The 121,896-nt window shown below is 39.2% G+C and overlaps 1 protein-coding gene across 5 annotated transcripts; it reads left to right on the forward strand.

Annotated features, from left to right (window-relative positions):
- The first annotated feature begins 8,133 nt into the window (after positions 1–8,133).
- ARHGAP21 (Rho GTPase activating protein 21) lies at positions 8,134–121,233 on the forward strand. 5 transcript variants are annotated; one of them, XM_061468257.1, is made up of 26 exons: positions 8,134–8,252; positions 9,534–9,839; positions 57,015–57,197; positions 62,588–62,612; positions 73,665–73,757; positions 76,982–77,060; positions 83,087–83,141; positions 91,184–91,213; positions 92,697–94,644; positions 106,851–107,009; positions 107,157–107,259; positions 107,351–107,387; positions 107,858–107,983; positions 108,756–109,040; positions 110,054–110,118; positions 110,201–110,349; positions 111,863–112,005; positions 112,100–112,255; positions 112,358–112,436; positions 113,070–113,143; positions 113,227–113,316; positions 115,292–115,417; positions 115,618–115,659; positions 115,976–116,081; positions 117,867–117,898; positions 118,669–121,233. In XM_061468257.1, the coding sequence occupies exons 2-26, from the start codon at positions 9,759–9,761 to the stop codon at positions 120,400–120,402; spliced, it is 6,000 nt and encodes a 1,999-aa protein (XP_061324241.1). In that variant the 5' UTR covers positions 8,134–8,252; positions 9,534–9,758; the 3' UTR covers positions 120,403–121,233. The 5 variants fall into 5 exon arrangements, with proteins under 5 accessions (XP_061324241.1, XP_061324240.1, XP_061324242.1 ...); XM_061468256.1 differs by lacking the exon at positions 8,134–8,252 and adding an exon at positions 8,280–8,782; XM_061468258.1 differs by lacking the exon at positions 8,134–8,252 and adding an exon at positions 9,015–9,331.
- The last annotated feature ends 663 nt before the right edge of the window (positions 121,234–121,896 follow it).

Raw genomic sequence — 121,896 nt, forward strand, 5'->3', positions numbered from 1 at the left:
ACTCTGCAGCAAAATGCTTTGCATTGCTGTGCTCAGAGTTTGTTTTGTATTTTGCTCAGGGCTTAAGGACCGCCTTGAGAATTAAATTAACTTGGACTGTTTCCCCTGGCCTCCCTTGTAACGCTTTGGTCTAATCCTGCACATGACCTTTGTGTGGACATATTTTGCATCCACATGGAGACATTTGGAGTCTGGTGCATGTGAAACAGCACAGTACTGCAGTGAAGAGTTCAAGTATATCTAATGAGTTAAAATATTTGGCTGCTGCTTTCTTATGGGAAAGCAGTACTGAAATGAACATCTGAGGGTGTCTCAGCAAAAGACTGGGCTGAAAATATTCTGTAAACGTGGCTTTGTTCCTTAGCTCATTACTTTCATTTTGACTTCTCCCAGCATTATGTTATTGCCGATCACATTTCTGGATTGATTTTTGTCTAGATTTGCAACTTTAAGTCCATTGCCAAAGAAGGACAAACTGGTGGAGGGTGCTAATAATTAATTTAGTCACACTAGAAACATGTTATATTCAATGCTTTCTTCAGTCAATTCAGAAGCATGTTTCTTCTTTACATACTACAGTTTGCATAGCAGTCAGCATAGCCTATTTACAGAAAATTAAGGAGTGTTTCTGTTCATTAGTTGCAGTAATTTACACGTCTGAGTTTTTTTCTGTACTGGCACATGAACTACTCGGAAGCTGAACCCAACCCCAGGTATCCCTATTCTCACACTTGTCTCTCTTGGTCCCCAAAAATAGTGCAGAGCCACTCATTACCTCTAACTCTGATCAGCCAGCATCTTCTGCAGCATTTGACATTTGTTCAAAGGATTTGTAAAACACTGAAAGAGAATGAATCCAATACTTTCTTCTCCTTGAAAGCAACATCCATAGGCAATCCTTTCTCTAGAAGTAGGATGTAGCTTGCTGGGGAATTTATACTACTTCCAAGAAGTGAAGTAACCGTTTAGCTCTGTCAAAATACTAAACATATTCCTAATCCATCCTCTCCTGGAAAATTCATACCATACAGACATAAATACAATCCAGGTTGCTTCACAGATTATTCCGGGGGGGGGGCAGGGGGTCATGCTTTCCTGGTACTGTCTCCCCATTTTTATTTCACTTTTTAAAAGCCAGAGCAGGAAAACAGGTGGTGGGAAAGGAGTGGGGAAAAAAACAAACATTGTAATATCACTTTCAGAGCCTACTCCCCATAAATAGTAATCAGCTTACAGGTTTAAAGACCTTCTGGCCTTTAGATGGCTCCTTCTGTCCCAGAGAACATCTCGTGTCTCTCTTCATTGAAAAGAGAGCTGAGCAGTGGTCAGTCTGAGTAAGTAGCAGCATGTGGAGTCAAGTTTAGAAGCCAGTAAGAGCTGAGTATGCGGTTTCTACAGGATATATGGGAGCAAGGTTTTGAGGAGCTCCAAGTGAAGCAAAAGCTCTTCACACAGAGTAGGCAAAATAAGAAAGCAGTAATTGATACACTGTCCTTGGGTGGAGCATGTCTTTGTTGGAAGGAGGTGGGGTTCTGATGAAATCAATATACATGATATAAATGTAACATTTTTACTCCTGAGCTTTTTTTCAATGCCTGAAAGCTATCTTGATCCAGCTCCAGCTATAGAGAAAGTTCTGTTAAATGGCAGGGCCCGGGAGAAAGCTCTCACACTTTGTCCATATACAGGGAAGCTGTTGATAGTCAGTAAAAATACAACCTGGATGTAACCTGGATTTTGGAGACGGCTGTTAGCACCATTGTGCTACTAAAAAAAGATTTCACTAATCAGCGGATCAAGCTGCTGACTATGTGATAAAGCAAGGAGACAGTGATAAAACTGTTGTCAATTCATTACCGGCTACTTCCACCTAAATTGTCAGTTCAGTAGTTAAACTAAACATTTTACAAAGCAGGGCTGATTTACCACCTCCCAGCTGATAGCACAGAAGAAAACATAGAACTGTTATTTCAGTAGAGGAGCTAAGGTAACCCCAATTGTCATTTCACTTCTCTCTGTCATTGAGCACTTAAACCTTTTCTGTCACAGCCAGTTTTAAATAGATTGTATATTTATTGTGCTGAACTCTTTTAAACTGTGCGTGTGTGGGAGGGGAGGGTTTCTGAGGGAAAATGCTGCATAGTCCCTGCTGGCTTTCTAAAACAAGTTAACATTGTTTGACCTAAAGTGAATAAACCCGCAGCAGAGATGAGGCTGATGACTTTATCTGTTAGACTCTGACTCTGCTAATTTGAAACAAATGAAAGAATGTAGATAGTTTAAGTGAATGCAGAAGAGATGGGAGTGATATTTTTCTTCCCCTAGACCTTTACAGAATTAGGAAATCTTGCTGTAAACAGGCATGGCATTTTCAGAAACAAGTTGTTATTCCACAGCGACAGTTTCCAACAGCAAAACGTGAAAAACAGGAGTTTTGCTTTGCTTATGGTTTCAGAGTGTTTCAGGAGATTTTCATTGCTAAGAACCCAAGTTAAAGTAAAGTGAGTTCTGCTGGGCTCCTCCTAGCCATAATCATACTTGCTCAAATTTTACACTGCAACTCATTCCCCTGGGCTCACTGAATTATACTTGAAATTGCTTTTGTCTCTGGCTGGATGATGGTAAATTCCTGCAGGCTTGAACAATTTCATATTTCTTTACAGAGTAACAAGTTTGCTGTTGGAACTGACATACTAATGCCCCAAACCCACCAAAACGTACCAAACTCTAGACAGAACAGCAGGGGTGATTGGTGTGAACAAGAGGCTTATTGCTGGAGGAGTCATGCATCAGCCTGCCTTGATGCCTCAGGCAAACACCTCCAGTTCTAGTTCAAGGTATATGCAGGCACACAAGGGAGTATTAACAAGTACCAAGTTAGGCTGTGAATTCAGGAAACATCAGAAACTTTCTACCATCTCTGATTTGGATACATCTTTCATGGAAGAATAACCCACCTCACTACTTGGTCATCCTTGCTCTGAGGTGAAATGAAGAACCACGAGCCTCTTACCAGAACTCAGCTTCCTTCTGTTGGTGGTGGATCAGTGATGTTAGCCAGGAGGAGCAGGCACCTTGCTGAGGTGTCCTCAAAGCAGTGGGTGGGGGAGTTGTCCTGGCACAGGATAGGAAATAAGCCGTGGTAGCTTCTGCATGGAAGGGGCAGTCATCTTCCCATGTATATCTCTTACCCAATGGACACACTCTCATGACACAGGTCCTCACAGCTTCACTGAGCATGCCCAGTAGTGATCTTTCCCTCATGGTCCTGGACTTACCATGCATTAACGCAAAGGCACGCTCAAGCTGCCTCATTGCCTCAAGTCATTTACAGCTATGGCAAGAAGGAGCATCACAAGGGAAGGCAATAGGCTGCACTGCCCATCAGACTGGCTAGCTAAGTGCTGGAGGATATTCTGAGGACACACAAGTCAGCAGTGACACACTTCTGGTCTTACAAATAATTGCTTTCTCTCCCCCTCACCTGTATTCGGCAAGTCTAGTGATACCGCCTCTGGTCTGCTTCAGTGGCCAGGCATTCACAGGAGACTAGTTTCCACAGGCTTGCCCTGTACCTGCTCTACACATGTCATTATTCATGGGCGCTGCTGGCAAACAACCTCATCTCTCAGACTGGAGCCCCTGCTATACATTTTCCCCATGCCTTCAATATATTCTTCTTTTTGTAGTATTTCCATTTTCTTTTAAGTTTATCCATCTGAATTTTGCTCCAAAATGTTAATCCTTCTCTGGATGTCTGACCCAAGTATAGTCCTCTTATGTCGTATCTCATTTCTTGTGCCTTGATGGTCACCTCCTGCAAACAGAGCTACCTCTCTGTTCATAAGATTTTTGGATGCCTCTGATCAGTGGTGTTAAGCTGACCACTGTTAAAGCTCATAGATGACACCTTAGCACTCTTAAGATGTACAGCTCACCACATATCTTAAGCATCCTCCTTGGCTTTCCAGTAGGCAAATGCCTCATTTTCACCATAACTTTGGACAGGAGGAGATCTTTCCTAAAGGTTAAGCCCCGCAGAATATTGTATGCCCTTAAAATGGTGTTTCTTCCACGGGATATTGCCCAGCACCCTGTGACTGGTGGAGACAGCATGACTGAAGCTTCAGGATGCCAAAATCCTCTCTTACTAAGGGACCCAGAGGTAGGTCTGCCTACAGTTCTCTTTGACAGTGCTCAGGAGCACTTGAAAAGCATCAGCATCAGGGGCCAAATGAGGTAGGTGTGATCTCTTTTAAAAAGAAGATTGAAATAAAAGAAAGGAGACACTTTGGGCATAGTTCACTGTGTACATGGGAACCAAGATGTAGGCATGGCAGTGATTACATTTATTTCTGTTGCCAGAGTGTAGGTGATAAGAACACCTGTAGAATGAAAGGGGATATTGTGGTACAGTTATCGAGAAAACAGCCATCACTAGTGATGTTGAGGATGATAATGTAGTAGTGCTGGAAAGGAGACAGATGCTTGTGTCATGACTGAATCACAGGAATCACAGTGCAGAAGTCTGTAAAGCAAATACAATTGCAAAAAATGGTCATATTACATCACATCTCTAGTCAAGATTTTATGGCTTTTACATGTCTAGGAAGGGACTACTAGCTGTAGTATCTTGCAAATATCGATTAATGAAAAATGTATCTGTCATCCACTTCTCAACTGCCCATTTTGGGGAGAATCTAATGAGTCATCCTCACTCAGGGCACCTGTCAACATCCTTGGGAGTGGGGAGTTATTAGGCTGATGCCAATCAGTGTTTTGGCCATGTTCTGAAGTGTTTGTAGCCAGGGTGCTCACAGCAGTGCTTTCAAACACTTTCAGGGAGGTAGCAGCATTCATTACCTCCAAAACAGAAGATATTGCAGACGTGTCCATGTTCAGCCTGAACCTCTCAAAAAAGGCCCTAACTGTGAGATTTAAGCAGCTGGGATCCATGGTGAAAAGTGTTATCAGAATGATCTTTGCCCCAGCAGCTCCAAGTGACAATTTCTGAGAGCAAACATCAGTGCAAACATCTACTTCCTTAGAGACGTATCTCCACTCACTCTTCCTTTCGTTCCCAAATTCAGGCTCTGTTAAGCTCAGACCTTTTCCTACATAACTTTTCAGACTTTCTACTCTTCTCCTTATCACAGCATGAAATACCCAAGATTTACTGCTATCTTCCACTACTGCCTATCTAATCTTCTCTACCCAGGTACTCCAAAATAATCTAATCTAAAAAGACCTGTAAGAAACCTGCTTTCACTTTAACTTCTGTTTCTCTCTACTCGTGTTGTTCTCTATCCCAAACATAGGGCAGCTGGGACTCGCTATGGCCAAGCCTCCTCACTGCTCATGGCACCTCAGGTCTGATGTACCATGGTGTTCTGCAAATGGTGAGAAAAAGAGAGGGCCTTCAAGATAGCAAGAACAATGTAACTGCTTGGGAAGTGAGTTGCCTCACAGTGGGCTAGATGCAGGTTAGATGTCTAAACACGTCGTACATGTGAGAGAAAGGCATGGTCCTGGGCCCTGCTAGAGGCAGATATTAAGGACCACATGGGAAGGAGACAGGTCCTTAAAACATATTTAATGTAATGAACTTCAGTCCTCCAGACTACCTTGCCACGTGACTTTCGATGTCCACAATTTAGCCTCTTGAATTTCTATGTTCTCAAGATGTTCATTCAGCAATTGCCAATTTAAGAAGATAGACCCCCATTATCATGCCACCACTGACCCAGGGAACAGGAAGAACAGAATGACTGAGCACACCTCAGGCCCTGGACAGTAGTGCAGGCTCAGCTCTGCCTACTGCAGCAATTTAAATTCAGCTGCTAGACTTTGCACTGAAGAGGCTGAGATGCGCTCAAAGATGTCTGCACTAACTCTCCTGGGGGGATGGTACTCTTTAGCAAGGAGTGATAATAAACAGTAGGATGGTGCTAACGCTTTAAGCTGCTGCAGCTGTCTGCTAAGTGAGTATGTGTCAACACCTTCAGACTGGAAGGTGAGAAAGTGAAATTACAGCGCTGTTACCCTAATTCTGCTTTTGCAATCTCTTTTATTAAACCACTTTCAAGGGTGGTTAAGGGACTCCGAGGTTCTGCTTGTGTGTTAAGAATCCAAGATAATAGGCATATTCCTGAAAGGTTGCTTGCTTCTCTAAGTTATTCTGTTCTAACTATGGCACCATAGTTAGAATGAAAAATTACAGCATCATAGCCTTATACGTGAATGTCATAAGTACATCCCAGCACCTCAGACAAAAGCATCTGTCACAGAAAAATAGAACACTCTGATTAAGAGGAAGAAAATGAAATACACAGTTCAATAAAGATTTGCTAGTGTAAATACTTTTGATAATTACACAAATATAACCTTTTCAGTGTTAATAAGAAGATCTATTTCCTCAGCCTAGCTATGAAGTAATTTATGATTCTAGGATCACATTTTCCTCTGTGATATTTTCATCTCCCTGTTATAGTTTGAAAGCTAAAGCTAGAGAAACTGACTGGCAATGTAAGAAAAGTAAAAATGGAAGATTTGTCACTGTACTGATGTAGCTGTGCTGATATAAATAGAGACTTGATAGATACTAAATGATCACTCACAGTCTACTTCTGGTTTAATCTCTTTGAGATATTTTGTGAATCTGACGACTTTCTGCGTGGATATTAGTGACAGTGCTAATGCAGATTTGGAGTCAGCACTGTGGTTCCTACAGAAAAAAGTAATTATTCTGAATACACAGAGCTGGTTTTAGATATATCATGGGTTTTTGATGATGTTCTGTGGATTGACATGATGACTACAGTGCAGAGAGCAGTATGCAGCCAAGCACACAGCTACACTTTGTTCTGTTTGCTAACAGCTTCTAAACAGGAAAAGTGCTCCCACTATTTCCCTTCTCCACCCTTCAAAAATCTCAAGTGATTTTAATTCTGGTCTTTTCAACTTCTTGACAACCATGGACTGGACTATATTACAAGAGTTTGCTCAGGGCCAGGACAGCAGTGAGAAACAATTAGAGAGCTGGACAGAACCATCTGTGGATTGCCAGCTGGACAGCAGGATGCTTATTTAAAATACGTGTATATAATATCCAGCCCAGGTCAGGTTCATCCACAAAGTAGCCATTAACATCAGAAATTTATGAGAAACTCAAACTCTTCAGAAACCACTACAGGTTCTTAACTGTATATACACTTGATGAAATACATGGCAGCACCTAGATGTAGATAAGCACCTGAGAAAGTGCAACAGGCCTCGAGTTGTAACACCCTTTTAAACATGGCAAATGTTACCTTAGTTGTCAAGAACCAGCACATGGACTGACTTTTTCTCCAGCTACTGGATGTAAGCTCCTCACCCAGATCTTTGGATACCAATATTCATACCTGCTGCCAATGTGAGGGATAACCAGGCCAGTCACCTCTTTTCAGAGATTACTTAAGAGTGGCATAGTAAAAAAAACACCCAACCCAAAACATCACTGTTTTGAGCCCACAAACCAGACACGACCTTTCATTTCCCAGAAGACCTTTACTGTTTATTACAAATGCCTCGCTCTTCTTTTCCTTTCACAGAGACCTCACTTATCCAGCCTCTATGCTGAAAATAATCATTTAAGGAAACAAAAAGTAAAAATCACACTGACAATAGATGAAGTATAGAAAATGGTTTTATTTAACACCTTCAAGGAGACAACGAAACCAAGCTCCCCACACACTGAACAGCGGTCTCAGGACTTCGGCATGGCCCCATCCCGCAGACACAGCCGTCTCCACCGCCAGCCGAGCCCTCACGAAGCCAGGTGCCGGTCAGAGCTGGCGAGACAAGCGCTGTATTCTGCCTTAGGGCGGAACACCAGATTACTCCTATGTGACCCACCCCCCGAAAGCGCGGGTAGGGCGGGGGGGGGGGGGCAGAAAACGCCGACGCCTCCGCCTCAGCGTGCTGGCGGGCAGCGGACGGAGGCCGGTGGCGGGGTGCGGGCCCGGCGGGGCTCTGCGCTCCCGGGCCGAAGGGGGGGTGCCCTGGAAGGCAGCCGGGAGCCAGTTCCTGCCCTTGCGGTGTCGTCTGAGGAGGTGGGTGGATTTTTGGAGGGAACAGCAACCGCCAGCTTGGAGGCGGGGGAACGGGACGGGGACGGGCTCCCCACCCGCAGAGGCAGCGGGAACCGATAGAGCCGGGAACACTTCATCGCCGCCGTGAGGCTGAGGTGCCGGAGACCCCCAGGCTGCCGAGTAAGACTGGGGCAGCTTGAGGGCCGGTGAGCCACTGCCGCCCGCCGCGGGGTCGCGCTGCCGGCCTGGGCTTAGCGAGCTGAGGGGAGGGAGAGGGGCTACCGCCCCTGGCTCCTGTCAGGGCGGGGACCACCGCGAGGCGCTGGGTCAGGCACGGGGCCTTCCCCTGACGGTGGTGTGACGGGACGGGGGAAGACGCGACCCGTGTTCGGGTGCTGGGGCCGCGGACAAGAGGTGCCGCGCTGGCCCGGCGAGAGATCGCGGCCAGTAACGCGGAGGAGGTTCCGCGGGGCCTATCCCCTCGCCTTCAGCTGGGAGCTGGCTGTAGCTCCTCAGCGCGGCCACTGCTCCCCCGCACGTCGAGCCCGGAACGGGGCTGGAGTACAGCGAGCTGCCGCCGCCTGCGGCGGTGGGCGAGACCGGTGCACAGGTAGCCGGGGGAGCGCGGCGGGCGCAGCTGGCTCTGCGCGATGGCCCCCAGCGCCGAGACGCCCTAATTGGCGGCGGCGGAGCTGGCAGTGGGGGGCAGGGTAGGGCTGGCCCTGAGCGGCCGCCTGCTGCCACGGCCGGGTCCAAACGGCGCGTCTGTGCGGAGAGAGGCGGGAGGCCCGAGGGAGGGGTGGCGGGCGGGGCGTGGGGCGCGGTGGTCTGATCGCGAACGGCTCCGGCTACGTAGATGGGGGGAGGGAGCTGCCTGTGAGCGGGGTAGACGCGTGTGAGAGACAAAAGCCCAGCTCTGCCGAGTGAGGATCGCTCGGCCTCAGTGGTCCCGGGAGGGCTCTTTTGTTGCCGTTTTCCAATCGGCGTTTGTGAGTTCCCGCCGCCCCCCGCCCGGTCACACCAGTGGTTACGGCCGGGACGAGGACCGTGAACGGGCGGCAGCTTCCCCCCGGCCCGGCGAAAGAGCGGCCCCTTGGCTGCCTGCTCCGTATTCCACCAGTTGATCAAAGTTCGGCTGGGCCAAGGCGAGGAGAGACCGGCCTGCTGTCCTCGGTAGCCACGGCTCCTCTCCTCTTCCTCTGCGGCCGGGGGCAGCGCTCCCCCGTCGCCGCTCCCTCCGGCGGCACGAAAGCCTATGTGTAGCGAGGTAGGAGGGAGCGGGCGCCTCCCGTTTCTCCCCGCCTGCCCTCTCCTCCCCGCGGCTGGGTCTCTGGATAGGAGGAGCCGGAGGAAGAGGAAGATGACGAGCGGGTGCAATTAGCCTAACAAGGGACTGGTGCCGGAGGAGGCGGCAGCGTCCCCGTGCCGAGGACTGACACATCTGCTCTCTCTCTTCTCCAGCCATGAAGGCAGAAGCTGGGGAGCGCAGCTGAAGCCCAGGGTCGTCCCGGCGCGCTTCCCTATGGCAGCTGCGTGAAGGGGCTGAGCCCCCCCTCCCCCGGCGGCGGGGCTGGCCTTGTCGCCTCGGGTGTGCGCGAGCGGCTCTGGTTCTTCCCTCCTCTCCCTTCCCTTCCCCGATGTGGGCTCCAGAGGATTTGCTTCTCCTTTGTAACCGGGAATGAAATAATGGCGACCCGGTGGGCAGCGGGGCCACCCGGAGGAGATGGAGACAACGAGCCCCCCCCGGGCGGCGGCAACGGCGGCCAGGTATGAGCGACGGGGGCGGGAGGGGCGCGGGTTGCGCGTACGCGGCGGGCAGGGCAGGGCCGGGCTGGGCGGCCGCCTCCCGCCGCGGGGAACGGCTTGGCTGGAGCGGGCTTAATGGCCGCCCCCTCTCTCCCTCCCTTTCTCCCTCCCGCTCTCTTCCTGCCCGCCCGCCTTAGAATTGCTGGGAGTTGGACGCTGGGAGCGGTGCGGGCGTGCGGTTCCCCGGCAGAGGGGGGCCGGCTGCTGCCCCGGCTGAGGGCTCCCCTCGCAGTCGGGGCGTCGGAAGTGTGTGTGTGTGTGTGTGTGTGTGGGGACGCCTCCGCTGCCTTACGGCCGGGCGGCGGCTTCACTTCCCGCCCTGCGGAACGGCCGGCGTCCTCGCCCTTGGGGCGGCGGTTTCCGTGGGGTGAGCCCCCAGTCCCGCGGTCAGATCGCGGAGTGTCGCCCCACGCTCAGCCCCCCTGCGGCCTCCCTGCGCCTGTCCGCCCCGTCCCAGTCCTGTTCCCGGGGGACGGTGCTGGGGTACGGCTTCGTCGTCCCCGTCCTGCACCGCCTCGTCCCACTCAAACTATGCTGCTTTTTAGTAGAAATACGGGCTTGGCCTCTGCCTCCTTGTAGGTAGTACTTGTCACCTTCCTATCTGTATGTAGCGCTTGTATTAAACATATTTCTGTTAACAGCATTTGTTGCTGGAACAGTCGTCTGTGTGCTTAGTTTGAAAACTTCATAGTATGCCCTATGGTGGCACCACTGCATGTTTGGACTCGCCACACAGAGTTTTTAACACAGAGCTGTGCCTGACGCTTCCTTCTGTGCTCTATTAATAGTAATAAATGTCTGCAAAACAACTATAATTTCAGATCCAACAAAATATGTGTAACAGTTTTAGTGGCCTTCTTCTAAGATCTGTCCTAAACTTTATTTACAAAGACAAACTTGCTTTTGTATTTATCGCAGTTAAGGCATGTTTTGTCAAAGACAAAACTGCTCTAGGTCTTTGTAGGGCTGTGAAATGGATGCCTTTTATATGGATGCCCTGCTTTTGTTTGCTTAAACTGATATATAGTAGAATGATTTTTAAATCTACAGAACTGAAAAAAAAAGTGTGGATTGGTTTTGGTTTGTTGTGGGGTTGGTTTGTTTTTTTTTGTTTTGTTTTGTTTTTTAAGGACATCAGGTTTTAGTTTAGTGCTGTCCTCAATTCACCCTTTTGCCTTGGTTTGCAAGTGGCACATATGGATTTGTGAGATACAGTCTCTTAAAGCAGGTAGGTTAGGTGAGGACAACATATGAATCTTAATATCATCTGCTTTCTTATTTAACCTTTAAGACCGTGGTCAATTATGAGTCTTAATTTGTATGTAGATTTAAGCATGCATTATTCTTGTTGATGTCCTTTTTAAAAATGTGACTGAAAGCAAGGCCATTTTGGGAGAACCTGCCTTTTAATACTGTTCATATAATGTGGGAAGAGGGGGGAAACCACATGTCTAAGTGTAAAAATTAAAACCTGATTTTTAATTCTGTCATATTGCAACTGCTGGTCTTTTGGCACTGGCACTTGTCATAATCCACATATCCCTACTGTGGTAAACCCTAACACGGCCTGTGGCGCTTTTGGAGATCGTTATGTTAAAGCTGTCTAATTGGGGACTACTAATAGGTGTGGAATTGCAAAATGGACTGCTCTGCCTGTTGTTTTGCCTGATACTTAACATGTTGCAGTTACATTTTAACTGCTAGAAAACATGTGCTTACACTGATGATTACCTTAATCACAGCAGGCCTGATGTAATCTTTGCTTGAACGTAGATACCCCTCATGAATGCCTAATCAAGGTTGCAGTGCTATCACAGTAACTTTAGTATGCATATTGCTGCATAGCTTAAAGTTCAGAGTACTTTCTTATAACTTTTTTCATAGATTGGTGTACAGTGCCAAGAGAGTGAGAGTTTGTGATGTGGGATCTGCTGCCTCAGTTCAGTTGGTGGGACAGTTACTGTGTACAGTGTCTGTGCTATATGTGTGAACAAATCCCTTTAACTGAAGTCGTATTGAGCAGTAAGAACTGCTTTTCTCTTGGGGAAAACAAAAAAAAAAAAACAGAAAACATCTTTAATGAGACACAATTACTGTATAAAAGGAATTTGAAGTTTGCAAAAAGTCACTGGAGTTGCAGGCTTTTATAGTGTGCTCATACTGACATGCAAGATATTAGCAGTTTTGGGAAATGATACAAGTTTTTGGGACGCTGTATCCAATATGGTGCTTGTTTCATAATGCAGTATGAACATCTACATTTAGTGTTTAGCTGTAGACCTGTATGCACAGCAGATTGTTGTCACAAGGGAAGCTCCAGGCATCGCTGGTGCTCATCACTGGCAAGGGAGTTGCAACAGAAATTAGGATTTTCAGCCAGTTAAAGGTTTTGGAAATGTACAGCTATAATCAAGATTAGATCAAATACTGAAAAACCTGCCCTCTGGCTTTAAGATCAGTGGTCAGTCAAAGGGAATTTCTGACTGAGAAGTTATGCTTCTGTGTGTCTGTGCATGCAGAGGTAGGAGAACCGAGGACAGGAGATTTAACTCCCTTAGGTAACACCCGTGGTGGTTGATAATAGTTTGGTGTGTTTTGTTCTTTTTTTTGAATGCCTATCTGCTCTGATATTATGTTCCATTTGGTCATGCCTTGCCATGATTTCTATTTTTATTTTCAGTTCACTTTTTCTGTTCTCCCTTTGACACTGTACCTGGTGGTCTTTCTCACTTCAGAACCCCTTCACTGAAATAAGCATTGAGAACAAAGATTGTGCATTCAGGCTTGCAGGCTCCCGTCTGAACATACAGCGCCTGTTCAAAGGGACAGATCACGTATTCTGAGCTCCTGGGGGAGCTGGCAGAGAGGGCCAAAGATTCTTAGGGCTGTTTGCCATTCTGTTTGAAATCTGACACACATTTGCAAATGGGTGCAAGAATTACTGAGCTTATGCTCATAAGGACAGATAAGTGAGAGCGTGTTCTTTCTGGCTTTTAGATTAATGGGCATATGCTATCTCTGTTTCGTCAGGTTGTAGCAGTGTTTTGCTGGAATGATTAAGACCCGCTGAGGTACAGGCAGTACTGCTTCAGTCACAACGTCCCATCTACAGGCTTGTCCAGATTTGAGGCTGGAACTGGCTTAGTCTTTAGTGCACTTTTAATCTCCCTTCCTCTGCCTAGAAAGGCAAAACAAAAAGTGCTTTTGTTTGTTTGTTTTTCTATTCCCACTATTTTGTGTTTACTTTAAAAGAATTGCTAAGTTTGTGGTATAGTTTACTGTTAATCTGTATTAAAATTGCATGCAAAATGTTAACTGTAGGATGAAAAAATATTAACCACAGCATGTGTGGTTTTAGAAGTAAAATTTTTACTGTAAGCAGTAGTTTCCTTAGTGTATGAATACTAGAAGTATTTTATAAAATAATTTTAAGTATTTGATATTTTTCTGTTGGATCTCCTCAGAACACACATGTATTTAGGTGTTTGTTGCAGGTTTCTAGTACCTTACTGCAAATTTGCATTAAGAGTGTGGGCTCTGGGGTTTTGTTTTTGTGGGATTTATTTATTTTTTTTTGTTTGTTTAACAGCTGAGTTGTTAGAAACAGTTGACCGTCTTTAGAGATTCTTGAGAGTGTCTGTATTTGGCAGTAATTAGGAAATACATTTCCAAAGATTTCTGTAAAAGAAAAATCGGAGGTTATTTTGTATTTGCATAGTAACCACAAATACTTGATTTCAGAAGAGGGGAGAAAAAAAGATTCTTGCTCATACACCTTATCAGAGAGAGCACAACTGCATAAACTGAAGAGAAGCTTGTGCTGGAAGGGTCAGGAACCAGAGAAGGGCAGTGATGACACTAAAAATAGAAAATGATTGGTGCTCCTGCTAACAATAATTAATAGATCGTGCACTATTTTAACAACCCAGTTGGGTTGACATTGGTAAACTTGAAGTGAGGACTCCCAGGTGCTGTGTCTCTCTACTGCAGGACCCAGGCACTGAAGGACTGTATTTTGATCCTTTATTTAAATATCATCTTTATGTAAATATGCCTGTAAACATGTAAACTGTTGTGGAACTCTGTGGTTGGATGTCAATACTTTTCTTATGCCTAATGCTTAAAGGCAGTACGCTTTAACCATAATGTTAAATCCAGGTTGGGGAAATGCATTTGTAAGATTCTATGTCAAACAATACACAATACCAGAAGTAGTCATTAGAAGTGTATATTCCTTATGGTGATGATGAACTCTACACAAACCTTTTGTCAAGGGAGAATAAAATTCACTATAAATACCAACATTACCAGGAGTTGTGGTTATAGCTGTTTAAAATGCTTGGGTCAAATCCTGCTTAATTATGTGAGCATAATACTGACTTCTGCTCTCATTTATGTTGTGGTAAGCCTAAGATAATTTGAAACAACATGGACCTCTTCCAAGGGGTAATGCTAAGTATTTAAGTGACAATATAAAGCAGCAAATAATTCCTTCAAGAAAAGTAAGGGATCTGCCTTCAAATGTAGCTGCACATGGTGGGTTTTAAAGTGACTTTTTGCTTCCCAAAAATACACCTGTGTTGATGGTACCACTTTCCTAATTGTCGGGGTGGGGGAGAAACCCCAAACCAAAAAAAACCCCTAAACCAGACCGTCAGTTTTTGCAAGAGAATCGTGATGGACAGAGGAATATCTTGAACTGGGTCAGTACAAAATAATTCCAGTTACTGCATGCAGTATATGCATTATAAGAGTGAACTTTTTTTTAAACAGGTTTAACAAGCATAGAATCATAGAATAGTTTGAATTGCACTGGGTTAACTTTTCCTTGTGTAAGCTATTTTTAATAGTTTTCATTCTGATACTTCAGATGTATTATTTCTAGTCTATTTACTTGCTTACAGAAGAAAACCCAATTGAGAGAAGAGTTGAGGGAGGGAAAGTATTTAATCTTGTGCACTGTATTTGTGATCTTGTCTCTCTCGTGATCTTGTCCCTCTTGAATGTATGAAAACATCTTTTGTGTAGATGGATGACCAAATCGTAGCTCAGCAGAACAGTATGGGCTCTGAAAAGAGTAGATGCTGGTCTTTTATTTTTAATAATAATCTTGGGAATACATACATCTGTTGCTGTGTAGATGGTGATTAGAATATAAATGTGTGCAACCTGTGAGCCTTATTAAAATGAAAACCTTTCTGTATCTCTTCCTAAGGAATTGAGTGTAGCAGTGTTAGACTAACATGTCAGGAATATATACTGATGCTTTGCAACTGGCATGTGGTTTTTTTTCCTTTTAATCTGACAACAACTGGAAGAAAAACAAATGTTTTCTAGCATTGGGGTGCGTGTTACTCTTCCTTGCAGTTGTTTGTGTATTAAATTGCATAGGATAGGAAGCAGATATAAAAAAGTTAGGAAATGATGTTAAATGAAAGCAGATTTATTTCCTGTTGTTAACAGGGGTCATGGTTTTTAAAAAGCATGAGTTAGCCCTAGTATAAATGGGGAGGCTTTTAAATTGGTGTTGAAACAGTCTGAATTGACAGCAGTCCAGAAGTCAGTCTGATGAGCTGTTTGGTATAACTCCGTGGTTGTAGAAGGCGTCAGAGCCTATGATCTCATCAGATCCTTGAATTTAGGGCCTTGCTACAGGGGAAGTGATTGTCTGCCTCCCATAGTAGATAATATATGTATATGTAGTAAATAATATGTTGTGCTGAGCATAGGAGGTAAACAGTGGATGAGAATTATGCTGTTGGGTCAGATTGGTGGATGAAAAGGGATGATCACATCAGCTTTGCTGTTTATTATACAAAGTGTGGATTAATGTAAATGCTGTACCTTTCTTCTGTCCAAGTCCTTCTTAAGTCTTGTCATTTTTAATATTTTCCTGAAGACGCTTCCATGGTACTTTTTTCCCCATCACCTAGTAGTAGGTACATACCGTAGAACTGATGAGTGGAAACAGTGATGGCAAACATGCTGTGACTGTGTTCATATCAGAGGCTCAATGCATCTTGTAAACCTGAAAGTGCCTAGTCTTACAGTTGCAAAGTGGGATAAGCTGTTTCATGTATACAGTTCTTAAATATGTAAAGATTATTTAGTAGGAAGGCTTCCTCTATTGTGTTTTTTCTGTTCCCTTTCTAAGAGGTTGAAATACATTCTTTTTTTTTTTTCCAGTTATATGGGAATTCTGGCTACTCCCTGAATTGTTGTTTACTGTCTTTTGTTAGTAATGGTGAAACAATTTTCTGAATTTTCTTAATGTTCTGTTGTTGCTGTTAGATTTGAAGAGAATCTTCATGGAGGTGATGCTAGAGTTTAGAGCTTGGATCATTTGGTAAAAGGAAAGTAAAAACTAGGCACAGCTGCATGCTTTGTTCTCTGAATCTCTCTATATGGGGGGCTAGAACTACTGCATCTTTCTGAATTGGTGTATCCTGTTACCGTTTTGTATTTTGCCAGTGAATTGTGTTCAGCAGGAAATGTTGCTGCTTTATATTTTCTATTCTCGATTTTTTTGCATTGAAAAGTTTAGAAAGTATTTATGAGTAGAGAAGCACTAGGAGCTGTTGCTGCAAACTCTGAACAGCATGATGCTTGAGAGAGCCTGATACAAATCATGTTAATGAATATTTGGCATTGGGCATGAGAGGTTCTGTGTGGGCATTCTGGAAAACAAAAAATACCCGCCTAGATTTTGACTCTGGCTTGGGCATACACCTTTAGGAGTTTAGGTAGTAGGCTTATTTTTATTCTAAATTTCTTTATTTCCATTTGCCAGCAGCTGCTGCTTTGCTGAGAGTGAATGAGGTGCCTCCTTAGAGGACATGGCTAATTACAGATTGGCTGTTGGTGGAGGGGTGCACTTTGAGATAGACACTTTCTTTTATGTGTGTGTCATTTGCATAATGTGTTAGGACACACAGTATGGACTGCATTAAGCACTAGCAAATACTCTGTAGGGAATAATCTTGCCCTGGTATCGCTGAGCTGGCTGGATGAAATAATCTCCCTTATTTGAAATTTTGAAGTTTATTCTTTTTTGTTTAGTTGGTTTTCTTGGAGGCCCAGGGAGAAGAAATCAAATAGAAAGCTATAAATTTTATTGAGGAGGGGGGTTTTAAACACTTCTGAGTAGCTGTTACAGTTTGTACAAAGCAGTTGAAAAGAGAAACCTGAGCCTGTTTCTGAACTGATTTTTTTTCTTTTATTAACTAATAGAAAGGGTACTGTGGCATTCTATTTATATCTATGTATATTTCTTTGTATACTTTAATGGAGTCCTCTTTCTTACAGGAACTTAATTACAAATGACTGACCCTTTAAAAGGCTGCATTTTATTCTATTTTAATTTTTCATCTAAGTATATAGGGGTTTTATGTTAAAAAGTTGATAAAAACATAAAGGATGAATGCTTCTATAATAAAAACCCTACAGAAAAATCAAAGCTTTATAAACTCTTTTAATGTTAGTGTTGAACACATAGGTCTTCTCTACTTATTCTCTTTTTTATTCTAAGTGTGAGGGCAGAAAAGGCTAAAATAAAAATATGTTCTTGTGCTGCCATTTAACACTGAGGTGAATAGTTGTCTTGGGTAGCACCTGCTCTGACCATGGGATGAACTAAAAAAGAATCTAAGTTCTCAGAAATCCCTTTGTGATCATTTGGCTTGTGACAAATAGATGTAGCCTACCCAGTGGTATGTTCGTGGTATTAAGATGAACTTCTCAATTTTGGGAACTAAAGCTGAGCTCAGTCTACAACTTGTTGCATTTTTGTATTGGAAAATTTTACAGGGAGAGACATTGTTCAAATGCTATTTTATGGAGCTGAAGTCATGTGGGTTTTAAAGATGGTTCCAGTTATTTTTGAGGAAAACAACATTTTAACTTGTCCAAGGTCTGCCCTGTTGTAATGGAACATGGAAGTGGTTGATTTCCTAAGAAACTTGACTGATACTTAAATATAATTATTTAAAGTCTGTTAAACACTTTAGATGTGTTTAAAGTCATATGTCCTGAGTTTTATCATGTTTTAAAGGGCTAGAGTTCAGCCACTGCTGGCAGGGGTATGCAAAACTGCAGGAATTGAGAACCAGAATGTTTTGTTGTTCTTTTGTCCAGCAAAAGAAGCAGCAGATAAAGTAGGTGCACCTCAAGCAGGTGGCTCTTACTACCTGTAGGTTCTGACCTGTTTTTGGAAGATAAAAATCTGGTTAAGTTTATCTCTGAAAGGAATGCTGCAGTTTTTGTGTAACAAGCTGCCCCATTGCAGCTCATGTTTGTTATTGTTGCTGTGCTTCTCAGCTCTCCAGTTTTGATGCAACTTGAATAGGGAGCCTGTGACTCTGGCAAAAAGTATTCCCATGTGTAGCCACAAACATTTCTTATTCATCAATGGCTGTAAAACCTGACTTGTTCTTTCTTGCATGCATTTTAAAATTTTATTATCCTCAATCACCATGGTAAAAGGTGAGTAAGTAAACTTTGCCCGGAGTAATCAATTTTCATGGCAATTCTACAGGCCTTCTGCTGCATTCTGTGTACTTACACAATTTTCATATGGGTCTGTTTGAATACAGTCTCCCATTTTCTAGTCAGTTATTTATTTTTTTTCCTAAATTATGTGGGAGAAATTGTTTTGGAGCTGTTTCTTAAGGAAGAAGAAATGGCTTGTGTATTGCTCTTATGGTATTAAAGTAAGCCATCTTGCCAGCTTAGCATTAATATGAATGTTCAAAGAGTCTTCAATGTTTATTGCAGTCTGTGCATCTGAATCAAGATGCAGGAGTAATTGAGTAGCCATGAATGGTTTGGCAAGCTGGTGTACTGATGCTCATGTCATGGAGGTAATCTTACAAGCTTGTTAATTGCATCTCTTGTTAGAATTTTTCTTTTTTCTTATTAAGAGTAGTATTACTGCTTTTGAAAAATACTGCATACCTGACCAGAATGGGCCTTGTAGCCCTGTTTGTGGAACAAAGGATTTTTCTGTATGCAAGTGTTGCAAAACATGACGTTGTATAATGGATGCAGGCCAATACTGGTAGCATTTCATAGTCCATACACTTTAGGTGTTGTTTTTGTGGATGGTTTTGAGTAATTTTCTCTGTTTGCACTGTGACTGCAAATATGATTCAACTCTGTATCCAAATAGGTCTCATAGCTTTCTGCTGTTTTCATGAGTTAAATGGCAGTGGAGAGGTAACATGCTTATTTTTCTGTCTTTGTACAGAATTCTTGCTTGCCTGTTCAGGCTATGTGAAGATGAATTGTCTATGAAGAAATGCAGAAGGACCTTGTGATGTTCAGTGCTAGTTGATAAAATAAAATCAAACTTAGTGTGCATAACTGTCACATGCAAAATACTGAAAGCTAATGATTAACTAGGAGCTCATGGGTGAGGTCTTAAGAGTTGTGATAGGTAAGTCTAAGAATTAAACAGCAGCTTAATGCTCAGTGTTGGTCAAAAAAGCAAATTGTCATTCATTTCCTAATAATTTTGAGCAGTTAATGTTCTCTGTCATGCCTCAGTGTATAAATCTGTTGTGCACTTGGAGCTGATGTGTCTAGGTCTAATTCTGTCTATTCATTTTTTCCTTATCTCGGAAACAGTAAAGTAGAGTCTGAAAAGTCTCAGAAAAGGTGACAATGGTAATTCAGTATATGGCGTTGTTTCTGTACCAAAACTGAGTAAGGAATCTAGGAATTGACAATTTGGGAAAGAGGAGACTGTGCAGATGGAGAGATGATTTGGAGATGGGGTACCTTTCTCCATCTCTCTAACTTCTGCAGGTAGCTTTTTACTATCTACCCTAAGAACTAGGGGGTATCAGATGGGCATGGTGGATTGAGAAAAGGCAAAGGCGATAGCCCTTTGCATGAAAGTTATTTCAGCTTGTTATTCTGCACCATAGTACTTTGGAAGCTAAAAGTGTGTATGTAAGCTGAAGGATAACCTAGATTTATTTTTTGAGGAGGAATACAGGTTAAATACCCTTGTAGTGGCATGAATTTGTGAATAATTGAAGCTGAGAGGATGTTCTAGTAATGCTTGCTTTTGTGTTCTTTCCTAAGCATCTGCAGCTATGCATGATGTCCCTGTTAAAGATAAGCTAGGTAGACATTTGGTCTGATCTACAGGTGTTTGTATGTGTTGTAGTACCGATTCCATGATAGTTCATCAGGATTCCTCCATCTTTCAGGAAGTTTTGTATTAGACCTGCTGAAAGAAGACAGCTGTTTGTGATCAGGAACAGGAAGTGCAGTTTTTCAAATGTTCAGGACTTGGACCTATTTTTGCTTCAAAAGTTTCAGGCTAGATATCAAACTTAGGCTTTGGGTTTGCTTACCTTTGTAGAAGTTGCTATTCTGGCTGTATCACACAGGTCTCATGTTCTTCAGTTTTGGTAAGTTAAAATGAAATGCACAGTTACCTGCTTTTGCATTCATCTCAGCCCCTCCTCCATCCCCCCTTACCAGTTGAAGGAGAAGGCAAGGTGATTGTGTGGCTTGGGCACAGAACTTACATAGACTGTTGTAGTTCTCATTTCCTTTCTACTTATTTGCAATTAGGCAAGTACTTTTTTTTTGTCTGTCGAGTTGTTTTCTGCATTACTTCTTTTGGTGGACTGGATTATATTGCAGGACTTTAATTCCAAGTCTAGCAAATACAGCAGCAGCAAACATCAATTTGATGGATGGACCACTCAGTGGATAAAGAACTGGCTGGATGGCTGCACACAAAGAGTTGTGGTCAATGGCTCAGTGTCTGGCTGAAGACCAGTAACGAGTGGTATCCCTCAGGGATCGGTGTTGGGACAGGTTTTGTTCAACATCTTTGTTGGTGACATGGACAGTGGGGTTGAGTGCGCACTCAGCAAGTTTGCCAATGACACCAAGCTGTGTGGTTCGGTTAATATGCTGGAGGGAAGGAATGCTATCCAGAGGGACCTTGATACGCTTGAGAGTTGGGCTGATGCCAACCTCATGAAGTTTAACCATGCCAAGTGCAAGGTCCTACACCTGGGTCGGAGCAATCCCAGGCACAGCTACAGGTTAGGCAGAGAAGAGATTCAGAGCAGCCCTGCGGAGAAGGACTTGGGGGTATTGGTTGATGAGAAAATGAACATGGGCCAGCAGTGTGCGCTTGCAGCCCAGAAAGCCAACCGTATCCTGGGCTGCATTAAAAGGAGCGTGACCAGCAGGTTGAAGGGGGTGATCCTGCCCCTCTACTCTGCTCTTGTGAGACCTCACCTGGAGTGTTGTGTGCAGTTCTGGTGTCCTCAACATAAGGAGGACATGGAACTGTTGGAACAAGTCCAGAGAAGGGCCACGAGGATGATCGGGGGACTGGAGCACCTCCTGTACAAAGATAGGCTGGGGAAGTTGGGGCTGTTCAGCCTGGAGAAGAGAAGGCTGCGTGGAGACCTCATAGCAGCCTTCCAGTATCTGAAGGGGGCCTACAGGGATGCTGGGGAGGGACTCTTCGTTAGAGCCTGTAGTGATAGGACAAGGGGTAACGGGTTAAAACTTACACATGGGAATTTTAGATTGGATATAAGGAGGAAATTCTTTCCTGTTAGGGTGGTGAGGCACTGGAATGGGTTGCCCAGGGAGGTTGTGAATGCTTCATCCCTGGCAGTGCTCAAGACCAGGTTGGACAAAGCCTTGGGTGATATGGTTTAGTGTGAGGTGTCCCTGCCCACAGCAGGGGGCTTGGGACTTGATGATCTTAAGGTCCTTTCTAACCCTAACTATTCTATGATTCTTTTCTATGGTTCTAAACCCAGTGAATCCCTAAGAAGTAGTGGAAAATTTATTTCTCCTGTGGTGAATGATACTACTGGGTATTTTATTAGCTCTAAAATACTTGCTCCTTTTCCACTCCAGTTCTGTGGTAGCAGTTTAAGAAAAGGAAGGAGCTATATTGCAAGTTAGGTAGCTTCAAAGACTGCTGAATGGGATTGAGTGGTGTACAGATAGGGAAAGCACTGGAGGGAAAAGCTCTGCCTGGCAAAAAGGAACTTCTTTCTTCCCTTTGCCAATCCCAAAATCAGTTATCAAGATGGTTAAACAAAACACAACAAAACAGGTAAACTTTTATCTAAAGAACTGTGAAATGAGGTGGCCACAGAATAATTTTGCTGAGTTTGTGTTTTTTGTCTGTTGTGAGTGGGCAGACCAGCAACCCACACCCCCAAAGCCTATTTTTAAAACTAGATCTAAAACACTAAAAGGCATCTGTGGCTAAGATGGTCTGCTCTTGTAATCAGTGATTCATGACTGAGAAACTAAATTCTTTGAGGTGAGTAGACGCATTGGTAATATTAGACAGCTACTCAGCAAGGCGTGTTCAGAGTAAACAGTTCTCACTGGTGAGTTTGTATGTAGAGAATCATTTTTTCCTCATTTCATTTAAACTTGGGAGTTGTACAGACCCATGGAAAAATCTTGCATTCTGTTTAAGGCTTACTGTGTAGAATTCAATGATGCCTGTTTTTCACACTGCGTGGTGTGAGTTTGTTTGGAAAAAGATCCCCCCCAAGTCTGTCAGCATGTTGACCTTTATCCATTCCATGGCCAGTTGTCAGTATTAAATTATGGATGATGCAGCATTAGTCAGTGATGTAATGGTCGTCTCTAGGCTTCCTTGCAGCTCGCAATGGGAACCTGAAGTTTGGAAATAGAGTTTTATCTGTGTGTTATGTTTTGTGTCTGCTTTTAGGGAGGTGAAGCACAAACACCACAGTCCTCTCTGTCTCATTTTGGATAGTGCCAGAAGGGTGAATCATGTTTTAGTGGGGAGGGGATTGATTTTAGGCTTGGGTTGGTTGGGGATTGATTCTAGGCTTGGGTTGTTTTTTCTGGGTTTTGTGCGTGTGGTGATTTATTTATTTATTTGTTTCCTCCCAGGCCATTAATGACAGCAGATGAATTGAGGGGAAGGCATTTTGTGTGAGATTAAGAACAGGATTTGTGGGAGTGACTTGACCTGAAGTTCAGTTAATACTCTGGTCACTTCCCTCACTTAGATAATCTGCCCTTGCAGATTTCTCTTTCTTAGGAGTCAAGATACCATGAGCTGTCCTTCTTGGAAGGTGCTTGGAGTCTTCCCTTCTATTGTAAGTGAGAAAGTAGCCTTTTCAACCCATGAGGAGAAGTGGTGGGTCTTCCTCAGTTTTCTTTATCCCATGGTGCAGTTGTTTTATGGGGAACTTGGTTTCTTTCTTGTAGAGACTCTTGCTTGGGAAAAGAACAGAACTAGTTGCATTTTAGATTGACTCACTTCAGAAGGACTTTCCAGTTAATTGTTAGCCCTTAAGAAAGCCTTTCTCCATAGTTGTATTTTCTTTCACAAGCCTGTTTTTTCACTGTTACTTTATTTTACAGATTGCTGCTACAAAAATGGTACTGTTTCATTACACTGTTTTGTACTTTGAATTCAGTCCAGTTGGTTCCCAGAACTTTTATCATACCATGTATTGTTTAAAATGATTGTACTCTATTTTTTCCTTTAACTGTTAAGAGCAGATTTAAATGATTTTGGAAGTTACATGTGTGTAGGAACACATTTTGTGATGACCTGTGTTAATAAAAGTATTTTTTTTTTAATAATTGGGAGGAAATATAGTATTCACAGTCTAATTTAAAATACTGAAATAGGTAGTTATGTAGAGGGAATGGCTGTAAACTGTCAGAGGGTAGATTTGAATTAAATGTTATGAAGAAGCTCTTCCCTGTGAGGGTGGTGAGACACTGGCACAGGCTGTCCAGAGAAGCTGTGGCTGCCCCATCTCTGGTAGTGTTCAGGGCCAGGTTGGACAGGGCTTGGAACAACCTGGTCTAGTGGAAGGTGTCCTTGCCCATGGCAGGGAGGCTGGAACTAGATGAGCTTTAACGTCAACCCAAGCCAGCCTGTGATTCTGTGAAATGGTGGGAAAATGACATCATTTCTATTTCATAAAGTAACCTGCATTAAGTTGTTTCAGCTGAAGATTCTCATGTATTTCAGCATGCTTTGTATCATCAGTTCTAATAAATGATCTTTTGAAAGTGTACCAGTTGTGCATATTCTGTTCTTGTTCTTTAACACTCACCGCTTTATATTCTGTGCTAGAATATAAGTAAAGAATTTGCATCATGTACTTCCTGCAAACCTTTTGGAAGAATCGGTGCCAGGTTTAATCACAGATACCCCAAGCAACTAAAATTTTTTTCAAGTATTACAGTAAAATCCTACCAGTGCAAGTTCTATTTCTTTTTATAATGCAAAACTATAGGTAATGTCTAAAACATGACATGGTGTTACATATGAAGTCAAAGAAAATGAAAATATGACGAATGCTGTAAAAAATAGCAGTATTTTGAAGTTAATTAAACACACAGTGGAACTAGATGCGTTTGTTTCTGGAACAAAAAGTTGATCCTTCTCTATCTCAGTCAAATTTGGAGGGGAGGGGAAATCTTGCTTCTTTAAAGGAATTCTGGGAAGAATAAGGACTGCTTTTTTGAATCCCTGCAGCTTGAAAGAGTTGTAGATGCTTTTCTAAAACCAGGCAAAAAAAGACTTCTTGCTGTAAACATAGTACAGATTGTGAATTTTTAAACTGTAGATTTAATCTAAAATTAAATATCTTAAGCATCTTTCCACAGCATGTCATGGACTGAAGTATAATTATACTTCATCTAGTGTCTCTTTCCAGCATTAACAAAGTCTGCATATTATAAGAGAATTACCACTTCCTGGCTTTTGTTTGTTTGCTTGTTTTGGGGGTTTTTTGGTTGTTTTTTTTTTTCAGCTTCATGAAACTAAGATTCTAATCTTGGTGAAGTAAAGCTTAGAGAAGCCTTGTGTGTGAAGGGCATAGGTATCTCACCTGGAAATAACAGAGTGGTTAACTGCCTAAGCACTAGGCTGGGAAAGTAGTAAGAACATACTAAAGCTTTGCTAAGAAACTGCCTTAAGGGGTTTGCGTTGCAGTTGAATTTTATCTGTCTTTCCGCTATGTGATCCTTTTGCAGCTTTTTGTGGGCAGCTGTGAATATTTGAAGCATTTTTTTTTTTCCTGATTCCTTTTGGGCTTTGAGTAATGAGGTAGATTAATGTGAAAAGTCACCTTATTAAAGAGCATACTTACACATTTGGTAAGTAGATTTTTGAATATCCTGAACTTGAAAGTAGGAGGTAGTCAGAAGACTGCCCACAGTGGCAAAATACAGGGATCAGCTGATATGTTACACGATAACTGGTTGTGGTACGTAGAAAAGGCTTTTCTGTAGTATTCATAGGATTTCATGTGGAGCCTAGAAAACACTGCTACCTGCTGCAGTTAGTCTTTGGTATTAGCTCTTTCTATGACTCAAGAGTTTCTGGCTTTCTGATGTCAGTATCAGAGTGAATTTGTTCTGTTTCTTCCTTTATTCCCTAAACACATGTCATTATGTGTTGTCATTGTAGGTCCTAAAAGTGGTTGCTGAAGCCAGAAGTTTGAGAAAAGGATGATAGTTGCATGAATAACGTAGTTTCCATAAAGTTAGATGGATACGACAGAGAAGGAACTGATGCACCTTTACACTTACCTTAAAGGCTTACACATGTTAGCCAGACTGTATTAGATATGAACAGTTAGGGAATGTTAGGGATTTGAGCTAGAGCGTAGTGCAGCCTGAGCCAAATTTGTCTGCAGCAACTGTTTGTGTAGCCGCTGTATAATGCATTCTCACCATTGAAAATAACGCATGGAGTTAAAAGCAGTTTTCAAGAATCAGTGAATCACTGAGGTTGGGTGGTGCTTCTAGAGATCATTTAGTTGAACCACCTGGAGCAGGCCACCCAGGACTGTCTAGGCTGTGATTCTGAGTATGAAGACTCAGCAGCTTCTCTGAGCAACCTGTTCAGTGTTTGATCATGCTTACAATAAAAGGGTTTTCTTATGTTTAAATGGGAGTTCCTCTGTTTCAGTTTGTGTCCACTGGCTCTGGTAATCGCATTTTTGGCAAAGTTGAGTCTGGCACTGCTCCTCCTGCTTCTCCCATCAGGTATTTGTACACATGGATAAGTTTCTGCCCTGCCCCCAAGCTAAAATGTTCCCAGCTCCCTCAGCCTTTCCTCGTGTGACATGTGCTCCAGTCCTTTAATCATCTTTGTGGCCCCCCGCTGGACTTGCTTTAGTATCTACATATCTGTTCTCCACTGGAGACCAAAGAACTGGACATACCACTCCAGATGTGATCTCACCAGTGCTGAGTAGAAGGGAAGGGTCCCCTCCCTCAACCTGCTGGCTGTGCTTTGCTTTATAGAGTCCAGCAGCTTGCTCATGATACAAAACTGGAAACTTGCTGAGGGTATACTCTGCCCAATTATCCAAGTCATCAGTGAAGAGGTGAATTTTGGTTCCAGTATTGACCTCTAGGGGTATACCACCGGTGGCTGGCCTCTATCTGGAGCTCTTGTTGGTCATAACCCTTTCAGCCAGGCAGTTTAACCAGTCTGCAGTAGAGTTCACTGTCCATTTATCTAGCCCATACTCTGTAAGCTTGCCTATAAGGGTCTGTCTTTTCCCAGACAGAAATCCAGGTAGGTGCTGGTTGTCCTAAACCCATCGCTGCATGCTCAGGCATGGTTTCTGTTCCTCCTGGATCCATCTGGGTCTTGCTTGCAATGCTTGTATGCTTCCTTTTTATGTCTGTATTCAGTCAGAAGCTTCTTGCAGGTCTCCTGACAACTTTGCTTGATTTTCTGCACACTGGTATGAGCCGTTCATGTGTTAGGAGAAGGAAGTACACTAAAATCAACCAGGTCTCCTGGACCCCTCTGCTTTCCAGGAGTCTCCTGTGGGATTCTTTCAAGCTGATCCCTGAACAGTCTTGGTTCTTCTTAAGTCTAGGGCTGTGATGCTGCTGTTTGGTTTTGTTCCCTTCTCTCAGGATACTGAACTCCACTGTTCATGGTCACCATAGCTAAGATTGCCCCTGAACTTTACACTCTCAACAGTTCTTTGTTGTCTGTAAATATGAAGTCCAGCAGATTGCCTCTTCCTTTTTGGAACTTAAGTCGTCTGTGTCAGGAAGTATCTGTCAGTACATTCCAGAAACCTACTGGATTGCCTGTGACCTTCTGTGATGTTAATAAAATTATGATATTAAATACATTTTTTGTGGATACTTTCTTAATTGTTTTTGTACAAGGTGTAAAATGGGAACTGCCCTCACAGGCTCTTGGCCAGGGACTTGTACAGGAGAAATAAATGCAGAGATGAGGAAGCTTCATTAGGGGATTAACCTGTTTCATCATACGCTAAAATTTAAATGCCAGCATATAAAAAAAAGTGAAGAGGTTTGGTAAAGGGCTATTTAATAAAACTGAACCAAAAGCTTACATTCCTACTTTTAAGTGTTTTTTGATGGATAGGCCACTTAGTGGGTAGGGAATTGACTGAATGGTCTCACTCAGGGGGTTGTGGTCCATGGCTTGATGTCCAAGCGGAGACCAATGACAATTGGTGGTTCTCTGGGGTTGGTAGTGGGACTAGTGCTGTTTAACATCTTTGGTGGAGGTATGGACAGTGGGATTGAGTGCTCCCTCAGCAAGCTTGCTGATGGCAAGCTGTGTGATGTGGTCAACATGCTGGAGGGAAGGGATGCCATCCAGAGGAACTTAGGCAGACTCAAGAGGTAGGGCGAAGCCAACCACATGAAGTTGAGCAAGGCCACGTGCAGTGTCCTGCACCTGGGCTGAGGAAATCTTAAGTACATAAAAAGGCTGGGTGGAGAATGGATTGAGAGCAGTCCTGAGGAAAAAGACTTGGGACTGTTGGCTGGTAAGAAGCTCAAGATGAGCCCAGAAAGCCAACTGTATGCTGGGCCTCATAAAAAGAAGTATGACCAGCAGGTTGAGGGAAGTGATTCTTCCCCTCTGCTTTCGTGATAACCCACCCGTGGTCCTCTATTCAGCTCTGGGTCCCCACCACAAGAAGGACATGGACCTGCTTGAGTGAGTCCAGAGGAGGGCATGAACATGAGGCTGGAGCTCCTCTGCTGTAAAGACAGGCCGAGAGAGTTGGGCTTGTTGAGGCTGGAGAAGAGAAGGCTCCAGGGAGGCCTTAGGGCAGCTTCCAGTCCCTAAAGGGGCTATAAGAAATCTGGAGAGAGACTTTTTACATGTGTATTTAGTGATAAGAAAAGGGGGAATGGCTTTAAACTGACAAGAGGGAAGATTTAGGTTAGCTACTAGGAAGTAATTCTTTACTGTAAGGATGGTGAGGCACTTAACAGGTTGCCCAGAGAAGCTGTGTCTGCCCCATCCCTGGAAGTGTTCAAGGCCAGGTTGGATGGGGCTTTGTGCAACCTGTTCTAGTGGAAGGTGTCCCTGCCCGTGGCAGGAGGGTTGGAACTGGATGATTCTTTTTGTTACTGGTTTATGTCTGTTGCATACTCAAAATCTGGTTGAAAGTTTTTGCCATCTTCATGTCTTGCTGCATGTTAGTGGTGTGCTTTATTGTATCATCGTTTGACATGCAGTAGTTACTTTGTGCAAACGCCTCTTCCTTCTTTTTGATCTTGGAATTTCTGCCATTTGGTCTGAAGTAGCAATGTGGTGATTTATTGAAGTAATTTCTCACTGGAAAGTTTAGAAAAGTTAGGAAATGCATTGTTCTTTTACAGACGTGGTAAAAGAAAGAAAACAAGACCCTCCAGGAGAGAGCCACTTCTTTAGTACCAGCTATTTTTGTGCAGTCCTATTACGGTCACTTATGTAATGAAGAGCTTGGCATGTGCGTAGTAGAGTTTGTGATTGATAGGTCACTGTGTGTGTACTCACGGTGGGACAAGACTGGTAAAAGACGTTACTAACATATACTGTGAACGTAACATGACACTAAGTGATTCTTTTATTTTTATTTTTTTTTGTAAAGGATTAGGACCTGCTGTTGACTGAAAGAAGGTTGTAGCGATACAAGGCAGACTTTCTGCTCAAACATAAGCAATTCTGAATTCGTTTCCCTGTACTTACTGTTTGTTCTATAGTCAAGCTGCAGTCTTCTACTAATAAGCCTCACTTATTTCTTGGTTTCTGCTGCTGTGTTTGGTTTTGTTTTTTCCCTGTGTTCAACACATTCAGCTATGCATGTTTTTTGTTTTTTTTTTTTTTAATTTCTTTTGAATGTTGGAGTATTTAATAACTTGTTTTGTAGGAATTTTTGGCTGTAATATTAATACTTCCCTGAGCACCGACAGAAATCTGATATCAGATACATCATGATTGATTTAGGATTTGCTTGTTAAATCGGTATGTTTTTCTTGAAACTGTAATTTCATTAGGTTTCATTGACACATTAATTTCAGGCCTTGAATATAGCTCTTATAGACTGACTAGAACTTTCTGATAGCGTTTTGCCTGGTGTGTTCTTTCCCATACAGAAAATGTATTGGTGAGTTAATAGCTTTTTAGTCTGTTGAAGTATACTGGTTCAGGTGGTTTTATGTGCTCTTTGCTTGGATTGTGTACCTGGATTTCTGGGTTTGGTTGTTTGATTCAGTCTTTAATCATTAGGAGTTTTTTTGAGATTTTAAGTGCTTGTGTATTTATTTCGTAACTGCTAGGAGCATGTAAGTGTGGGATTTTTAACCTTTTTTCATTTGTTTTGCATTGTAGCCCTGAACTTTTCACTTAAAAAATAAAATATAGAAGATCTTTAACCCTTAACTCTCTCCATCTTTCGCAGAAAGGGAACCTGTTAGCCTAAAACTGAGGACATCGTTATGTCCTCACTCACCTTACACATCCTTTTCCTAATGAACCAAACTTCCTTCATTGTTGGTTTTTTTTTCCATTACTTATTGTGTGGCAAAGACTTTCTCTTTTAATGGGTATATTTTAAGGATGAAGGTGTTTCAGGGATATGAAACAAAAAAAAGGATGATTCATCTTGATCTTAAGCCTGGCTGAAGAAATTCAATGTGATGACTGAAGAGAGATGGCTTTTCATCATCCATCGTTATTTGTGACTAGGGTGATGCTTAGGTCAAACTTGCAGTTCCTCTTTATCACTTCACTTTAGAGGATGAAGTTTTGATAAGGAAAATGAGAAGAAAATCAGAATTAGGTTAACTTCATTAGGAGCTGCCTTGCCTGTGTGACTTCTGTATTAATTAATTTTTTGCAGAAACAGTGCTCAAGTAAAGTGAAGGTACATGTCTGGTTTCTAGAGGTTTCTTTCTTGTCTTATCCTTATGTTGGGGAATTCCAGAAATGTATTTTAAAATAAGATCTTGGAATCCCTTTATGTTTTTTTTTCATCATACTTTAACTTCATACTGTAAATTGTTGAGATCTTGGGAATAAGGAGTAGGAAAAATGGTTGTGAGATGAACGTGCGTCTCAGATTGGTAAATCTTGATGATGATGATGAAGTTATGATTTTGGCCATCGGACAACAGATGCAATGCCATTCTTGTTCTTCATTTATTAGTGAGGTTACTTCCATGAATACTGTTAATGGTTTCAAAATGTTAAAGCTATGTGCATATTTGTGTACAATATTTTTAAGCTAAGAAAAGTGGTATTTTGTGCAATCTTCTCCTGTTTAGAAAGTTGACAGGAAAGCAGTCATTCAGTTGAGTTAGTCCTTGCTTCTAGAATTAATTTCGGATTAGGCTTTTTATTTATTTTTAGGAATTGAACGAAGATCAGTAATGCTCAGAAAGCAGTTTCCTCTACTCCCTAGGGACTTCTCAGCTCCTCTGAGGCCTGGCTGTGTTTCTGGTGATGTTCAAATCAGTCCCTTGCTGAAGTGGTTCCCTGAAAGGTCAAACAGTTGGCTGTTAGGTTGGCCAAGCCCGCTTGTTTATCGTTAGATTTTTCTTTTTGTGCTGATGAGTGTTAACATGCTAATACGAGCAAGCTTCTCTTTTTTTAAGATGATGCCTGCTTTTGACACTTCCTATATAGAGGGGAAACTATAGCATTCTGTTTGTCTTACCTTTCAGAGGATGCACTAGCTTTTCTTCTTTTACGAGTTTCGGAAGGATGAATTGTGCCACCAGCATAGTGAGGTTTAAAAGTATAATTCTAAGCGACACATTATTACTAAGATATACTTAGATACCATCTCTGCGGAGCTACATGTGTTGAGTCTGTGGTTTTTTGCAATCAGTGTATTTCCCTTTAGTGGTAACCACTGAAAATTACCCTGGGTTCACAGCATAATTGAAATTTTGAGGCCAGAGGGTGAAGCCATCGACTTCCTCCATAAATGTAAGAGGGCAGTGCTTCTAGTTGAGAAAAAGCAGGTCTTTACCAGTGCTACAGTGGTATTTTGCATACTGTTTGTTTTTGTCATAAAAAGTTTCTTTTATCCTGTGGTTAAGAAATTAAAAGATTTTAAATTCCAGTGTAAGAAAGCATTAAGTATCATGTCAAATCTCTTTCATGCCACAAGTAGTTGCCTGTTACATACAGACAAATTCAGACACCTGGCTTCTGTGCTTTTGATCGTTTAGGCACACATTACAGCAGTGCTTTAATTTTACACAGTTCTTTTCACATTCTATGTAAAAATAGGTTCAATTGTCTGAACTCTAGAAGTAAGTGGGATTTTGTATGTACTCCTTTCTTGAGCATAATACGTTTCTGCTTTTAGCATCTGCCTGGGCCATACTTTGCTATTTTGAATTTCCTTACTAGATGCTTATCTGAGCATTTAGATGCTGAGATAGGAACCTGAGCTCCTCACATCCTAAGTGCCCCTCCTAGAGCTACGCCCCGTAAAGTGAAGTGCAGCCCCACCTTTGCTGTGCCTGTGTTTTTCGAATTTGAGCATTTGTTTTCTAGAAAAGCATGCTTTCTTCAGCTCTTTCGTTGGTTTTCCTTACAGACATACAGAAAATGAGGAGAGCAGAATTTAACCTATTGGAAAACAAAAATTGATCAGAAAAAAAGAGCTTATTTTTCTGCCTGTACTCATATAATTTTTTTGACAAGAATATGGCTGTAGGCCTTTTCTGACTTAATCATTTTCAGTTTCTATCTTTTGGTTTTTTTTCCCCTAAGGAATTCACATGAGGATTATAGGCTTGAAACATATTAAAAGCACTACCCTAGAGTTCTGAAGTTTCTTTTATACTTCTGATGAGAAGATCATGATCTCTCCATTTCTGTAGGACAATTTCAGAGCAATAATCCTATAGGATTATGGAGAAAGTTTGAATGAAGTAGAGAATTGGTTTATTATAAAAAGAAAAAGATATGGAATGTAGCTCGTGCAATAACAACCACATGATAAAGAAGCGTAAGCCCATACAGTTGAAAATGCAGGGCCAGTGTTCTTTAGGCAAAAGACATGGTGGGAAGCAAGTGATCTAATGGAGTGCAGAATTCTTGAAGCTGATCTCTGCCATCAGTCTGCCCATCTGTTAGCTCTTCTGCAGTTGCTGCAAGCTCATAGACTGATTTTGGTCAAATTTCAAGGCAGGAAAAAGGTCTCACAAATAATGAAGTGCCTGGAAGTTTGCAGCCACTCAGTAGCTAGGTGCAGGAGCAGCCCATGTTAACGCTTCGCACAGAAGATGAGATGGGGAGCTCTGGTGGCTAGTCAGCACACGCATGGCTGCTGTGTGGCCAAAAAACCTTATTCTTTCCATGATGGGGGATCTGATGGGAGGAAAGGCTATGAGAGGGAGATGCGACACGTATGAGACCAAAGTCAGTTCTACTACTCATGTAGCAACTTGATATGTTTGTTTCTAAAATAAACCTTAAGCCTTCTTAGAATTCCAAAGCTTGCTGGAAAATATGTTAACTTTTTAAGTCTGTTTTCTTCCAAGTCAGTCCACCTTTGGATCAACTAAGGTTTCAGTAAAAGGCGGAAACTTGCACAGCAGTGTGGAAGAACTTTGATCAAATGCACATATTTTCTACAACAAAAGATACTGTAAGTGATTAAAGTTAGCCTCAGAACATGTCAGATTACTGTTCTGATAAAATGGTGCAAAGCTGGGTTTGGTCTACATGAAAAAAAAAAAGATGGAGAAATTGAAGGAAAATTTGGATTTTTTAATTTCTTCCAATTGCCTAAATTGCCTGGAGAGATTCCTAGATAGGTAGAGTTTACAGAATTTAATCTTTGAGTTGTTTTTTTAAAAGTAAAGACTAGAGTTTGAAAACTGTATGCTCTGAAAACACAGCATATATAGAAGTAAGGTTATAGGGGCTAAACTAAAATGTTATTTGTAAACTTGACATGCAGGGGTATTTGATTTTTCTGTTTGTTTATCTGAGGTATCTCAGCTTCATCTAAAGGGTTTTATGATGATAAGGTCCATCAAAATTTGTGCCTCTGGCACTTCACAACTTATTCTAATTGAGGCAGTCAAAAGAGAAAGCTAGACATAACAGTCACCAAGCTGTATTAGTTAACAAGCTGTTTTTATTTAACTTCTTCACTTAGGAGTGACAAGTGGTGATACTTGTTTCTCTGCTGCGTTCTGTAGCTAGAGTGTGATAGGAGTTCTCTGTGCTGCGTTATGTTGACTGTAATCAATACAACAAATTGTCTGACAGCTTTGAAAATCTAACCTGTAGTAGCTTTATTTGGTAGCATATGTTAGCTACTATATTTACACTTTTATCTCCCTACAAAAGAAAAGTGGAAGTGCAGATGTGAAGAATATTGCTCATTAGTAGTCTAATATCTTTGAATCTGTCTCCTGTCCATCGATCTATAGGACAAATATGCTAACAAATGACTCTTGTTTCTTCCTTGACAAGCTGTAGGTTTCAAGTCAATGGTGTTCACTTAAGGACCCTTTTTTTATATATTCCCTATATATAGGGAGTGGTAATTTTTAAATGTCATGTTTTTAAAATTTGCTTGAAAGTGGGAGTGCTGCTGTGATATTTCAGAAGGGTTTGGCTTCAAACTGCAGTCAATGATTCAGTGTTAATGCTTCCAAGTGGCACCTTTCTCTGTAGCATTTGTATAACATTAAAGATGTGTGAGTTCTACTCAGGCTTTAAATTTCTGAGACCACAGGTGGGAAAAGGGGAATGGCATTTGGAAAGGTTCCTGTGAAGAGTACTTTGAGGTCTCTCTTGGTGTGGTGGTGAAGCGGTCAAGGAGAGTGTTCAGCGTGCATGGGCCTTGCCCGCTGGAGTGTAGCTGCCTTCAAGGAGTTTGCTGTAAGAGCTTGGAGCTCCTGCTGCTATGGGAAACCTCTAGCGAGGTATTAAGAAATGTGTCCACTAACTGCATGTAAAGTTCACATGCAACATTTTTTTTCTAGGATTTTTAGGACATAAGTACCATGACTCTGACCATTACATAAATTTCGAGAGCTATTCTAAAACAAATTTAATGTTTTCATTCTAAAATCAAACACTTTGAAGAACTAGAGCTCAGTGTGAAATTGTGTACCTGTGTTTGAGTCTTTCTGACCTATGGGTTCTTCTTTGTTGGAATTGAAGTAGAATGGGCATGTAAGGTCTTTTCCTTCCTTCTTGATGTGAAAATTGTGTATAAATCATTATAGCTCTAAAATTCCAGTCTCTTATGCCTTTTTCATGTTTGTTTTTTTTTCATATGGTTATGTTTGTACCAGTGAAGGAATTTAAAATGACAGGATTCTATAAAGATATAGGGAAAGGTAAGACTGTAGATAAATAGTGCAAAAATACCTTGTGAACTAAGATAACATCATTAAAACCAGTGTTCTGATAGTGCAAGTGTCAAAGCTCAGAATTATGGAGATTGACCACCTGCAAGGGTAAGTTATCATATAACATAAACATGGTTTTGTTACTCCAGTGCCACTGTGTACAGTATGTCTTCTAGGGATTTACATGTAATCTAGACACAATTAGTGATGTAGTTTATAGCTGTTGTTTTTCTGAGGACAAATACAGTGATGGGGGTATACAAAGGTAGCAATAAGCTTTGCAGTATTTTTTTCCCTGTTTTGATTGGACTTGGAAAAATTACTGTGGAGAGAAAGTTCAAATTAAGTTTCGTTGCATTTCCTTTATGAGTGGAGTTGCTATGAAATAACCAGGTGGATAACACTAATGTGACTTAAAAGGCATTCAAGAAATACACTTGTTTAGAGTTTTTCTTGGGTTTTTCATTCTCTGTTGACATATAAAACTGAGGATAATGAGAATAAGTAGACACCGAAACAAAACTGATAGAGTTGTGTGGACACTGGGTTAGACAAATTTTCAAGGGAGCATAGTGTCTGTTTTCTGTCACCCAAGAATTTTCAGGTGGAAAGTAAGTGATCTGCTCTTGTGAGATGTTGAGCTGTAGGTAGTAGTGAGGAAGGCTTGAGAGAACTTCCTTATTCGCATGAGTTTGAATTCATTAACACAGTAAATGTTACAGAAATCCTTAATAGTATCACAGAAGCGTACTTTGCATAGCAGAATGTATAGCTTGTATTTCTTACTCATTCCCCACTGGATTTGGATGTGCATTTTTTAAATGGAACTGTGGTTTGCTTCCAGTTTCTAAAGATTGACAGATGCCTTACTAGAGTTCAGTTTAGAGACTCATATCCCTTTTTTTTTTCCCCAGTATATTAATTTTTGTGGAATATCATACAAAATTGCCATTTCCTGTAGCTGAAGTTAGTAAAAAGTTAATTCTTATTTGGGTATCTGATTATCCTCTGAAACAAAGGAAGGGATCTGAAACTGAGTAGGTCAGATAAGGGGGAAGAGAAAATGCATCTTGTATGACATTCTGAACAGAAGCTGGTTAGAACAGGGAAACACCGGATTAGTCCCCTGAAAATGGCTGAGGCTAAAATCCAAGCAAATGGGGAGTACTTCAGTTTAACTGGTGGAGATGGCTCAAGAGAAAAGGAGTTTTCTTTGTCATGACTCAAACTAACTCTTGATGATCAATATTGCTATCCCATGTCCTTGAAGCAGACAGGATGATGATGAAGTTGTCTGAGAGTAGTTGCAAGAGGATTTTTGAAGAGTGAGTTAGGGAACCAAACTATTGAGTGCCTCACTCTGTGTGAGTCTCTAAATTGCTACTAAACTCCTTTTACATGACTTAAATATTGTGAAGTTGTTTGCAGGAGACGGGAGGGTGGGGTGTTTACAAAATTAATCACAAAAATACCTTGTTTGATTAATGAGCTTACATGTTTAATAAAAATGAAGAAAAATGTCAGTTAATGCTAATCTTGGTTATTTTCTTTTCCCTTTTCCCCTAAGTTTTTGATGGAAGTGTCGTAAGTCTTGCGTGCTTCCTTGTTTTTCTGGTACTTGGGCTGCTAGGAGGGTTATAGGACACTGGTATGAATATATTAAACAGCCTGAAATGATGCTGTGCCAGTGTTCTGCGGTTGTATTTTTTCTTCCCTAAGGATATCTGTTGAGTTTCTACTTCTGTGAACTGTGTTCCATCTTAAAAGGAAGTTGATCTAGGGGGAAGGAAACACTCCAGATTTTTTTTTTAATATGAAGAGATATTTTTTGTATTTACTGTTTTTTCCTTTTTTTAATGTTCATAGCTTTTTGTAACAATTTCAATGATAGGAAAGAGTTCAGAATGGAAATCGTATTTCAGCCTTTTCCTGCTCTTTACTTAGTCTGTAGGAACTTTTCTTATTGTAGTCCTGTGAGGTGAGCAATGTGTTTTTTCAGACATGCTTTTCCTATTTGTTCTCACACAATTCTTAATTTCATATACTAAAGCAAGCCAGATTTTCTCTGGAGTTTCATCATCATCATCATTATCAGTCTACATCTTCTTGGTAACTTCTGAAATAAATTTCAGTTGTTTTAGAAATTCTTAACTGCTGTGTACAGCTGTGGTTAGTGGTAGCAAAGAGGATTGAGAGGTATTATAAAAGGCTTCTACCTCTTACATATTTGGGACAACAGGGGTGAACAGAATCTCTTTCCTAGGACCTTGTAACTTCTGATGCTAAAGAATTGCTTTCCAGATTTGAAAAACATCTGATATGGAAGAAGGGAGGAACAAACGAAGATGCTGATTGCTGTTTGTGTGTGTGCATGTTTTTGTTCTATTTTTGAAGCCTTTAAAATGTACAAGGAAGAAAACATTAGTTGCTTGGTGCAGGGTACAGCAAAGCATTTGGTATTATATTGGACAGAAGTGCCACTGAAATGACTGTCACTGGCTCCAACTGTGCTGAGTTCTTAACCGGATCGATGATGTAATGACTTGGTTTGCCTGTAATGGGACTTTCTCAGTTCAGTTGTGTTCTCAATCCAGTCATCGTTTACTGAAGTACATTTTTCATGCTTGACTCTTGAAAGACAACCTTAGAGAGTCATTGTTGTGCATTAGCATATATAAAGATTCACAGTGCCTTCTTACACATGCGTATTTTCTAATGGTAGCTTAAATAGAATTTGCTTAAGGGAGAAAAAAAGGGTTTCTTTAGTAAAGGATATCCCCTGTCAAAGAATTTCATACTGCAAGTTCTGAATGGCATGTTTTTGGGACCTGCTTCAGTGTGTGCTGACAGTGTGGTTGACCCTTGTAGTACGGGTTACATATTTGCTCATGTACAGAAAGGATCTGGAGTCGTTAGGAAATAGAAGCCCTTCCTTTCTGTGAGCAGGAGCTGTGTTTTCTATTTTGGAAAAGCTGACTGCTGTTTTTAGATATAAGCCTAGATAATAGGGGCAGAATTTTAGGAAAATCTTGCCTCTTCTCTACGATTTAACCTGCAAGAGTTTGCGTACAAGACTGACAAATTATGAGAACTAATGAGGAAGTTACGTTTCTGACTTTTTTTTAGCTTAGTTACCTCAAAATACTGAGATCTTAAACCTGCAGTTTTTAATCTCAGGAGGAAAAACATTAGTCTTTATGACAGGCAGTGTTTGAGAGGACATGATGGCTTTGATAGACTCTTCTTTTTTAGTTAATAAATTGCATAATTAAGCTTCAACTTGATTGTGTTACTGGACTTTTAAGTGGTCTCCTCATTATTTTAGGGGGGAAGAAGATTAACCAGTGGAGCTTCAAAACCTGGATGTCGTCATCTTTTTTGGTCAGTCAAAGCTTACTGTATGACAAGGAGCTCTTTGGGCAGTTGGACATCGACACCTTTGGAGCCTGCTAATGTTGCTGTGTGTCCTCTGTCATTCTTTAGTTGTGCAATGAGTGCGTCTTTAAATGCTCTGGTGACCTTTTTAGACTCCAAATTGGAAATTCAGTGTGGAAGCCTTGCTTTTAAATTTGGGGCAAACTTCAGGAAATTTTAAAAAGTTTAAAATGTTTACAGCACAAATTGTTTTGGTTTTGGTGTTGCATTAAACTTCTTGAAGGAAGGCATTATGAAATTCAGTGTTGAAGGCAAAAAGGGAAGCCCTTTGTTTATTATATGCGTATTTAAGGAGGTTCTGTCAACCTTAAGGAGGTTCCATCTTGTGCACATGCACAAGACTTTTCTAAGCAGGATCTCCTAAGCATAGTAGCTATGCTTAGGAGAAATAAATACGGTCTTCCAAAAAACATGTTAACAGTAAAGGAAGTAGGGATAGAACAGAGGGAGCGCTAAGCTTCTGGCATTTGGTTTAACCTTGTACCCAAAGGAGATTGTCTCTTGCAAATGAGAGAGCAATTATCAGGCTAACTGAAGATTGTCAGGAATGGTTTTCAGTAATGGCAGATCAAATTTGTAAATATACAGGCTGACCTGGAGGAAATTTTTGAGAAAGAGTCAAATTTTAAGCAATAATTGCAACTTACTGTTGAAGATGATGCTCTTGCAGCAGTTCCTGAGCTTCTTTTATCTAAGGGACTTCAGTCAAGAAGGAAACTTGCAAAGACTTTGGTCCTCACCTCATTTTAAGTCCCTTGAAATATGGAAGCATTTTGATACTGATTTTTGGTGACAGCTGTTAGGCCAGTACTGATTGTTTCTGAAAATGTTGTGCTACTGCTCTGTATTGTTAGTTATGTCTTTATCTGCATGAATTGTGGTGGTGTGTATGCATTGGGCAGATTGGAGGCGGAAAAAATCCCACCTTTATCTCGGAGTTTCCTTAAAACAGATTTGAAAACAAATGCCAAGAAGCAACAGGTTAATACTGGCTGCCGAATGTATTGGAAGAGTTGCACAAATTAGATTCTGAGGTTTAACTGACTTTTTTGTATATCCCACTGTACTTTTAATATACTATGTTGAATACTATGAGTTTGAAGACATCATAGGGAATTCTGAGTACTGCTTTATGGATCTTAAAGTAGATACTTGATAATAGAAACAATCACTGCAGAATTGTACTAAAATGCTATTTAAGAAGAAACTGGTTGACATTTACAGCGGAACAGCAGTTTTTTAATTTTCATCTCCTTTCCCTTTTTCCCTCTGCCTTACTTAGTTGATGACAGAATTTTTCCAGAGGGCAAGTAATGTGCAGCAGGCCGGTTATCTAGCTGTGTGTAGGCTGCCCCACATGTTTTGCCAGCATCCCTGCTGCTGGTCCTGCAGGGTGCCAGGTCCTTCTTCATTCCAGCATTGCTGTCCTGGAGACTTCTCTGCCTCATTCTGCTCCAGCATCTCTGCAGTAACCCTCTGCTCTGTAAGACCTTCTCAGACATCCTCCGTTTCCAAGATTTCTTAGTCTTGCATAGTTATGATGTCTGTTGTGAGGAAGTTTATCTGTTCCACCTAGTAATAGTTGCTAAGCAGGACATTTCTTCTAGCCCCTCGTCAGCACTGGCTGCTTCAGTGCAGACCATTTAACTTGTACAAAGAGATTTTATTGTTTTAATATCTCAATATCTTTAATCCCCTTCTTTAAGTGCTTTTTCTGAGGCTGCATCCATTTTGTGCTGTGTTGTACTGATAATGCTGTTCTCCCTTTTTCGTAATTAGGTGTTGTAAGGATAATGGAGAATCTCTGCCATATACATCTTAAAATGAACCAGAATAGATTTGTTGCACACAACTGTTGAGGAAGTTTGCAGGCTGCTTACGTTGGTGAGAAGGGAAGGGGTTGCCTTGGTCTGGCATTTATTCCCAGAGCCCTTGGGATGAGAAACTAGAACAAGATTTTTTGTTTGGTTTGGTTAAAACAAATGAAGCCTTATCTGTATAACTGTTTCAAAGTTACAAGCTGCTGTTTGGCCATCCCATTTATTTGACCCTTGTGTACAAATTTGTTTCATTTCCAGTCTGCTTTTATAGCACAGATTTTCCTTTAACATTTGAAGTTCTCTTCAGTCTGTTGGTTATTACTGAACCCAAGAGTGAATTGGCCCCCTGTTCGTGTAGCTGTTCCTCTGTCCTTTCTCAAGATAGAAAAGTTATCTTTGCTGGTGCAAACGGAAAGCTGTCTTTCTCATACATGTCTCATCTCCTGTGTTACCGTTATTCTGCTGTTACTGAAGGAGCAGCTGAGCCTAGGAATGAGGGGACCCTGATGCCCGTTTTCTGCAGGACTGTCTCTGCTTGTTTGTTGGCTTCAGGTGAGAAGGTTTGGGTTCCTTCTCTCAGAGAAATGCTTGGTATCTCAAACACATTTTCAACAAATAACATGTTTTAGTTTTCATAGAATCACAGGATAGTTTGGGTTGAAAGGGACCTTGAGCACTTCCAGGGGTGGGCCATCCACAAGTCCTCTGGACAGCCTGTTCCAGTAACTCGCCATGCTCACAGTAAAGAACTTCTGCTAATATCTAACCTAAATTTACCCTCTTTCAGTTTAAAGCCATTATCTCTTTTAAATTATTTTGAATTATACCTGTTAGATAAAGCCTTGTGTCTCTCTTTCTGAAGCATTTATTAGTTAATTGTGTTTAAACTACAAATTATTGTGACTACTCTAATAGTTCATTTAATCATCAGATAAACTATGTATGTTTCTGTGGAGACAAATTTCCTGTATTTCTGAATCTCACCTTTGAAGGGGAAGGGGGAATACAAGGTAGGCAGTCAAGATGCAGAATATGAGGCGCATGCTGAAATAGGGTGGTTGTTTGCAGATGCAATAAAAGAAATATGTAAAGGAAGAAAGAAACTCTTCCAGTATTTCTGCAGATTTTCAGGATCCCTCTGGTGTTGCAGAGTTCCATTTCTGTATCAGTAGGGCTGTTGTCCTTTATTACAAAAGACAGCATTTCTGTGCAGTGCTAACAGTACTCTGCCATTTAAGAACCTGAAGAAGATGAACCCATACAATTTTTGTGAAAACTATGAAGTTCTCCTGATTTTTGAAAAGTTGCTCGTGTTTAAACATGCTCATGCTGGGTTTAAAATAGGAACCCTAAGCTTCTAAATCTCATGAAAACACAGAAGCCATCATCACAACTGTGCCTAAGCAAGATTAAGAGTCGTATGATATAAATTATTACACTAAATTGTGGATATTTGAACTGGTTGCAGCAGCAGCTGCAGAAATGAAGTGAAGGGAAGCAGTTTGAGAGTGCCTTTCTGTGTTTGCTTTAGTGAGATTTCTTAGGATGTTCTTACTTCCCATTTCTTTTTCCTAAGAGTACATAATTTGGCAGCTTCGGAAGTATTATTTTGAAGAATGTTATGCAGTTCTGTCAGTTTATCTTTTTGAGTTGACACATAGTTGGGGTGGGAAAGGAGCCTGAACAGGAAGGAAGGTCCTTGTTCCTGAATGTCATTACTGCATAGCTCTCATATCCTCGAGGATCACTGGGACAAAAGCTGAGTCAGAGTACAGCAGCAGTCTGCGCTATAGCAAGACATGGCCCAGTTTAAGATTTTGGACTGCATGATCAATCACAAGTGGAGTTTCATATGTAACCTGTATTGTGCGTGGAGTGATCAGGTTTGTTGTTTGCTTATTCTTGCATATTTTAATACGATGACATAATTTACTACTGGGGGGGAAGGCTCTGGTCAGTCTCTTCTCCCTACCCTCAATCTTATTGAGGATGCAACATTAGAAATGTTCCCATTTACTAAGGAGGTTTTTTGAGTTGTTAAGTATACAAAGCATGCTTTAACTATATAATTGCTTTTTTAACACTTTGAGTACTTTAGGTTGCTTTCTTAGAGTCTTGAACTTTGTGGGCTTTTTATGAATTGCACAAAACGATAAAAATTAATAGAGAGGAAGGGGGTGATATGCCAGGGTAAACTGCATTGTTAATAAATACAAAGCTGATATGTTTTCCTGCCTTAAAAAGCCTTAAAGCAGTATTTTGAAATCCTTCAAAATACTTTCTCATATATGATTAAAAAAAATAGTATAAGGGGAGGTTGTTGCTGTTTTTTTAAATGTACAGGGTAAAATGAATTTTGACAGGATGTTAATTCAGTTCTTAATGTGGACTGGGTTAAGTCTAATTGACTGACTGCAGACCTTAGGGGAGGGGGGATGACAATGGCCACATGACACCAAGCCCAAAAACCTGCCTGGATTTTGAATGGAAATGTTTTAAAATGGAATCCACTTACTAAAGGATGAAGTAATGTATGCAATTGTAATATTACTTTAAAAGTATTATAGGTATTATCTGTGTCTCTTGTGTAACATTCAGACAGTCTTCTGTGGTGAAAAGGGAAGGTAAGCACTTCTTGCAAAGTTGCCCTTTTAATGCTGTAACTAGAAGCAAGTGATTCAGAAGTATTCCCACCATACGCAGAAGTCCTTTTTGAAACAGTATGCCATTTAAAATACAAGCAAACCCTACTAAAAGTTTGTAATCAGGAAAAAACGTTGTGGGGTGGTGGTGTTCTTGTAATTTTCGGTGTTTTGTTTGTTTTTTTTTAATGATGCAAAAGGTGATTCACAGCGTCGGAGGGTTTTGAGTCATCTCCTTAACCTTATAGGTTGAAGAAGTCTCCTGTTAGATTTGAGAAAACTTGAGGAATTCTCCTGAAGTCTTAATTTTTGCAGGCGCTTAACTGTTTCACGAAGTTTAATGCATTTTGCTTACCCATATATCAGAATTCACCTATATAGGCAAATTCAATGTGACAATTGCTTACCATAATACAGAGAAATCAAGAAGAAATAAGAAAAGGCTTTGCTTATTATGTGGCTCAGTCTGTAAAGTCTTGAAATAAGTTTGATTATAACTAGAGGGAAGGGAAAGGGGGATTGAAGTGAATGGCTTAAAAAACCCCAAACAACAAAACCAACCCACAACACAACACCCACCCACCCCTAGCCCCCAAACCAACAAAACCCACTCAGAGAGGGTTCACATAGCCTAAACCCTGTTTCTTACCAAGCTGGAAAGAAACACCAAGCCATAGATAGTATACTTCAAATTACTTGCATGCTTGAGTTGCTGCTGGTATTTTTGTTTTAAATGAAGCTGAAAGTTTGTTCGTGGGATATTACAGTGCAGCTACTCTTCCTTCTGCAGCTGAAATGCAATGGCCAAAGTGGAAGCTGTCAAGCTGGTGAGAGATGCACGCTGCTTTGTATAGCAGTGTTGCTGTTTGACATTCTCCACTTAACAGCATCCAAGCTGGTAAGAAAGCAGATGGGTGACCTGTGAAGCCTGAGACTAACAGCTCTTTCTCAGGTGTAACCTCAAAGCACAACTCTGGTTTGGCTCATGGTATCTTTGAATTAGCAGAAGTTACAGAGGTTTCTTGGCAATTTCCTTTCATCCTGACCCCAGTAAAACATCAGGGGATGAATTACTGCTTGTGATCTGAGAGGTGAATTAAAGATTTGCCTTACAGGAAAACAAATTTTCTTCTAAGGAGTCATCAAAAATACATATTAAATAAGAAAATACAAACTTGTGTTACTGAGTAAAAGTCTTATTTGGCACTTCCATGCATTTATTGAATAATTACTTTGACTTGGATCACAGCTAGTATGCTAAGTTATGTTTCTGAGACAACTTGTACTAGATGCAGAAGGAGCTACCCCTTCTGTCCTTGTAATGGTATCCTTTATCAGCCTTCAGCATGCAGGTGAACTCTCGAGGTTAGTATGTCTTTCCACCTTGTGGCCATGGTGGGTATCTTAGAGCAAATATGTCTAAAATAATACCACTCCTTCAGATGGTTGAAAAAATTACTGGTAGGTAATATAAAGTAGACAATACAGCAGTTTTGGGTTTTGATCGTTGCATCACAAATACCTTGCTTTCAAGTGTTAAGATAGGGCACAGTAGAACATAAGTTGAATGTAGGTTGCCTTCTTACCAGCAAAGAGCATACGTAGGTTGTCACTGCGCCTTAAGTGGGCTTTTATTTGTTTGAGGTGGGCTGATCTTCTCATGTGCTGATCTCATTGGTTCTTCACTGATCAAGAGCTGGCTTCTGTTTTTTATCTTATCTCTGCATCTTAACCTCTAAAAATAACAGTAATTTTTTTGAGCCCTGTAAATACTTAAATCTTGGTTTTCTCAGCCAGAGACAAGTATTCTGCAAAGTTCTGTAAACTTAACAGTTGGTCAAATTTCACTGCACAGGGTGGGCCTGACCATTGAAGTTGTTAGGCTTGGAGGCACCTTCTCATGAAAGACTGTATTGATGTACTTGAAAAAACACTAGTATGTTGTGACGGTATAGCAGCCAAGATCTCTTATTTCTATTTTTTTTGAGCTTGAGTTCATTATTGCAGTCTCTGATTTTTGTGAGGCTGTATGTGGGAATGGGATGTTGCAGCACAAGCCTGGCTCTCACATTGCCTTCAAGCCCTAGGACGCAGCAGTACTGCAGCAGCTGCTGCACTGCAGCTATTTCTCTCCCTTCAGAGAATCTGACAACATTAAAACAATCTTTCAGTCTTCCAGGTTTGTCACTTGGAGGATGAAATAACAAAGGTGGCTGCATTCCTTCTGAGATATCTGCAGCGGATAATGGTTTTGAAATGTGATACTATGCTGTTAGCATGCTCGCTCTTCTGTTCATCTGCTGCCTCGGGGAGGGAGGGAATATGATAAAAATCTTGTCTCTTCATCACACAGTGCAGGGTGTGATGTTTTCAATTTTATTGAGTAGAAAATGAGTATATGTAAAATCATTGCAGGAAATAGCTGGTGGCTTTACTCGTTGTGGGAATTTACGCTGCTGGAGAAACATTTTGTAATGTTCAGAGGTACAGGGAAGTAACTCGGGAACAGTGAGCAATTCAAGCCATAGTAGTAGACATGTGAAGATGAGTAGTTATTAAATAAGGAAATAGATTTATATTAAAATAGATTTCTTCTCTCTTCCTACCCCAGCCTCCCGACAGGGATACAAATGTAGATGCAGTCAATCTATATGAATCATTCCTACTGACATATTCAGTGCAGACTGTGAGGAAATACACAGGTCATGTATAACAACATTGTAAGTCAACACTGAAAAGCTTCTGGATGTGCAGCTAAACTGAAAATCCTGTGGACAACTTTCTCCTCTCTATCCTCTTAGTGATATTTAATCTCTGGGCATAAAGATTTAAGATTTTTTTTTTTTTTTTTTTTCAGGTTAATGGCGTAACAGTCCTTTTTAAAGCACCTTTCTTTGCATTGTAACTTTGTAAATGAAGTGTCCTTCAGTGAAAAAGTTTTGGGTTTTTTTCCCCTCTGTTGCATATACACAATAGATTACAAATGTAAGGGTTTGATATACTTTTAACTTGGGTATTTGGATTTGTGGCTTTGCATTTATGTATGCTATTTTTTTATTTGTACAGACCTCAAGCCTTTTCAGTTCTGAGTTTAAGGCTTTTGAAACTTCCAGTGCGTTGATTTACATGTTATATAGGCTGTTCAAATTAAATATCTTGAAACACAGGGCTAGGATTATATAGAAGTGGTGATTTTGTCTGCAGGAGTTTATTAATAGTCTCTGTATTAGAAAGCTTTAACGCTGAGAAGCTCAAATTGTATATTTAGAAGTTAGTTTTGAGGTGGGAAGCTGTCTATGTGATGTAAAGAATCTTGACACATTTGTTTTCCAGGTTTTGGTGTGTTTTGTATTAAACTTCTGAAGAAGTTTAGGTTTGATATGAATAGTTCCTCTCTTGAGTCAGTTCTTAAAATTCTCCCTATGTGTCTAGGTAAATCGTCTGTAAACAGAGGCAGACTCTGGAATACTAACTCACAATAACCATATTTTTAGGGTGACAGGTTGGATTTTAACATTGAGGGTCAATTCACTGATGTTCCAGATGTTTCTGTTTGGCTTTGAGCAGGTCAGAGACATTTCTGTTGAACATGGACAAAAAATCTTAAGCTTTAATATTGCAGAATTGAATGATCTTAACAGCTTGAATTACCAGCACGTATGGTGATGTGTTTACGCAAATGAGGTGGTGTGGATAGTCTCTAAATGGTCTCATTTTCTTGGGTTTGTTTTAGAACAGGAATGAGCATATTCTGCTTATGTTGAAAAGTTCAGTAGCTTCAGTACAAGAAGATCAACCTCATACTTACATTTGATAGAGAGCAGGCATAAGGCATTGCTGAGCCTATAGAGTAAATCTCTTACTCAGTGTTGTAGTTGCATCATGGTGTAGCCTAATCCAAGTACAGAAGTTTGCAGAGGGGACAGAGTGGCTATGGAAAAGCGGGTGTTCTCTTGGGTGGTTTGGTCAGCTTCGATTCTACAAGAGACATAGTTCATAGTTTTTTAAATCAAGAATATAGCTTCTGGCTACAGTGGGGAGAAACGGTATAACAGAGGGAAATGTGTAGGTAGTTTCAGAGCTAACATGAGTTTAAAGCTGTGGTTTGTCTGGTTACTGAAACGGGGTCCGTGCAGGTCAGGTTTTACACTGTGAAGTGATTTTGGTTTTCTTAATGGATTCTGCAAAGCTATTTCACATGTTAATAGGTATGTTATAATAGTCTGGTGAAAGTGTAGTGGAAGCTATCTGGAAGGTTGTGTGTTTGATAAAGTCCACATAACTCTAGAAATCTAAAGAGCGCAAACTTTGTTGAAAGTCGTTCCTATTCTTGCAGTAGTGTACTTAGCTGGGGGCACTGGCAGTGTTTCTTACTGCTTGCTCCCTATTTGTAGGGAGCAGAATGGGTCATTGGGCAGGCAGCTTGTATTCTTGAGCCTATCAGAAAGTTCTCATAGGCTGAAAGAAGCAGTGTAAGGCAGTTCTTGACAGCCGGTGAGTGTGCAAACCACTCTTTATCACTTCTGTCACACTACTGAGAAGGTTATTTTATCATGCATGGAATAACCTCTAACATTACTTCAATGCTGAAGGGCAGAAGCATGTTTTTTTTGTCTCCTGTTTCTGATATTTCAGATTAAACTGTAAGGTGAGGACAAAGCATTTCTTATTCTTAACAAGCAACGACAGAACAAGCAGAGAAGGAAAAGCTTCAATTTAGCTAAATTAAGATCACATGACATTTTGCTGTTATGCTACCAGCCCTGCAGATGTTTCCTTTCTTTCCAGTTTAAGGATGTATGTGTTAAGAGGGGAGGCTTTTGCTAATGAGTCTGTAAGAAAACAAGGAAGCTCTCAGTTTCTTTTTGTTTTTCATGGTTTTTTCTGACTAAATTTAATACTATGCACTCCATGTTTATTATTGTAAATACTGCATTTAAGATAAAAACACATTGTGAAAATAGTTTGCATCTCTGCTGTGAAGTCTATGCTTTTTACTCTGTTTCTTGGTGCTGTTGCTTGAAATCGGCAGTCAGTCTGTGGAGTATAATGCATGATGTAAACTGAGGCGTATTGAATTGGCTTTGAAAAGGATCTTGGTAAAGTAGTATAGTTTTTGGATGTGGACAAGCTACTACAAAGATACGTGTGTATATATATATGTGCACATAAAAATACAGTATACTTTTTGTGTATGTATTTGTATACCATAGATGTTTATCTGGTAGATTAGGATCATTTTAATGAGTTAAAGTATGCTAAACTTGCTAGTATCTAGTGTTTAAAGGGAGATCTGATAAGTTAGTTTGTGTATACATCTGCATGATTTGAGGATTAGGTGTTAAGTCTGGAAAAGTCCCATTTGAGTGCACTAGTCATGCCAGACCTAATCTTGCTCTTTGTGAAGGTAAGAGCGTACTGCAAAATGTGCAGACATCAGAACTACAGTGTAAGAAACCCAAAGCTTCCTCTGTGTAAAAAAGCTATTTCAAGTCTAGCCGGACTTAATAGGTTGGGATTCTCCCTGCTTCAAAGTAGAAAAACTCTTTCTGGATCCCCTCTGGCCTGGGAAGTTACATGTTCCCTTCATTCAAGCAAGCATGTCCAGCAGGGCTCAGTTTACAGAGCTAATTGGCGTCACTGTGTTTAATCCAGAACTAGGTAAACTGAATGATAATAGACACATGGAATCAACATCTTTGTGATCACCCATTTTTTGGACTGTCATGTGTCTCTAAATCCTTGAGTAATTTGCCATTGTAAAGCCTAATTACTCGTGATGGTGGGATTTGATTTCACATAAAGAAGATTAGGTTTTTCAGGTATAAGCGTCCTCTAACTCTTGGCTTTCTCTATTTGAGTTCAGGGAAAGTGCAGTATAAATGTGTGAGCATTCAAGGTGAGGGAGGAAAGTAAAGGTTGCTGTAGATAGCCATCGGCTTTGCTTTTCAGGACTTATGGAGTAGTGATGAGACTGACATGAGAACCAACTGGAATGCGTTACAGAGCAGCCTGTCGTGAACAGCACGAACACAGTAAGGAAAGTTTAAGCTGGGTAATAAACTGCACAAATAAAAGCCTGTGGAGGCTTTTATTGTGTGTTCTCTCTGTGTGCCTTGACCTGATTGAGAACTGAAATACTTTATCTTGAAAATACTGTTTCTCCTTTGGATGGTTGTGTTTACTACACCGTAGTTATGAAAGCACTGTGTCCCTCTGTCCTCCTTCCACCTCCAAGCCAGCTTTGTGGCCTGCGTGGTGCATGGTAGTAATGCATGTCTCTCTCCGCGTGCCTCCCAGCCATCTGCTGTGCTGGCACAGAGACTTTGTTTTTGAAAGGATGCAGACTTCCCACTTACTTTCATACATTTGGAGTAGTCATGTGTTGCTTTCTTGAGCCTTTCTCCTTGCATGGGCTTGGTTTGTGGACATTATTTATGTATTTTATTGACATAGGTTATTCATTTCTTAGGTGCTTTTCAGTATCTGTGTTGGTGTCCTCACCAGTTTCTGCTGCAGGCAGGCAGCAACTGCCTTTGTTATTGAACTAAAAGAATATTCAAGGCTTGTATTCCATTTGGGTAGGGTTCACACTCCTAAAAGAAAGTGGTAGGTTTGCTGCCAGAACCACCACCCAATAAACACCTGAATTAATTTTGGTTAGTCTCCCAAAAATGACCTGTTGCCGTGCCCACCTGGGCTTAGTTTAGTGCCATAATGGTGCATTAAAATGATGAAAAGCAGGCTTCCGTGAGGGAAACACCTAGAACTGTGGTCAGTCTGTCAAGTGATGTTCAAATCTTTATTGCCTTGCCCTTGTTTTGAAATGCCTTGTTATGGCTATTAGCAAGACCCATTGGGGCTGAGTGAGGTGAGCTGCTCAAAGAGACGTTCTCTGCTGCGGCTGGCGGCTCATGGCCCACCTTGTGTGCTACTCAACCGAGGTGAGTAGCACATGAGAAATAGCATTGCCTATCCTTGCTCTTAGTTTTATGACAATCACTAATAACTTATTTCTGCTTTCTGGTTGTTTGATATTGAAAGTATTCATTGCAGTAACTTTCTGTCCATATGGAGTCATAAAGGATTTTGTTCTGGATAAAGGATCATATTTGTCATTTTGCTCATATTATCATTTTGTTCATAAAGGATCTTGTTCTGCATCACCCTCAGCTGCAACTTGGGAAGTGTTTGATAGTCTTAGGGAATCTTAGCAAACGCACTACATATACGTAACAGCCACTCTGTAAGAGGTGAATGGTGTCCCCTGGTGACTGTTGGAGTTGATGCTTGCTGAGTTTCACAGTTGGGGAAGTCTTCCTGTGGAGACTGATTTTTCTCTCTTCTCTCTGCCCCTTACCGTCATAAAGAACTCCTGCATTAGAAAAGACCTATGCCCCCCCACCCCCGAGCCCCAAAATCATACTGTGACTGTTTTCTGCTGTTAACAGTGGCCTCAGAGAGAAGGCCCTAACTGAACCAGTTCTGTCTGTCTTTCTGAATGCTATCTACTAATGGTTGTATGGGTGAGGGCTCAGGCTCTCTTTACACCTCAGCTTTCTCTTGTGGTGAGAGTGGCTCTGTAGCTGTTTGATCTTTTGAGCTTTGAGGGCTTGTTTACATCTTCATTTCCAGTTTCAGGTGCTTTGTGGCAGGGCAGCCTCCTCCTGATAACTACTGGAAACAGGCTCAGCAGTTACTACCATTGGGCAGCCAAATCATTCTTGCAGCTTTCTTATATAGCACTGAACCAGGCAAGATGGAGACAAATAGCTTCTGTCTCTTGCTCCAGGGGCTTGCTACTAGTCAGTAGGTCCAGCACGATCTGTTGGGTGGGATCCATTTCCCTGTGGGCTGTTCCGCAAAAGAATGGAGCAACACTTAGGGATATTCTGGGGTAGGAAACAGTTACCTCTCCTGGGCTTCAGTATGTCTCTGTGCTTCAAACTGCCTGACTCGTCAGAATGTGCTCTTACAGTGTCATTCGGTACATAGAAGCCTGTTCATCCTGAGTAACTTTCAATACAGTCTGGTATGTTGTGGTCATGTGTAGTTTTAGTGAAGTGCTGTTAATAAAAAGTCCATGTCAGCACATAATAAATGTCAGGAGTTACATAAATATATATTCTGTTGTGTTATTGTGGAAGTTGTATTTTGAGAGCTCAACTCATTGGATAGAGGGAAGCTGTTTTAACATTACAGTGATTTATTTTCTGCTTAACAAAGTTGAGTTTGATATACAAACAGGAGGTGATTACACTTAGCCATGCCCAGGTCATGTTCTTATTTCTAAAAGGTAGACAAGAAAAAAGATGTCCTTTCTGATTAAATTAGAACTCACAGACATGCTTAATGGCAGCGTTTGGACATGGTAAGAATTTAGTTTTAGAAGGGAGTATGTACACAAGAGTCAGAGATTACACAGGCAGACTCTCAAAGCAGAACTATTTATTGAAAAAATATTTAAGGTGGAGGCTTTGCATACAGACTTCTTTACAGCATCAAGGGTGTTTAACATCTTGGTATGTGGCAGGAGAAGGAGTTCGAGGGAAGAAAGTCCTATGGAATTGATAGAGCATGTAGGTAGATGGCAGCTAATTCATGTTTACTATGTATCTGCCTAAGCATAAATCTAGATGTAAATTAAGCAGTAATTAGTAATTATATTTCCTTAACCTTGTTGCTTGTTTAGTGTGAATGGCGTGCCTTGGGGTAGCATGCAGAAATGAGTGCTCTAGTTTGGTGCTCAAAATACTGAAATGTGTGGGCTGGTTTGTCAATAAGCCATACAGGCTATTTGTGGTGTTAGTAAAGGGGCAGGTTTTTCGGTATTATGCGTGTATTGCTGCAGGCACCTTTGGAGTTTAGCTGAAGTTTCTAACAAAGCCTAGTGCATGCAGCAGTTAAAAATTTAATTGATGTCTTTTTTTGTCCTTTTTTTTTTTTTTGCTTCTCTTCCCTCTCACAAATTCTAGATGCGTTTCTTTTTTTTATGGTGTCAGCTAGCATCCAAGATTATATATCTAGGACTTCTAAAGGTTTTCTTTTATCCCACCAGTTTGCAGACTGATTTTTGAACATCGGCATGGAGTTGAAGATACTGCTGATTATACCTTGTAGCTGCTTGGCAAGGACAGAAGATGAGGGAAGAACACTGTCAGTGCATACACTGCCAGGTTACACTTCTTGCCTGAATTTCTGTCCTTGCCAACATCCTGCCTACCTGTTTAGGGGAAGACTTAAGATTTTGTTGAGCGTGGAAGTCAGTCAGAAGTTTGAACAAGTAGATATTTGACATGGAGGCCTAATACTGCTATGTAGGTTTTGGAGTTTCTGCATTCCATTTTAATTTTTTTATTTTTTTTATTTTTATTTTTTCCCCTCTTCATAAGGTATTTGCTGAGGCTGAAAGTTACAAAACTCATTTGTTTTGAGGGGAAGACTGTCCTGGATACCTGGAGAAAAGATTTAGTTAAGGTGTCACCTTTGTGTCAGTAATAACTTTTCTTCAACTGGGAATGACCTGTAGAAGATGTTTGTACATTCCAGTTTGATTTAAAGATGTGAGAAATATTGTATCTCACTATGGCTTGAGACTGTTTCAGTATGTGATCATAGCGTTTGTCTTTATAAGTGTCACCCATCTGCCTTGAAATCCTTGGTTTATGAGCTTGAGAACCAAAAGGAAAAGATTCGTTTTGCACCTTGTGTGAATGATCCTGCTTTTGAGGTGCTGCTAAGATAAAACATCAGCTGGCTTTCTCTGGGTGCTGGATATGCCTCCCTGTACTGCAAATGAGGATGGGGAGATAATGCATCTCAAACAAAATTTGCATAACCTCTTTTTTGGCTGTCTTAAATGTCTGTGTGTTTTGGACATTTCTGAAAGGAAACGTTACAAGCTTCAGGAGCACAGGAGCTGTGTGCTTTGGAGGGTTTGTGGTGCTTTTCTGTTATGTCGGAGAACCAGGGCACCATGTGTTCTCCAATGGATTAAATTTTTACTCTGCGATTTTTATATGCAGGAGTCCAGGTCTGTAACCACAGGAGAAAATGGTAAGGGTCAAAGGGACATACTGTCCTCTAGCTATTAATTTGCTTCTTTATCTTCTGAACTAAAAGGATACTAAAAGAGTCAGTAGCTTGTTAATAACTTTATTTAGAAATCATCAGTGGAAGAACCTGGTTATTACAGAAACAAAGACTGTTCTGTGGGTAACTTTTTCTTGCCATATAAGCAGGATTTTTTTCTTCCATTCTGTAACTTTAGCCAAAAAAAGACTTTTTTTTCCTTCTCTTTTACTCTTTAAAGGACCTTATGCTTTGCCCCATTTAAATAAGATCAGACTGTTCTAGAAAAACCTTTTCTGTTCGGCATTTATCTGTCTAGCCAAACTGCTATTTCAGGTATCACATTTCTTGGTAGATAGCTACAAAATGAACGCTTCTAAATGCAGCTTAAGCAGGCCCTGCTACCCACAGGCTGTCTGCAAGCTCTTGTTGAGGTATTAATAGGTATGTCCCCTGGTTGGTCTGGTGGGGTTTTCTTCTTTTTATTTTTAATAGAGGTTTAGGCTCCAGAAAACAGTGTTTGGCTAACCCTTACATTTACAATGAGATTTACATAATTTACTTGTGTAGTGTTACATGTGGTAAAAAATTGCTAAGTGTTCAAAGATCAGTGTAGAGTAAATCTGGATGCTAGTCCTAAGAGTCTTTAGAAATAATTTTGAACCTGTGCACTGAACACAAAGACGAAGAAGAAAATTGATTATTCACACCAACTTTAAAATGGCTTGAATGATTTACCAAGAAGAAATAGTGCAATATATCAGTGATTTATTGTGCTTAGTGTTACTCATCTATGAAGACAGTATTTGGAACTCTGAGAATACTTGTTTATCTGTCTAGATAGTCAGGAATACAGTTCTTTATTGATAGCTTGTATTGTAAGTGCTTATGACTGTCTTTTAAAGATTTTTAGTATGCTCAGTATAGGTCTGTCTGTAAAATGATCAGAAGATTAAAAATCAAATGTGATTTGGACAGCATGCAAATTGGATGTGTTCAGCTTTTTAAATTTTTTAGACTGATATAATGGGATGTTATTGATTGTAGATTTGCTTTTAATTGGAAATAGTATCATTTACAAACATCAGTGCTGTTTACTGAATTTACATGATTCTTATATTGTGTGTTAAGCTCCCAGTGATTCATGTAGTTCTTTAAGGTGCCGTCTGATATTTTTTTCATGGATGTTTTCATTGCTCAGGAAAAAAGGGTTAAATACAATATTAAAAACAAAGTATGCATTTTACAGTGCAGTTAAGCATCTGTTGTATGTCCTTGAAATTGCATATAACAGGAAATGATGCTTTGAGATACTTTGCACAGAAACCTTGTATGAAGAACTCCTCAGGGAAATGATGCTTGAATCATTTTTAGTACCCTGGGATTTTTCAGTCCTTGAACTTGATTGTATGTATTCTGACTTCAATTTTGAGCATTGAATCTGTGGTGAAAAAAACATGCAGAACTTCAGTAAGGAAATGGCAAAATAATCTCTGATTTGCTCAATTTTATATAAAATGAGAATAAAATAAAGCATTCATTTTTCATTCTCTTGAAATGCAAATGAGTCTACCCAAAAGACAAATCACCTGAAGGATATGAGATGTATATATTCGGAGCTTGATTGCTGTCATTTTTGGCTCTAAAGGAAAACCATGTAGGAACTGTGCCTTCAGTAACACATTCTTGTCAATGCTAAACATCATCTGTTTCTTGCTCGCTGTCTTGAATCCTTGTTTTGTATTCTGTATTTGAAAACTTTCCTTGTTCCTTTCTAAAGCTTCTCTGGCAAGGGATGTTCTGGGGGGTGTGCTGTGCTTGGACATGTCACAGGGTTACTCAACAGATGTTGACTCTTTACTTCATAATTCAGATTCTTTCTTGTCCATAGTGGTGGTTGAGAGTTGCTGTTACTGAACATGTCTCACATTCATTATTAATATTGGCTTCTTTTGTTGCCCTGTTGGCAGACCTTGCAGGGGATCAGAGGTTGGCATGAAGATAACCTTTCCCTTCTGACATGCTTTTTCAGAAACAATGATTTGACTGGGGAATACTGTTGTTTATGGATATCTGTTAGTTCAGCAGCTTCTGTGAATGCTGAACATTTACATGATATGACACGGAAATGAGAGGTTATCTTTTTTTCACCACAGTCAAATGATGCATCTCCCATTTCTCACACCTGTTGAAGTTCTATGTATGACTGTATTTTGAACTCAGGTTACAGTATTTCTGTATGTAAACATCAGTGAACAGTTACACATATTAAAATTACCTTTTAGCCTAATTAGGGAGGGTTTTGTCAGAAAAAAAGATGCAAGTATATTGCAGACATATTTTTTCAGTGCTAAGTGTATTGCTGTTCACATATTCATAACAATAGCTATTTGCTTATTAACATTTTTTGCTGTTGTGTGATACCTGTGGTTGCTCATGATTGTTCAAAACTCTTGCATCAAGCGTTGCTTATAAATATTTGAGAGGATAAACAAAAGATTGCAAGGGAATGTTAAATAGATGGGCTGCTGCCTGTTGCTTCATGGAGGAAATCACTGTCATATTTTAGAGGCCAATGATATTTTTTTTATTCAGAGCTATTTCTTTTGCCAGTTTATTGGGATCAAAATGTTCTTACTGGCTCCAGTTTCCGCTCATGTAATGAGACTGAAAGACTGAGAAGGGCCATTTATTTGTGCAGAACTGAAAAAATGCTGTTATGTTTAGAAGCTGAACATATTGCTGGGGATCAACTCAATAACAAACTCCATCCTTAGGCTAAAGGATTATGTGGCTTTCACCTTAATCTTTGCATTGATTGAACTTTAAATTAAAGCACTTATCTTGGCAGTTCCATGGTTCTTGCTCGTTTTTTGTTAGTCATCTAATTGCAATCTTTTCAGTTTCTCACTAATACTCTAAAACATGAATGAAGATGATAGATGAGGGCAGACTAGGCTGAGATTGAGTCCTGTTTATTGCTGCTCTTCCCAAAACCTGCTGATAATCCTTCCAGACTCTTCAGAGGAGCAGAGTCTTGTCAGGATACTTTGGATTCTCTGCATTTTCTGCTTCCAGAAGTAGCACCAAGACCCTTCTCCATTTGTTTGTTTTCCTTACTGAAGAGCAGGGTTGTTGGAGCCTGGTCTTTGAAGCATTGGCTAGTATTTCCTTGTCTTCCCTGTTGGACATACCAAGATGTGGGTTTTCAAGGACAAACCATAGCAACTGTAGAAATGTGTCATTTTTATGTACCTGAATGTAGAGTATTATTCTGATGGGTTAACTATCTCGCCAAGCAACTTCAACATATTGCTTATAGTAATATGTGTTACTATCATTGTGGTTAGAGTAGAAATGCTTTGTCCTCTCTGTAGATGTTGATTGGAGTTGGCTGGACCCACCTTCCCAGTAAGCATTGCAGATTGAGATCCCAGATGTAAGACTAAAGCAAAAAGGATTATTTGGAGCAGCCAAGGGAGAAAACCAAGCAGTAAATTCTGACACGTATCAGCTAGTTCCTAAGCCACAGCAGCAGAGCTATAGGAGGACAAGAAGACTATTATTTCTGTTTGAATACCCTTTGAATAGGCTATAGGCTGTGGTATCTAAATTTGTTTCATGCATCGTTGAACTGGAATATTTAGAGGAAGGTCATAGGCTTTTGTATGCTTTCTTTGTACGTCTTCTGCCTTTGATTTGAAATGTTGTGTGTGGTGTGGTACTCACTTTTAAAATCGAAAAGGAAGATTTTATATAAAGTTGAAAAGATTATTTTTTTTAAATATAATAGTATGTTTCTTGAGTCGTAGGTATATAAAATTTCCCTTAAGAAAATAAAACCCACAAGATGTCTCATAAGACAAGGGATTGCAGTAGGACTGTAAAAAGAAACACACGAGTAAAAAAGTCTAGTTTAGAATTCTCATATTGAAATGTTCATGGAAAGTAGCTAAAGGTGGAGGAAGCAAAGTCAAAGATATGACTGGAGAAAAAGTATGTCTTGCTGAGGAAGCCTAACCACTTGACTATGTTCTTCAATTCTGTTTTACTTGTTCTAAGTGAGGACATACCAGTCAAGAAAACTATGCTTGCACTGTAAGTGAGGAAAAGAGTTGTACGTGTGTGTGAGCTATGTGCGCTCAGAAATGGGGTCCCAAAAGACACATGTTTGTATCTAAAGTAGAAAGCAAATAAAACATGCAAGCTGTACACGTTTCTTGCAGTTCGTTTTGAGCCTTTCACTGTTGTACTTTGACTTCCTTAATATCTAACTTCATTTAAAATTAAAGGTTAATTCTGTATGTAATATGACCAGAGGTGTAATGCTGTAAGGGGAGCTGCTTTACGTTATACATTTCTTTTGATAAGTGATCATCAAGGTATGTTGGTTATGGGGAAAAATAGTAATTTCGGGTGCACATAAATATTTTGGGGGGAGAGGGGTTTGTTTGTTTTAAATTACCCAAATTATGATTCTTTGTGTGTCTCTCTTATTTTAGGCGTCAAAAAACAAAGATGGAAAAGAGCAGAGTGAAGCTGTATCACCATCGGAGGAAGAAGAAACTTTCTCATGGCCTGGTCCCAAAACTGTCGTGCTTAGGAGGACATCTCAGGGTTTTGGCTTCACCTTAAGACACTTCATAGTTTACCCTCCAGAATCTGCAGTGCAGTTTTCTTTCAAAGTAAGTGAAATTAATGCAGAAGCACTTCTATATAGCTTTATTACACTTTAAAAAAATGCAGCATGCTTTAAAGTAAACACATGTATAGATGTGCTTTCATATCTATATCCTATGTGTGTAAGGTGGCCATGCCACTTCATTGTGTGATAGATGTGCACTGATCTGGTCCAGGAAAATGCAGTTGACTGAGTACAAGTTCACCCGAGTTAAAATATTTGTTACCATGACTAAGACCAGTGATTATTGCAGAATATGGAACTATTTCTCTGTACAATTTATTATTTCTTTTTTTACCCAAAGCCAGTGTCATTATTTCCTTTAATAGTGATAGAATTTTAAATATTGAGAAGGGGTTTTCTAGTGAGTTCAAATAAGACTTGATCATTTCAGAGTCATAAAGTATCAAGTTCTCATCATCCATGCTACCTCTCTCAGTTTTGCTTTTGCTTTTCCGCTTAGGTGGAAGAATAGATTCTTGCCAAGATGGGGAATGGGTATCGAAGCTTCACACTCTTTCCAGATAGCGAATTGACTTGTGTCTTTGCAGGAGCCTTTCATTAAAGTTGCCCTTTTTGCCTGTTCTCTGTGGCTATAAGATTTCTTTTGAAGTAGAAAAAGCTTTGCAGGACAAAGTTGGCACATTTTTCTAGTTAACTTCATCTCTTCAGTCTGCACTTGAAAGCCTGGATTCTTTGCCCTTGACAAGGAGTCACTGAAGCTAACTGGAAGTGAGACTATTAGCAGTATCAGGTGATCCAAGTATTTCTGTCCTTCAACACAGGTTATAGAGAGTCAGCCAAGAGCAATCTCTGGTTGAATTCCAATGAGAAACAGAGGAAGGAGGGTGGAGAAGCCTTAGCTGAGCAGAATTAATTATGTGCACTTGTTAGGATCTCCCAACAACCCTATTCATGCTGAAGGTGAAGATAAACAGCATGAGCAGGATTAATCTCCTTAATTAAGAAGTGACTGGATAGGTTTCTTCCTTGAATGTATTACTAGATCTCTCTGAGGAGGTCGATATCTTTTTCACATGCAGAAGGAGATAGGCGGAAGGAAGGGCAAGTAATAGAAAAAAGAGAAAAGGTAATGTCAGCCCCTCACCTCCATTTCACACCTGATGGTGTCTGAGAGAGACCTAAACGGTATGTAGTGAGCCTGATACCTGTAAATCCTGAGATGTCTTGGAAGTTCTGTCTCTCTCTTTTTCTGCAAGAGAGCTCTTAGCGCCTTTTCTCTTGTTTCTTCTCCAGTATGCCAGAATGAATTCATTCTGGTTAATTCATTCCTATTTCTGTCTAGTTTTATTTGAAAATGAAAATAATGAGATTGTTTTAATATCTGTAATACCTTTATTAGGGATTCAGATACATCTAAAGATGCTAAGATTCATTTGCACAGAGTGAAACTCACCTCTTGTCAGCCTGATTCTAACGTGTGGCAAATCGTGATTTCTCTGCCCTTCGGCCCCCTACTAGTTTCTCAGAGCCACAGTACTTTCATTATTCCAGGCATCAACCTGATGATGGCACTTTCCCTATAGATCAGTGCAGAGGTCTTTTTTTACTACAGAGAAGTCTTTGCGTTCTAGCTCCTTTCCTTAGAATTCTTGCAAGGCAAGCTGTTTTGTTAATACCCACTCTTGGTTCCAATTCAGAAACACCTAGTGAAAATTTCTGCTTTGAAAGTTTGGCTCCTGTTGCTTGCAGTTTGTGTGCCTTTGAGAAAGGTCAAGTGGAATCCTTTGGGGAGAAGAGGACAAGACTCGTCACATGGGGAGAACAGTGGGTATCTGTAGGACAGAGAGCATATAATGCTTCTAGACTGCAGCGTGTGGTAAAGCTCACACTACAGCTGGATATTCTGTGGGGAAGAAAAGCTTCCTACACACTAGAGAAGGATGCAGCTTGGAAAGCCGCTGAGGTGAATTTTCTTGGAAGTAAAGAATCCTACCCCGAAGTATGTATTGAGTAGAGAAGAGAGGATGTTATTTTATACACGTCTTTATTTATGCATATCTTTAATAATCTGTTCTCTGTGTGGGTGTATTTGAGGTCTTGGGGTTTTATTTACTTCTTAATAAGTTCAGTGTTCTGGTTGTTAATCTAATAAAACCTTTGTTCAGTTGAAAAGCCTTTTGGTTTTAGTTTTCTGAGAAGCTCACTGAAAGTAAGAGGACTAGGTTGAGAGTTCCAAAATACACTTGTCTTTAATATATTAACACCTAGTAGTACCTGCCTTGAGTTATTTTCAGTACTTCAGGTGACTCTTCAGTTCTGCAGGGAAGGTGAACCTTCCCTTAATATTTCCCAGACTGGTGGCACAACTTTCCCTTGGTATTCGGTAGGGAGATTGCTGTGAGGCTTTCTCCTCCTGATACTCAGAAGTACAGAGCACCAGATTAGCAGAATGAGGGTCACTTTTGTGCAGAAGCAAAGTCCAGCTTACTGTCAAACAGATGAAATTCTACTTAACCTAGTCCATCTCATGGATGTTTCTAAATGTTGCAGAACTTCAGCAAGGATTTCGTTTCAGTGCTGATCAGAAAGACAGTGCTGAACTTTATTATTCATGATGCTACTGATTTTTTTCTAAAAAGAACTATTCAAAACCTGAGTAAAACAGGTGGAATCATGTTAACCAAGAGACTTAGGGTTTGGTGAGGGTAAAATCTAGTTGCAGATATTTCTAGCCTTATATGTTACAAAGCAGACGTCTGCCTTTCTTAGACTTCCACTGCTATCAATGTGAAACTACAGTTCCTGGTAAAGTAACTATACCAATGCTCTAACTGGTGCTATGGGCTACCTCAGTTAGATGTGAAACACAATTGTGCAACACATGAATAAGCATGGTAGTTTCAAGAATACAACTAGGTACCTTAGTGACAAGGGAACAGTGACCTGCACAACTGCATATGAAGGGCATTCATAAAGCTTTGTTTTCTCCGTTTACATCTGAATGGAAAACAGGCCATACTTGGTGTCATCGAAATGATTGAACATGATTGGTCATAATCAATTCAGAGAAGTATCTCTACATATTTTAATCCTAAATATCAGTATGCTAGATTTAATTTACACTATTTGTATTTTTATTACATATATTCTATTTTTATACTAGATTTACTTTCATCTAACATTCAACATGTACATAGTACTGCAGGTCGAGGTCAAATTCAGGGAACTGTGTTAAGTTCTAGTATCTTTTCATGGTTCCTGCACAAGACAGCTCATTAACTACAAATCAAGGGTGTCTTTGTAATTTTTATTAATTAAATAATTTAAAAACATTGTGATGGAGAACACTTTTGGAAGGAAGTGTTGTCTGGTAGGTTTGTTGGGAGGGACAGCCCTGTGTGAAAGACAGTGTGAAAGATGGTCTTGGAAACTGCAGTTTAACACATTTCATTTTGGCAGAAGTGCTTGGCTGTGCTTGTGTGGGGCCACCCACCGAACTGGGAATAGCTGCACATTCAGGAATAATCCATTATGTATTCTCCCTGCTTCGCATGCCTCCTTTCCCTTAAGAAAGTGAATAGGGAGTGCGTGAAAGTTTTCTTAAGCTAGTGTTGCAAAAAGCTGACATGAAATTATGCTGTTAATAACAGATGTTTATTAAGATTTGTTAGCAACGCGAGGATTTTTTTGCATATGAAGTCTGCTCTCCAAGTTCAGTCAGAGCAGCAAGAAGATGATAAAAGAAAACCTCTTTAGGTATGGAAGCAGCATATACTAACATTGTGCAGTGTGTAAGAGGTAAATACAGGAGGGAAAGCTAATTCCAAAACATCTGCGTTACAAAGCATTCCGGTTTTAAATGCCTTAGTTCACTGGCTTGATACTATTAAAAAATGGTGTTTTGCAGCTGTCTTGTATTACAGAGCTTTGCATACCCAGTGACAAACTGAGAAACCCACTGCAGCATTTCATAAATGATAGCATCTCTGTATTAGATAACTTTTCAATTCCATCATTATTTCTGTTTGTTTTATAGCATCAAACCAGGTAGCCTTCCCTATGCATGACCCCTGTTTTCCAGACTATCAGCTCTAATATTTAAAGTCCTAAAGTTGTTTTTTCACTTGACAGATTGGGTGGAAACTAGAGACATGCAGATGTTAGCCTTTTTGAACAACTGTTTGCTGCTGATCAGAGTTCAAAACCAGGTGGCTGTTACAGGGCTTCAAGAGATACAGTGATAAATTTTAACAGTATTCGTCTACTAGTGCGGTACTTTTACCAAAGTACAGAGCAGGCAGGACAAGCTTGAGGTTATATTGTTTGCTGCTATTAGAGTTTGGGTGATAGTGACAATAACAGTGGCTTTTTAAAAGTATAATGGGTACCAATTCTTTAACTCAGTGTTTTGGGGTATTCCTGTGTTGTCTTTTTTTGTTTCTTAAAGTTACCTTTCTGTGGTATCTTATAAAAACGTCCAGCAGAACTTCTGTACATCCTGCAGGAAATGTACTGCGCCTAGGAGAGACTTGTCTCATGCTCATCATTATAGTGTTCATATCGAGGTCTTAACTCTCTTCAAGTCTTTTTCTCTTCAAGTCTTTTTCTTTTGAATGGCTTGCTCAGATCAGCTTACAGTTGCTTCAGAAATATTTAATATGAAAAATACAGTGATTTGTCTTTAAATACAAAGAACTAGAAGTTTGGAATTAATCCATTTAAAGGTAGGAGAAAATATATAGATGAAAATAACTTCTGCGATCATCTCCTTGCTCCTCTTTAGTTCAGGATGAAGCTGTTTCAATTAGCTGAGGTGAATTGCTAGAAATACTTGCCAAATAATACATACATATTAGTCTAAGAAATTGTATTTAAATTGAAATTTTACTATGCCGTGAAAGTTAGAGTTGAGAAAGAAAAGACATCTTTACGTCCTCAAACAATATGGGTAGTAGTAGCAAAAGCAAAACAAACTTCATATTGCAAATTTCAGGAAGCGTACTCTGAGCTTGCAGAATACTTTGTCTCTTGCATATTGTTTAGCTTTGAATCCTTAGATGATTAAAGTATAACCTTTCCTGCCTGGCTTTCAGGGTGGAAACATCCTTGCAGCAACACAGTGCAGTGTTAGGCTTCATGGCGATGTTTCGAGGGTTTTGGTATGGTACATTTGTTTTCAGGTAATGCTGTCCATGTTGTTTTTGTGGGAAGTTTTCATAAAGCTGTTTAGTTGTTTTAAGACGGGTATAACTCTGCATTGTCAGAATGAAAACCTTAATTCTATAAAGCTGAGTATTTGTAAAAGTGCAAGGTAGCAGAATGCAGGCTTAATCTTACAAGTTCTCTGCAAGTCTTCATAGCTGATAGATGCCTGTGCATTTTTTTTCCATTTATTGATTTTTTAACATGAACTCTTTTCTTTTTCCTTAGGATGAAGAGAATGGGAATAGACAAGGTATGTCTTAGTTTCATTCTTTTGCAGATCCAGTATGTTGAGCATTTCAGCTGTGTAATACATTTCAATAGCTATCTAAGAATTTGAAACGTATGATCACTTCAGTGTGACCATCAAGCTGATTGAATTCCATGGCATTGGAGCAAAAGAAAGAAAATACCTGTCTTTTATCTTCACCTATTTAGTGTAGGTGTTTGTTGGACACTATTAATTAAAATGTTCTATATCACTTCTGTGCTGTGTAGATATCGCCTTGTCATGTATATGACAAGACGACAAGAAACCTTTTTAGTACTAAACTTTCACACTCCTAATTTGATCTGCATGTAAGATTCAGAGTTATCTGTGCGAAGTACTGTTGTAAAGGGTTTGAGTCTCATGGATATATTTATATACATGCATTTTAGAGTGCTTGAGAGCAGTCAGTGTGAAATTTTAATTTTGCTGCAGCTTTAATAAAAGCAGCACGTTAAGTATATGAAACCTCGTGTAGGTTGTGATGGTAAAAATGATCCACAAAAGTGGTACATAGCTGTTCTAAAAACAGAAGATAAAAAAATGTTATCTCATTAGCTTCATGATGCTTTCTTCAGTATTTAATAGCACTGATCTAACTTACTTCATCAGGTTTGATACTCTTATGTACATTTTAAGAGATCCGTGAAACATGCTTCAGTGATGTCAGATAAGATGCATGAATAAAATTCTCTTGTACTTGATTTAGGAGGGATGGAAAAATCACTTATTTCAAGGTTAAGGTTGTGCCTGTCAGTTGTGTGTCCCATCCTGTTGCCCCCCCCCCCCCCCCCCCCCCCCCCCCCGTTTTTCTCCTCTCACATTGCCTGTGTCTGCTCTTTCTTAATTCAGGAGTTTTTTATTAATTTGTGCTACATCTCAGTCCCACTTAACTTAAATTTCTGTTTGTTATTTAGCTACATTTTCATCCAGAGTCCCTTTTGCTGATGTCTTACTTTTTCCTTTAAAAAGTGAAAAATGTGTTGATTTAAGTAAGGAAATGAGGTTTTCAGGTTGAGAGCCCTGTCCCACTTTCTGTTCTTCCCAGTCTCTCATGATAGTAAGGCACACAGCAGAGGTGGGATTAGCTGCATATGCAAGTGTAATGTGCTTCAATTTGTGATTCATTGGGCAGTGCTGTGCAATTCACTGAGGACAGGCCTGTTCAAAGGTGGGACCTTTGCTCAGGCAGTATAGGGCAAATGCTTGTTTCACTGGTGGGTTATGATTTTCCTTAAACTGTAGCAGAGAACGGTACCTGGTTTCAGTGTACTTTTAAAAATCTGGTTTGTTTGGAAGACAGAGAACGTGTCTCAACTTTTGTTTCAGGTTTTGAGGGCTCTTTTTTTGTGTAACTGATCTATTAGAAGCGTTCTGGGAAATATGAATTTGCTTGAACTTTCTTACTTTTCCCATGGAAGCAGGTGAGTTCATACATTTCATCCTCTTTTTACTCAGCTGTCATCATCTGCTTGTTAAAACAGTGAAAAGTCAGTGTTTTCCTGTTCCTCATCACTCTTTATTCACTCCCCAAACTTGTAACCTCCTTTGTGCCTTTTGGCATATAAAAATAAAAAGCATAATCTTTTAGGAAGAGAAAGGAGTCAATCCTCTGTGCCAAACCAGCATGGAAGATACCACTTGTGGTCTGGAAAAGGTTCTGCAGTATACTGCTCACATGGAGAACTGGGTCAGATAAAGATAAACAGAGCCACATTTGTATCTAAAATGTTACCCGAGATTTGTTTTCCTTAGAGGAACAGCCGTAAACAAACATACTCGATTTGCTATGAGAGCGGTGCAGGTGGGAGCAAGATTACTTTCTGGAAATTTTTGTGTAGCTACTTAAACTATGAATCATAGCTCAACTATGGCTTATTTATAGCAATGTAGTACGTTGTATGCCTTGAAATACAGATTGGAGGGCACAAAGTTCTCTGGGAAGATAACATTCTCATTAGCAGGAGAGGAGGTTGGACTTGTGCTCCTTCTGGAAAGGGAAGATACAGCTTTGAGATGGAGTATGTAGGTGTCAGTAGAACTTAACCTGCCAGTTCTGTGTATTACACCTTTAAACATAACAAAATGGGACAAAGTCTGTAAGATTTTTCTCCAGCATTCAGCCTGATCTTGGGGGCTGGGAGTGAATGGAATGATGTCTGTTTACATTGCTGTAAGTTGTTCCTCTTCCCAAATGAGGTGTGTAGGTAGACTGTGAGGAGAAAATCTGAAGCGTATCTTGCTTTTCATGTTCACAAACATCATGTTAATTTAGCAAAAGTGGATATGCCAGAAATTCTGTGACGGATTATCACAAGGGTTCTTAAAATAATTAACACTGGAAGATCAGATCGAGCTACTTTGGAGCAGCAGGAAGCTGTTTGTTTGGCTGCTGGCTGTAGCTGGAGGGTGTCCCTTGGTGCTGAAGCACCAGTTGCTTCCACAGCTTGAGGAAGAAGAGCATACTGCTGGGCAGGGTGCCGTGCATATGTCGTGCAGAAGAGCCATCTAGTGGCAAATTTCATGTATTTTCTTTCAAATTTGGTGGGAAAACTTGCCTGTGTGAAGCTCTGTCTTAATTAACAATGAAAGTATCTTAATGATAATTTTTCTTTTGAAGTTTGTAGATGATAATTCGCTTAATTCACTTGAGCTTTCCTTATGAAGCTAAGAGGATTCGAGCTTTCCATTTTTGTGAAGCAGTGTGCGCCAGTGCAGAATTGTCTTTTTTCTCTATCAGTTTTGAGTGAAGATTTCTAATTACTTGCATTTTCTGCTTTGCCCTTCTCACAGGTTAAGCTTACCTTTAGAAGTTGAGATTTTTATCAGGTTCAGCGTTTGCAGGTTTGAGTAGGTGAGTGTGGAGAAGAGCATCTCTATTGCTATTGCCTTTTATTGAAAGCACTCAAATATTTTTTTCAAAGGAGCTGAGTACCTAATTAGGCCTAGAGGGCAGAAGATAAAAGGATGTACTAGGTTTGATGTATTCTAGCAGTGAAATAAATATTTTTATCTAGCTTTATGTTCTGGTATAGAATTTTAGGGCAACTTTCTTAGTATATCTTTAGATTGTGCTCCTGGCTTGCATTAATCTTGCTTTTGGTAAGCAGTAAGATTTCACAGTGTTTAGAATAAAAGGTAGCGCAAATTTGTTCAGCCGAGCTCTAAACTGGGAGTGAGACAGGAAAGATATGATGGCCAAAAGCAAGTAAGGAAGTGGTGGATCAGGTTGTCAGGCAAAGAAAAAGTTAGGATGCTGTGGACAGGAGACACTTCACGGTCAACAGTTGGGGCAGAAGGGGACCACCTCAAGTGTATGCACGTAAAAGAATGCTGACAGGACAATATGATGGTGAGAGCTCCCATGTGTTTTTTGCGGGCCTTTCTGAATCCCTTGTGCAGTCAAAAAAGCAGCATGGGAGGACCAAGCAGGAGAAATTGAAGGTCTGCATGCAGCTGCAGGTGAGATAGCTTGCAGGATCTGGCTAGAGTGCTGCAGTGGATGAGGACATGCTCTTTGGGAAGGACAGGTTGGGAGAGCACAGAGGCCAAGTTGCCTTTGTTCTCAGTTTGTATAAGTATGTAGAGCTCTGGCTTGGGATGGATGCCCGCTTAGAGCTTATGGTCATGATTTGCAGGCAGACCCACGTGGGCAACATTTTGATGGGTATCTGCTACAGATCCACCTGATCAGGGAAGCAGTAGATGAGGCTTTCTTAAGACAAGCAGTGGAAGCTTGACATATGCAGATCCTGCTCCTTATGGGGGACTTCAGTGCACTGTTACCTCCTGGAAGGGCATCATTGCAGATTTACCCTAAAAATTTTGTAGTTATTTGAAAGGTTGCTATTCTTTTATACTTCTACTTGTTGGTAGGTTGATGACCTTAAGCAAAGCTATTAAAATGATTTTCTAACAGGTCGAAGATGCAGATCTTTGTTTATGGGTTCCATTCTCACTGCATGGAGACTTTGATCAGCTTCTGCTGTTTTCTTGAGAAATTCTGTTACACTGACCGGCTTGTATTAACTTGGAGTTTTTCTGGAGTTGCCCTATTTCAAAATTCTGTTTGAAAGATCTCACAGATGGAAGTCTCCCAGGAAAGCAATGTAGGACTATTTGGAGACAAGCTGAAAAATACCTATACCTATTAAAAATATTAATATTTCATATTAAAAACTTGTACTGTCAACATGTGGTAAGAGGTACTGGAGAAAGCAATCTCCATTGCCATGCTGCCTCCATGCCATTTCATTGTGCACTTAATACGGTGGATGTAGTGTTGTCCTTTAAAGACTTCCTGAAGCAAAATACACATTTAGTACACATTAAACGGGTTGGTCATTTCTCGTATCGTGTCCTAAACCATGTTGTTCTTCAGAAATGTGTGGCTTGTGGATCATGATTAAATACATTGCAAGAAGCATATAGAAATAACCTGAAAAGAATTTCATCTTTCATATGAGAACTATTTTATGTTTAATACAAGTGCCTGGGAATCTAGTATAATTATAGTTCAGTATCTTTTTTTTTTTATTTTAATATGGTATTCTTGCTATTCTTCTATTTCTGTGTAGAAGTATCTATAGCAACTAGCTGCTTATCTTCCAAAAAAAGAAAAAAATGAAAGGCATCTTAGGTGTATTGCTTGGTGTCCTCTTCTGTAGAGCCTGAGCATGTGCTTCCTAATGACACTTCAGACATCTGTTTTCACTGAGGTTTCTGGATTGTTAATTTTTGATCAACAGGCTATTTTTTGAAATGTTTCTATGGATTACAGTTTCAACCCTTCAGTAGTCTAAGCTAAATAGTTCCAATATATGACCTGAGCTCCTTCAGCTATGTGCAAGTCTGGTTTGATGTTGTAGAGCTGAGTGGAAAAAAAAGGAGGAAGAGGTTTTTTTAATTCCTTGCTGCAGCTTACATAATACCTCAAGTATTTGATGTTTCATTTCTTTCAGCAGACTGATTCCTGTGATGTAGTTTGTGTTCTCCCAGGAGTTAATTTAATCCCACGTTTTTTAACATTATCGTCTGTCAGCTCAGTCTGTTACAAAATAAACTAATTGTGCCGGTGGTAATGGAGCAAGGGAATGAATGTGAAAGCATCTTTTTGGCAAAGCCATAGGTTGCTGGGATGATACGGTCCTAGGGTGTATTATAGTAGAATTAGGAGTAAGGGACAAGAGGTACATAACACTAATGCTTTAGGCTAGTGCCACAGTAAATTGTCCTTTTTAAAGGATTTTTAATCCACCTTCATTTTTTAACACTAAATATTGAGAGTGTTGGAAGAGGGCTCGTTTAAATTTTCCACTGAGGCCAAAACCTGAGGATTTCTTTTTCCCTTAAAATACATCCAGAATGTCCAGCAAAGTGGCCTTCCAAGTTGTCACATATGTAACATCTCTGAGTAACTACTGTTGAGTTTACCTCATCTTTGATTTTTAATAAAAATGCAGTGCTGTGTAAGTAGAATTTCTGTGGATTTATGGGAGAGTCTGTAGGTTCACTAGAACGGATATAAGTTGAATGGCTATGCATTTATCTCAAAACTACAGTAAATCCTCTAGACTGTTAAATCATAGGTTAAGTTTTAAACTTGAAAAGGTTTTCTTTCAGGTTTGAGAGAATTGAAAAAACTTTTAATAATATTGGCAAATAATGCAAAGGGGAAGCATGGTTTTGAAGAGTTTGTAGTTAAGTTGAAACTGTGTTACATGTTTTCCATAACAGTGCCAGATTGTTTTTCTTTTCTCCCCACCCTGCCATGAAGATAGAATTGAGGTTCTATTAGTCAAATGGTTTAAGAGAAGAGTGAGTAAAAGAAGAAATATCTTCGAGTTGCCTAATCAAAATGTCAGAGGTGCTTTGAGTAATAACAGAGGGTATGTTTCCTCTGTCACAGAGTTGAATGCCAGGTGTTTCTCTGCTAAATGACTCAGCAGTGCTATTTGACTTATTATCATCCTCTTTTAGAGGCTCATCCCTGGCACTGTATTTTGACAGTGAGTGCAGTAAACTGTAAGGGCTGGGCTGTGACCTTTGGGCTCATTCTCTGTAGTGGATTGCTAGTGGAGAAATGCTTACTGTGTATGAAATTCAGTTTGCAGATTATAAAATCCAGGATTGTCTTTAGTTAGACTCTCTCTGTTAAATGTAATCCTGCCAGTTTTGTGATTTTATGTTTAATTAAATGAAATCTCTATTAATAAATTTAAGTACTGCTGTATTGTCAGCCATCTATTTTTGAGTAGCTTGGGAAATGATTAGCATATTTTTGATTCAGGGTTCATATAGATCTCACTTTATCTGTATGTATTGTCCTCCTTTGCCTAAAAGGTGTCCCAAGAATCAGTGCCACTCAGCACTGTTGCATCAGTGAGTTCAAATGCCATGGCTGTCCGAAAGCATACTTGTAGATCTTCATGTTGAAGAGGAATGTTTCTCCCTCTTGAGTCAAAGATGTACATAAGAGCCTGTCCTGATTTACTAATTTGAGGTTTTTTATGGCATTGGTAATTCTTTAATATAAAAATTACAATCACCCTTTTGCTGTCTGCTGAGCATAGGGCCAGGAGTAAAAATACTCTGCGTAAGGCTAACAAAACTGTAGCCTTCCTACAAAGCTGTAGCATTCCTATGTGATGAGGATTTCTAAGCACAGATCAGCTGTCCTGGGCAAAAGATTTTTTCTTTTTCCTCTAGGAAGAGAAGAAATGGCATGTTTTTAACTAGCGGATTCTTAAGAGAGTCTGTATAAGGAAGTATGTATTGCCCTGTCCCCTGCAACACTTGCAGGTTTGTGCTCTTCAGGTCATAAAGACAGCACTTTGGTATGGGGGTTGGTTGGTTTCTTTTGTGGGTTTTTTCCCCTCTTCAAAATGTAAAGTTTCTTTGTCAGAGAGTTGTCCTTTGTGTAGTTTTTATGATTTGGATCTTTTTATCTGACTGTATTATATCAGAAGGTTAATAACTAAAGAGAAGTGATGTGTTTGTTGCTATTTTGTAGCGTTTAGGCAGATTTGGTAATATAACTTCTGCCATGTCATTTGGTTTTCCAGAGTGCTCCATCCCTGGCAGTGTTCAGGGCCAGGTTGGAGAGGGCCCTGGGCAACATGGTCTAATGTGAGGGGTCCCTGCCTGTGGCAGGCTGGCTGGAACTAGATGATTGCAAGGTCTTTTCCAACCCTAAGCATTCTGTGAATTGTGGAGCAGTATATTAATACTGTCTGATCTGCAGACAGTAGCTGAAAAACTAACTCAAGGTTACTACATTTGGTAGTAGTAGTTACGTTCCCTATGCAGCAGCTGTATTCCAAACTAGCATTTTAGGGGATTGATTTAGAATTGGCACCTAGATAAAATTGATTTATTTGTGAAGTAAGGGGAATTAGAAGTTTTGCTGTATATGACCCCCATCTAAGTAAATTATGAATGTTATCAACTCTTATTTTTACAGTTCTGTTTAAGGGTAGTGAGTTTTTTAATATTCCCTTTTATTAAAGGGAAAGAGAATTTTATTATTAAACATGAATCTTATTTTATTTGACGTGAAAATGTTTGTGTTGGCTAGGAAAAATACTGTTGCAGTAAACTGCTTTTCAATGTATGTCTTGCATTTGATTTAGAAGTTCATGCTTCTTCAGATTACTTAATTTCAGTTGCATAGACTAAAGACTGTATTTGATTTCTTACTACCCTTGTTTAAGCCAATGAATTTTTGCCTTGAGCCTTCTGTATACTTGGTGATTCATTTTTATTTACTTACTTCTGATGGTGTTCAAATAACAGTTTGCCTGCTCTTGAGTTTTGTTTTTGTTTGAATAGCATCACTTAAGCTAGTAGTTGTACTGCACAGAATATTCTAGTTGTTCTGTCAATAAAACTACATTACTGCCTGCACAGTAACTTGAGTTTTAATTTTTCCTGACTGGTGACCATTTACTCATACTTGAGATCTTTCCGTGCTAACAAGACTGATAAAGGAAATGACATCTTGACTTTATGGACTGTTTTCAGTTTCTGGTCTGCTAGCTTGTGTACTTAGCAACTTTATATATTTGTTTCTTTTACTGCTCTTACGGAAGACTGCACCTTTGCTTATAGCTGCACTAATGGAGAAATGAAGTAAACATGAAATTCTTTTTCACAGAAATTGTGGTTTTCATCTCTGCTGTCTCCTTGTGTATGTGAGTGTTCCTGGCATCCTGCGCTTTCCCCTGTTTTTTGTGTGTGTGATGTCTTGTTTTTCACGTGCAGTTGAAGATTTGGGAGAAACTGTCTTATTTCATGCTAGCCTGCAATGTAATGCTCAGTTGTAAAGTTGTTTACAAAAGTAGGGAGGAGGTAAAGTAATACACAGTAATGAGCACAGGAAAAGCACTGGCAAATAAGACTACATGTCTAACAGACTAGTAGTATGAGCTGCTTTACTGCTAATTGTTGTATCACCTTGTAAGGAATTGCTGGTGTGTTCCAAAAAATTAGGCCTGTCAGTACTAGAAAGGAAAATTGTGAATGAGATCTGGTACTATGTAGTGCAGAGCCAGAGAACTTAGTGTAAAAGTTTCACTGTTATAATCTGCTCTAGATGATGGACTTTGGAAGGTGGGGAAGTTTAGGCTCGCATTCTGAACAGTATCTTGCTTTTGCCTGATGATTGGGTGCAAAAAGGAGCCAGTGGAGATTTAGGCACAGTTAAACTGAAGTGTAGCAATTGTTAGATTTTGAGACATTAGGCAAGTTACCACATTGTTCGTTTTACTTGGAATTTATTTCTGTAATGACTGAGTGCACATCCACAAGGTTTACACCCGCTCAGTTGGTCTGAAGAAAGTGGCGTTGGCTTCCACTGTCAAAAAATACTGTTTAACTTCATTTGCATTTCAAACTCAAAATACGAACATACACTTTGAAGCTATGTATTCAAGAAAGTTCATTTTTATGTTACTGATGGGAAAAAGTTTTGGCTTGTGTTCAAATATGTGAAAGACCAAGGAGAAATGAAGAACATGTATTAATCTGCTAAAGCCTGGGAGTCCTAGCTTTTCTTTTTGTCTTGTATTTGGATGTTACTGAGCTGTAAAATGAACCTGACAATGTAAATAACACTTTAAACCTTTCATGCCAATATTTTACTTCTACATTGATCTTTAGGGTGGGGGTTCACCTTCTGGGGAAGAAGAATGACTGTTTAATATAGTGTCCTTCTGCATTTAGGACAAAGAACCAAGTTTAATGCCTAATTAGCTTTCAGAATCAGTCTATCAGATAGCTGTGAAAACCTGAAACAAGAGCCTATGGTGCTGAAGAACCTCTTGGTGTAGCTAGCAGGTTGGTCAGAAATCGGATGCTTAGGGAAGCCTTCAGTCTCTGGTCTTCATAAATTGATACAGTTTTCCCCTCTTACGTCAGAAGTGGGAAGTGTATGAAAGGTATTTGTGTTGGATGTTGAATAGGAGTAACCTTATCTGCATGACCTCTTGCTTTGCATGTTAAAGTATGGACAAGGCATGAAGTAGCAGTTGAGTGTTAAGCAAACTGGCAGTAGGCCACTAAATTATTATTTTTATTTTTTTTTATGAGCATTTGTAGAGGAAACTGAGGTAGCCCCTTGGTGTTTGAGTTATGAGATATTAAGTGTTATAAATGAAATGTGCCATGGGAGCTGCATTAGTTTTATTTTTCTTGACATTTTTGGGATCGTGTATCTCTTCACTAAAAGGTTGAGTGGCAATACTGGGAGGATGTTTGGTGGTCCTATGTAAGGTCATATATCTTGTAAGCCATTGAAGCAACCCTTTGTTCATGGCATCTGGGTATGTTATACTTGACTAACCTTGTTGAAACATTACTGCCTCTTACAGGATGAGACCCTCTCACGTGTTCAGTGTCTACTTAATTCATCAGATTAAAGATGACAGATATTAGCTTTGGCTCACAAAGAGCATTTTGTACGTCTTGTAGCTGTGTCCTGCTAATAAAATTTTGAAGTATTTGGGAACTGAGCTGCCAGCTGGAGTTTGTTGATTTATAATTCAGTTGCTTTGGATTTAGCAATTACCTGATTTTATCCAATCAACTTTGTGATTGTTCTCTACCAATCTGGAGTTATTTTGAGAAGGTCATTTAGAGCTATATGAGTAAGCCATCTTGTTCCACTGTTTTGTGGTAAAATGGCAGGACACTGAGGGTCTGCAGAATGAAGGCAATAGGCTAAAATGTATATTTGAAAAATGTGAATCAGAGTCAGAGGGAGGTCTGGTTTTGGGCAATTTATTAAAACTCTTCAAATGATGAGCTTTTTTCCACATAGAAGTTGAATCAAAAATATACTGTAAAAGTATACTGGGAAGGCAAGAATACAGAGGTGTTACGTTTTTTAACTACTGTAGACTAACTTCTGCGTTGTGTATATATGGATACTACATATACTACAGTACATGCAGACATTATAATTTGCTTTGAATTCTACATTACTTTTTGATTTTTGATAAATCTTCAAGAAAATGTTAGACTTTATCTTGGAGCATCTGAAAAACAGTGTTAGAAGATCGGTTTCGGTTCCATGTGGGCTATAAGCCAATGTTATGGGTTTTTTTCCCGTCTAAGGAAAGATGCAAAAATTTTATTTTCCAGTTTGCACTACGAGTTCTTACTCAGCTTGTCTGGGTTTATATCTTATGTCAGATAGCAGTCTAGAAGAGGAATTCTTACTGAATAGTGTAAACATCAGCATGAGGATGACATGAACCTGAAAAATACTACTTACTGGAACATATTCACAAGTTTAAGTTTGAGATACACCTCCCCCCCCCCCCCCCCCCCTTCTTTTTTCCTCAGACACATAAAAGATGTTCAGTGTAGTTGCATTTAAAACTCCTAGTCTCTCTTCCTTCCCTCACCCACATTGATCCTGAGTCTTCAATATAATGACGAATATGGCAGGGTTGCGTTTCATAACAATTCTTAAAGTGAAAACATTTGTAATGCAATATAATGGAATGCTATTAACAGCTATACTTTCTTCCCCAGGGAAACAGAGAAACAGACTGGAGCCAATGGATACCATATTTGTTAAACAAGTTAAAGAAGGTGGACCTGCTTTTGAAGCTGGACTGTGCACAGGTACTGCTTTTCTGTAACACTGGTGACATGCTTGTGTATGTGATGTAAACTATATAATATGGTTTAAGCTTCAACACGTAGTTCTGTCTTCCTTTTAAACGTAGTTCTTTCCTTTATAAGTATGAAACCTCTCTTAAATTTTTCTCCAGTGTTTCTTAATCTCACAAGCACCATTGTGTTCTCTCAGGAAGTGTTGTATAAAATATATTAAGACATTAAAGCCTTAGTCTTTTTGGCTTATTATCTTTTAAAAAAGTAATAAGTAGTACCAGATAAAATATGTGAGGAGGAAGTGAAAGAGGAAGAAAACAGCACTTTTCAGCTCCTATTTCTTTTGCTTTGTGACAAATGAATAACCTCAAAGCATTCAGGTTTTTGTCCTTTAAATTATTCCACCTCCTTAAATCAAATGGAAACAATCCATGTTTATATCTTACAAAATTTTGTTCAGTTGTTCAATTTAATCAAACTGGAGAGGAGAAAACTTATTTTTTCATGAAGTGCCAGGTACTTTGTCACACCTTTACTTAAATGTTGAAGGGAAAAAAAGCTAAGTTAGAGTGGGAGGTCTTACAAATGTTAGTAAGTTACGTAGATGGATGCCCCCACAACACAGGTTTCTGTTCTTAAAAATATGGCAAAAGATAGGGTCTATGAAAGGATTGTGGTTGTGTTGACAATGAGATGTTATTTTCTTTTTTAAAAACAGTTATATACATGCATTTGACTGGAATAGGATAATTTTTGTATGTTTCTTCCTAAGGAAATACAAAGGTTCTAGACTGATCAGCAGTTTAAAAACAGTGCTGGATCTTCCTTGTACAGTATAAGGCATTTTTCTTTTTTAACTCCTCCTTAAGTAGTTATTCAGGAAGGGGCTTCTTTGGCATTCTTTTAATGCTGTTGCATAAAGAAATGTTTTGGCTTGATAAAGTGCAGCATATGTTGAAGTTGTACTGAGGAGCCATGTTAATTTTCACTCCGTTCAGTGTTTGCCAAATTGAAAGAGATGAAATCTGTACAGAATACTTTATTTTTAGGCATAGAAGAGATTTTTAGGAGCCGAGGATAAAGAACAGAAAATAAATTTTTAAATTACCAGAATATTCTTCTTAAACACATTGCTGGGAGCAGTTATATCCAATTAGGTCATGCCACTGTTTCTTGTTGGAAACTTCAGGGTGAAATATATTGCTATATCTGTATCTTGAAATCATATTATAAAACACTCAGGGAATAATCATCCAGTTGGATTGCTTGGCCTCTGATACAGACCCTTTATACATTTCTTTTTTTGTAGAATCATCTTTGTGGTTTTCTTTTTTGTTTTTTGTTTTTTTTTTTTAATTTCAACTTGGTTTTGTTTCATGGTCACACTAATGGAAAAAAAAAAGTCAAAAATATCATATTAAAATACAGCCAGCCAGATTTCCCATGTTTTGATCTTCATGCTGCTTTTTATGTCTTTTAAGAAATCTGGAGAGGGACTTTTTACCAGGGCATGTAGTGACAGGACCAGAGGGAATGTTTTAATACTGAAAAAGGATAGATTTAGATTAGACATTAGAAAGAAGCTCTTCAGTATAAGGGTGTTGAGGCACTGGAACAGGTTGCCCAGAGAAATTGTGGCTGCCCCATCCCTGGCCATGTTCAAGGCCAGGTTGGATGGGACTTCGAGCAACCTACTCTAGTGAAGGGTGTCCCTGCCCATAGGAGGGGTTTGAAACTGGATGAGCTTTAAGGTCCCTTCAACCCAAACCATTCCATGGTTCTGTCTATATGCAAGAATATAAAGAACTAAAATGTTTGTGGAAAGGGAGGTGGTGTGTGTTCATACTAATTTCTAGTTTGATCAGAGGTATCTAATGGAACACCAAATTGATAGACAGCTGTTAGAAAAAGCTTTCATGCTTAAATATCCTTTTTTGACCTACAGGAACTGGCTTTCCCCTTTATGTACTCCTGAAACTGAGCAAAGTTGTATTTTTCAGAATTGCCTGTTCCCACTTCTTTCATGTAACCGTTCTGCACTGTCCTACACACAAGATTTTTGACAGGATGATTGGATGTGTACTTCAAGTAGGCTTGTTCCACTGCTGTGTGTAACCTAGTTTGTTTCTTTGAAAAAACCCCAAACCTGCACAAGAATGGATAAGATCACATGGCCTGCTTTACAGATGTTCCTAATTGCAGTTTTTAGTGGAAATACTGAATAAAGATCTACATCCACAGGCAAGTTCTGGAACAGCCTGGAAAAGAGCCAGTTTTCAGTTCCAGAGAAAGATCTGGTGTTTTCTGAGGCAGTCTTGCTACAGGACCTAGCAGGACATGGTTCAGAGCTTGTAAATAAGAGTATTTTTTGGCACAAACTAAAGCATTTATTTTCTTGCAACTTTTTGAAAGGATTTACTTTGGTGTTGTACTGAGCATTTAAAAATTAACTTTGTATTCATTAAAGTCCAGTTTCTCATACCTAATTGCATAAGGTATGTGTGTGGGAGGGATGGAGTTTGCCATCCATCACAGGTGCCTGGCAGTCATGTGGATTGCTGGCAAGCATTGAATGTTGCCACCAGCCTTTCTTTCGTTGCTTAAGAATTTAGACACAAATCTCTTTCGGAGTTCTTTCAGGTGAAGAAGAGGGTGGTAACAAGCTGGTAGAAGTGCATACGTAAACTGAAGCCTTTCAAAATATCCATCCTTTATTTCTCAGAAGTACAGAACTGCAGTATTTGCTGCTATTAAAGGACATGTATGGAGCTACACCTGGCAGTGTTCTGATGTAAAGTTTGGGTTTATTTTGAGGTTAAGTGCTGGAATGAAATGTCTACTTACAATTCATTTAAGAATTAGGCAGGGTTATCAGTATATGTTGCCATACATCAAAAACTTTATTTTGAAGCCTTTACTTTGAGCCTTTCTGTAGCTTACACCTGCTTGTGGTTTTCTTTCTATGAGTTTCTAGGTAATTCATTTGGAAGGGTAGAATGAAATACCATACCTGAAAATGTTCTGAGAAACGAGTAGAAACTTGGCATCCTGTATAAGGTCACGTTGTTGTATTGTGCATCTTTTATTTTCTTCTTTTTTTATTTTGAATGATGACTAACCTTAGTTAAATGTATTGGTGATCTTGAATATCATGAGGTATGGGCATACAAAATGAAAATGATCAAAAAAATGTCTAGACAAATTAATTGAAGATAAAACTTTTCCTTTTTCAGGTGACAGAATTATAAAAGTCAATGGAGAAAGTGTTATTGGGAAGACATATTCTCAAGTCATTGCTTTAATACAGAACAGGTAAGATAATATATTTAATTATGTGCCACATTTTTTGTATATTAAGCAGGAAACGACCACATGATGGTTCTGAAAAAGTCACTGTATTTTTAAATTTTCCTTAATACACACTGTTTTACTATTACTATAGTAAATAGTAATACTATAGTAATTTACTATTACTATTTACTGTTATTAATTACTACATTACTATTACTGTTCTGTTTTCATGTATTTATTGAATGCTGAGAAAGGTTTGAGTATGGATGTGCTGAATTGGGCACACAGTCTTTTCATTTCAGTATTTGTCCCTTGTTAGCAAATCACACTTAAGGGTTACAGAGGAAGCTAGTTTGAACTTAAAAGAGGAGGATTAGGTAGATGCATACCACATCTGTCAATTTAAAAACAACAACAGAAAAATCTATCTTGCTTATGAGATCTGTTAACTAGAAATCAGTGTATCTGGTAAAGGCAAAATGTTATGCTAGTACACACCTGCAAAACATCTGCAGTACATCTTGGCTTTCCTCTATTTTGCAGTAAGTGATGAGCCTTGCAGAGTTGAGGAAATGCTGATATTTACTTGCTCCTGCAACTCACAAGGGCTTGTTAAATCATGTCCATACACGAATCTAAATACTCCTTTTCATGCCTCGTATCTGCCTCCCATTTTTACAGTTTTCTTGGTGCCAGTTTCTCTTCTATAGCAACAAGTTTCCAGTATAATAATATGTTATCTAGAAAGATGTATTATGATTAGCATGCAGAAATGTTCTCTAAATGCATCTCATATCATGTTATATTTTTAGTAAATCTTCACACATTAAGACTCAGGTATGCTTACAGTTAAAGTACGAAAATGAAGTTCCTGATATTACAATTACAGTGGAATCTTTATTCAAGATTTCATTCAAGATAAATAGATCCCTGCCTTTTATTTTTTCTCTCCCCTTTTTTTTTTTTACCTGTTCAAAGTTATGACAGCAAGGTATAGTGAAATGCTTTTTGTGTCATTAGTACTTTCTATACAAGAGCCAGAAAGATGGGGTCTGTCTTTTTTTAATAACCTTTCCTGGAGGTAACACTAGCCATGTATTGTTTTTTCATTTCGTATTTGTACAGACAGAACTATTGTACCGTAGTGTATACCCAAGATACGGGATTTTATTTTACATGCCCAACAGGTACATCAGTCAGTTAAATCAGAGATTGGGTTGGAAGGGACCTTAAAGATTATCTAGTTCCAACCCCCCTGCCATGGTTGCCCCATCTTTAATGGCCTGTGTGGCCAGAGATTCTTAACTGTAGGTCTCCTTGTGTATAAAGTTTCATTTTCAACCCTGTGACTGTACATGGCAAACTGTTCCAGCAGAATGCAACCCCTGCCCACTGTGGATAAACCAGGGACACCTGAACAAGGCCTTATCAGCGGTTATCTAGTGCAGCCAGGAATGGCATAGTGCACTGCTGCATCTGTCCCTCTGATTTCCATGAGTGCAGAGAAGATGAAGGGATGCCATTGTTAGTTAGAAGAACAATTTGTTGCCTTGAGCCAGATATGTACATCATAGAAGATGGTAACAAAAGTTCATGTGTATCTTTGAGTGTTTTATGCAGAACATATAACCATCAGGAAGTCTTCAGCTGGACCTCTTAAGATAAATATTAATCCTGATCCATAGGGAGAGCTAAAACTCCAGATCAGGTGTATCTTCCTTGTAGGCAATACTTATGTGACTAAAGAATAATCTCTCTAATTCTTGAAAATGGTATTTTTATGCTCAGAGCAGTTTGTTCTGCACATGTGCTGCCATTTCCTGGCAAGTAAAATTATATCATGGTGTATACGTGTCGTTTTAGCATGTTGTTCTTGCATCAGCATAGCTATTCTGGGTCAGACTGATGATCTGTTTGCGTCAATATCCTCTTTGATAATATCCAGAAATGGATTCTTAAGACTGTGAAAACACTGAAACTGTTATAGAGTGATATTTGGTCAGGTAATACTAGCCCACTTCTCAGAAATCCTTGGTTTAGGAACTTGCTGAAGCAAAGGTCTTATCTCCATCACTTGATTTAATAGTTCTTGATAGGTTTATCTTGCACAACTTCACTTCTGAGTGAACTCTTCATACTGAAAAATACCCACTGACAAAGTTCCTGCTGGTTTGTGTCTCAGCTGATCTTCCATCAAGCACACCTTAGTTTCTTCAGTAGGCTTTGTGGAAGCAACTTGATGAAAGACCTTTTGAAAGGCTGAGTTGTCCATTGAAATATCCTTTATTCATGACTAAAGACAGTTTCATACATAGTCTCAGTATGTTCTGTGATGCTTTTCTAGACATTTTAATTACAGAATTTGTAATTCTTGTTTTCAATTGCCCTTTCAGACTTATTGCTGACTGTAGGTGCTTATTCTTTTGTTGGTTTTGTGATCATCTTCAGAGCAGTTTTTAAGGATATGACATATTTTATCATCTCTTATCTCTGAGGAGGGAGATCGCCCCCACACTAACTGTTCAGCTGTTTTGAAGTGAAACTCAGTCTGGACTTAGTGATTTTTGGATTTTATCACTCAATTTCCATAGCTGCTGTTTTTCTAGAAAAGTTGTTCAACTGTAGCTGTTTGTCCTCATTATATAATGCTGCAGACATCAGAACTTAGCTACCTTAAATGAAATGAATCCCATAAATTCTGGTGGGGCTTATGATGAAGTATGATTCAGCCATGTTTTGTATTCTCATAAAAGTTTCAAGCTGTGTCTAGAATGTTACCTATTTTGCTACTTAGACTGATTGCTTCCTCTGGAAGGTGGAGGGCACACCTCAAAAAACTTGCTGGAAATAACTGTGTCCTGTAAGATTAATTATGAAATCACTGTTAAGTCAGGGTTTCCTACTGTACTTTACCAATAGCTGTTAAGTTTGGTCCATGAAGAATTTATTCTCATCTGTTCACATAATCAACATGGAGTTACATTGATTATTAATGTAAACTCTGTTAATTATTTATAGTTCTAAATAAAACAAGAAACAGATTCTGATTCCCAGCTTTTTTTTTCTTATTTTTTTGAACTGTGGGGAATTTGGATTATTAGGTCTATTCTGCTTGTTTCTCCTTGCAAATTCTTCTTGAAATTGTTTGGTTTACTTACAAATGTACAGAGTTCAGCTCTTGAATCTGTTTCATTAATCCAAAATAACACATCAAAAGATAGTCTTTGTGATCAATGCTTTAGTTTCATGACTCGGAGACAATAAATTTAAAAACTCTCAAAATGTGTAATGAAAGTCGTTACATCTCTGAGAATTCACAATACGGTTTCTAATATTTTAGTGTAAACAGCCATTTTGTGTGGTGGTTTTTAGTAACACTTTATAATTCAGAATTTGCATGTAATAAATACACCAAAAGCATTCTTTGATACTTTTTGTTTCTGATCTAAGAATTGAAAAAACACTGAGAGCATGTCATAAAATGTATAGCAGGAAGATCCAAATACTCTCCAGAAAATTCTGCAGACAAACTGAAATAAAATACTTATGTATCATTCAAATAACTATATACTTAAAATATTGTTCCTGAGTGGAATCCTTTCCTCTTTTGGGCAGCTACTAAGAAAGTGTTAGACCGTGTAAATCGATTTCGACACTTTTTTAGAAAAGCCGCAAAATATTTATATAAGAGTTCTGTGTCAAGTTCTGTTCATTTTATAAAAAGTACTTGAAGAGGAGCAATGTATTTGTCATATTTTTGACTTCCAAAGTTGACACTACTTTTGAAGAATCATTTTAAATAGCTTTTGCTGTTTGTACATTCAGTCAAAGTGGGAAATACTATTGTAAACACACATTAAAAAGTCAATACTTCTGTGTTCCTTAAAATTCAGTATTCTGAAAAAAAAAATTTAAAGGCTTTTGAAAACTTACTTTTTCCTAGCAGTGCATAGGCTTAAAAAGAAAAACTTGTCTATCACTGCTGATCTTTGGTCTTTAAACTAATTTATGCTGCTTGGAGATTTATTTCTTTTTTCCTACTCTCAAATGAATTGTGGTTTAAGAAGATTGTGAAACCAAATACCTTTACTCTGCTATTTTGGAATGCAGCCTTACGTCTGCAGTTGCTAACAAATGGAAAAGGAACCACATTATAAACACATTTTTCATATAAGAAAGCATAATAATCCCATGTTACACTTGTGAGAAGATGGCTTTCTGCAGAAGCCAGAAACTGAGGTCCTTCTCAATGCTTTCACAAACTGTTCTGTGCACCCTGAAGTCAGTGGCCAGTGTCTGTGCTGGTTTTGTCTTTTCTCAGCATTGTACCCTGGAGATGACAGTTCCGTGCAGAGTGCGTGGGTGAAGGTCTTCCCGAATCTTCGTTAGCGAAGACAGGCCTTCCTCAAAGGAGAAGGAAAACTCCTATCTTCAAACCCGGGCTGATGGCATTTGTCTAGCCCTGTATGGTCTTCCATCAAAGAGAAGGACACTGTTACAAAACCTACAACCTGTGGACTTTGCTGTCCACACCTAGCTAGCTAGGCCATGGCAGTTAAACCTCAGGTGGCAAGGGTGGGGCCAGTCATGCATGCGCAAGCCGTGCTTCACCTAGGAGATCCACTGCACAGGCTGGAAGGGCCTGCTCTCCCTTGTCTGGACAGGCGAGGGTCTAAACGGTAGGTGACAAGGTGCATGGGTAGCTGCAGATCCAGCCTTGCATGCGGGTGGACCAGCACGTGGGTAGCTCGAAATTGCTCAGGAGATGACAGTCCTGGTTGGACACTTCCTGATTTTCTAAGGTGCCTTTCTTTGATTTGCATATCCCACTTGCCCTTTGGCATCGTGCTTGTAGTAAGCGTGGTTAAAGCCCTTTCCAAATCTTCGCTTGCGAAGCCAAGCCATCACTGACCAGTACAGATTAGGTAATTTCTAGTCTGATATATCAGGTTACGTTGTATGCACTTTTTCTTGTGCTGGTATTGATCATCTTGTCCAAATATCTTTTCTTCTTGTGACGTGTTCTGTGAGATTTCTAAATAAAAGTCATAATCTCTCCGTTTTCTATTTCATTAAGGCTGGTTAAGTCTATACCAGCTGTCTCTCCTGTAGCCCTTCTCTGTACTGTTCCAGTTTACATTTAATGGCTGTGAACAGAGTATTCCTCTGTCTCAGATGAGGTAATGAATTCAGGTGTTCTGTATCCAGTGTTACAAGCATATACTTCTTTCTTGCTTGTGAAAATGCTTTTTTCTGGTAGATACCAGCTGCAGGTTCACTATTACAATATTTGACTCTGGATAACTGAGTAACATTGTACATTCAGTGTCCAGATTTTGCCTGTATTTAAATTGCATTGATTGAACTGTCTGGATTTCTGTATCTTCATGCCGCTCCTGCTTTTGGTTTCAGCAATTCAGACTGACAGGCTCAGCACTTAAAAATAGCAAATGTTTTTCATCCATATTTCAGATGTCATCTGACTGACTAAATATGTTTAAGTTGATTCTGTTAGGAGGTGATTGGAGTGGAAAGGTGTAAGTCAGTGCTTGCCTTGCTGTTGCTCCACTTTTCACATGATGTGGCAGTTACAACATTTCCCCAGCAATTTTAGAGTGCTAGCAGACTTTAGTTTTAAACGGAATAAAGAGAGAACTTTTAACTTGTGTTCACAGATTTGACACCCTGTTTTGTCTGAAAAGCTCCAAATGGCTAATGTACCTTAGGGCTGGAGGAAATAAAAACACCGCAAAACAAATAAACAAAATCAAAACTGACAAAGCGTATTGGCTTAATAAACTGACTTTGCTGAGTACACAGATGTAGTCTTCAGTCAGGTTCCTGCTCTACTCATATTTGCAAAGGTTCTAATGGAAATCAGTGGGTTTCTGTTGTGTTAAGTAATTTGATATTGTAACTTAGTGTGGGAGTTCCTGAACGGGTTTGCTCCATGGAATTTAATGGATCACCTTTGTAACAATAACTGAAAAGCTTTTCCGAAAGTTCATGTCTTATGGTTGGGTTTTTTTTTTTCCTATTTCTTTCAGTGACAGCATATTGGAACTTAGTGTTATGCCAAAAGACGAGGACATTCTTCAGTTGGTATGTTTATGAAGCTTATATTCAGACAGTATGTTGACTAAAGAAAAATGTCTTGCTGTTGGTTACAAAGTCTTCAAACTGTGCTACCAGCAAATAATTAAAGAGCTAAGATCTGTCACTCCTTAGATACTGTACTTGCTTGACATCCCTTGACGTTTCAGAGGAACCTAAATATAGGGGAGAATACCTTTTGCATGTGATATTTCTAGCTTCTTGTAAAAAAAAAATCTTGTTAATAATGTTTGTATTTTTATTACATTTTTGATTAGTTTCCTTATGTTAGAAATTATAAATTGGGTTGCTTTAACTAGGTTGTCTAATTCTCAGTGAGTTGGGAATCATTACTAAATCTGAATTAAATAATAACATATGGTGCTTAGAATTAGCTTTTGATAATAACTCTCAAACTGTGCATTTCCAGGAAAGAAGCAGGGGGAATGTGCTGATGGTCGTTCACAGAATTTTTAATTGGAATTGCTGTAAATATTTTGTTACGCTGGTGCCTATATGCCCCTCATTTGAGCTGAGGTCCTGCATGTATACTGAGTTAGTTCATCTCCTGTTTAATGTCTCTAAGTCCAAAAGATCTGTGGATAAGATATGATGTGTGTCTTGTGAAAAATCAGAAAAATACCTATTGTATTGATATGCTCTAGTTTATTTGTAATTGGAAGTATAGGAAAGGGGTACACTTCCTGGTTAGTGGTTGGAAAATTGTATTTTGTAATCCACACAGTATCGTGTAAGAGTTGACTTTAAATAACATTTAAGAAAAATCTGCAGGTTTCAGTAGCTGTTTTCCAGTATTAAAGGACAAATTAATGGGTAAAGAAAAAAACCCAAGAATCTCTGTTTTGAGTTGAAGGTGAAGATAGAGTCTAGTGTAGGAACTCAGCCAGTTAGGCCAGCAAGCCAAGATATTAGAATAGAAGTTATATTTTGAGAATATTTGATAAAGAAATACTTCAGTAATCCAGGACAGGGAATGCTGGGGGCAGGGGATGGTTTTGGTTGCATGAATAAATGGGAATGAAAAGCTGTTTGGCAGTGGTGGTTAGGGTGTTGGTTTTGGTTTTGTTTTTTTTTGTTGGTGTTTTTTTTTTCCCTCTGTAATTGAACTGTGAATAAATAAAAATGTAGGAATAGTTCTAACTTTTAAATTATTTGACTGGCTGTTTGCATCCAGTGCAGTCTTGTAGCCATAACAGTCTAAGTATCTGGGCAAGGCAGGATTCGTAGGTTTAAACTTTGTATTTGACTGGGCAAGAAGCTCTTAGGCACATCTTCCTTCTGCTGTTGAAACAAGAAGTGCAAGCTTCGGGTGAAGTATAGATTTAAAATGATTGGAATTTAAGTTGTTCTATCAACGAGTGAAATAATGGTGGCAGAGGAAGATAGTTGTTGCCTTTGGGCTGTAGAAGGTTATTAGTAAAAAAGAAAATATCATTCTCTTGGAGGAGATTGAGTGGTACAGGAAAGAGAAAAAATATCTGTGGGAGTTCTGGGAAAAGAATTAAGACATGTGTAATTGCCAGGTGTCATTTAAAAAAAAAACTTTCTTTTGAATTGTAAGATGTGGTAGAGTTGTGAATTCTGTTTGTGGTGCTCCTCTTTTGAAGATAGGAAGAGGATTAGCTGTGAGTGGTGGGTCTTCATTTTGCAAAAGATGCTTTGCATTGCCTCTATAGCTTTGTATGAGTTCCTACTAAGAATTGTTTGCTGTTGGGTTGGGTTGGTATGTGATTATGATACCACATGAAGGAGATTATGCTCCTGTTTGCTATGAAGTGTGTTTTTAGGTATAAGTGGGTTTGTCTTGAAGACTGTCAGTTCCACATGGCATCTGGCAGAGGAAAGCCATGAAGAGACATGTTTTCTGCAGTCCACAAGACTACACATTGCATGTACTCAGACCTGTTGGAGGGGCTTCTGATGGCTGAAGTTTTCAGTCTGAACTTCAGTATATATGTTTTCAAGTGTCAGTCTGATGGCAGAGTTGCAACATGTCAATATACAGGTCATAAAGATAAATTGTATCCTATAATAGAAGCTGGCAGTTAATGGCCTGCAGCTTTTCTTTTAGACCACCACAAAGGAGGAAAAAACTTGTAAAACAACAGTTAGCAGTATTTTGAGACACAGTGCACCACTGTAAATGAAAAATTTATGCAGTTCTTCTGAAGATGGTAATTATTCATCTTAAGCCTTCAGATGTTAGAATCTACTGTTCTCATTACAAGATCTGGTGAAGAACTTTGCTCTACTCAAAGCTGAGCAGTCATTTTGAACAGCATAGACTGTTACTCCTTTCACTCAGCGTGAAAAGATGGTAACTTTCTGTTTTCAGCTGAGAGACTGCATGCTGGTTTTGTTTTGTTTTTCACTTTTTGTCTTTGTCATTAATGCTGTATTAGCTTTTGTGGAAGTCTCTAAATAAATTATAAACCTCAGAGCAAATTCTTATTCCTGAATGAAGTACAGCTCCTACAAGTGATAACAATCTCTGTAGTGGTAGGGTCAGTGTAAGTGCAAAGTGACCAAAAATGGGAAGGTGCATTATGCCCTTCTTAGCTGAGGGAAAACTTACACTTCTGTCACTGAAGTTGTGTTATGTAAGTTGCTGTCACTCATTGTAAACTGTTAATATTAAATGTTAATGTTATTTAACTGTTAATGTTAAATACAGGTATGTTGTAAAAATAGAAGAACTCAAAGCACTACTGCATATTGTAGTAGGAGTTAATGAAAGGTTTATCTAGTGCAACAAGCATGAAATAGTTCCATTATATTCAGGAACAATGCTGGTTGTGGTAACTTTTACAGTACTTGGCAGTCTGCTCCATATGGTGATGACTGCTAGGTTAACTACATAAAGACCACAGTTGCTTGTTTCTATCCTTAGTTTGCTATTTATAAACCTTGAGTTTAGTCTGCAGAAATATCCATATGTATCTGTGAACCTCTGGGTATATTGAATTTCCTGAAAACGGGGTTAAACCCATTCATCAATAGTAACAATGAAGTGGTCCAATCCACAGGTCATCGCCCTCTGTGGCATGTGCACAGTGCTTACTTTGAAGGCAATTACATGTGAAAGCCTACTGTTAGTGTAATCAGTATCAGTCATTCATTGGCTGGTGTGATCTTGGAAATGTCACTTTTGGGATGGGGGAGAGGATATTTAAAACATCTCTGCCCATGACAAAAACATGAATTCTTGGCAGCTATGATTGTGTTGTGTTTTTTCATGCTTCTTGTAGGTTTTAGTACCACTGACTTCATACAAATGGAAAGACACATTTAGGTTGACTACAAATAACTCTTAAGTGTGTTTAATGGAATTGTTGCTGGTTTGTAATCTTTGCATAACAAATTCAATACTAAGAAGTTGTTCAAACTGTGACACTTTCCAGTCATCCAAAAGCATTTTGTGCTGCACAGAACGTACTGAATATAAGGGTGCTCCCGTAAGAGAGAAAATTGAAATTCCTAAGTCCACTTACAGGTCAGCCGTGTTATGATTCTTGTCAGTAGTGTTTTTAGTTTCTAATGTGTACATGTTAGGGTGTTCTTCATATGCAGTATTATTTCATGTGGGAATTCGCTTGTTTGCTAATCATTCCTTGAGTATGTGAAGAAGAATATAGCTTCCAGGTCACTGAATTTTGAAGTATCAGGCACTTGAAAATATCACTCTTAAAAATTGCATCTTTGATATGGTCTACACTAGAGCTATTCATCTAGAAGGTTATTTGTTATGCAGCATATTAATGATTATATATCAGGTCTGCTATATGTAAATATATGTAGATATTTATTTGTAAATATGTATATCTGCTTTGTGTGTATGTGTATATAAACACACATGCTACAGCCAAGTTATCCTGACTTTCATCTTTTGTTTTCTGTCACTTCCTGGTCTACTAACTCAGAAAATCAGCTTTCCTAACTTTTATCTTACCTCCAACAGTTTCACTTTGAATAAGTTTTAAGAATTCATTTCTTCATACGAATTGCCCTAAAAGGTAGGAGGTTTACTTCTAGTCCTAGGTGGTGTCATCATGCATTTTAGTAGCATGTGAATGTTGAAACACGCCTTAGCATTCCAGAGGGATCTGTGTAGTTTCATTTCCAAAAAGATTTTACTGGGCATTCTGTGAATTATGAGAAATGTGGAAATAAAAAGGGGGCTGTTTATACATTTTTTTATATGTTTAGTTCCCTCTTGCATATCTTTTATTTTACATATTTCTGTAAAATTACAGGCCACTGAAACTGTCTACCGCTAACTGAAAGTTGACCATGTTTGAATGGAAATGTTTCTCTTGTCATAGGTAGTAGGGGAACAAAAAAATCCTAGATGGGAGTGATCAGGAAAGCAAGTGAAAGTCAATTGAAGCATCTCTTTTTTTTCCCTTTTTTCTGATGAGGTGATGTGGACGTTTTCAGTATGTTGGGTAGCTGGGCAGAAGAGTTTGCTGCTTTGCCATTTCTGATACTTACAATATCTATGGAATTTTGCAGCTCTCAAGGCTTTGTGGTACCCTGAAATTGCCAGGGATGCACCCGTATTAAAAAATAAAAGAAAACTAACTTGCATAAGGGAGTTTATTCTAGAGTTTCATATGCCACAGTAACCTCATGTCTCTGACTACAGGTCTGCTCACAGTCAACTTGAACAGTATTGTCTTCTTTTTTCCTGAGACTGTCCAGTTGCATCAGACCCAATGGAGCAACATGGCTGTTTCATTGGCAAACTGTAAAATATTTTCATTTGCCTTACTTTAATAAACAGAGATGTTTTAATACATAGCTGTGTTTAGACCTGAGTCTTGGACCATTTGTTTACTTCGAGATTTTGAACTGACACAGTTACTTATGTACTCAGAGGTTAATATTAAAGCTCTGACAGCAAGTACAATGGAAGAAGGGGTGTGACGTGAAGACCTAGTGACCTAAGAGACTTAAACTTCTTTATCTAACATTTCCTATGTTAGAAAATACTATTTGCATCAACCCTCCTCATCTCAATACAGACTAATACTCACAAGGAAGTCTTTCACACCTCTTGTATTTGGAAATTAAATTTCTTGGGCTTAAGGCATTAAATTTGATATATTAAAATTTCACTGCTATTGAGAAGGTGTGTATGGGTTTTTTTGGTCATTTTTTTCAGATAACATTATTTGACTATAGTGATTGCTAGGTGTCTCTGACTGAAATGAAACTTCTTGAGCTGCATTACTGGCATTCTTGCCAGAGCAAATTGTAATTGGAAAGTGTTTCCTTTAAGACAGCTGAAAACCTTTTAAGATGTTCAGTTCCCGTACTCATGTTAAGTGTGAGAATAGGTTTGGGCTGGGGAAGAGAAACATGATCAGAAGTCAAAGTGATTGGAGAAAGAAGCAAGAATGCCTCAAGTTCAGTCTTGCAAGGTGCTGGGCATGTTAGCTTGATTCACCAAAGCGCTTATCTCCAATTTTTTAAGTAGTTCGGTTGAAATCAGTGTTATTATTTATCCTCTAGTGAAGCGTAGTGAAGCATGCTTATCCTCAGTGAAGCATATGCCTATGTGCTTTTATGGATTTGGACTAAGGGGTATAGGACATGGTTGGTTAAAGTTCTTGGAAGTATGGGGTTTCACTGTGATTCTTACCAAGACATATCATTGTACATTAGCTGTCATTATTCTCACATAAATGGCATAAAACCAAGTGAGGCAAAAACGCAAGCAAAACTCTTAGCTGAATTTTAGAGGGTTAATAAAATGCCTTGTAAAAATACCTTATATAATGTTTTATTGGCTTAAAATTCATTTTGTATATCATACACGAATGTATTACCTTAACAGTTAAACCCTTAATGTGCTAACTGTTATACAGATTCACAATAAGAAATTAATTCTTTGCCACAGATGTTTGCAAACTTGGTGCAAACAAAACCAAGCTGCAAGGTGGGGAAGAAATTGTACACAGTAACTGGAAACACACTGAGTTCTTTCCGTAAGTGCAGCAGTTTTCTTCTAGTAATTGTTGCAAAGCTGTTATCCATCACAGCTCTTTATGTCACTCTGAATTGGTGTATTTGTATGGTAAGCTTTCCATAACTGCTGTTGTTTTGAGAAGGTGGGAAATTGCTCATAAAACACCATGTTTTCAGTTGTGTTGGACCTTCTGGGTAACTGCCGAGTACCTGGCTCCTGTCGGAGTTTGAGTGGCTTGGCTGGTGTCTGAATCAGGAGCGTTAATGATCTGGATATTAAATTTTTATTTTTAAGTTGGAAGGCTTTTTTTTCATTTATTTATAAGGCTCTTTAAAGACTTAAGTTTAAGCCCTACCCTAATGGCTTTTTGTTGAGTATATCCTCTGTTGCAGTCACTTGGAGATTAAGGTAGTATTTCCACATAGCTATATCATTTGAGGAACTAAAGGGAGAGGAGAGTAGTATTTAAACTGTGGTTTATATATAGTTGCAAAATGTTAAAGTGTCAAAATAGTGTATGAAAACTAATAAATACGTTGGCATGCTTCATATTTTTTAGTCTCCAAAGCCTCTTCTTAAAATTTAACTTTACTTTCTAGTTAAAGCAATTAAAATAGCTCATAGTAAAAAGTGGATGGTGCAGCATTTAGTGTGACATTATTCAGAACAGATCAGTGCATTTCTTTGCAAGTTGCAGTATTCGTTTTTAGGCCCTTGATTGGAATTATGAAGCAAAGAGAATTAATATTCTTTGTTACAATGTCACAGCTCCCGTTTATAAACTTTTTCTTGCTCGGAAGAAAGTTTAGCTTTGTTTCAGTGATTTCTTGGGAAGTGGGTGGAATGAGCTTGAAAGAATGACACTTCCCTCATCATAACCTTTCTTCCAGTAACTGTCTCATTCAGGACTGGCAGTCTGTCTGGATACACCTGCATCATGGAAACATACTCTTTACTGGAGGGAGAAGAAAGCCTAGCTGATCTAATTTTGAGCCCTGTGAGAATGCTGGCTTCTGAAGAGATGTATCTGTGATACATTTTGTCAAGAGTTCAGACCTGATTTTTAAACTCATTTGTAGTCTTCAGCTATGAGCAGATCACGCTGGTTTTGGAATTCAGCCTTTCTGCTGTCAAAGTCAATGAAGCATTGTTTGTGAGGGGCATGTTTTACAAACACATAAACGCAGTGCATTTTATATTGGTGTAATGTGTGTGTATCAAGGTTTTGAACTGTTTTATGAGCTGTATAAATTAATAATTGTTTTCTGATTGAGGTGGTGATTATTTTTGTTTCCTTTGCATGACAGTTGTCTCTTGCTCTATATGTTTTCTGGGTTTTCAGCATCTTTTCCATTTATAGATACATATATATATATTAAATTCTTACAGCCTGTCAAGTTCCTAAATAGTCATTTATTTAAAGACTTAGAAATATTTATCTATGTTCTTCCCCTCCATTAAATGTGCCAGTGGAAACCTGGCTTGATTTTTTACTATGAGTGGAGGAGGAAAAAAATACAAATCACATGAGTAGAGTGTTTCTGCAGCATCATTCCTCTAATTTCAGATACAGAGCATGAAAGCAGCTGCAGTCAGCTGACAGCTTGTGGTCATGTTCATATATATGTGGGGAAGGGGTGTGCTGTTATAAATGCATAATAAAGCCGTTGTTTCGTCACCAGGAAGGCAGGGATGGTAGCAGCCCAGGGGAAATGAGAGACAGTAACGTTGCTGTAGTGGAAGGGAAGTCTTGCTGCATAGAGCCAGAGCTCTCTGCAGGCAGCTGTAGGGATGCACCAAGGCAAAATGGCACAAATGTATTTCGCTTTCTGTAAAGGTAGAGGATAAACGCAAGGAGCAGATGAAAGCCTGAGATGGATGTGCTCACAAGGAGGGTGAAGTTATTTTTTGTGCTCTACTGCCCTTTACCTCTCTTGGTACCTTCCAGTGAAATCAGTGTAGTTGTATTTTTAGCTTTCTGTATTCAACATCAGTATGACAAGATAATTCTGTCTTTACATCTGTAAGCAGCTTTTACTGTTTTCCTGTTTTCTGCCAGCTGCAGTTTACAAAGGATGTCACAGCACTGGTAAGGAATGTACAGTAGCCATTTCTCTGATGGTTTTGTAAGGCATGTTTTTCTTAAGAATATGAAACAGCAAGTTTGCTGGAAATGAGATAGATAGTCTGAGCTGAATTTTCTTCATAATGCTAATCTCCTAATTTGCGGTTTGTGCCTGCGTTACTTGGTCGGTTTTCTCTCAGTATGCTTTAATATTTTGCACTTCACTAATGCTCGGTGTAACATTGCAGCACTGTTGTAAATGCCTCGCCCTCCTCTGTACTTTGCTCTGTATTAATTTTATGGCTGCACTTGGGCTTTTATAACCTGTCTACTGTTAAGACAGAGCACATTGATATTCTGGAATTGAGCATGTTATGATTTGGACAGGAAATGCTGTGATATGATACCACGCCTAAGTGTGTAAAAGCCCTGAGAAATCATTTTAATCTTCCGTTGCATTGGCAGGCTGTGCATTGGCTCTTTATCTCATTATGTTTAAACTGAACAAAGTCATGCTAAAGTTTTTCAGTAATAAGATACTGTTTAAATATGCTGTGTGCTTCTCATTGATTTATTATTTTGAACGTTCTGTTAATTTCACAATGATAGATACTGCTTTTTTAAAAAGTAAAATAAGTGTAATAGAACCGTTTTTTTTTTCCTCAGGAGTCAGGCTTTTAATCATAAAGGTGCAAATAAATGCACCAAGGAAATTAATTGGAGATTTTAATACTGTGTGTGGACAGTAGTGGATAAGCATGAATTTTCATACTGCTTGTACCTTAAAGTTAAAAATGTTAAATATTAGTAATATTTTTGCAGCAACATTTGTGTGCCATATGGTGGCTGTCTCCTGTAAAATGTAAGATGACTTATAGGGTGTTGGCTCACAACAAAGATATTACTGCTTCAACTTACTTGTTTTATGTTTAGGAACAGTAGCTTTTATGTACAAGACAGAGGGGTGTGTGTATGTATTTTCATGTGTAGTTTTCATATGTACTACATTAAGTGAACATGGTTCTTTTGTACACTAAATGAAGAGAGAATTTTCTAGTGCTAGTTGAATTTATTATGCAGCATTTTAACCTGTCGGTTGCTGTGAAATTTTGCTTTCCAGCAAAGTGAAGCTTAAATGGGAAGAATGTGTGAAGCATCATGGTAGAAAGCAAAATTAAGGGAGAGAAAAATACTGTGTTGTGTGCTCATGGATTTTGGGAAACTTGCCTCAGTGCCATGCCTGCAGTATTTCACAGAATTGGTCTTCAGTTTTTTTTATTTATTTTTTTTGGGGGGTGGAATTAGGGGGGAATGTGTGTAATGATCTTGCTTGTTTTGTTTCTAAGGGACTAAGGGGGTGGAACACTATTTTTATCTTTTTTTTAACTAACATCTAAGATTATGTGAATTCTGTACTTGTGTTTCCCCTCTTGAAGCTTGGTGGTGCAAATGGAGAGCTTTTCCATTTCCCTCACTACTGAATACTCACTTAATCTTCTCTCCACAGGCGTATTCCCAAGATGCCTACCTGAAAGGCAACGAAGCCTACAGTGGTAATGCCCACAACATACCTGAACCACCGCCAATATGTTATCCACGCCTGACATCCGCACCTTCTGTGATGGCACAAGCTGGTGACAAGCTATCTTCTGACTTCTCACTAGGGAAACAGCAAGTCAGTAGACCAGTACGGGCAGTGACACAGCCAGAAAGAGCCTACAGAATGGAAATACAAGTGCCTCCGTCACCAACAGACATTGCAAAATCAAATACAGCCGTGTGTGTTTGCAATGAAACCATAAGGACTGTTATTGTGCCTTCTGAGAAGGCTGTAGATTTGCCATCCTGTAGAAATAATCATGCTGGTCCATCACACAGGACAGAGGAAGTAAGATATGGCTTGAAAGATCAAACCAGTCTAAAAGCACGGACAACGTCACCACCTTCTTCAGTGTCCACTGCCATTGTACTTCCTCAGACTCAAATAACGAGGCCAGCTGATCCATCTGGAGCACTAAGTAAAGCTTCAAACTATGTAGTATGTCCAGAAGCAATCCCAAGCACTAGACCTGCTGCTCAAGTCACAGACTCATCCTCAGTCTCTACTAATCATTACAGTTCTCCAACCTCCCACCAGCATATAGACTGGAAGACCTACAAAACTTACAAAGAGTACATTGATAATAGGCGCATGCACATGTATGGCTCCCGAACAATACAGGAAAGGTTGGATAGCTTAAGAGCAGCTTCTCAGAATACAACTGATTATAATCAAGTGGTGCCAAATCGCACTGCTTCTCAGGTACGGCGCAGGAGCACCTCTCACGACAGGGTTCCACAGTCTGTTCAGATCCGGCAGAGAAGCGTATCCCAGGAAAGACTTGAAGATCCTGTGTTGATGAAAGAGTGGCCACGAAGTGCTTCACAAGATACTCTAACTTCACCTTCAGTTAATGCTAGGAACCACAGGGCTCGGTCATGGGATTATCTCAGCAAACAGGGTGAAGTGCTAGAAAATTTCCATTCTGAGAATCTGATTGCAGATACAAATGGAGATAGGAGAAAGACTTACAAGTGGACAGGGTTTACTGAACAAGATGACCGGCGGGGTATTTATGAGAGATCTAGACAGCATGCGTTTCATATGTCCCTTAGAGGGCAAAATTTTCCTGTGGCTCCTAGTGCTTATATTTCAGACAACAGGAGAACAGGGAGTAGAGCTTCTCTGCCTGGTTCTCATTTTCAGAAAGTTGCACCAGATATAAAAATGTTACAGCCTTCTCGAGATTTGCAAACTCCTGGGGGAGTTTCAAAATCTACAACTGTTTCACAGGAGAGATTGTCTCTCACGCCAGCCAGAAGTTCTAAAAGTAGTTCTTTGAAGAACTCTGCTCCCTATGCAGCAAAACCATCATTTCCCCTTAACCAGGGCCTGGATGCTGTTGCCAGCAAAGACCAAAGAACAGTGAATCACTTGCATCAGAGTGGTCTGTTAAACCAACAGTCAAGGATCCGAGCAGAAGGTGCCCCAGATCACAAAACAGAAACTGGCAAAACCATCCCACCCTCCTCTCTGTCTCCAGCTTCCGCCAAACTTGTCCAGCCAAGTGAGAGTTCAACTACCTCTGACAAAATAGATGGTTCCATGAGACAAAAAATTCATGATTTCGAAAGGGAAGATGTCCATGAGCCTGAAACTCTGCAAACAGATGTTCAGGAAAATGACAAAGACACGGTGGTCATGCGGGACAAATCACCTTCTGGCCACCAGACTCCGCAGCCTTTGAGGCATCAGTCCTACATTCTTGCTGTAAATGACCAAGAGGCAGCCTCAGACACTACCTGTTGGTTACCTAATGATGCTCGGAGAGAAGTCCACATAAAAAGAATAGAAGAAAGGAAAGCATCAGGTTCCAGCCCACCTGGTGACTCGCTGGCTTCTATTCCATTTATTGGTGAGTTCAGCTATTGGAGTGTACATAAAATGCTTTTCGTTGCTAAAGATGATGGAGAGCACCATGCCAGGTAGCGTACTGCTGTTCCTGTAAACCCTGAGGTCAAGGGGCATGGAGGTTCTTTTCTCATCTAGAGCAATACTATTTTGGTAAAACTAAAAGCACTCTTCAGTGGAGGGAAAAAAAAAATGTTCTGCTTTGTCTGGAGTCCTGAATGATCAGTGTAAAAGAGATACTCTTCCAGAGCTTTCCTTAACTCCCTGGAGAAGCCTGCATTATATAACTGTGTCTGGTTAACACTCCACATAACGCTCTGATGTTTCGGATGTGGACAGCTAGCATTTGCAGCACCTTTAAAAATACTTCTCTAGTATAAAATGTATTTAGAACCCAGTAAAAGAGACAATATACATGTGAATCTGTAGAAGGGTGATTTGTAAAAAAAAAAAAAAAGTCAGCTGAATGGGTAGGGTGAAAGCTTTCTGAGACAGATGTGGGATACAGGAACGGTGTTTCAGGTGAAAGGATAGCAGGAAAATGAAGTGAATTTGCAAGTGACAAGGCTAATGTGGGTATGAATTGAAGACTTTGTGGAAGCAGAATGTGAGAAGCCACAAAGTTTTGATGGTGGGCTGTGACACAAACAGGGTTGGAATTACAGGGAGATCATAGGAAGGGGGCTGAGAGCACTTGTGAGATCATTTAGAAGCAAAGAGGAAATGGGAGAATTGTAAGTGATGGGGGAAAAATAATCCAATTTTGGATATGTGAAGAACTGGAGTCATCTGCTGAAGAGAATTTCAGTGGCAGAGCACTTCTGTTCTACTCAAGTAGTGAATACAGAACGTTGTCTTTGCTCTTGTTGTTGAGTTGGATTTTCTTTTGTTGTGGCTGGTTTATCCTTTGGAGTCTAGGTATCCATGGACCATTTTTCACAGGGCTTGATTTATATCTTTTTATGTGTTCTTGACTTTAATATAAGTAGTATTTGGAAAATACTAAATTTTGATTCTCTAATTCATGTATATGAAAACCAGCTCTTTTTTTTTTCTTCACATTAAGGGAGTTACATTGTCTTAGCACAATTGTCTTCTGTTGTGGATCTGCAGCAGTGATGTTTTTCCCCCTAGAATTATCTGTATCATAGAATCATAGAATGGTTAGGGTTGGAAAGGACCTTAAGATCATCACGTTCCAACCCCCCTGCATGGGCAGGGACACCTCACACTAAACCATATCACCCAAGGCTTCGTCCAACCTGGTCCTGAACACTGCCAGGGATGGAGCATTCACAACCTCCCTAGGCAACCTATTCCAGTGCCTCACCATCCTAACAGGAAAGAATTTCCTCCTTATATCCAATCTAAACTTCCCTGTTTAAGCTTTAACCCATTACCCCTTGTCCTATCACTACAGTCCCTAATGAAGAGTCCCTCCCCAGCCCTCTAGGCCCCCTTCAGATACTGTAAGGCTGCTATGAGGTCTCCACGCAGCCTTCTCTTCTCCAGGCTGAACAGACCCAACTTTCTTACGTGATACTGCTTTAAAGTAAATATCCAGAATTAGTGCAGGTTTGTGTGCATGGAAGAATGGAAATCATACAAGAAATAAAATGTGTTTTTTTTGACAATTTTGTTAAGATGTAACAGAAACAGTTTCTTAGCTAGCAGGTGGGTTTTATACCAGGTTTTCTTTTTGGAATGGGATTTGAATGTATTTCTTTATCTATTTTTTTTATTATTACTGGATGTATCAGTATCCAGTAGAATTTTGGATTCTTCCTTAAACTCTGTCAGTCTTTAAGGATTAGTACAGGTTTGTAACGCATGTAACCTGTCTTTGTGTAGGGTTTTTTAATACAGTGCCAGAAGTCCATGTTTGGCATTTGATTGAAGGTATGTGCAGTATTTGTGCTCAATCAGAAGTGCGTGCTGCAAGTTTTCTGATTTCATACAACTTAGATGTCATGTGACAATCTGATCAAGATTGTCAAATCAAACCCAACCTTTTCTACACAATCTCCCGTATTGATTTTGACAAAGATTGGCCATGAACTCTTACTGATGTGGCTTGCTTCCAGAGTTTTAGAGAAATGTGATGATTAAAATTCAAAGAAGCCTTAAACATGGCAATTGTACTACATTCTGGTAGCAGCTGAGCAGTTCAGAAGAAACAATTGCAGCCTTGGGTGTAGCACCACATGGGATTGTGTGAATTCTTATGAGCTTCCATAGCCTCTTTGACTGTAACCTCCGGAATACTCTAGACTTACTAAAAGGTGGTGCTGCGAGAGTGTGGTCATGGCCTGAGCCGACACAGTACTTGTGGCTGAATTCCTAGCAAGAAATTCTTGTGCTGGTACAGGTGCTGTGGAAAATTTCCACCACAGCTCCACCACTTTGAAGATGAAATAACCGTCTATGAAAAGAAGGAGCCTCAAATGTCATTAAGAGTGGGCATCTTCTAAAGTTAGAATTAATATGTATGATTCCAACTTTGCTTGTTCCACTATCATTATTCCTAATTACAGCCTCATTTGTTAAAAGGCTTACTAAATCAGGCAGATAAAACCCTATATCTACTTTGAAACTCAGTTAAAGGCTTCTGAAGGAAAATCACTTGGATTTTTCTGTTTTGTGTTTTGGTTTGGTTTTCCTCCTGTCTGATGATTGAAAAGGATGTTACTGTGAGTTAAGACATACCTTGCTGTTGGCGACCCGTCAGCTTTCATTGTTTACATCAACATAATTGGTTTTTGCAGTATTAGGTTTTATTAGGTATGGTTCATTTCATAAATGCACTTCCTGAAGTTATTTGTATGCTAGATCTTTGGGGTAGTGTAAAAAATGTCAATTTGGGGGCAATAAATATCTTCCAAGGTTACATGTTATTACCTTTTAAAATACTTTGTGGTGTATTTATTTTTGTTATCATTTTCTGCGCATTACAAGTAGTAGATAGGGCCAGACTATATTTTGATAGAAATTCAGCCAGGAACAACTGGCTTTTGCAGCAGTATTTTGTGACTTATGCTCTTGAGAACAACACAACATCAGGATGATTTTAGCTATTTATAAGTATCATGGTGACCTGTACCACAAAGAGAAATCCAAGCAGAGTTTCCATCAAGCTTGCTTATGGCAGATTCTATAGGGATTGCAGTGGGTTGCTGCAGAATGATTTTGCACATTAATCCTGTCACAAAAGGCTGTTTCAAGCAGAGAGATCAAATTTTTGTTCGTATTTGCTTACAGAAATGAGAGATCTGATCTGTTCAAAGCAAACCTAGTAGGTAGGTGTAATACATTTTATAGGAAAAATAGATTTATTTGAAAAAAATAGGCAAAATACTGTGTGCTCAATCTCTTTTTCAGGTAAGCACATGTTCTTGGGGGATGAGGAACCTGATGGTTTTACACGTACTGGTTTTTACCCTGGTACTGCAGGCTTCAGTGCTTCCCATGTAGCTACTAAATGCGGTGTGTTGTTAGCTTGGAGCTGGTGTTTCTATTTCAGGTTCTCTCTGTTGTTCCAAGCTATACCAGATAGCCTAATGAAAGGCTATTCCTTTTACCCTGAAACAGTCTCACCTGTTCTCTAGACTAGTAAAAATACCATTATCTCTGTCATTGGCTGTATTCGCAATTGTGGTGTTTAATGTATGGTTTTTTCAGACTTGTAATTTGTACACAATTTCTGCGTTAGAGAGCAGCAAATGATAAATTTCTGACCTACAGGGTGATTTTGTACATGTTAACCTTCACTGGGATGGAAGCTAGGAAGCTACTTAACATTTGAATAACTGTCGAGAAAAGGTTGATTCAGAATATAGTTATTTTAATACATTTCTTGGATATCTAGTGTGCATGTCAGAGCTCTGCAGCTAGCTTGAAACTTTTTTTTTTCCTTCTTAACACCATTTATTGTAGAGCAGAAAGCAGTTTCTTAGAAAAGGATAATCCAGCTCCCAGATTTAGTTGAATGAACTACCTCTATGAGTGAAATGGAGAAACTGCTTCAATACTTAACTGGATTGCAGTGTGCCTAGCTGACAGTGCAGTTTAGTGCTTTGGCCTTTACTACTGAGCGGATGTTCTTTCTAACCTTGCCAACTTCAGGTTTTCATATGAAAATTAATTTTATATGAATATGTTTTAAAATAATTGAATGTAAATAAGTATAATCTTGAACTATTTCTTTTTTTAATCAAACAAGTTTACAGTTATCCTATTAGAGCTTTAGGCATGCAGTAGTATCTGGTAAGTATGAAGACTTTCCCTCAGAGTGTGATCCCATTTTTGAAAATATCTAGTACATCCTTACCCTAGAAAAATTTTAGGTCACTTCATTGTACTGTTAATTTGTGAATAACTGAGAGAAAATTAGCCAGATAAAAATATTTGACCAGACTTCGATAACACCAAAGTGTTGTAAAAATTAGATGAGTGTCCTCTTTCTGGCTGAAACTGATACTTACGGAAAGGTGTAAGAGCAGGACAAGGATATGTGATACTTAATGCTGGTACTTTCTGTTCTCCAACCATTTGCACTTTACAACATCCCTGAAACAAATGTGATTTTAAGTGCTCTGTAAACTTGTCAATTCTCTTTCATACTACAGTAAAATTTTGCTATCCGATCCCTGTATTGAATTAAGTAAAGATTTGCCAGAGGTTTAACCACATGGTATTCATTCCCTTTTGTTGGGGAGGAGGAAAAGTGTCTGTTTAAGACCCAAATTTCTGATGCAAATGTTGTATGAGTGACCAGCAGACCATTCACCCTTTCCATGCCACTCATGGTTTTATCGTTCTATTGCTTCTACCTGTGGCACTGGCAGACAACCATAGCAATTTCTGTGCTAGTGATCAGGCAGATTCTGATTTTCATCTTGCTTCAGGAGCTGATCTTCATGATAGTATTCAAAAACAGTTTTTGTGTTTCCATATCTATTTTTCTACAAACTTCTGTAATAATAAAAGTATTCGGGTACTTGTTAACAAATAGGATAAATTTAGCTGGCTTCTAGTGAATCCTGCTTTATTTTTTTTTTACCCAAATACTTTAAATAAATTAACTAGGAAATCAGGAGGTGAAACATTCTAAACTACCCAGTGTTAGTTAAGCTCTTCATGTATCTTTATTGTACATATGATGGCATTCTTCTTCTCTAATGGTGGAAGTAGAGGCATATTAAGGGTTCACCTTCCCAGTACCTACCCTTAAATGGTAAGTGTGTGCACAATTCCAAGAACCGTTTTTGAAAGTATAATGAGTTTACTCCCTTTTAGTGAAATACGTGCCATACCTTTCCATTCCTCCCCATACATCTTTTTTGTCTCTGTGAAGGATGCTTAGTCTCTGGTGAAGAGTATGACAATGTCAATGCACACATACTGAATGCAATTGTATTCTTGAAACTAGAAAATGATTCACCTCACAGCGCACTATAAGGGTTATGATGGTAGGAATAGAGAAAGGTTAGGGGAAACAACCAGGGACTTCTCACATGCAGTAAAGAAACAATTGAAAGAATGTGCTCATTCCATTTTCTCCATGTGAGAGGAGGTAAGCTTCAGGTAGAGAAAAATCCAAAACCTCAAATTTCTGCAGCAGAGATTGTGGCTCATCAGCCCAAAATGTGTGGTTACCTTAAGGGCAAATGGTGTCTGAATGAATACACATGGCTGATACAGGATGTTTTAAGGAAACTTTAATTTTAGTGAAAACTGATAGCAGTCAAGTTGAATATGAAAATGTAATTTTTTATTATTTTTTTTACAAGTTACTGCCTAGCTATTACAAACCATGAAAACATAAATGTAACCGCAGTAGAAATTAGAGCTGACAGATGTTCGTTTTTGAGGGGCTGTTGCTTCCATTATTTTAGCGGTAGCATTGGCACAGCTTTTAACATGTCATCAGTGTTTCTAAGATAAGCATCAGTCTTCTGTTTTATTTTTTTTTCAGGGTTTAACAGTGTGGCCTGGCAAATCATTGTTGCTTCAGGCTTGTTTTCTTAGCCAAAGAACAATTTTCAAATCATTGTGGTATTCTGAAGCATAGCAGCCAAAACACAAAATTACAAATTAGCATTTTAAATACCGTTGAAATGCTTTGGGATCTCAAAAATCCTTTTTCTAATTAAAACTTAAAATTTTAAGGCAGTAACTCGTAACTTCTAGAAGGCTTCTGATTCAGTAGAAGCATCAGATTTGTTTGTTAATTTGTAATATTTTCAAAGCGTACGTCAATCCTTAGTATATCATTCTAATTTAAACTAAAATTACAGGTAATAAAGGATTACTAACAGGGCTCTTCACCAAAAAAAATCCCTAGTATACTGGGAATTGTGCTTTGTTACGTTGCAGGGTAATACTGTGAGCGGGAACCTTTAGAATTGTTTTGTATTACTTCACCTAGAAAGATAGTTATGTATTTGTTTAACACTGCAATAAGTAAATGGCTGCCATAGATAAGGTTTTCAGAAAAGTTTCACGTTGAGAATAACCTTGGGAAGCCTTTTTCTGTTTGGGCGAAACTCCGTATACTAAACATAGGATTTATAGGTGCGCATTAGCAGAGGACTGGATTTGATGATTCAGGGGGCTTGTTCCAGTGCTGTGTTTGTGGCTTACAGAAATGAATGCATGCTCAGCATGCAGACATGTTTCCATTATTTTCTTTTGGCCCCATGAGGCAAATTACGTAAAGTAGACATATGAAGTTCTTTGTACAGACAAGCAGTTCTGTCAGTACTTAAAAACTAACATGCAAACAAACAAAAAACTTTTTAAAGGTTCTTCTTGAAAAACAGGGTAGCAAGTCATGATGAACCCAGCAGTAGTGTATCCTCTTTCCAAGTCACGTGGTTTAGCCTTGGAAGTATTCAGTTACTGGAGCTTTCACCTTTGCAGGCTGAGTAATAAGATGCAGCAGCTTGTACTTCAAGATCTGCAACAAACTCACTGCTTTGGGGTATTTATTAGTCCTTTATGCTGTCCTGTGTGATATCAGGGTTAGTTCCATGTAGTTTATTTTTAACTGAACAATTAATCTTTGGTTTATTGATTGTTTCTATCCTTCTCACTATGCATAGGTGAAATTGTATACACGTCTTTTTATTTGATTGCCTTCCTGACAGGCTTTTAAGAAAAATGGCCTATGTCTGTGCTTGCCTTAAATTTAGCATCTTTTGAGGTTTATTGGAAATGAGGACCTCAGAGATAGACTTTTTTTTAGCTCTGTGTAGATGAAGATCCTCTTTGTACCTCTAGTATCCTGTCCAACCTCACTCCTTTCTTACTGAATTCCTCTCACTGTTGCTTCTTCCTTGCAGCCTTTCTCTCCCTGCTCTGATTTCCCTTGCTGTGCCTGTGCTTCAGCAGTGTTTGCTTGACCCTTCATGTCCTGCCTGCTGCCAAGGTCAAGGCAGGGAGATGTGGTCCGCATGGCTGCACTATATAGGAAGTGCTGCCTTATAGCTAGCTAAAACAGACCTAAACTGAGAGACGCAGAGGAAGTATTAGACATGGGACAAGATTTTAAAGCTTTCAAATACTGTGTTTAAGAAGAACGCTTTAGCAAGGTAGTGTATGTTGTGGTGATGGAGAGCCTTTTGCATGCAAAATGGGTGTTGACAAAGGGCTGGAAATAAGGGAGTGCCTCTGAAGACTGGCTTGCTGCAGGATCTGTTTGTGTCATTGGCATGTCCTGTTGTCAGTAAAGATTTTTTGGTGTTGTGATAAGTGCTTGATAGTTTTGTGCCTTCTTGTCTTAATATTAAAGTATAGTTACCCTCTCCAGTGTATGCCACTTGGGAAATTGTATGTTGAGTAGTGTGGGGGGGGGTGTATGTCTGGAGGTCCATGCTGTCTCAAAATTCTTCTCATGAAAAGCAATTTAAAGCTGTTTTGAGTATGTGTTTAGTTAATAAAACCATTTCCTTGAAATGAAAAAATCCACAAAACCAAACCCATAATCATAACCAACTTGGATAAACAGGGGACTCTTAAGACCACTCCAGTGCAGCTCAACCCGTACATGTCTGTCCAGTACAATGAAGTTCATCTGAAGGTGCTAAGAGAGTTGGCTGGTGTCATTGTAGAAATACTGTTTATTAGTTATTATGCACCTGTCTTGAAGAAGGACAACCCAGTCAATCAGCCTTATCTGAGACCTTGGGGAAATCATGCAGTTAGTTCTCTTCGAGCTTATTTCTGAGCACATGATGGAGATGTTTGGAATAGCTAGCGTAGATTTACCAAGGGTAAATAGTGCTTCACCAGTGTGATTGCTTTTGTAATGAGATTACTAGATCTGCGAATGACAGGAGAACACAAGAGGATCAGCAACCTTGACTTCAGCAAGGCTTTTGACCTTTTCTGCGATACCATCCTTGTGCCATAGTCTAGGTTGGATGCATTGCAGATACGGAGGAAAACTAGGCCATCAGGCATAAAGGGTAATGGCTAAGGATTAATATTCTACCTGAACATTGATTACAAGTGGCATTCTTCAAGGTCCATCTTGTTTTAATATCTTTATCTGTGACCTAGACAGGAGATGAATATTCTCATCAAGTTTGCAGACAACACCAAGTTGGGGGGTGCAGTCAACCTGCCCAAAGGTGGCATATTCAGGACACAGCCTAGAGGGGTGGTCTGATAGGAACCTTTTGAAATTGAAGGACAAATGCTAAGTCCTGTTCCTGGAATAGGCTATTCTCCTGCAGTAGTACTGGCACCTTGATGGTGATGAAGGCTAAGACCATACTGGTCTGCATCAGTGAGCACACAGCCAGCATACTGACGAAGAGATCATTCCCTTCTGTTTGGCACTTGCTGGACAGAAGTCCTGAGCATTGTGGTCTGAGTTCAGCACTAAACCTGCTTGGAGAAGGAAGAGGTTGGCCTAGGGGACCTTCTGAGGTTCACATCCACCTCAATAATTCCGTGATTCATTTATATTATATTTAATGTTTTCAAAATGTGCTCCTTTTTGTGCTCAGGTGATCGGGTTGTTATTTTCAAACTTTCATATGTAATCTGGGAGGACTGTTCAGGTATCAACATTAAACAAAGGCATTAAATATTAATCATTGTAAAATTGTATTGTAGAGCATAGTAGGGTATGATACAGATTTGTGCTTTTCTTTCACTGATTTTGGTGTTCATTCCTTTGAATCTTCAGAAAACTGATCAGTACTTCTTCCTCAGTTTTTCGTCCACAGAGTGGGGTAGTATGTCCTCTTTGTCATGCTTTCTCACCTATGTTTTGAAATGTTTCTCGGCTCAGTTTTGGAATATCTAGTTCTGCCTCTTAGCCCATTCAGGGTAAATTTGTTTCTTTGCAGAGTCAGAAAGTTAGTATTTGTCCAGATCACATGGTGTATGGATGCTCCCTCTCTTTGAAGGTCCCTGATCTCCAGCTGCACTGCAATACAATGTGTATTGCAATACAAATGTGTATTGCAATACAAATGCAATACAAACTTTTTGCTAGCTAAAGCAAAGACAAATTTGTGTACCAAAGTGTACACCGAAGTGTACACAAATTTCTCTTTGCTTTAGCTAGCAAATAAGTTAATGCAGGTTGGAGCTGTGATGCCTGTTTATTGCAAGTTTGCAAGTGTCTTACCCCGTGTTTTTGCATTGAAAGGCTTTTCCTGACAGTCACTATGTGTGACTGTTGACCAGTTGCATGCTCATGTTCATGCAGGTGACAAGCAGCATCTTCCACTTTGCCAGAGATGCTCTGTTACCATGCTGGTTCATTGTCTGATGGCTGGTCTCTTGGGTTGCTTCATAGACAGCAATGCACAACAAATGGTACTTGTATCCTTTTCTCAGAACTTTAAATAATCCTGGAGTCTTTGACCTTTTTGTTACAAATACTGAAAGGGACACCAGTAAACTGTGAGATAACACACTAGAAGACATTTTGTGTGGCTTCTCCTCTGGCTTGTTTGTTCTGTACACTTCATCATGTTTCAGACACAGGCATTTTCATTGATTGGGCTGAACACATCCTTTTACATGCTGTGTGAGGAGTTTTGAGGTGCAAATATACTAATTAATCAAGGAAACGGTAAAGGGAGACAAATACTGCAAGCACTAAAAATACAAGGGATACATGTAGTTGTTTGGGGTTTGTTTCTTGCTGGACAGCAGCAGTGGAGTTTGCCAGTGCGTTAAATTAGTAGGCAGTAACTCATACAGAGTATGTCATAGCTTGCTCTGTAATCACTTCATGTTATGTAAAAGCTTGCCATTAGCTAGCCTTCAACCTCTTTAGGGATTGAACAGTTATTTCCTTCCTGTACCAATGTCATTTGTAGTTTTTCTAAAGCTTGACTATTTCTAAAACTACTTTAATTTCGATACATCTGGGGATTAGATTCACTGTGAAGTAATAATTTGAATAATTATTGTTGCTTTCAAGGACTTAGAAACTGTTTTCCTCAGCTGAATTCTTGGATTTAAGTGTTGTGGGAAATGGTGTTGCCTTTAGTGTTGCCTAACACTGTTGTGTTCAGCGATTGCACAGATTTCTTTCAAGTGCTAACATTTTTGTAGCTTGAGTTGCAGACTATGACATGTTGAGATAAGTCTGTGATATAAATAACCTAAAGCTGAGCGCTTCCAGTTTGAGTGCTACAGACTAATTAATCGTACAGTGAGTGGCTATGTTCCTTAGTCAACGTTAGCGTAGTTCTTAGGGTTTGCTCAAGAAAGCTGAGCAAATGAAAAAGGGGTAAGACAGTGAGCTGTTGTAGTCCTGAAATGGAAATATAACTGAGGTGTTTCCTATTTCCTGGTTGCTGTAGGGAACAGATCTATAAATGTTTCTAATTTATCACTGAGGATATTTTTTTTTTAATTACAGTATCACAGGTTTGCTGCGAGTTCTTTTGCTTTCCCTTTTATTAATATTTATAGCTTGAAGGCTTTTTAGGGGTATGTTTGAGTTTTTTTAAATGTAAAACTTTAAAACTCCAAAAAGTACTGTGATTTCCACACCATACAATTTAGAGGGGTGCTGTTACTAAACCTTTCTGTACTTTGTTTACTGCCTTGTTTGAAATTTACATTGCCGAATTTTGATGGTACAAGTGCTGCCTTAACAGAACTCTTAGTGACTGCTGGAAAAGCACAATGCAGCACACGCAGTTGTGTTTGCACAAAGCAAAGAATAAACCTCTGTCTGTTTGAGTGTTCATTGATTTCAATAGGCTTTTCAGTAGCTCTGCATATTACAATTCTTAGCACCTAGAATACATTCATATTCATTATGGCAGTGCATTTCAGCCGCTGTTTGTGACTTGATCCCCCCGCTCCATTCCCTCTTCGCCTGGAGCATGAAGTAGAATTATTTTCCTAGCACTAGTAATGTGTTCTAGAAGATGTTACGGCTCTTTTCTCAGAGTGATTGGAAATGCATCTTTCAGCTTCCTCCATCTTGTAAGAAATACGTTAAATACTAGAAAGACTTAAAGCTTTTTGAAATCTTTCATGATGACCCTTGTGGCTGTTGAGACTGTGAGGTGTTGGGCATGTACCGCATGCAATCGTTTATATGAACAATTAGTGGAAGAGCTAATTGGTATGTAGTGGTACCATCTTTTAACAATATGAATACTTGCTGCTTTATTTCAGTGTACAGGGGGGTTGGGGGATTGGTTCTTTGAATTCTAGATAGCTGTTTGAAATGCTTTTATTTGCTTGTAACCTGTCTTTATTATTTGAGTGCTTATTTAAATCAAATGGTTTTCAGTCGTCTGCCCATATTTTACTGTGAGAAATTGATTTTCTGTCTCTTGAGTTTAGACTTATTGATGTATTAATTGTCTTTTTTCACTTACGCACATAAACAAAAGTAGTCTACTTGAAAATAATATTACAATGGTTTAGAAAATAATTCCTTTTCTGTTCTCTCATGGCAGAATCTGTAATCAGGTATGCTTTCCTTTGCTCTTATCTCTATGTGCAAATAATATCTCTACAAAATGAAACAGGCCCCTCTTTCTCTAGGAGAAAAAAAGAAGAGTACATTTGATAGTGTGGATTAATTGGACCCTTACATTTGTTTGAAAGACTTCATGTTTAAGATAACTGATACCCCAGTAATGAGAAGTTCAGACACTTTAGTTTGAGCATTTGATTAATGCATTTAATATGTTAATATATTACATATTACCTTTGTAGATGAACCAACTAGTCCTAGTATTGACCATGATATTGCACACATTCCTGCTTCTGCTGTCATTTCTGCATCTGCTTCTCAAGCACCAGCTATAACAACTGTTCCTCCCAGTCCCGCATCTCCAATCCCTTTAATTCGGCGACAGCTTTCACATGATCATGGTGAGCGTTGATTTAATTTTCTTTCTCATGCAACTTTTTCCTTTTATTCTCTGGAGAAATGAAAACTATGTACTATTTATTGCTTGAAAAATATTGCAAATATGTGATTCAGGTTCCTACATATGCCAAAATTTCAATTTGTTTTAGAATCTATCCGGCCTAGTGCCCTGGATAGCCAGCCTGCTGCAAAAACAGAGAGATCAAAGTCATACGATGAAGGACTGGATGACTACAGAGAAGAGGGAAAATCGTGAGTTGATGAAAAGATAGCAGTTAATTTGGAGATCTTGTTTTTAAAGTGTAGAAAATCTCATTTTAACATCTGTTTTTTCTCCCAACAGAACCATTAAGCATGTATCTAGTTTAAAGGGGATTAAGGTAGGTAAACATATATATAACAACTCCTAAGAATTAACGCATAGTGCTCTGACAAGTTGTATGAATTATACACCACCATTATACAAAGTGATGTGTTAAACACAGGCATGAAGTTTATTGGAATTGCCACTCATCAAATTGTTCATGCTGTGTGCGTAGCGTGTTTAAACATGGTCTTTTTCTTCCTAGGCTCACCACATGGTCCTTGATTTCATTTTCCTCAGCTTCTGTAAACAAAGCGTACCTGTGTCGTGCTTTTGTAAAAACACTAATGAGAATCTAAGACTCCTTCTCAAAGTGTTCTTGGGACGTGTAAGGGCCCCTATTGTTGTACAGGACACTTCAGAGATTGTATTTTTCCCAGGAGAACATTCCTAGGGGCATTTTTAAAATGAGAAACATCTTGAATGTAAGGAATGTAGAGAAATGTGTTCAGAAGTGCACTGTGGGGTTCTTTCTGTGGTGTTTAGGTCCCAGACAGCCAGAAATCTTCAGAAGACTCTGGTTCCCGCAAAGATTCTTCTTCAGAGGTCTTTGGTGATGCTTCCAAGGAAGGATGGCTCCATTTTCGTCAGCTTGTTACAGACAAAGGGAAGGTACCTGTCATGTTTGGGTTTTTTTAACCTACCACAGATACTAAGGTGGTGAAACACTAAGATAAGAAACTTCAAGCCTTCCTGTTGTGCTTTTTTAATAAATTTTTGGGGGATGTGAGCCTCAGTAAGACTGGCAAAATTTTAGACCTGTTAGAACATTGACTTCAGTGAATTCCTTAGCTTCTTTTACAGACTGCTTTCTACATTGTCTTAAAGTCTGCATTTCAAAGCATCTGTGAAGTAATCTAATTTCTAATAACTAATTAAGTATTAAGACTCAGTCTCTTGATGATTTTAATTTCTGGTCTTTTTTCCCTCTCTGCTAATTATGAAAGAAGCTATAATTTTTTAGGCTGTTTTGGAGTAGAGTTCAAATTAACCTTCTGCACAAGTGTAGGCTAACAAAGAACATTGGGAGTCAGGAATTGCAGTGGTGTGTAGGAGTGAGTCTAAATTGGGCAAGAGTCCACTGAATGTTTTTTCCTGTGTTTGTATTAATGCCTCTGTGGAATTCTAGTCACATTCTGTTTCTTACTACTGTCATACATGAACACATTCTTAATGGGCTATCAGGGATTGCAGGGTAATTCACTCCTCTAATGGAGAGTAATTAGTGAATCCCACTTTGTGTAGTCTCTCTGCAGGCCATTCTGACCGCCTACCATAGAGGTAGGCGGTCAGTCTGTATTTTTAAAATACAGGTAATTTCTGTAACCCAGAAACATTAGTTCTAACAAATAAGCAAACTAATATATTGGTTGATGTTTTTCAGCGAGTTGGTGGAAGCATTCGGCCATGGAAGCAATTGTATGTTGTTCTTCGAGGTCATTCACTTTATTTGTACAAGGATAAAAAGGAGCAAGTGACGCTGTCTGAAGAAGAACAACCTATAAGCATCAATGCTTGTTTGATAGACATCTCATACTGTGAAACCAAGAGGAAAAATGTATTTAGACTCACCACATCAGACTGCGAGTATCTATTTCAAGCTGAGGACAGAGATAATATGTTAGCATGGATTAAAGCAATACAAGACAACAGCAACTTAAATGATGAGGTAATCATAATGTATAATGCAAAGGCAATAGTTCTTGTCTTTTAATTAAAAATTTATTGTATTTTCTTGTAATTAGTACTTCAACAAAAGAAATAATTTGCAATTAAGTAATAAAGACAAAAATGTGTACAGCAACGTAGAAGAAAATGAGGTGAAAGGCAAGGTAACTGTAAAAAAGCCTTACGTACTCAAAGTCAGTGAACAGGCTTTTGAAATAAATGGATTGATGTTGCTGTTTTGACTAAAGATACACTTCATCTTACACTGATCTGTCAAAAATCTCTAATCTTTTTAGAAGATAATTGCAGGGTTAGAACAAGTGTGTTCTGTCTTCAGAACATTGCAAAGTGGTGTGTGCAGTGGTGCAGTATGACAAGTTTCTTAGTTTAAAAAGTGAAACTTTGAAGGAAGCCTGTGTCTGTGATTAAATGTTGATACTTCTGTGAATTAAATGTTAATGCTAATTACAAAAGGCAAACATACACTGTTGTACGTAGCATATCGATACCTGTCCTAGTGTTGTCAGTGCATTTTCATTTCAGTGATGAGCCACAGAGAAGTATTTTCATATCTGTGGTCATGCACATTGCTCAGATGCGAAATAATTATCCAAAGGATAATGGATTAATAAACACGATTAGACAGATGGATAAAAGCACATTTTAATCCATGGTTGTTTCACCTCTGTGTGTAGCAGTAATTGGTCATAGAAGTACTGTGTGCACATACAACTGTATTTTTCAGAGTATTAGGGTGTGTTGACTTTCAGTTTAATCAGGATTTAATCATGTTGTATTGCTGTGAAACAAGTCTCTAGCAGCATTTAATTTGTAATCACTCACTTCAGTTTTCCTCATTTTTTTAAAACGTTCTCAAAACTGTTAGATTTTTTTTTGACTGTACTGAGATATTAATGCGGTCTGGTGACAAGAAGAGTTAATTGTATCCTGAAGATAAAAAAGTATCTGTTGCCTTTTACAAGATTGTAAAGTAGATCTCAATTTGCTTTCTAGGACACTGGTGTCACTAGTAGAGATCTAATTAGTCGAAGGATTAAAGAATACAATACGATGATGAGGTAGGTGAATTATATGCCGCTAGTAATTTTTGTAGGCTTCTTGCCTAGCATTTTTTTGCTGAAGTAATATATCTTGTTCCAGTTCTTCAAGCAGCAAAACAGAGCCATCTCCCAAAACACCTCGCCAGAGTCTAAGTATCAGACAGACTCTGCTTGGAACTAAAGCAGAACAGAGGACCCAGAGTCCACATTCTCCTAAGGATGAGTCTGAAAGGAAGCTCCTCACTAAAGGTCTGTATTTTTGTGTATTTCTTTAGTTAATTATAGCCCCAGTGCAAGGCCACTGAGGTGTCTTTCTCGGTTTTTCAAACTCATGAATATACAGATGCAAGCCAGTCATTAACCAGGGGTTTTTATAAGCTGCAGCTATAACAATTCGTTTCTTGTAGCTGCTTCATTTCGATATAATCTTAGATATACTTCAGGTCTTCTCAGATCCCTGAAGCTCGCTATTTCAGTCCTCTCCGAAGAGGGTCCTGGATTTTTTTCCTATAGCTATATGCACTGTTAGCAGTACATTACAGACATAATGCTTCTTGTGACCAAAACTTCACCAAGCTTTGGAAATAATTTTGTGTGTAATTCATACTTTTGCCTCCACCTCACTTGGAAGTGACGACAAGGTAAATTCATATTTCAGATATGCTGTTAAGAAACCAATTTCTACTGAAGTGTTTCAGGAGTAGAGAAGAACATATTTTTTGCTCTTAGTCTTTAAAATACATATTTGAAACTATATTATTTTCTTCCAGAACAAAATTAATAACCTGCTAGATTCTAAAACCTAAGTTCTGATAAGCTGGCACTGCAAACTTAAATCAGTAACTGAACTCCATCAAATAATTTCACAAGCTACCTTTTTTGTCTTTCTCCAAATGTATAAATGTATTGTATTTCTGATAGACTGTTCTTGTAAGGATGCGTATAAATTCGTGCAACTGGCTGAGCAGTCACTTTTGATGAAGCACTTTTAAACAATTCATTCTTGAATTTGAGCTGTGAGTGAATTCTGGTTTATGTTACCAGCAAATGTCCCTTTGCTCCTGCAGTGCTGCAGATTATGTATCTAAATTGCAGATGTCAAGTAAAAGTCAAATCTTCTGAAAGAGTATTTCCAGAAATAGTAAGGAAGAAGTACTGCTGTATAGGTGACTTGTAGTATGGGATAAATGGGAGAGGTAAACAGAGCGACTAAGCTTTTTATCTGACTTTTGGATGCATAATACTTCTAAGTGTCTGGGTCCTGCTTGGAATGATTTAGGAGTGACTATAATCTGGTAATTTTTGAGAGTGGTCTGCACTGTGACCGTAAGCATGGCTGCATGGGCATACGCTCACAGCCATGAGCATGGCTGTATAGTCATAGGTATCTTGTGTGGAGCAGTGATTAGTAGAGACTGGCTTTACTAAATGTTGATTTTAATATTTTTAATTGAGTTTATGTACCTTTAGTCTTTAAATGATGAAATTCCACAGTTCTGTCAGGCTACTTGCTTTTCTAAATCTGGGATGTATGTTCAAATGTATCCCTTGAATCACAGAAGACTGAAAAAGGTGTGTTTAAGGCAGATGAATGTTTAGTTATCTGTTGCAGGAAGCCAGGCAAGGAAAGAGGTCAAAATGCAGTAGGTGTCGCTTGATCTTTGAAAATCTGTTAACCTGTATTCACAGTGGGTTTTGTGACTTAATGTTCTTGTTTTCTTTTTTTACATTTCTGTGTTTGCATTATACTAACAACAAAAAGATGAGACAAGCCCACCAAAGGACAAGGGAACATGGAGAAAAGGCATTCCAAGCATTATGAGGAAGACATTTGAAAAGAAGCCATCTGCTGTAGGAACATTTGGTGTTAGACTAGATGACTGCCCCCCAGCTCATACCAACAAAGTATGGAAGGATAATTTTGCTTTCCATTGTGATTTAAAAATACTTTTTGTATGAATTATTTTAAAATGTATATATAACTTTGCTTTTTCTTCAGTATATTCCACTGATTGTTGATATATGCTGCAAACTAGTTGAAGAAAGAGGTCTTGAATACACAGGTATTTACAGAGTTCCTGGAAATAATGCTGCCATCTCAAGTATGCAAGAAGAGCTCAACAAAGGAATGACTGACATTGATGTTCATGATGATGTAAGTCTTAGATCACACTATTTCCAGGTTGAACTGCCAAAAACTTCTGATTCTGTTGTGATTATAGAAATATAAAGCATGTCTGTCCTTCTAAATGTGTAGAAATGGCGAGACTTGAATGTGATAAGCAGTTTGCTGAAGTCGTTCTTCAGAAAGCTCCCAGAACCCCTTTTTACCAATGGTAAGTTGTTTATGTTATGTTGTTTACATTGTTGATTGTGTTTAGGTATTATCATTGATCAAGGTGTCTTACAACTTCCAGATGGTTTGAGGGAATATCCAGTGAAATCCTCCAGTAAAGGCCCCTTTCCTCCTTAAAGAGCAGGGAATCATGGTGATTATAGAGCTTAAAAATGAGAGCTGTAGATATTATTTCTCTGATGGTGAAAGAATTATGAATTTGGAAAAAAAAGCCTGAGTAAAATTTGCAATTTTATTGTTGCAATATTCTATGAAAGCTGGGTTTTTTTACCTATTGTCATCATATATTTTATACAGTCTAATAGGCCAATTCATGACTCACAAAGGCCATTCACAAATGTGTGTTACCTGTATTCTGGGAAACAGGGCTGGGTGGTGGTGGTGATATATATGCATATATATGTATATGCATGCATATATATACACATATATATGTATATGCATGCATATATATACACATATATATATATATGCATGCATATATATACACATATATATATATGCATGCATATATATACACATATATATATGCATGCATATATATACACATATATATATATGCACGCATACATATCTAAGCTCACATATGATTAATTTCTGCTTTCATTAACAGACAAATACGCAGATTTTATAGATGCCAATAGAAAAGAAGATCCTGTTGAGCGTCTGAAAACACTAAAGAGACTGGTAAGCTGAAGTTGTGTGTTGTAGGTGCACTACAAAATTAGCATTAAATGTTTAACGTTCTGAATAGCAATTGTTTGTTTCAGATTCATGATTTACCTGAACATCATTATGAGACTCTCAAGTTCCTTTCTGCACACCTGAAGACAGTAGCAGAGAACTCAGAAAAGAACAAGGTATCCAGAAGCAGTATAGTGTTTATTTCATTTATTAAGCATGGGGTTTATGCAGAGCTAGTTCTATGAAGTGGTAATGTATTACTGTAGACAAGATTAAGATCTTTGCTATGTTGAGGAGATTTTTGGGTTAGACTAAGGACTCTTGAAAAATATGCACCTGTTCAGTGTGAATTAAGTTTATTCAGGCTGGTATTAATTCTTGTGTGAATAACTGCCTATGTCCTAAATTTATCCCCAAATCTGTAAATTTCATATAATCCCATCTAGACACCAATAAGAGTGTGCTTGGGCAGGACACATGTGAATGTCTGTGACATGAATGAACCTGCCATGAATGAGGCTGTCACACCAGCTTTGTGTGAAGTCTGGGTTCCTGGACACTTGAGTAATTTTTGAGACTAGGACTTGCTGTAATTACTCAAGTATTTGATAACGCTGTAGATTGTGGTTTGGCTGGTTTTATGAGAGAAAAGTCGCTATATAAAAGGTGGTAGTTCACCCCTATAGGGTCTTAGTCAACTACTAAGAATAACTTTTTGTCATTTCTGTGGGGTGGGGAAGAGTTTGCATTAAGTGTTTCTGTGCATGCTATAACCCTGCAATAAATGCAAATAATAGTATCCCCTTTTTTAGCTCTTAGGGAGGGGTAGCTTAGTGCAAAGGTGTGCACAATATGAATGTGCTTATGGATGCTTACCTAAGGGCAGGTAACATGGTGTCTTGTTACTTGGCTACCAATGTGCAAGATACAGAAAAAAATTTGATGTGATTGATACAATATAGAGGAGCCTATGTTCAGTCTTAAATCATCAAAAGATCAGAAAATGCCTCAGTTCAGATGAATATGGTAGGTTCCAACATTAGTTCTGCAAATACCTTCTGGCTAAATATAAAATAAAAAATTATATGTGTGTATATAAAAAAATATTTAATAAATTATAACCTGTAGTGGAATTATACTGCCATTGTAAGGAAATGTTGGTAAATGTCATTTTTAAGTGTAATGCCTAAAGCAGACATTTTATTTATCATTTTATGGTTTTGGTGGGCTGTATAAATGTTTAAATAATGTTAAGATTGCAGAGTATATAAGGCTAGATAGGTGAGGTGATACAATAATTGTATGAATTGTCAAAGGCCATAATTCAAGTCAAAGTGAGCATTAGAGGCTTGTGTCATGTTTGCGGCTTCCTTCTGGTAAGCACAAGGACCTTGCCTCCTGTATATCATTGGTCTGTCCTATGTCACAACAATAAACTATGTCAGAGGAGTAAGCAAAAACAGAAGGTAAGTATTCCTTTGATGCTTTCTTGGAATTATTTGTCAGAGATGTAACATGAAAAGTGAACTAAGTGGATGATTAACGTTGTGACACGATCGCATAGCTCTTGAGTCTGTATCATGAATGGGTGAGTTGGGTGTATGATGTTGGTTGCTGCCACCTCTTCCAGACTGGATGAGAATTGAATGAGCTCTTTGTCAGTAAACACAACGCAGCATTTGATTACCAGGTCAGTTTTCTTGTGTGCCATGTAAACATTTTCGGGGAGAAAAGAAAAAGAGAAGTACCAATGCCTTTTTATATGAAAAAGTAATAATTTTAGAACATCAGTGTTTCTAACCAAAACAAATAGTCTTTATGGGGAAAAAAAAAAACAAAGACCTGCTGCAAGTGTGAAGAACATTTCAGGGTTCTTGATTTTTCTGTGCTTGTTGGACCTGTTTACTTGCAGTGAGTTAAGGTTGAATTCTGAATTGCAGAAATGTTGGAAGCATGGATTGCAGCTGTGTGAAGAGATTCAGTGTAATGTAACATGATACCTGAGTCAGTAATGTGTTTTTAAAAACCTTTTCTTTATCCTTACTTAAAATACCATTCAGATATGTTAATAGTGTTATATTACTATACTTTGGCCATATTATTGTATTTTCTCATTATAAATGTATGATGTGGAAATATTTCATTTCTTAGATGGAGCCAAGAAACCTGGCAATAGTGTTTGGTCCAACACTTGTGAGGACATCTGATGATAACATGACACACATGGTTACGCACATGCCAGACCAATATAAAATTGTAGAAACACTCATTCAAAAAGTAAGTGGATGCATTTCATTATTTACAAAATAAGTTCGTACACAGATCGACCGGCTTTTCTCTCATTGGGCCAGTTTGGATCTGGTAGTTATCCACCCAACTCCAGGATTATCATTTTTAGTAATGTCCATGTCTTACTGTTCCACATTTGGGTTTTGTGTTTCTTGTGGGGTTTTCACCTTTTTTATTTTAAATCGTAGCATGACTGGTTTTTCACAGAAGATGATGCTGAAGAACCTCTTGTAAGTATTGTCTCATAAATACTTGTGCTCTAATGATCTTAGTTTAGAATCTGCTTCTGCTGCTTCTAGAATGTTTTTATATTTCTTACTACATCACTGTATGGTTTTCTCTTCAGAAGCAGTCCTTGCAGTGATGACTTTTTTTTTTTTAAATGCAATCATTCATTTGTTTTAAAAACATAAAGCAAAATGGGAAAATAAGAACACATGAGGAAAGCGTGTCCTCACGTGAATAATGCAGTTTTCTAAATGCTATTGAATGGTAATGAACTATTTGTGAAACGATGATGAAGAGATCTTTGTTTATTAACTATAGACAGCAGTTCATGAGGAAAACACTGTAGAATCTCAGCCAGTGCCAAACATAGATCATTTACTCACCAACATTGGAAGAACGGGAGTATCTCCTGGAGACGTATCAGGTAACTCTGCCTGGACAGTGTTAGTCCATAGGCTAGAATAACTTACCCTGTTACCTCACTGTAACTCTCTCTTCCTATTTTCTTTCACTAATAAACTGTTTTTCTCTTTTTTTTCAAAAGATCATTAACACTTCTTAAAGACTTGAATTGATGATTTATCATGCATGAAATAATTTGGAAAACTTTGTCTAACAGGAATATAATCATTAAAAGATGAGGCTTGCACATACTGTTTTATTTATTCACAGTAACCCATGCAGTCATCATCGTGAGGTGAAGCAGATATGCTGCTGTAAAGTGGTTTGTTGTGATGGCAGAAAGACTGATCTTCAGTGGTATTCTAATATTGCTCCTTCCCAACGTTAGGAATGCAAAAAAATTGAGTTATGTTTTCTTGTCAAGTGACGGACACTTTAATAAGTATGTTGCAGTATGTCTCTATACTAAAGCTGATTTCCTTCTGTTTATAAATGCCAACCTCTTTTGTGGCTAAGGACAAGCATTGCAGGCTCTTTTTTGGTGACTTTTTCCCTTCTTCCCTTCACTATACTGTTGCACTAACCCAGCATGTTGAATCCCACAAATGTTACCCCTTCGTCTCTAGCTTTTGTTTCAGTTTTCAAAGGGTTGTCCAGCACTTACTGAAACAGTCACTTTATACTGATGTTGTAACAGGCGAAGTGGGAGGAGTCTATCACACGGTGATGTCATTAGTGGACTCTGTGATGTCACTGATGGACAGCTGGAACTGTAGGAAGAAGGAGGACTGTTGCCCACACTGTAGCTGCCTTGTCTGCAGAAACCCCCGTTTCTTGTAAATGGAAATTTAAAAAAAAAAAAAGGTTGATCTGTGCTGTAAATTTTCTTTCAAGAGTATTTTAAACAGATCAATGCTACTTTTTAAAAGTTTTTCTGCTGTTCTTGTTATCTCTGAAGCAGACCCTGAGGAGAAATAGCATGGTATGGTCTACCAGTCTTTCTAGTCATAAAGCATTAGCCATGTGTCAAAAAGGGGTGTGGCAGGGGGCTCAGCTCTTTCTTCCTAGGGAAAAAGTCCCTAAAGGTGGAACACATTCAAGTTTATACTTTTTAGTCATTGCGCTAGCCCCTTCCTACCCCCTTTGTAATTGTATAATCTTGGGTTTTGCGAGACAGTGAAACTATGGTGTCCATTTTTCATTTCATATTAGCGCTTGTTACAGAAAAGTACAAAACTGGTAGCTGCTGAAATCTAGCCAACTTAAAAATGCAATTTTGCCTATTCATAGTCAGAGGTGGGGAGAGATGTGTGATTTGGGTCTTACACACAAAATATGACCTAATTCCCTTAAAAACTCACAAAAAGAATATGACTACATGAATCATGATTTGTACCTAGGGCAGCCAACAGTGCGTTCAATTTTGCTTTGTGTATCCTGAATCTCAGGAGGGTACACAGTATGATCTTGAAAAGGTCTCTCAGCTGCGGTTTTGCAGAGGCTATACACTTAAAGTATTGAATAAACATTAGTATTTCTGTTTTTTTATTTAGAAGAACAGGGCTCCTTTGCCATTCCTATCATTGAGCTGGTTCTGCCTACAATTCACAGCATCCTTTCATGGCGGTGGCTTTCTGTGGTGCAGCTTGCATCTTTGTGAGCTCTGACTATTCACTCTGTTCTGGTTTTATTTGCTTCACATTTTGTTCTGTGCTTGTCTTTTTCCATAAGTCCAGCATTGTCTGTAGCAACAGCAAAAAAATTTGCACAGAACTGAGCAGAATTGTCTTTTTCATTTTTTCCACAGATTCAGCTACTAGTGACTCAGCAAAATCTAAGGTAAGTAATTTTGTGAAATGATGTAATTACAAGCTTCTGAAATCTGTTAGATATTTGCTTGCTTCCTTTACTGTATCACTTAGGTATGCAGTACAGAGCTTATGTGGGTTTGTTGTTTTTTTTTTTATAAGTGGTAATACTTTTTCTCGTCAAATTTTGAGTGTTACATTGGAAAAGTATCACTTGTTTGCAGTTAGCTGCATCTGCCAGAGCAGTCAGCTGCACACATAAACAGCTTTGTTCCATACTGTTGCAACTGGGAGCTCTTACCTCCTTTCTGCACCTCATTCAGTAGAGATAAATGTGTATAGTATTTTCCCTGTCATTGTTGGCATACTGTTTACTCCCGGACAGTATTTGGTTTTCACTAGTTCACTGAGAAAAGTATATGTAGAATTTAGCCTTTCCTGCGTCAGAAAGTAGTAGCTCCTCCTCTTATAAGAAGCAGTTTTTGTTGCAAACAAGTCATGCAAAGGTTGTCTTCCTGTAATGGAGCTGCTCCATTAGTCTGTCAGAAACTGCATAGCTCTGTATACACAAACCAGACTTCATTAAGTTGAAGAGATTCAGGTAAAAAGTGGAATTCTCAGGAAGCAAATTTACTTCTTGGGCAATGTCATGTAGACTATTGAAAGAGCATGGAAATATTTCCTGAATATTTCCTGAACAAGACCATCCGCTGTGAAACTCAGGATGTGTTTTTACTAAGCTCAGGCTAACAAATGTTTCTTTGTGATTTCTAATCATGCTCTCTCACTTTCCTTTAACAGGGTTCTTGGGGTTCTGGAAAGGATCAGTATAGCAAGGAACTGCTTGTGTCCTCCATTTTTGCAGCAGCTAGTCGCAAGCGGAAAAAAACAAAAGAGAAACCGCAACCAAGCAGTTCGGAGGATGAGTTGGATAATGTGTTTTTCAAGAAGGAGCTTGCAGAACAATCTCGTGGTGACATGACAAAAGAGGACTTAGCTAAAGGGGAATATGAAAGAGAGCGAGACACAGGGAGAAAACAGAGGATGTTTGTCCTGAAGGAAAAAGAGAACAGCAGTAAAAAAGATGTGAATGTTGTAAAGGATGAAAAGAAGTCATTAAAAAAAGAAAGTATCCTGTCGGAGGAACCTTCACTGCCTTACCATGAAAAATGTACAAAATCACCGAATCTCAGCTGTCTGCAAACCACGCAGAAGAATAACCTAAAAATGGCTATTTCACAATCTTCTCCCCAGGTTGAGGAGACAGTGTCTGACTCTGGCACTATGCTAAGCACTTCCTCCCAGGCTTCCCAGCACAAATACTCATGCAAAAAAGTAGCCAGCCCTGAAGTTAAACACAAAGAGTTTTTAGCAGCTGATGTCAGTTCCATCACCTCAGATTATTCAACTACTTCATCTACTATGTGTCTGACTGGTTTGGATGCCAGTATGCTGAGCCCTGAGGTACAGTCAGTGACAGAAAGCAAGGGAGAAGATGCTGATGATGAAAGAAGTGAATTGATCAGCGAAGGGCGCCCTATGGAGACGGACAGTGAAAGTGACTTCCCTGTCTTCGCCACCAGTGCTGCTGCTGAAAGGCTGTCCAAGGGGAAAGTTGCAGAAGTGGTAAAGACCAGTCGGAGGAACTCTGAAGAAAGCGAAGTAAGTTGTACTGAGGGAAGTTCAACACCAAAGTTAGAGAGTCGCAGACTTTTTAGCTCACACAAACTTATTGAATGTGATACACTGTCTAGGAGAAAGTCTGCACGGCACAAAACGGACAGTGAGTGTTCAGGAGATGCGAAGAGTGAGAAGGACTTGCCTACTGTGACCAAAATGTTTGACATAATGAAAAAAGGAAGATCAACAAGCAGTTTAGCTACATCAGCCAGAAGTGAAGCTGACAAACAAGAACCTACCTGGAGACTTAAAATTACAGATAGGTTAAAGCTGCGACTCAAGTCATCTGCAGATGACATGTTTGGAGTTGGGAATCAGAAAGCTAACTCTGCAGAGACCGCAAAGAGAAAAAACATCAGGCGAAGGCATACGCTTGGAGGACAGAGGGATTTCGCTGAAATAAGTGTCCTGAATGTTTGGAAAGCTCAAGAGCCGAGTCAGAGTAGAGAGAGAGAATCTGAGCTTTCAGCTGTGAATCGGTTGAAGCCCAAATGTCCAGCGCAGGACCTCTCGATCTCGGACTGGCTTGCACGAGAACGTTTACGCACTAGCACAACTGACCTTAATACGGGTGAAACTGGAAAGCCCAGACTTGAGAACACTAGCTTAGCAGATGCATCAAATGTAGATCTGCCTTTATCTGCAGAGATGCAGGCAGATGAAGGCAGTTCTTCCAGCAGCTTGACTTTAATTAACAGAACACCACCTTCGGGACCATTTCCACCACCAGACCAGGTAAATGGTGAAAATTACCAGAACGTGAACAAAACCAACTTTAGCCCAGCAGTTGATGCCCATCCTCATAAACTGTCTGGGGCCCAAGTGGTAAGATCTCGATTCTACCAGTATCTTTGAAATGGGGAGATATGTCCACTACAGCAATTCATTAACTTACTGTTACACTTCCCAGTAACTCTGTGTGTGTGTGTGTGTGTGTACATATATATATATATATTTTCCCGTACTGTTGTTGTTATGCAGCCTTCATTTGGGCTGGTTTCATCAATATGCTCTGTGGAACGTCTTCACAGTGCATTACCACAGCCAGAAGAACACTAAAGTATATATATATATATTTTAAGAAAAAGTATATTTGATGGCTGCATACAAATGTTGAACAAAGCATCTGATGCAACATGCTGTGTAGTGTATACATGGTTTTCTGACTGAGAGTTGGCCTGGCATTAGTATGCAGAAAAATTGTTCTTTTGGTTTAGTCACTAACAAGTGCCTCATCATAAATTCATTTGGTTTGTTAGGGTGCCATATTGTTAAATTAGAGAAACTTACTACAAACAAATGAATGCATTTTACGGTTAACAAGTTTCATGACATTTTACAAATGTTAACACAGGTGGCTACAGAGCTTCCATTCCTTAGGCATTCCAGTAAATATTGGAGTTTTATATTTCCAATTTTAATACAGATTTTGAGTTTTATGTGACTTGAATTTTTAATCTTTCTGTAAAATAAGTAACTTAAATGTACATATTACATGTGTATCTTTTCTTCAGATACCAGATTTGATATAAATGTTGTAACATAGGCGTGTAGATAGTGGATACTGGATGGAACTGGTTTCTTTTATTGAGAATATAATTCTGCATGAAGACCTAATGAATCCAAACCTGTATCATGCCTGTGTGCATACCCACTTAAACACTGGAAATAAAATTGTTTTGGTGACTCTTTGCATGATGTGAATTCATTCTAACAAATGCTTACAAGTTGCAGTCGGCAGCTGCTCTTGGGATCACAAAACCAGCTGTTACTCCTGGGTGAAGGGTGCTTCTCTTTAAAGCCTTTTGTTTGTGGGACAGCGTTGTGGAGGTTGGCATGGGAGACACACTCATTTGGATAAGTATTTTCATCTTGATATATAATCTGATTCTAAGGTATGTAGCAAATTGGTTTATGGTTAGTATGTGGGGTTTGTCCATAAACATGTCCGTGTTTGTCACCAGATCATAACAAGGGGGTACCAGTATCTGCCAGTCAAAAGAACACTGTAGGATGGGTAGTGGACTTTTTATAGTTTTAGCTATGAAAGTGAGTTTCTGGCCTAAAACCTTCTCTGTGTGAACTCTCTACCAGTTATATGTCTTCCTTATATTTTCTGGCACACCTATTTGAAAACAAAGCAGCTGTTCATCACTTTGGGTATTCCCATGTCTTGCACTGTCGCTTGGTAGAGGATTAAACCCGTATCAATAATACGTAAGCAGTGAACATTTTGAGCATAGAAAAAATCCATGCATGTGTTCGTTAACTGCAAAGAGAAGGAATTAGAGGAACCAGGATGCATAGGATGACTCCATTTTAAGCAGACTTTGTTTCTTTCCAGAGTGA

The sequence above is a fragment of the Pezoporus flaviventris genome, unplaced genomic scaffold (genome assembly GCF_033815535.1).
Source record: "Pezoporus flaviventris isolate CSIRO_AGI_PZ_B2104156 unplaced genomic scaffold, CSIRO_AGI_Pfla_v1 ptg000047l, whole genome shotgun sequence".
NCBI classification, from domain to species: Eukaryota; Metazoa; Chordata; class Aves; order Psittaciformes; family Psittacidae; genus Pezoporus; species Pezoporus flaviventris.

Bases quoted from the DNA above. Each gene is read 5' to 3' on its own strand.
- ARHGAP21 (XM_061468255.1), top strand. From the start codon at position 41,599: ATGGCCCAGTTTAAGATTTTGGACTGCATGATCAATCACAAGTGGAGT. The intron at 41,683-57,014 runs GTTTGTTGTTTG...CTCTTATTTTAG, and splicing joins ATTGTGCGTGGAGTGATCAG to GCGTCAAAAAACAAAGATGG. The intron at 73,758-76,981 runs GTACTGCTTTTC...TTCCTTTTTCAG, and splicing joins TGAAGCTGGACTGTGCACAG to GTGACAGAATTATAAAAGTC.